The 144,179-nt window shown below is 41.8% G+C and overlaps 1 protein-coding gene across 2 annotated transcripts; it reads left to right on the top strand.

Moving 5' to 3' along the window:
• The first annotated feature begins 23,290 nt into the window (after nt 1-23,290).
• On the top strand, nt 23,291-52,446 carry MOBP (myelin associated oligodendrocyte basic protein). 2 transcript variants are annotated; one of them, XM_032648314.1, is made up of 4 exons: nt 23,291-23,349; nt 26,046-26,123; nt 42,834-43,043; nt 43,351-43,750. In XM_032648314.1, exons 3-4 carry the CDS (start codon nt 42,838-42,840, stop codon nt 43,604-43,606), a joined length of 462 nt encoding a protein of 153 aa, XP_032504205.1. In that variant the 5' UTR covers nt 23,291-23,349; nt 26,046-26,123; nt 42,834-42,837; the 3' UTR covers nt 43,607-43,750. The 2 variants fall into 2 exon arrangements, with proteins under 2 accessions (XP_032504205.1, XP_032504206.1); XM_032648315.1 differs by lacking the exons at nt 23,291-23,349; nt 26,046-26,123; nt 43,351-43,750 and adding an exon at nt 52,407-52,446 and having other exon boundaries at nt 42,838-43,043.
• Nucleotides 52,447-144,179: the final 91,733 nt, after the last annotated feature.

Here is a 144,179-nt window from a genome sequence, read left to right on the forward strand (position 1 = left end):
TTGATACAGCCACTATGGAGAACAGTATGGAGATTCCTTAAAAAACTAAAAATAGAACTACCATATGACCCACCAATCCCACTACTGGGCATATACCCTGAGAAAACCATAATTCAAAAAGAGTCATGTACCACAGTGTTCACTGCAGCTCTATTTACAATAGCCAGGACATGGAAGCAACCTAAGTGTCCATCAACAGATGAACGGATAACGAAGATATGGCACATATATACAATGGAATATCACTCAGCCATAAAAAGGAACGAAATTGAGTTATTTGTAGTGAGGTGGATGGACCTAGAGTCTATCATACAGAGTGAAGTAAGTCAGAAAGAGAAAAACAAATACCTTATGCTAATGCATATATACGGAATCTAGAAAAATGGTACTGATGAACCTAGTGGTAGGGCAGGAATAAAGATGCAGACATTGAGAACGGACTTGAGGACACAGGGTGGGAAGGGGAGGCTGGGACGTAGTTGAGCAAGTAGCACTGGCATATATACACTACCAAATGTAAAATAGCTAGCTAGTGGGAAGCAGCTGCATAGCACAGGGAGATAAGCTCGGTGTTTTGTGACCACCTAGAGGGGTGGGATAAGGAGGGTGGGAAGGAGGCTCAAGAGGGAGGGGATATGGGGATATATGTATGCATATAGCTCATTCACTTTGTTGTACAGCAGAAATTAACACAACACTGTAAAGCAATTATACTCCAATAAAGATGTATTTTAAAAAAAAGCTTCATGGCTGAGCAGAATCTTGGGAGGTGGTTTTTGGGGGACACTGAGTCTACCATCTCCCCAGATTGCTGGCATTCTGATTAAAGGCACCTTTCTTCTCTACCATTTATGAGTATGTAATTGATTTTGTAAGCGGAGAGCAGCGGGACCCGATTTATTTGGTAACAGGCTAAGTTTTCTCTTAGGAACTCACTTTTTAGAGGAGGGGGGATAGCAAAGTATGCAGTGGTGAAATGGTACACTTTATTCTCTTTAGGGCACAAATCCTGGGCTCTTTTTCTTAGAAAAGCAAGCTCAGGAGCACTGCAGCAAGGGAATTAGTGTAAAATTAATTTCCCCTTAGTTGACTTCACAATGCAAAGTCAAAGGTGAAGACCATTTTCCAAGACCTCACCTTGATTCCTCCTCCAGCTTCATTTTCAGTCTTCAGAAGTCCCTGGGCTGAGTGCATCAGCCTGAGAGAAGGCTGGCCCTGAGTCAGCCCCGGGGTGGCTTGAAGGAGAGCACTGACCCATGGAGAGGAGGAGATGGGGAAACTGGACTTCCGCAGCTCTATCCAGCACATGCTGTGTGACAACCTCTTCCAAATTCCCTAAGGTTATCTTCTTGGGTCAACGTCACGTGTTACCGAGCCCAAGTTTGTACTGCTCTTACTGACACGTTCTTGATATTGAAGCCCACCCTGTCCCCAGGAAGGGCTTTACTCAAAGCTTCATGGTGCATTTCGACAGACTTTACTTCAGCTGTAACACTGACTGGAGCAAAGGTGACCACCATGCCAGGTTTGAGAACACCAGTCTCCACTCGACCCACAGGGACAGTACAAATACCACCGATTGTGTAGACGTCCTGGAGGGGCAGACACAAAGAATACACTGGCTGGTATTTTGACAAGTCAATCTATGGGAGAAGGGATCCTCTTGCCTCAGAGGAGGCTGTTTTAGATGAGGTGTCCCAGCATCCCTTTTTAATGGGATTCATACTGGCCATGTCTTTTGGCCTTACCTGGGATGCTGTTAGCACACACTTCTGGTCTTACCTCTTTGTAGACCTCGGGGGGTCGGGGGAAAGAGCTCTGTCTCCTTTCCTGGGGTTTTCATGAGTGCCATCTGTAGGCTTCAAGCCTGTTCTGGTGGGACTCTGATGTCAAGCTGTTCTGGTAAAAAAACTTCAGGGTGCAGTCTATCAGAAAGATAATCAGCTCATTCCTCCACTGTCGATTTTACCCAAGGCTCCTGTGGGAAATTAGGTGCCTCAAGTCCAAGGGCGCCCCCGGGCCTCTTCTTTAGAGTGTTCCTCCCCACCTTATGAGAGGCTCTTGTCTTATTGTTTTTCTTATGTTTTAGCCTAGGGCAATCTGTTTTCCTTCCCCAATGGTGACTTACAGCCAAAAATTTGGCATTCCATTTTGCATCTTCTTTCTTCTGTTGTTCCCTGTTGAACACTTGGAAAGCAACATCTACCAAGAAGGGTTCATTCCAAATGCACTATCTAATCTTTGCAACTTTCTTCTGATGTTTCAGGCACTTTGCTCCCCTCCCAAAAAGGTCAAATTTACCATTCTAATATATTCAGGGGCCTCGGGATATGCATTAGTATGACATCTGTAGGCCTGATAAATCCTTTCCAAAAATTCAGAGAGGTATTCGTTTTGCTGAATCTCTTGAATTTTGTTCAAATTCTTGATTTGGTTCCCTTTTCAAAGCCCGTCCAAGATGCACTAACTTGTTAATGCTCTAATAAGGGCACCTCCCTCATTGGGGCCACAATTTGGTTCAGCTGCGGGTGCTGCCAACTGGGCTTCAGGTGTAGAGGATCCTCCCTACAAGGAGGGTTGTGATATTTCCAGTTAAAAAGTCTGAGAAACTCAGCTGGCTGGTCGTTTGCATTTAGCCCCCTATATGAGGCAATAGCAATGAAAACTGCCCTGCCCTGGGAGTGGCTCCCGGACCAAGCTGGGTGCCCTTTCGGGTCTTAGATGGTGATACCAGACCAAGTCCCCGTACTCCGGAAAATAACACAGGATTTTCTAATTGATCCTTATAAGGAGGGACAGTCCTGAGCCCCAATGTCGGGAATTGGGGCTGGATAGGAACGGAAGGTGGTAGAAGGGGTGGATATATTGGCATAGCGGCCAGAGTGGCTGGGACAGCGAGCTCACCTGGAGGAGTGAAGGTTTGAAGCAACATATCCTCACTCTCATTTCCTTCCTTTTCTTATTTTCCTTGATGTAATAGCACAAGTGCTTGCACATAAAGGATTTCATCATTCTCCCCCACTTCCTCACAAAATAGCTAGAGAGTCACTCAAAAGCCACTGTAGAACCATAAATAGCAATTGATCACCTCTAACCATTAAAAGGATGCCTTTTTGCTTTGGCGTCAACCAACCTGGTGACAAGGCAACTGAAAAGAAACTTTGTCCCTGCACTGATGTACAACAATTTAAGATAATTACTAAAATTATGACTTATATCATTTACCAGGATATACTAGCATCTTAGGAATTCCATATAATTTCTAGAATGTGTATATTAATAACATTTACCCACATGATACGATCTAAAAAGTGTTATCACCACCTATTTGACACTGCTTATCACATAATTTAATATATTAAATGCCTAATTAGTATTTCTCTCTTGAGGATGGAGAGAAAATAAATAATTTGAGGTGTTCCAGGGACCCTTTGGAAAACCTCAAAGTTAGCTAGAGGTCAAATGAACTTCATTTGGAATTTTATTTTTGGGAAGTTTGTCAAAATATAAAAAAGTTTAAACCAGTGGTAATAAAAGATCTTAATGGCAAATACAAATCACTTAAATTCACAATTACCAAAAGTGGTTCAACGATTACCAAAAGTGGTTCAACATTTTAAGAGAACTTTGTCCTCTTTGAGAACCAGATTCAGGTTCTGTACCATTTGACCTTTAACATTCATTTTCTTAATTAAATTCAATCTAATCTTAGCCAATCCTGACCATGCATAAAACCCTTTCAGTGTTCTTCCTCCGCAAACCTTCCACAATTTTCTGTATCCATACTAATCTGTCCCTCACTTTCTTTTCCATTCAGAAAGAACCAGCTTGGGCTTCCCTGGTGGCGCAGTGGTTGAGAGTCCACCTGCTGATGCAGGGGACATGGGTTCGTGCCCCGGTCTGGAAAGATCCCACATGCCGCGGAGCGGCTGGGCCCGTGAGCCATGGCCGCTGAGCCTGCGCGTCCGGAGCCTGTGCTCCGCAACGGGAGAGGCCACAACAGTGAGAGGCCGGCGTACCACAAAAAAAAAAAAAAAAAAAAGAAACAACCAGCTCGAGGACAAAACCACCTTTTTCCCTTTAACAAAATACATTTTCATTCCTCATACCTTCTTTGCTGAAAGCACACATCCTACCTCTTTGCATAGTGAAATGTTTCCCTCATCATTTTACTCTCAGTGAAAACCAAGAGGCAAGTAATTGTAAACTGTTTATCATACCAGTATCTCCTGATTGACAAACTTATGCTTTCGTCTTCCTCCCTGCCCAGCAACTAATGTTTGAATATTTTATCCTATTTGAAATGACCCAGATAGTCAATGAATTCTCTTCATTGAACTTAGTTTAAAAATTTCAAGTTGTGAAAATCTGGAGAGACTATTTTAGATAGACATTTCCAAAGCATAAGTATTCCTAGAGAGTTTACTTAAAACTCTTACCTCATTTACCTCTATTTTGTTTATTTAAAAGCTTTGTCATATTGTTATTTTTCTTGCTGACAAACTTTGTAACAGGAATAAGGTCTTATTTAACTTCTAGTAATCCTAGGCACAATAGAAGTATTATACTTAATGTTGATTACTCAAAAGACATGTCTGTATTAATCACAGCAACAAGCTTAAGCTAACTTTAATACCAGATATTAATGCAATACTGAATATTTCCTAGATCACGTGAACCCAAAAGTCTTTCTGGTCGGTCTCCTCCATATTTGAACATGAATATAAGGACTTAATTTCCTTCAAGCCAATCAAACAGAGCCCCCACCCCCACCCCAAATCAATTGTGGCAATGTTGCACATCTACAACTCACGTACAAACTCAAACACAGGGACCTCTCAGTTCCCATTCCAAAATTTCAGCCATGAATCAGGTACAACAATATAAAATCCATCAGTTACAAAAGAGGCTGGATTCAAATTGGGTTTCTGGCAGATGGGACAAATCAAGGTCACGTGTCTAGATGGCTCAACCCTTTTTACTAATATTTATGGAAAAGGCACTTCTATTTCTATTTGTAGCATTTGGTGATTTGGGGAACCAAGTGGAACCTTTCTCTTCTTCCTGGGAATGTCCCACTTTTAGCCAAGAACAGACAGGGTGTTTTGTTCCTTTCCTCCATTTGACATCAGTAAAGATTTTAAATATCAAAAAACTGATTTGGTATCAATTTTAAATACCAAAAAACTGTAAATGGAGAAACAGTACCAAGCAAAATGAAATGAAAAAACCCAAAGGACAAACAGAAAATCCTAAATGAACCCTCAGGTTTGGTCTTCGGGTTTTACATATACCAAGGACACAGGAGGCCATAAATGACGGAATTAACACAGCAAGGGTAGCAGCGCATGGTGCACAGGGTCCCACGGGAACCCTGCCTAAACCCCTTGTGGAGATCCTAACAGGTACTCTGGCCACACATGGTTACAATAAAATATCATCTTCCTTTCACCCATGGGTTCATGGCTGTAATCAGATCACTTACCCAAAATGTGCCTCACAGCACTTCAGGGATAGTTGAAACATTCCCCATTTTTTTTTTTTTTTTTTTTTTTTTTTTGCTGTACGCGGGCCTCTCACTGTTGTGGTGGCCTCTCCCGTTGCGGAGCGCAGGCTCAGTGGCCATGGCTCACGGGCCCAGCCGCTCCGCGGCACGTGGGATCTTCCCGGACCGGGGCACGAACCCATGTCCCCTGCATCGGCAGGCGGACTCTCAACCACTGCGCCACCAGGGAAGCCCCATTCCCCATTTTTAAAGACAGAAGTTCAAGACAAACAAAACACAAACGGCACACACAAATGCTAGCATACAAACAAACAAACAAACAAACCAGTTCACAAATCGGGGAAAAGTCCAACAACTCTTTCCTCTCTCCAACAGGGCACCCCAAACAAACTGACTTATTCTGGGGAAAAAGCCTCAAACAGGAAATGCAACTATCTCCAACAGGGTACCTCAAACAAGTTGGCTTATTCCGGAGAAAGAGCCCCAAACAGAAGGGAAATAAAATTCCCAGCCGTACACAGGGGAGCAACTTACCCTACTGTATGGAGCCCATCAGTTCCCAAATGTCGATTCCTTGCTCCAACTGCCAAGCGCTGGGGCAGCTGGTGCTGCTGGTGCTGCTTTGGGGAATTTTGAAGGGTAGATCCTCAGGACAAGTGGTCCCAGCAGCTGTTAGGGCCTTATCTGAATATTTCCAAACCAGGGCCGTCTAGCCACGAGTAGCAAGGCTCCTGGCTGGCTGGCTGGCCAACATTTGTTTCCAAGTCCAAGCTCCTACTGCTTGCTGCAGGACAAGCCAATAAATCGAGAGACGAGTTGCTGGGGCAAAGAATGGCGACTTTGGTAGGGAAGCCAACAGACCGAGAAGATGGTGGACTTGTGTCCCCAAAAAACATCTTGCCTGAGTTGGAACTCAGGCTTCTTTCAACTAAAAGGAGAGGGAGTCGAGTCAAATGTTTCCTGGCTCCCGTCAGCCTCCGGTGGGGATGTGTTACTTTCTTCCTCCCTGCAGTCATTCACAGGTGGGCCTGGTCAGGATGATTCCTGTGAGCTAAACAAGGGTATTTTACCTTAATGCTTGTTACCTACCTGGGAGACAGGGTTCCCAGAGATGGGCCAGAATGTTTAATTTAAGCTCATAGCCAACATCCCTTTACTGATTAACTTGTATAGAATACAGTGGTTTTTCCCTATTACACAGGGACTAGGGCAAGGAAGGACACTGCAACAACTGGATGAGGAAAGAGAACTGTTAAAATGTGTCCAGTGGGACAGAGGGACTTATTAAGTTGTAGATGCTCATCCTGCACTCCCAAAGATTCCCAGCAATTACCAGGACTCACTATTTCCAAAAGATTCTCCAGGTGATTCGGATGCAGGGGGGCCTATGTAAAAGTTTTTTGGGGAAACATTTCTTTAGAAACACTAATGGGGTTCCCTCCAGGCTTGTTGTCTAGAGTGACAGAATCAGGATAAGAGATGGGAGTGGGGGGGTGGAGAGAACAAAGGGATTTGAGTAGCATATAAGTCATCTGTTGCTATATAACAATCTATCTCAAATCAACAGCACTTATTTAGCTCAAGTCCACTGGGCGATTCTTTTCACCTGTGCTAGGCTCAGCCAAGCCGCGATGGATTTACTCACATGTCCGGGGTCAGGTGGCCAGTGGGCTGGATGATTCAAGATGGCCTCTCTCTCAGTTGGGTCTTTGGGGGTCCTGGGCCATGTCATCTAGCAGAATAGTCAGGGTTTGCGCACATGGAGGCAGATTCCAGGAGTAACAAGAGATTTTCAACTTTCCTCTTGCCTCACCTTTGATATCTTCTTGGCCAAAACAAGTCACCTGTCCAAGCCCAGCCTCAGGAGGTGAGGGTTCCCCAAGATCGTGGATATAGGAAGGTATGAGCAAACATAGGGGCCGAAGTCTACCCCATGGAGGAATGAGAAGACCCAAAAGACAACTAATTATAAAGTGAAAATAAATAGAAGGTTCCTGAGATTGAGTGGGGCAGGTGATCTCGACCCTGACTTCAGAAGGAAAGAGTACCGGCCAAGGCACCTGGAGCCCAGCTCCGCTGGAGTGAGGGTTTGGAGGAAGAGCTATGGGAGCCTAAAGTCAGGGAAGCTCCCTCTCCTAGTCCTCCACAGCCTCTAAAACTGGAGCCTGTATTCAAACAGGTCTGAACGAGCCACAGTAAGACGGGGAACTGGGTCCAGTTCAGGATCCCTCGCTGCTCCTGCGGGTGCAGGGCTGAGGCCGCTGGGGCTTCTGGGCTCTCAGCAGGTGTGGCACCGAACCTGGGAGCCAGCTGAACTCCCTGCGGGCCCGACTCTCCCAGGAACAGTCCAGGGGCCTCGGCCTCCTCCGTCCACCAGACCTGCCCCGCGCTGGAGGCCGCTGCCCGCGGCCGGCCTGGAGGATGCTCAGGAGCGCCCTGGCTCTTGCTCATCTCCTGGTCTCGGTCTTTCTGCGGCTGGCGGGCGGGTGGACTCCCTATCGGAGTTCCTCACTCGAAGTCCTGGCCTGATGGGGCGCCTACTCCTTGGCCTCCTTGGTTCCGTTTGCCTCAGCTCTCTACCCTGGACATAGGCGGGACCTCTCTCTGCAACTACCTGCGACTCCAACGGCCTCGGCCAATCCTCAACTGTCCCAGCCGATCAACAAGGGCCCCAACCAATCAACAAGGGCTGCACCAAACCACCCCCCCCACCCGCATGGCTCTAGCCAATCAACAACGGCCCCAGCCAATCAACAACAGCTCTAGCCGATCCCCAACGGTCCCAGCCAATCCACAACGGCCCCAACCAAACCCTAAGGCCTGCATCCGGCCCCCAGCGACTCTCAACGACCCTGGATTTTAACCTCCTTTTCTGGCGGGGTGGGCGCTGATGCTGGGCGGGCTCCTTAGAGGAGGCAGTGTTGAGGGGGCTGGAAGCTGACAAATGAAGACGGTCTTCAGGGTGTCGTGTCGTAAGCTAAGGATAAGGACGGCGTGATATCCTGGAGGGGTGCCTGGAGAAGGTCGTGACTTTGGAAACCTTTCTGGTCACTAGTGTGCGGCTGGACCTTAGAAGCAGAGGAGCGGGTGAAGAGAGACACGAATGGGTAGGAAAGTAGAGGCTAGATCCTGAGGCCTCCATGTCCGGAAAGAAGAGGGCTGAGAGGTGCCATCAGATGTGTGATGTAGAAGGAAGTTCTGGGAACACTGAGGGCAATGGACAAAGTTCTCGGGCAAGTATGTGACAGGAAGCTGGCCAGGAGATTGTGTGGGTGACCTAGGTAGAGGGGAGCACGACCTGGGCTAGGGATGGTCCTTACGGTGGAGAATGGCCGACTTTTTTTTTTTTTAAGCTATAAACAAGAAGTATGAATATATGTCACAGACCAATCATTCTGATAGGGGTGGGGCTGGGAGGACATCCAGCCAAGGGTGAAGATGGCTGAGTTTAGTAGCTGGCTTATCCCCTGCCCTTAACTGAGATGGGGAGGCAGGGGTAAAGGAAGTTGGGGGTATGCTGGAGAGAAAGGGGTGTGTACAGTTCAATTTGAGAGATGCTTCATTTGTAAACAGAGATACTCTGGGCTCACCCAAGATTCACAGAGAGAGGGCCAGTGTGTGGACAGGGCATCAGAAATGGGCTGGATTTATCAACATAAATGTGGAGCCACAGAACTAGATGAGATCTGAGAGAGGTGAGCTCAGAAATTGGTGGACAGCCCCATCCCAGGGCCAGGTAGAGGGAGAGAAACTTCGTCGGAGTCTGAGGAGGTCAGGGGAGAGAAAATGAAGAAAATCCTAAGTAAAGTTGTCTTAAAGGCTGATGAAAAAACCATCAAGTTTGGAACAAATATTTGGCAACACTCATGGAAACTGAAATGTGATCCCACTTTTCCGTATCTACCAGGAAGTAGGAGGCACGTAACAGCAGAGGTGGAGGGAAGGGCAGCAGTCTACTCCCACCGGCAACAGGAGTGCGTGGTGTAGACTATAAAAAGTCACCTCACTTAAAGCCTTTCCGCTAATTATCATCATGAGAAAGAAATTCTAGAAGTCCTTGATAAACTGCTTCTCTCCACTGTAGCCAACTGCTGCCATATACCCCTCCAGCTTGGCCTGGCACTGGGTACCAGCATTATTGCAGCAGCATTTATAATAGAGGAACTTGGGGGAAAACCTTCATGTCCATCCATAGGGGAAAGGCAGAATCACAGATGGTATCTACATGTGATGACACAGGACATCCAGCAGTTAAAAGGAATTCACATACCTGTACATCTGAATAGATCCTAAAAACACTGCTGAAAAAGCCAAAAGTGCACAAATATATTCATGTTGACCCCTCCTACTAAGAGGCAGTACCTCACATGTATTAAGGAATAAACATACAAATCTGAATGTGTAATGAAAGGACTGGAGATCCTCCACGTAGCAGTTACTACTGAGAAGGACTTGAGGGCTCTGGGGTTGGGAGTGGTATTAAAGAGGACTTGACCTTGGAGTTAAAAAAAAGAAAAAAGACAAATGTAAGTTACTGGTATAATTAAGTGATACAACTGAAAGTAAACAATTTTTTTCTAAGTACTTATGAAGAATAATGGCCTAAGCCTCTTACTCCACTGTTTAGAAGTTTAGATCACTGTTTGATCCTCCCTTGTGTTTTCCTTTGCCTTTATCTTGTGGATAATTGCAAATTCATACCAATCAGGTATTGTGAACAGCAAGCAGAAATGGTAAGTTCTGAAATATTTGAAAGCTGGGACTCATTGCACCAAAAAAAATCCATAACAGTATTTTTTATGCTTATTAAATGAGGGTGGATATATTTTAGATAGTCTGCTAATTTCTGGACTGTTCGATTTTGTAATTATTTTTGTTAACATAATAAAGACCTTTTGGTCTGGCATGACTAAATGCGCTAGTTAGGATTTTGCTCTGAGTTTTGCAGGCTGGAATCTGGATTGTATAATCAAAGGCAGGTTTTTCATCTGAAAGCATGTTGAAATGCTTTGGCTAATAAAGATATCCCTCAATAGGAAGGGTTGCATTTTCTTTATCCCGTAACTCAGTATTCTTTACAAGGTTCTCCAGCAAAGCAGCCCCTCCCCTTTAGCCGGGGAGGAAAAGAGGAGCTTGCACTCAAATCTAACAGGGTCTGGGAAAGTAGCCCAAATAAAGAAGAATAGTATTTCTTTAAAAGCTCTTGTTTCTTTATAAAAATAAGAAAATTTACTCCATAATACATCTGAGTAAAATTGACACTGCATGCAAATGCATCATTTTATTCCTGAGATCCCAAATACCCCTGGGGTCCTCTTATGCTCCACCGCAATAAACACAGCACGAACGTATTCTGGAAACTGTGTGTAGAATCCTAACATTGTTTGAGAATTTACAAAACATAGCTTAAACATTTAAAATCAGGGATAGGAGAAAATTTCTTTTTATGTAACTTCATCTTAAACAATACTAAATAGAGGAGAAATTCAATGTTTTTTTTCCCCCAAATTCACTGAATTTGCAGAAAAGATTAGCGGGTGAATTTGAAACAGAAGCAAAATCCTGTGACAATTTGTATTTTTGAAATAACAAACTACCAGCTGAGTTCTTTCCTACAATGCCAATTTGGATTACTGGATATCAACAATAATCACTAATGAATTATCATGTTAGCTATGGAATTACTATTAAATTGTTAGGTGTGATAATAGCATTTAAAAAGTCATAATTTTTTAGAGATACATATAGTGCAGATTTGTGGGTGAAATAATATGATGGCTGAGATTTGATTTTAAAACTTCTGATCCACCCGCAGCAAAAAAAAAAGTGTATGTGGGAGGGGAGAGGGTGAGTGAGGATTAGGTATAAATGAAACAAGAAAGGCAAATGTCGATAGTTACTGAAACTAGGTAAAAAAATACGAAAATTCCCCTCCTAATCTTGTGTACATTTAAAATTCTTCATAATAAAGACAAACTACCAAGTTATGTTGAACACTGTCATTCACTAAAATTTCCTAAGGAAAAAAATAGAATTAACCAATATCAAATATTTAAATAAAAATACTGACCATAAAATACAGCCTGCACAGTGGGCTTCCTGAAATATTCTGTTTTCAACCAAAGTATTTGTGGGATCTTGGTTTTCGGCCTTTTGGGTGTTTTTTAAAATCAACCACTGCAATTAAATAATATTCAAAATGGTAATAATTTGTGAAGAGATTAGAATCCCATGTCATAAAATGATTATGATTGCGACTTGCTGGGCTCAAATCTGTACAAAGGCTGATGGCACTTGTAATTAGAATGCAAAATCACACTTTGTATGATTAACAAAGACACTGCAGATGCAGAGAGATGCAACAAGTTCCTTATTTGCAAGCCTGGATGCCCGGCCTTTCAGTGTTCAGTTCTTCCAATCACTGGTTCCAGGAGACCAAGTCTATAGCCTCACATGTGAGGACTTAACTGCTTTACTTGTATCACTGGAATTGGATATGCACTTATTTGTAATCTCCAAATGGTCAAGCATAAAGTTATTTTCCTTTAATAATCAAAATGAACATTACATATTTACATACATATGCTATATATTTACATATATACTATACAATTTAGTATATACTGTATGTATAATCTGTTCATATTATTTTAAAAAAGAGTATTTTTTGACGCTAATAAACTAAAACTGAGTGGCTGGGTAATACTTTCGTAGGGAGATGTCCTGAGTTTCAGCAACTGTTAATGGACTTGCTAAAGCAGAAGCTGCTAATAGGAACAAGGCATCTGATTTGGCAGCAAACACTTGCCTAAATCATGCCAGACTTCAGGATGACCTGGGGCTAGGTTAGGGTTCCGGATGGGGAAATCTGACTTCCCATACAAGGTAGATACAGACCCCAAGTTCGATGACGCCCCCAATCATATGAACAAAAAAAGGGCAAGGCTCACAGGAAGACTGTCCTGTGGTCTAGCCTTAGATTGGGTCCCACCAGGAGCAGACCCAGGGACAAGGAGTCTAGTACAAGTAAGTTATTGGGGAGGTGATGGCAGGGGGCCCCCACAAGTAGGGGAGCGGGGAAGGGAGACGGAGCTGGGCACCTCACTGAGCAGGCAACTGGGGCTGCAGCCACTGGGAACTGAGAGGCAGCGCAGAAAACGAGTATCTCAGCGGAGGGGTGATGGCGCAGGGGATTAACAAGTTTCTTGGGTTTAATGATAACTGTGATTTGCTGAAACTTCAAAGACAAGTTTTCAGTGCTCCTTTCTTTGAATATTTTACTTAAGGAGTTCTAATTCATTTTGAACAAAACGCAACCAAAATTTAAAGTAATTCATTTATGAAAGTGAGTAGGGACACAGTTTGATTTATAAAGTAGTTTTTCAAAGGCTCAAACTTTCCTAAAATCTGATGATTAGCAGCAAATTTCAGATGAAAAATGAGCAAACTGAAAAGGGCAGTCATTTGATCTTCACAGAATGCTCTGTAAATGCACGTCCTGTAGCTGCACCTGTTTAACTGCCATTCTAGGATGCAGTCTTCTTAAAATACTTACTTTTGAAGTGGACACTGATGCTTTGTCAGCGGATTTCTCTCATTTTTGGGGGGTGTGGGAAGATCAACCTACAGTGGTATGTAAATTCTTATATACATTTTGTGCAAGTTACAGATTCATCACCACCTTTCTGGAGAAACTGAGATTCAATGCTTAGTTTTCTATTAAACCTTGGCTTTCATTTATTTGAGCTCTTTGTCATCAAAAACTTTACTGCAAAATGCAAAAACCATTGCCAAATAGTTAAATAGTTGCATATTTATATCATACAGAGAAATCTAAAAAGCACTGTAGCAAAAGCCATCAGACTGCTCTTTGTCACTGTGCATCTGGCTGGTACTCAAGTCTCCCGCAGAGGCAGCAGCTTGGAGTACTTCTCTCACCATCTGAGATAAGTAGGTATTGACTGTCCCCAGGTCCTCGAGTCCCAACTCACTATACTTTTAGCAAGTGTCCTGATGCTGTTCTTGAAAGGGAGGCGTTAGTTAAGCTGCTGTTTCTGGAAAGAGTAGAGAAAAGAGAGATAGTTACTGGGATCATCTTTCAGACTTAAGCACGTCTAAGCGAGAGTTCCTTTGGCTGCACGCGTATCTCACACACCAGCAGGAGAGATCATGGCAGAATCGGATGTACACGGTGGAGGCCTACCAAACTCGTCCTGGCTTATTCCAATGTAGTGATTAAAAATAATGTTTTGTTACAAAATAAAAATTTCACGCACATGATAAACCAGAAGGGACACAGGGAAAGGAGACACAAACTACTCCTGCCCAGGCCCATGGGGATGTTTGCTCACCTGTCAGGCATGTCATCCGGCTACAGCTGCTTGTGAGCCTTGGTGGAGTGAGGAAGGTGCTTTGGCTAACACCTCACCATTTCTGCCAGGCTGCAATCTAGAAAAATCCCATTCCCAAGCCAGTAATAATAAGTACTCCTTATTCCATACATTTTATCACCATCCTCCTGGCAGTGATGACTTTCTGCTCTTTCTTCCGGCTCGGCCTGGCCACATCCCGTGTATATAGCCAGGCAGATACAACCTATTATAGCCATGTTCCCAAGATAAATGATAACTGGTCCTCAAGTAAGAGGGCTTGCCAGCACCTCTTAAGACAGACATTTGATAAAAAGGACATTTGATTCTTTTCAGGGGTGAAATATTTTAGAAGAAAGAAAATGACACTGTCCCAGAGCTTTCAAAGATATCACAGGCGCATTTGGTTCGTGGACTTTGTCACACACAGTTCATCCTCTATTCAGCTGGTAATTGGAGTGACCATCCGTATCAGCTAATTGGCTTTATCCAAAGGAAAAATGAAACTTCCTGTATCTTTATGAGAAGAGGATGGGGCGCCATCTTCCTTGGTGATGATATTTCAAGAGTCAGCTCCCAGGTCCCCGAGGAAGACACTCCTGAGCTGGAAATCTGGCAAGAGGCTTAGTGAGCTTTTAAAAGGATTTATATACATTTTGAAGAGACAGAGAAAGAACGTATATTTACACATTTTCTGAAGTAAATGCTCTAAGAAGGGGTGGGGAGAGTCCTTTATTTTCAACAAGTAGAATTAAGTCTCTTTAAAAATCTGGGACTTCCCTGGCAGTCCAGTGGTTAAGACTCCACGCTTCCACGGCAGGGGGCGCCGGTTTGATCCCTGGTCGGGGAACTAAGATCTCACACGCCGCACGGAGGAAAAAAAAAAAGTCTTTTTTTTTTTTTTGCGGTACGCGGGCCTCTCGCTGTTGTGGCCTCTCCCGTTGCAGAGCACAGGCTCTGGACGCGCAGGCTCAGCGGCCATGGCTCACAGGCCCAGCCGCTCCGCGGCATGTGGGATCTTTCCGGACCAGGGCACGAACCCGTGTCCCCTGCATCGGCAGGTGGACTCTCAACCACTGCACCACCAGGGAAGCCCCTTATTTTTAATTTGTATTTATCCTTACACAAGTAATGTAGGCAGCCTCTCCTCAAGGAATGCAAGCTGGGAAAGGTAAGGGAACATCTTCTTCCCTAGAGTCTCCAAAGGAATGGAGAACTCTGGAATGCCTTCCAGAACTGTAAGATAATAGATTTGTGTTGCTTTAAACCACTAAGTTTGAGGCACTTTGTTACATTAGGATTAGGAAACTAATAAACTCCTAATCATATGATAAGAAAAAAAATACTATGTATACAGAGTAGATCACTATATTTTATCTATTTATAATCTATACTAATATATATATATAACATGCTAACATAGTATATATGAAAATCACTTCAGAAATATATTTGACATTTTTGTGATTGCTAGTGTTTTCATCATCGACTCTGTCTGCTGAAGTAGATCACAGAGTTTTAGGTGAGATATATTTAATTTAAAAATCGATGCATTAAAGTTATATAACACGAAAAAAATTTGTTTTTTTAACATCTTTATTGGAGTATAATTGCTTTACAATGTTGTGTTAGTTTCTGCTGTATAACAAAGTGATTCAGCTATATGTATACATATACCCCCATATCCCTTCCCTCTTGCGTCTCCCTCCCACCCTCCCTATCCCACCCCTCTAGGTGGACACAAAGCACGGAGCTGACCTCCCTGTGCTACGCGGCTGCTTCCCACTAGCTAGTTATTTTACATTTGGTAGTGTATATATGTCCATGCCCCTCTCTCTGTTGAAGTTTTATAACATGAATATTTATTACACATAGGAGTCAGTTCCAACCATGTTGCCTCTCTTCCATTCCCCGTGGAGACCAGCTTCTATCACCTAGAAATTGTTTAGCTGCTAGTTACAGAGGCCTCAAATAACTGTACCTTAATTAAGATGGGGACATATTTTTCACTCTTTTAAAGTGACTTCCAGAGCTAGGCAACCTGGAGATTGTTTGGAGGCTCTGTCTGGCTGCTTTCAGTGTTCTAGGATCCTCCTTTGTTGTTTTTTGGGGGTGTTTTTTTCTGTTGTTGTTTTGTTGCTGTGTTGTTGAACTGAGCGGCTTGTGGGATCTTAGTTCCCTGACTGGGGACTGAACCAGGCCCTCAGCAGTGAAAGGGCGGAGTCCTAACCACTGGACCGCCAGGGAAGTCCCCAAGGTCCTCCTCTTTGTGCTCTGCTGCCTTGGTTTTTATTCCCATGGTTGTAAGATGGCCACTGTGGCTCCATTTGAAATACCTCATGTTACAGGCAGGAGGAGGGGGAAAAGGGAAGGGGCAAGGGCGCCTGCCATCTGAGCAAGTCCCCGTAAAGAGCCCCCCGAAGCCCACCAAGGTGTCTGCTTCCACATCAGGGGACCACCACGGGTGGCAAGGCTGGGAGGTGTCGGTTCTTTTAACAGCTGAGCACATGGCTGCTCCGATATTAGAGGGGTTCTGTGACAAAGAAGGAAAGGTGAAGGAGGTCTTGGGGGGCAATTAGTGGTTTGTGGTACAGGGTTCCTTCCAGGTAGCCCAGGACATTTCAGATGCTCTGCCCTGACCTCCAGCTGTCACACCCAGGTGGGACTGATGTGTCTGGATCAAGGGTTTAGAACGATTCCTGTCTGTTCGTTTTTTGTGCTGTTCTCTGTGTTTTTCATACTGCTGCTCTAGGAGGAAACCTAGGGCTCTTCAGAGTCACTTCAGGGGTTCTACAGATAATACACATTTTTCTAGTAAAAGTAAAGACAGTGTTGTGTGGCACACCTCTCTCATTTTTATGTTTTGTATCAGAAATTCTTGAGCATCTCGGTTCAAGGAGCTTTTAGGGTTTCTGTAATTTTTTCACAGCACCCATAGGCCAAAAGAAATCCCTAACAGTTCTTTTTATGAAAGAGTTAGGCCCAAATAACTTCATAAGAATTTATGTTATAACAACTAAGGAGCAATTTGAAAAATACACATAAATTGAAAAGAACAGTAATATTTTTATTTATTTATTTTTTTTATTTTTATTTTATTCTTAGATAACCACAGTTACCTACTAACAGGCTATGTGCGGGAATCAAATTGTGACAATGCCATTCTCATTTCCTGTTCCACGTGATTGTCCTGCAGTACTTGCTTTTTATCAAGCAAATATCTAAAAACCCACCTTTATAAAGAATATGACATCATCTAAAAAAACACAGTACAGGGAATTCCCTGGCAGTCCAGTGGTTAGGACTCCGCACTTCCACTGCAGGGGTCGCAGGTTTGATCCCAGGTCGGGGAACTAAGATCCCGAAAGCCACGCAGCGTGGCCAGAAACAAAAAACGCCACAGTGTAATGTACAGTTAAAATGATGAACTCAAGATGCTGGTCCATGGGATGTCGGACAGAGGTCTGTTGAGTTTTTCTTGACATTTTAAATGTTCCATGGCACACTGTGAGCCTGCTGTGCACACCAGGGACTCCTGCAGTGTTTGAGAACCATGGGTTTTATACATAGGAGTGCTCTGTGACGTGTTACCTGGGATCCTGCAGTGGCCCATCACAGCTTGTTGTCTTGGGAGGAGCAAACCCTGAATAAAGGGCACACCACTGAGGGGTGAACAGGACGTGGCCACGAATGCACCCGTGTGCAAATAAATCTTTACTTTCCAAACAAACTTACTGTACTTTCTAATACAACTCTAAACCCGGACACTCACTCCATTTGCCCTTGTCACTGTGAAGATATGGACAGCACTGTGTGAGAGAAGAAAATGCCACCCAATGACAGGACTCAGACAAAACCAGAGGAGTTAAGTCCCCACCATTATTTTACTTGGAGTGAATGAGGCTCTTCTTTACAAACAACAGCTGCTTGTGACAAATGTTCAATATATGGGTTTGACCAAGGACAGAATTTCATTCTGCGATTTCTTTTTATGAAGTGGAGAGATGTTGCTCTTCTCTTTACTTCAAGTACTGTGTGAAATTCTCTCAGGTGCTGAATGGTATGTCAGGTTCCCAGCTCTTACCTCCCTCAAAGTTATGGTGAAATAACTACTGCACACGATCTGTGAGGAATGACTGAACGTTTTCTCCTCACATAGCACTTTAAAAGTAACTGTCCACTTAATTTTTTTTTTTCTTTTGGTGGTGCCGCGGGCTTGCAGGATCCTAGTTCCCCCACCAGGGATCGAACCCGTGCCCCATGCAGTGGAAGCCTGGAGTCCCAACCACTGGACCGCCAGGGAATTCCCAATAATGGTCCATTTAATTCCCTCTCTGGGATTCAGGGCACACTCGGCCAAATTTACCGGAAATGTAAACCCACTGGTAACTGGCCTCACCAGGCACTGAACTTTGAGAACAATTTCAATCGCTGGGGACCCTTTTAATTAAAAAGAAATCTTGCAGAAGTCTTGTCATACTCTTAGCCCTCTTTGAGAATTCTGCCCAGTGGAATTGATGAGGCAGGCACTGCTGAGAGGAGGGGGAACCTGAGAGGGAGCAGACGAGGACGGTGGGACGGAGGATTACCACAGTGAGATGGTCTTCTCCCTGGAGAGCGAGACTGGCACTGGTCCCGTCTCACCCTAGGACAGTATGCAGATCTTTCTCACACCAGCCGAGAAGCTGAACTTGACATAAAAGGAAGAGAGTCAATGGGAACTTTGGGTAAAAACTTCAATGAAGGTTATATTAAATACAGGCTGTTTTCAGTTTAGTCACATGTGTGCTGTCTACACTTTATTATGGATTTCAGATTAACAGGATCAGGAATGAGATTTTTAGTTTGTGAAGGGGCAACACATTAGAGAAGGTAGCTTCTATTGTAGAGATCTTACTGTGTGTCAGGCAGTGTGATGGGCATTATTATTACTTTTTTTTTAAACTGAGCCTGATAATGAATTCCAATCTATTAACTCAAATGGTGACAGATCACCCAGGATCTGTGCTTTTCTCAAGGCACTTTCATGATGAAGGGGAGCAGAATATAACACTCTAAAATGTGCCACTTTGGGGCTTCCCTGGTGGCGCAGTGGTTGAGAGTCCGCCTGCCGATTCGGGGGACACGGGTTCGTGCCCTGGTCCAGGAAGATCCCACATGCTGCGGAGTGGCTGGGCCCCTGAGCCATGGCCGCTGAGCCTGCACGTCTGGAGCCTGTGCTCCGCAACGGGAGAGGCCACAACAGTGAGAGGCCCACGTACCACCAAAAAAAAAAAAAAAGTGCCACTTTGGCTTGTGAGTTATTTTGATAACATAATGATAGGTGCTTGGCAGCTTGGTAAGCATAGAACTAAAACAAAGATAGTTCTCTTTTTTCAAAGATTATTTCCATTAATAATATATATTATTAATAATTAATATAATAGTTGAGTCCTTCACTTCACTCTTGTCTCTGGATAACTGACATCAGGATTTAGAATCAAAAGTTTCCGCCACTGCAACATGCTGACATCTGACAAAGACCCTCCTGGACCAACTTTAGTCAGACCAACTCTGAACCCTCTTCCCAACTACGCCTTGACCTTGGGACCTCAATGTCTGTCTTTGTATCACTTAGTTTTAACAAGAATCTTGCTAAGTCATCTTAGCAAGAATCCCCCACCCTCAATATCAGATCATTCTCAATATCTGGTCCAATTCCTCATCCCTCACCATCCACCAGATGATGTCTGGTCACTCTGGCCTGATTTCAGCAAGAATCCTATCAAGTCAGTTTAGCTAGAAATCCCCTCCTTACCACTGATATTTCCTCTTAGTAATTTTCCATCCACCAGCTCCTCCTCCTCCAATGTGCTCCTTGGCTATTAATCCCCACGTGTCCATACTGTATTTGGAATTGAGCCCAGTTTTATAGTGAGATCTCTTTTTTCCTATTATAATAGTTCCTGAATAAAATCTGTTTTTAGCACTTTAATTACTATTCAGCTTTGGTGTTCTTTAACACATCACAACAATATATTCTTATTCTGAATCCCTCCTTTTGCTAGAATCGTTGCATATTGCTACCCTGTGTCCACCCTTTCCTTTTCTAATGGTAATATTACAAGGGATAAAATCGCTGGGTTAGGTCCAGAAAGTTGAACAGCAGAAGCGTGTCTTGTATAGAGTTGAGTTTTAACACAGCAAGTTGGATAAAACCCAGTCCCTTAAGTATGGAACATAATGTACATTTACACAGGTCACCACTGGCCAGAACACAATTGTAACTGAGCCCAAGCACAGTAGAAAGAGAGAGAGAGAAAGGGAGGGAGGGAGAGGGAGGGGGAGGGCGAGGAGAGAGAGAGAGAGAGATTCGGTGGGGTTGTGGAGCTTGGGAACACACAGAGGCTTTGTCTGAATGGCTGGCAGCTCAGAGGGTGTCTATTCCTCTGATTACCATTGAAAGCTGGGGACTGTATAGCTCAGAATCTGTGAGATCCAGGTCAAAGTCTTAGAGGAGACAGATTTGCTCTCAAAGTGAGGACTGTAGGGCAAAAAATGAAGAAACGTTTTGGTTTCTCTCAGATTTGATCAATTCATTATTATTTACCTTGCAATAATTAAATGGTCTTATAGCTATTTATACAGGTCATTTTTTTTCATATTTCTACAGGAAAAATAGGATTGTTGTCATTAATCTGAACATCTCTTGGCCTTTTAAATTTTAATAAAAAACAACATTTACAACACATATTTTGGTACATAATTTTGTTAGGTAAACAACAATTGTCTGATTGTGGATATGAGTTTCTGCACATTTAACTTTCTAGGGAGAATATGGAGATGTCCTTCTCTCACCAGTGTCTTTCCTAAGGTAACGTTTTTCTGTGGATGATTCACTCACTTTGTACTAACTTTCAGCGATTCCCCCAACACGATGTTCGCCATACCCTCTAACCCCTTTTATGCTTGACTCTCTATGTGCTGATATAAACTAGTATTATGTTTCACTGCTACAGTATGGATTTATTTTTAGAGTGATGAAAGTGTTACGGAATTAGATAGTGGCGATGCCTCCATAACCCTGTGAATTTATTAAAAGTCCCTAAATTTTACACTGTAAAATTGTGAATATTATGGTATGCAAATTATATTTCAATAAAAAGCAATTACTTCTTCTTTTTTTTTTTTTTTTTTTGGTTAAAAGTGGCAGGTTAACTACACGTGCTTATTTTATCTACTTTTATCTCCCCCCAAATTACTAAAATTATAGTAGTAAGATATTTTTAAAGGTAAAGAATTAAAAACAATTTTTACTCCCACAGGGGCAGTAGAGAATTTTCAAAAAGGTTTTAACCCATCAAAGAAAAGGAGACACCAAAACATGAGTGATTATAACACAAGTTGGGGGGTAGAAATGAGTGGAGGGCAGTAAATGGCTTGGCCGACTGGAGGAAGTTCCATTTTAAGAGCTGGCAGGGGCCATGCCTGAGAAAAGCATGTCAAAAGGATGTGTCAAAAGACCAAGCGTCTACAGGCTTGGGGGACCAGGTATAGTGGAAAGCAGGATTAGGTGTCGGGAAGGTGTACATTCTGAACAAATTTCCAACTTCACTGCACAGCTTGCCCTAGTTCCTGGAAGTTTATTATGGAGAAATTTCTAGACTCAGAAACTGTGGAGAGCAGTGCGATGGGCAGGGCTTAGAAAAGGAAACATCCACATACTTACGTGGGTCCCTTGCCCACCCTGATCACAGAATATCAGTAGTAAGATATTCAAACTCCTCCACCTTCCCTACCCTGCCAGGCTGGAAAATGGATTGCTCTTTCTTGAAGAAACTGAATGACCCCAGGGGAAAATCTTCCAGCTACTTGGATTTTGAGGTCTGCCCATGTGAAGGCCAGCATGGCTGCCCATTCCACCACTCATCAACAAGCCCCGGGCTTGTACATGGAGTCATAGTCCTGTGACCATCCAGTGTTCAGGACCACCAGAGCCCATGCTCTGAACCACCTCACTCCACGTAGCCCTCAAGCACGTCCACGGCAGCACAAGCAAAGCCCTGGCTTCAAAGCCCTGGCTTCATCGTAGGAGTGAATCAGCCAGCACACATTTATAACTCGTTAACTTGCTACTCAGAGAAGGATGTTAGCATACAATGAGATTTCTACTGGCTGTTTCTAGTCTCATTGGATTGCCTTTTCAGGGTTCCCTAGGTGATTCTTTTTTGCATACAATGAGACGAGAGCCTAAAAGGAAACTTGATGGCAATGTTGGCATTTTTACCTCACCGTCAAGCAAGGCGTTCTGGGAATTCAAGAGGCAAGGCTGCTGTTGGTTGGATTAGTTTCAGAAGTGTCCTTCCATCTTTCAAATCATTAGCGTGTAGTTCTGCATATACAAAATGAAGTTTTGCAGAAGCACAGGGTTATAGGACCCATGAAATTTAAGAGTCACAGAGCTATAGGACTCAATAGTGTGATCCCCAAATTTTAGGACAATGATAAGAAAATGCAAATGTCTAAGACTGAAGCCAATATTATCATGTTAATTGAATGAGATTCATCATTTACAGAAATCATGTACCAAAAGTGGTGATTTTTAAAAAGTTTTCATATATTTGAATGCAAAGGGTAATTGTCACAGGATCTTTCAAATCCAATCTCAATTGTGACTAGACTGGGGTAGTCTTGCTATGAGGGTATGTGTATATGAGGGTAGGCGTGTGTGAATGTTAGTCTTGGGGGCATGTGTATGTAGGTGTGTTAGTGAGGGGAGTATGGATGGGTATTTAATCTGCATAGAGTATGGAAATAGAAGCCTAAAAATAAAGATCTGTCAGTGTGACTCCAACTCTGTTCATGGCTTGTGGGTTCGGCATGTGGTGTGTGGCGTGGCATATAGTATGGTGGGGTGAGATGGTTGCTGTGGTGGGGTGGTTCATTGGTGGAAGGGTGTGTGCTTTGCTGGGATGAGTTGGTGTGGACTGAGCCTTAGTGAGGAGCTTGACATGGGGTGTTAATTATGTGGGCTGTGGGAGGTGGAAGACCAGAATATGTGAGTGTGTGTGGGGATAGTGTGTAGATATGGTGTGTGTGCGCGTGTAGATATGGTGTGTGTGTGTGTGTGTGATACAGTTGTAGCTTAGCTTAGCTTTTGTTTAGATTTTCTTTTGCTCTTTGTTTTGGTCTTTGTCTTTGTCTTTGTTTGGCCTTTGTTTTGTCTTTGTTTCATTCTTTGTTTAAACTTTCTTTGGCTTTTGTTTGGTCTTTCTTTAGCCTTTTGTTTAAACCTTGTGTGGCCTTTTTGTAGTCTTTGTGCAGCTTTTGTTTTCAAGTGGATCTTGGCTGAGAACTCATCAAAAACACCTTGTGTAATGAAAACCCCGGATATATAATCTGTCCCTATATATTCTGCATGCATTGAGGTAGCCTCAACCCCCCCAGGGACCTGGTGCAGACGTGGAACCTGTTTCACACAACTGCTACTTGAAGGTAAGGTGATGCCACTGGTTTTCATCTCACTTCATGTTCTGCTTCATCTTCAGGTGGCAAGTGCACATTTTTGTATGGGCTGTTTCTTTATATCCCAGGGGAGACGAGGTAACAACAGTCAAGATTGGGAGGAGATAGAAGAATGGAGGAGATAAGCACAGAGGACACCAAGGTTATTCCACTGCGGGCAGAGGGCCTTCCTGGAAGGTTCTGGCTAGTGTTCGGGATTGTCTGAGACTCAGGAAAGTCTCCGAACCTTAATCCAAGTCCTCCTGGGTTTAAAGTCTCATGTTACTGGAGCTAGATCAATAGCATTTACTGGCTTTTTCTTCTTTTCCCCTATTTCTTCTTTTATTGCTTGTCATAATTTGAGAAAGAGTTTTTCTTCTTATGTAGGAAGAACTTCTTTCCTCATACAGCCGGGTTTATGTGTGGGGAGTACTAGTGGAACAACAAAGCCTAAATCTTGCTAGAATTTTGCTCCCTGTAGACTCGCAGCCTTCAATGGAAGGACGCTGATGCTTTGTCTTGTACAGAATTTCCTGAAAATCACAGAGTTTTTCAATGTTGTGGTTGACAGAAAAAGGAATGAAAAGATTATGTGTCAGGGGAATAAAGTAATGAACCTGGCTAGAATACCAGGAGGAAAATGGGGGAAAGTATTTTGAATGCTTTGTGAATAAAACATGAGAGAGAACAGACCGCCGTCAGATGCGCGGTTATGCCATTTTACGTTCATCTAGAAAAACAGGAGAATGCCTTGGTGGGTGGATTTAAAAATTTTTTCGGATTTACAAAAAAATTACCAACAGTACAAAAATTTCAGATGTACCCCCATCAGCCAAATGTTGACATTTTACCATATTTGCTTTATCACTCTCTCTCTGTATACACATTTATATATTTTCTTCTGAGACTTTTGAGACTATATTACAGACATGATCCAAATCAGAAAATTAACATTGAGAAAATGGTGTCGTCTAATCTACAGACATCTAGATTTCATCAATTGTCCCAGGAGTTGATCTGGGATCACCCATCACCTTTAGTTGTCACGTCTTTTTAATGTCCTTTAATCTGGAAGAGTCCTGAGACAGTCATTCTCCTTCATGATCTTGACCGTTTTGAAGAGTATAGGCCCGTTATTTTGTTAAACGCCCTCAATTTGGGCTTGGTCTGATGTCTTCTCATGATTAGGTCAGGAGTATGCAGTTTTGGGAGGAATAGGCTTGCATTTTAGATCATACATAGCCAAATTCATTCTTGAATTGTACAAGCTTAAATTGTACAAATTTGAATTGTACAAGCTTGAATTGTACAAATTTTTAATTTGAGGTCTTATTCATCTAATGGTAACTAGGATTTTAAATGAGTACCTAAAATCTTACAAGAAAATACAAAAAAATTAAAAATCCAGAGCTTTTACATGTAATTCTCAAGTATTCACCAAAAGTGTATAAGTGTTGTCTTTGAATTATAAATGGTACTTACAATGATATGTACATGAACTTGATGGCATGTAGTGAAGTATTTATCAAGATTCTTCAGATGTGTGTTGGATTCATGTCTACTGCTCTATGAGTATTCATTTCATCAGTGCGATCATTCTTTTCTAAGTAAAATCATCTGCTAAAAACAGAGTTCAATAAAGAGCCGTCCTGATTAGCAACTTTGGGTTCACTGACGTTTACCATGTTGACAGGGTATTTGGTAGAGAAAGAACTTTCATTTCGTTTGTTTGTAAGTGGGAAAACTTCTGTTTGGAGGTATCTGGCAGCTATCATTCCAGAAGTGGAGACTTTGATTTCCTAGCAGACTTCCTTTGTTTGGGGAGTATTACTAAACTGCATTCCTTAGATAAGCAAATATAAAGCATCCATTTTTTTTTTCTCAGAGAAAACTTTGCAGTCATCATAAATCTGAACGTGGGGCAACTGATTAAACTTGATATACGATCTCTGTGGTCAAGTGAATGTATTATGATTTTAACAGAACTCTTCCCTGGATGAGGTAGATAACTATTTTCTTTCCTAAACATGGAGTTAGATTAGAAGTTTGGGGTTCTGCACGTGGTGCACTTTAATGTTGGGGAACCCAGCTTTTGGGAAATGTAGCCTTACTTGTTATGATTGCTTTATCTGGGCCATCGAAGTCACTCTGGAGGTTGAGGAAGTATTTTGACTTAAAGGGTTATGTGTTCCCATGATGAACATTTTCCTATATCTTCCTATCTTGTAATTTTATTGTATGCTGAACACGGTAGATAGTAGATTGTAGAGGTTCTGGATTATGCTAAATTACTGGAGGATCACCTTGATCCTGTCCAGGCTTGGTTTTAGGCCTTGTTAGGGCAGACTTACTTCGTCTTTGCTCTGTCTCCTAGGCATATAAGACCCCTTTGTTTAAACAACACTTCCAAGATCTGAGATGTATTAAGAAAGAAGGGACAGATGGTATGAATAGTCACATAAATCTCCGTAGTGCATGAGAAACCAATATTGATATTTTCTAGAAGTTCTCAATTTGATGCCTTGTCAAAGCGGATCCTTCATTGAGTTTATAGTGCAAAAACTACATCATGATCCTTCCTAGGGCTGTGATTGTGAAGCTTGGTGATTACGACACTTGATTTAACTACAATCTCAGTAATCAAAACACTAAATTAACCAGAACGCATTCTACTGCTTCAATTTTAGGGAAAAAAGAAGCCAATGATACCAAGAAAAGCTCATAACAGAGATCTATTCACCAGATGTGTATGGATGAAAATACAGGTACAAATGAATCTCTTTTACTCTTTTGGATTGGCATCTAAATTCTGGTATAATGATTACTAGTATTCAGAATGTCAAAGTAGAATGTAGAATCAGCAAAAGACGGAACAATCAAACTTTCAATAAGAGTTACACGCTTTAAAAAACTATTCCAGGTGTCTCACAGTATTCTAGGTTTGGGGTATAGAAATATGAGAAAAACACTTCCTTGCATCAATCGGAGGGACTATGACCCAAGCCACCATTTGTCCGCCTTTGACGAACCCAGGTACCACAGTGTGTAGTCAAATGGAAAAGGAGACTTCATCCCCTGTAGCCTCAAACTCTACTCAGGAGATTCCTTCCATCTCATTATCTTAACTGAATCCAGCCAGTCTTCTGAGAACAAGGCTTCATCTGTCAGCCTCTCAAGTGAAGGCCATTTTACACTCCAAGTAGCTCCAGATCTGAGAGCGGGGCAGTGTTCTCCCCATTGCCACGTTCAGGCCACTGCTCCTTCACTCTCTAGTTATTCCTTCATAATTTGAAGCTTGTGCTCCATTCCCTGTGTCAGTCTGCATCTGACTTCCCAGTCACTCCTCTTCTTTCACTGATAACTTCATAACCAGACTCCGTACTCCCCCACTCCCTCTCCACTTCAGCTCCATCCATTGACTTAGATGACTTTAGTGTCCATGTGACTAAACTATCAATACTCCAGTGAATTATCCACTCTGTCTCATCCATCCACCGTCGTGCTGTGGAACTTAGCAATACTCGAAACTACTCAATCCCTGAATCAAACAGTGCAAACATCTAGCATCTCATTCACAACCTTCCTTTTTTCAACTTTATTTGTTAAGTGCCCCACTACGACTATTCTTTCACTAGGTGCTTCTTTTTTTTTTTTTTTAAAAAGGGGGGGACCATTCCATTAACATTTATTTATTCATTTATTTATTTTTGGCTGTGTTGGGTCTTCGTTTCTGTGCGAGGGCTTTCTCTAGTTGTGGCAAGCGGGGGCCACTCTTCATCGCGGTGCGCGGGCCTCTCACTGTCGCGGCCTCTCTTGCTGCGGAGCACAGGCTCCAGACGCGCAGAGCTCAGTATTTGTAGCTCACGGGCCCAGCTGCTCCGTGGCACGTGGGATCTTCCCAGACCAGGGCTTGAACCCGTGTCCCCTGCATTGGCAGGCAGACTCTCAACCACTGCGCCACCAGGGAAGCCCTACTAGGTGCTTCTGATTGACTTGCCCCTTCACCTCCCCATCCATTTATGAATCCATTCACCCACCCATTCAACAATTCATTCACCCATCCATTCATCAATCACTCATTTCTACCTTTTATTTTCTTCCTGTTATGAATAGATGTTAGGATTTATCACTTCAATTTTTCTCCTGCAAATTCTCTGGCAAACTCCAATCCTAGATGAACCTATATGTCTTCTCCATGTCTCCACCCAGGCTGCTAAGAACATCTGGAGAAAAACACAATGAAGCAGATTGGTACCACTGCAAATTAATGATCAGTGACCTCAACTAGGCCATCAAAAATACCCAGTAGCTTGGTCTAAAAATTTATGCAAAATCTATTTTAAGCCCATTCTATTCTTCTTAAATCTCCAATTCTCTCTCAGCTGATAACCTTGCCTCTGTTTCACTGGAAAAATGGAAGCTATTAGATGGGAACTTCATACAGCCAGTGTTTTCCCTCCTCCAACAAAAGCCAACCCTTCTACATGTGCTCCGAACTCTATCTCCTCGGGTTTCACTCAAGAACATTAATTATTTTACCTCTTTCTTATTTTATTTCAATCTCTTCCTCTCTATTAGACCCTTTTCCATCAGCATTTATGCATGCTCTCATCTGTCTCATTACAACAAAAAATAGATCAACAAATGAACAAATCACCGTTCCCCACCTCCAAAAAAAAAAAAAAACCCCTATCTTCCACCAATCTCCTCCCCTTTACTCTCAAATTTCTGGCCTGAGTTGCCTATAGTTTCTCTTTCCAATTCCTCAGCCCCTTTTCCCTCTAACTTGTTTCAACCACTCCATGGAGACAATTCTTGTTAAATTCACCAAATATTTCCATATCACTTAAGCTAATGTACTTTTTATAGTCTTCATATCACACCACCTCTCAGAATCATTCTACAACTTTGACCACTCCCTATGTTGAAATAATCCTTCCTCTGGCTTCTACGACACCACGTGCTCCAGTTTCCCTCCGTCCTCTCTGATTCTTCTCTTTTTCCTTTGCCAATCACTGTTCCTCCACCTAAACTGCAAATGTGGGAGTGCCCCAGGACATAGTCATACCCTCTTCTCATTCCACGTTCTGCCACCTGGGCAATCCCTTCCATCCCCACGGCTTCAATTGCCACCTATACTCCAACAACTTTCGAATTCTATCTCCTGCCCACACTTCTCTGAACTCTCCACTTGATGTCTCTATCTAGATGCCCCTCAAACACCTCAACTCGAGTGCATCTAAAACTGAACTCATGATTTAGCCTCTTCCTTCAAAGCTTCTCCTCCAGTGGATGCTTCCACCACCGACATAGTTGTTCAAACTGTATACCTTGGAGTCACCTTTGACGACTCTTGCTTCTTTGAGGAGGTGAATGATCTCAGTAAAATATGGTAAATACAAATTACAAAATGGAACAAAGATAAGTGGCATTTCATCAAACTGAGGAAGTCTACCGGTATCACTGCTGTTGGCTGACTCAGACGGTGGCCTTGGACATAAAATTTGGGAAAAGGTGTGGTTGACAATCAGTGCTTATTTCAGCTCATCTCTAGCCTGGTCTCTTTGTCTCCCTGAGACTGACGCCCTTGGAGAACACAAAGGCAGAACCCGAGGCAGATTAGAAGCTCTCACCATACAATAGCTGTCAGTGGAGCAATGAATCAGTCCATCGGGTAATTTAGGTTCTCTTCTTTAGCCCCCGCCCCTATGACTGTAGGCCAAATTAACATTTAGGTTTTTCTATAAGACAATGCAAATCTGGAAGATTGATTTCCTTCTCCATCATTCAGGAAGAAATTATAAGAGAAAGGATTTGTGTAACCTACATATGTGGGCATTCCAGAATCCCATCATTTTCACAGAGAAAGAGAAACATATTTTCCTTATTTCTTACGTCACAAACACTGGATTAAGAAAGACAAATAACTTAATTTTTCGCACCTTGAAAAAATAACAAAATAATAAGACGGTCTCTGTGGAGAGATCATTTTATGTTAAAACCTTAATTCTTAGAATAGCCCTGCTGGGAATCTGACAAAAGCAGCTGGAGTCCTATATGACATCCCAGGGGACAGAAGCCCCTGGGAATTTTAAAGACACTTTCAAATCAATCATGCTTAATACTCATTCATCGAGTAGAAGGAGCAGCAGAACCCTGAGGATTCAGAGAGAAATCCTTCCCTCAGAGAGTTCAAACTCAGGTCACAGACCTACAGCCAATTATAACATAGTGGGATGTGTTCACCAACAGAAGTATGTACAAATTATAGCCCAGAGGAGGGGTGGATCCTTTGACGAGGTGAGACCTTAGCTGGGTTGTTCAGAATGAATAGGAGTTTACTACACAACCATGATGGGGAAAAGGCATTCCAGGAAAAGGAAACAGTATGTTCAGGGGCATATCTTTTGATCATGGGATGATGCTTCTGTCCTAAAGCAGTTGCGGGGGGCGGGGGGAGGTGGGAGACAAAGGGGAAAGGTGGACAGGGACCAAATCATGGGGAGTCTTATGTGCCATATTATTAAAGAAGCAAGGACTTTGCTCTGTAACTGGGGAGAGTCTCCGTGGTTTTGTGTAGGGAATGGATAGATGTGGAGACAGACTCGTGTTTTTGGTTCCTTCTCCTGGACTCTCTTGTCCCCTGTCTGTAGAAAAGTATGGGATTATTCATTCACCTACAATCCTAGTGCAAGTTCTCTTGATAAGCTAAAACCATGTATTTTGAAATTTTAGGTGTAAGAAAATGATGAACATTGTGTTATTAAAATTACATTCAGAAAATTACTGTACTTCTTACATGTTTATCGAGCTCCGCTATAATAAGCAAGGTTTTCACTCCTAAAACATTTTCTAAATATATTATCTTTGTGCTAAGGATACCAACCTTGGTCACACTTGTTCCCTTCCCTACGATAGCCGGGGGTTAGGCAGAGTTTGTTCAATCAGAAAGGGCTTTTGCATGGGTCTGTGAGATAGTTATCTGTGCGCAGTGTGGTCCTTGGACCACTGTAATTTGTCTTTATCACCTGGAAACAAAGCAAAGCAATGAGGGCTTTGTTTTGTCTTGCCAAATGAGTTGCCAGCTTCAAGACAACAGTATCCTCTTATGCTATTATGTTTCCATAGCTTCAGCAGCTCCCCAAATCAGTGCTGGAGCTTGGCAAGATGACGCTCTCTGTGGAAAAGCAAAGCACTCTGATTCAAAATAAATATCTGTATGAAGCTTTCTGTTACGGGGGGAACTGGTTTCCCAACAAGAATCTACTGTGCAACATTCAATTAGTAGTAAACAATTTGGTTGCCAAGGAGACAAATGAATAAATGAGTACAAATGGATAAAGCCACCCTTAGAGACATCCTGTGGACCAATCAACACGGAAGCCATTGTCTTTTACTGTGTAAATCTACTCTCAGGGGAAAGCATTAGCCCCTGACCTGAGAGAGAATTAGCAAGGTTTAAGAAGCTATTCAAGATCTCTAAGGGAGGTGGTGAATGTGGAATGAATTTGCTCCTCAGTGATAGTGGTTTTCACAGCAGAGGATTTGGGGCTGTGCAGCCTTTGGTAGGATGTGGTAGGGCTACGTGAAAGAAGCCTGGGCCTGCAGTGGAACTTTTGAAGCCTCAGTTTTTTATTCCAGAAACAGCTCCTCAACAAGGCACCCAAGTGCATTCCTCACCTGCAGCAAGCGTGCCCTGTGGCAGCCTGGGACAGTGCCTTGAGCACTGAATGCACCAGCCCCTGTGCCCCTCCCTGCGCTCTCATTGGCTGCCTCTCCCCCTCCTTCAACAACGTTATCCCCTCACCCCCTTTTCAGGCCAGTCAGAAGGGGCGTGAATTGACATTCCCTGGCTGCTATTGTCTCTTTCCTTGAGTCCTACAGAATTAAACGTATTTGTATATGATTACTAGCTTTTAAAGATTCATCTCTTTCTATTATTTGCCCATTTAAAAATATTTGTAGCTTGTTTTTTCTTAAACATTCTGATTATTAAAACTTTATACTTTTATGTATTCATACATTTTCTTCTATACTGGCACAGGTCTTTTAACTTGTAACCACAGTGGTATCTTTTATTCTATAAAATCATAATCTTTGCTTCCCTCCTCTTCACATGTGCTGAGTTAGAAGCTGCATACTGTCAGGATTAGGAATACAGACTAGCCTACCTTGGTTGGAATCCTGGGGCTCCCGTGTTCTAGCTCTGTGTCCTTGGGTGGGTTATCTGACTTCTCTGTATCTCAGCTTACTCATTTGCAAAGCGGGGCTATTGTGAGGTCGTGAGAATTGAGTTAAACACATAAAGCCCTTGAATAGTGTTTGGCTTCCATCTCATGACATGTTTGCTATCATTTTTCTTGTTGGGGTCTTTTGTCTACTTCATTTTGTCTCCCTTTTGAGTAGTTAAACCATTTTCCATTTACAAAAAAAATGCCCCCTCTGTTATGAACCATGCTTCTATACATATGTGGGTCTGTTTCTGGGCTCTCTATTCTGTTCCATTGATTTATTGGTCTATTCTCAAGCCAATACTCTACTGTCTTAATTAGTATAGTTTATGATGAGCGTTGATACTTGGTAGGGCAAAACCCTATTCTTATTCAAAATTGTCTTGGCTCGTCTTGGTCCCTTATACTTCCATAAGAACCATGAAATCATCTTGTTAATTACATGAAAATCTGATATATTTATTGGAATTGCATTAAATTTATAGATTTATTAAGAGATAGCATACTTAGGATATTGGCTATTTCTTTTGCAGCCTTCAAAAGGATTTGCAAATTTCTTCATGAAAGTCTCGCGATTCCTTTATCAGATATACTTCTACCTGTAGGTGTCCTATGGTTTTGTAGTCAGTGTGAATGGCTTCTTTTACTTTTACATTTTCAGATTGGATCCTCTTGACCTACAGAAATGATTTTGATTTTGGCGCATTGATCTTGGGTCCAGAAATCTCACTGGACTTTCTTTAAGTTCTAACAGCTTGCGGAGTCTCACGGTTTTTTGTTTTGTTTTATTTTGTATTTTGTACCGGTTAGGATTTCGAGTGCCGTGTTGAAGAGTAGTAATGACAGCATCCTTCTTGGGGTGTCTGATTTGGATGAAAATGTTTCTAAGATTTCACCAGCAGTAAGCTGTGATTGTGGATATTTTGGTAGCTAGCTCCTTATAATGTTAAGGGCATCCCTTTCCCTTACCACTATGCTAAGGGTATTTATCAAGAATGGGAATTGAATTTTTTCCCCACAAGAATTTACACATATTAATTACTGCTTTATTTCTAGGTATCTAAAGATTTTTGTTCCTACTGTGAATAAATTTTTTTCTAGTTATTTTTTTCCATTTCTTATACTCTCTTTCTCCCTGGCTGTTCTCCTGTGTTCCTTTGGCTGTAAATCTCATCTGTATGTCAGATACACTTATATTTATTTCTCATCCTCTCTCTCTCTCGAAATCTCCTGACCCATGTGGCCAATTACCTCCTTTCACAGCTGCTTGGCGGCTTCATAAGTTTCTCAAACTGAACATGCCTCAGACTAAATATTTGACCCTTCCCTTTCCCCATCCCTAAACCTGTTCCCATCTTAGCAAAATGATTCATCATCTAGCTTAATTTCTCTTGGAGAGATCCTGTTTGTCCTTCCTTCCTGCCTACGTTCAATCTATCTTCACGTCCTGTTCATTGCTGGGCTTCCTTTCCTGCTCACTCTCTACTGTGACCTTCAGCAATTTTGAGGAGCTGAGAGGACACTTGGATCAGAATAGGAGGCTGCTGAGTAGGGGCCCTGATGACTGGTGGCTTTGGTGGGTCAAATGGTCAGCAGTAACATGTGTCATTCATGCCAAGGGGCCGGTGAGACCAGACAAGGTACCTATGGCAGAGTCCGGCAGAGAAGGACACCACAAAGACCAGCCACTCCTTCCCTCATTGCCACGAGGACTCTTGGCTTCCCCATACTCTTTTCCACCTTGAGAAGGCATAGAGGGAGGTAAGGAATAGTCCTGATAAGGAGCTGAACTTTAACTGACTACTTATTAGCCAGAGACAGTTTATGCCAGAAACAATCGAGGCAGTATGAATTCAGAGTTTCTCCTGCCCTGTCCCTTCTCCTTTCTTGTAGTATTGTATCAATTATACAATTATAGAGCAATGGAAAAGTTATGTGATTTTTTTTTTTGGTACAACTGAGCTGAATTTTAATAAATCTGAAATTTCTTGCTTTATTAACTTAAAAATTTTTTCCCAAGTATATATTAAACCACCCCTTCCTTAATCCATGTAACATATTAAGAGATCTTGGGACTGATCGCTGTCCTCCTTTGGAGTTTTGATCTCTGAAGCCAGAATATTGTTCTCACAGAGGGTTCAGGCCCTAGGTAGTCAGTTGCCTCCTGTCCTTCCCATGTTGAGTTCTCTAATCACAAGACAAGGGCAGCCTTTGCTCATGGTTCTGAGGGATCTGATTGACAAGAACTGGATAAATGTACTGTCTTCCAAATACTGACCTGCATCCACCCTTCACTTGGTAGAGCCTGTACCCATTTCCACGTCTGACTTCCCGTGACCCTATGGAGATGTAGCATGGCAACTTACAACTTGCACTGTCTTTCTGTCCAGAGGACCACCTGGGACTAAGGGCCACATGCTGCTTCTATTAAATAATTACCCCACACCCCAGCTGCCTTGTAAAGAAGATGGTAGAAAGGAAGGAAGTCTGGATGGAAGGAAGAAAATCCGTTTTATGTTCACAGTTCTCATTTCCACCTGCAGTCTCCTTGGGGAATAGTGAGAGTGTGTTTAAAGATACCTATGACATTGGTAGGTACGTAGAGATGCTAGTGCCATCTCTAGAATATGTAATTGATTTAAGCTTGCTAATTAATTTGCGTGAATTAAAAAGTTATAGTGGGCTCACAACCAATCAGAATGGCCATTATTAAGAAGTCTACAAATAATAAATGCTGGAGAGGGTGTGGAGAACATGGAACCCTCTTGCACTGCTGGTGGGAATGTAAATTGGTGCAGCCACTGTGGAAAACAGTATGGAGGGTCCTCAAAAAACTAAAAATAGAATTACCAAATGATCCAGCAATCCCACTCCTGGGCGTATACCCAGACAAAACTATACTTCAAAAAGATACATGCACCCCTATGTTCACAGCAGCACTATTTACAATAGCCGAGACATGGAAACAACCTAAATGCCCATTGACAGATGAATGGATAAAGAAGATGTGGTACATATATATAATGGAATATTACTCAGCCATAAAAAAGAATGAAATAATGCCATTTGCAGCAACATGAGTGGACCTAGAGATTATTATACTAAGTGAAGTAAGTGAGAAAGAGAAAAATACCATATGATATCACTTACAGGTGGAATCTAAAATATGACACAAATGAACTTATCTATGAAATGGAAACAGACTCACAGACATAGAGAACAGACTTGTGGTTGCCAAGGGGGCGGCGGTGGGGGAGGGAAGGATTGGAAGTTTGGGATTAGCAGATGCAAACTATGGTGTACAGGATAGATAAACAACAAGGTCCTATTGTATAGCACAGGGAACTATATTCAATATCCTGTGATAAACCATAATAGAAAAGAATATGAAAAAGAATATATACGTATAACTGAATCACTTTGCTGTACAGCAAAATTAACACTATAGTATAGTATAGTAAATATAGTATAGTAAATCAACTATACTTCAATAAAATTAATTTTTAAAAAAAGAAACAAAAAAGCGTAGTGAGTTCACAAAGCTTCTTATTTTTTCCTAAAGAGCCCAGTTTTATAACTTTCAAGATCAGTTAGAAAAGTCCCTTCCTGTGTTGCCTTTTTCATTCATCAGACTCTGTTGCCTGAGTTAGAGCAGAGGTCCCTGAGGGATGTGGGACTGCTAAAGAGCATCTGGGGACAGGCAGCGACAGGCTGAGGGCTCCTGCAGCCATTGTGAGAGGCACCCTTTGTTCATGTTCTCCTTACTCAAGCATCTATTGAACACCTGTTCTGAATTAGGCGTCAAACAAAGCTCTGAGGGCAGAACACTTAAGGGCAACCCTACAGGTTCCAGATGCTCTCCTAGAATTACATACAGCACACAAGGCCAGGGCACAAAAGAGGGAGGAGTGATCATTTTTCCTTGGGGGAAGAGAAGGCTCTGGAGAGTCTCCCCAGGAAGTGACTTGGCTTTGGGCTGAGCCCCAAGGTGTTAGAAGCATTTGCTGTGTAACTGTTGGTGGGAAGGAAGTAGACGGAAGGAGCCCTAAGGCTCAAGGTCCAAAGGCTGAAATAATCCTGCCTCTTGGGGGCCAGGAAAAGCTGGGTTGGGCTGGATGTACTCACCAGGGGAGAGACCCTCCTTGAATAAAAGCCTTATTATAGAAAAAAAGTAATCTTCCCCATGGACTTTTGCCTGCATCTCCTTGGCCAGAATGTGGTCACATAGGGAGTTGTATATATTTAACTGGGCATATCATGCTGCCAAACAAAATCAGGGTTTGTTATTGAAGGGCAGGGCAGATATTGGGTAGTCAGTAATCGTACTGGCGATTATGAGTTTTCTATTATTATTATTATCATTACTATATGATTTGGGTGAGTTTACATAACTTCTTCAGGTTTCAATTTCCTCATCTCTAACATGGGGACAGTAGGGACTACCTGGAGGCTTATATTGGGAATTAAAAATGACAGATATAAAGCATCTGGAGCATAGTAGGTGCACAATAAATAGTAAGGGGAGGTTCTTGTTCTCCGTTTGGTTCCTCTCCTCCACTTCCTTTTTCTCCTTCTTCAAATACCTGCCTCACTTTCCCCTCCTCTGTAGTTTTAGAGTATATGGAGACATCCGGAAAGCCTAGAAGAAATTATACTTTACAGTTTCAAGTTCAGTCACTTTTTTTCTCCTCATCCTGATAGACAGTTTATAATGATATTTGCTTTGCAATTAGGTAGTATAGTTTGTGAAAACATCATGTAGTGTTTATAATGATTTGTTTTTAGCCACGAAAGTAAATAATGATGTCTTTACTTCATTAAGCATTTAATTAATGCTTAAATTAAATGTCATGTGAGATACATAAAAAGTGTGTCTGAAGAAGTCAGTAGAATTAGGTCAAATGAATTTGAATGAATTCTTAGTGAAAGGAAAATGGAGTTTATGAAGCAAGTTATTTGTATTTGGTAGTGCTAGGTTCTTCACCTACTTTATTTTATTTAATACTATCAAAGTCCCTATGAGTTAAATGTTATTATTATTTTTTATTCCCCTCTGTTATGGACTGAATGCTTGTGTCTCCAAAATTCATATGTTGAAATCTAATCCCCAGTGTGATGGTAGTTGGAGGTGGGACCTTTGGGAGGTGATTAGGTTATGAGGGTGGAGACCTCATGAATGGGATTAGTGCCCTTATTACAGAGACCCCAGAGAGCTCCCTCACTCATTCCACCATCTATGAACAAGGAAGTGGGCTCTCAACAGACACAGAATCTGCCAACACCTTCATCTGGGACTCCACAGCCTCCAGACTATGAGAAATAAATTTCTGTTATTCACAAGCTGCCCAATTTATAGTATTTTTTATAGCACCCAAACTGAGGCAGACACCCTCTTTTAGGTGAGAACACTGAGTATATTAATTCAGAATTGTATTTGACTGTTTGTAGCTGAAATAATAGTGGTTTAAACAAGGTGGAAGTTTGTTTCTCCTGTAAAACGTGGTCAGTGTTCAAGGATCCAGGCCTAGAACCACTGTCATCAAGGATTCAGGCTCCTCCAACTTTCTGCTCCACCAAGTGGCTTTATCTGCAAGGTTGAGCTATGATCCAAAAATAAATCGCTAGATTGTAGTTTGTGCCCAAGAATAAACTGCTAGATTGTAGCTTGTTCACATTCTTATCTTCCGTAGATCATTCCAAATTGTTTCTGGAAATACACAGTCTTTCAAAGCACACATGGAACATTTAAAAACGTTGACTGTGAAACATGAAGCTTAACCAGTATCAGAGTCATTAATCATACAGACCACTCTCTGACCAGAATGCCTTAAAATCAGAAGTCAATGTAATAAAAATAACTTCATACACTTGGAAATTTTACAACAGATTTTTAAAAGTAATTGATGAATCGAAGAACTCATTCATATTTAAAATGAAGAGAAAATGAAAATTTTATGTTAATATTGTGGTATTCAGCTGAAGTTGTATGAAAAAGTTATAGTCATAAATGCATATGTGAGAAGAGTTTGTCTCAAGAATATGTAAAAAGCACAAGAACATAAGCCTAAAGAAAACTGAAAAGAAGAAATAATAAATGCACTCAGAAATTAATGGACTAGGGAAGAAAAGAACAGAGACAAGCAGGAAACCCAAGAGCTTGTTTTTGAAAAGAATTGTAAAGTGGATAAGTTCTGGCAAGATTAATCAAGAAAATGAGAGAAGATGCAAATATATGATATAAACCATAAAGGGGGCTGCAACTATAAATTTATCACAGATTTTAAAAGCTATAGGAAAATGCTATGAGTGACATTACGTCTACATCTATAAAACTTTATTTAAAAAATGAATGATTTTTCCAAGTATATAATTTGAAAAGTATGTAAGGTATGGTCTGACATTTTATTAACTATATATTTACATGTAAATATTCTCAAGGCAAAAAATACGTTCAAATATTTTTACGTGGTTAACTATGAGATAAGAATTTAGGAATTTTTATCATTTTCCTTCGTCCAAGTTTTAAAATTCTCAACAGTGAATAAGGTCTTAAAACCTACTAAGGACTGGTGAGGGAGGGACAGAGGAAGCACCCATGGGTCACACTCCCCTCGGGACCCTGCCTGAGTTTACATTGCAGCCCCCCACTGTGAGCCTCTGTGCTCTGGCAGGAGGTGCTGGCCACTTTACTGTCCTGATGTCTCCACACGCCATCCTCTACCATTCCTTTCTTCAGGGAGCTGTTTCCCCAACTTTCAGTCTTTTTCACCCTGGGACATGGACCCATGCACTTCTGCAGCCTTATCCCATCCTTGGACCCAACTCCAGTTCCCCAAAGTTCAGGCTGGTCCCATCGCCTGGACACCTGCTCCCTAGAGAGGAGGGCTGAGCACAGGGAACTCAGACCATGTTGAGCCTGGTCAGACGGCACCGGGTGCTGGAGTCACAGGGACCTGGGTTCAAATCCCTGTTCGCCTCTTACTGGCTTTTTGAACTTGGTCATACTCCTTACTTATCTCATCTTTAGTTTGTTGATGATAATGCCATATTAGAAAAATGAAGTAAAGTATATAAAACAACCACCATATAATAGGGCATCAGGAAATGTGAATTATTTCTTCTGCCATTAGTTATTTGCCTGTAGTTACAACTAATTTACTAGGAAGCCTGGTATGGTGGGAAAGGATGGCTCGTGTGTATGTTGCTATGGCTTAGCATGTGGACCTTAGCATTTCTAAACTGGGGCATGGTGTGGGGCAGAGTTGGAGGGGAGTATATATAACCAATTACAATGTACCCCAAACTAAATGCGGTTCTTCTGCTACCACAGGCAATAGCAGCCAGAGCCTTTCCACTGACTGTTAACATTTTACTAAAGGAAGGGGGGAAATGCTGTGTTAAAGCTGGGTGAATTTTCAGTTGGTTAATCTAGAAGAATGTCAGGGGTCCAGGGCAGAGAACTGCTTTTCCATTAGGAACACATGTGATGAGTAACAAGCGGTTAGGCTGCTCCCTGCTGGACACGGTGGGCGAAGGCGGAGAGTAAGGAGAGTTGCCAGGGAATATACTTTGAGAACTTTCCCCTGACGTGCTGGGGAAGAGATGGCTGGGAGGGGGTCTAGATAGGCATAGAGTGGGCCCAGGCATCTTGTCAGGTGGGTGGGAATTGAGAATTCAGTCAGAGCAGAAATTCAGAGTCACAGGAGACTTAAAATCTCCCTCTTACCCCATGCCGGTCATTCATAAAAATCTGGGGCAAGTGCTAGATCTTCTGCTATTTGTGATGAGTGCCTGAACAATCTGGGGAAAGATGACCCCAGAAGGCTGGAGGAATTAGGGATGTCTGAGTTGCCTGTGAAACTGAGTAACATCATCTCCATGTGCTGGGAGCCTAAAGAAATGACTCCTGCCGCTTAGTCCTGGAGTGTTTCATTTATTTCCCACGGGAGCAGAAACTTGAGCTGGACTTTGCCACATGTGCAGGGTTTGGTAGGGCTTCGGCAGATCTTTAGGGTCGTAACTGCAATGAATCAGATCCTAAAAATCAATTTTAGTTTCTCATTGGTCTAAAAATGCTTGTTTGTACAAAGCGTTTTTTTGTTTGTTTTTTTTTTTAATATATACTGCTGACCATCTCCTCCTCCTGCAAATTTGCAGATTTCTCTTCTAAGAGTCTGCTACTCCTCCCACCTCCCTGGCTGCCCCTGCTGCTCCTTCTTCCCTAGCTCTTCTTCCTGGAGCTTGAAGGTAGGCCCACTACTCCTCCTGGGAGCCTTCCCTGGCCTGGCTCCTCACTCAGCTCACACCCGGTACATCCACTCCCAAGGTTGTGCCTCTTCCATGAGGTGAAGGACCCTCGAGCCGACAGCTCTAGCTCCTGAGTTTCGGATGCCCATTTCCACATGGATGTCATGAGCGCCTTAAATTCATGATATCCCAGACCAATGAGATGATCTCCCTCCCTCTCATCTACTCAGACTCCCGATCAGCTGATGGCATGACCACACTCCCAGTCACACGGGCTAGATCCTTCGCAGTGATGGGTAGCTCCTGTGTTACCTCATCACCTGTGTCCTGGCACTGTCACCTCTCCCACATTGCCCTGAAGACCAGGTGGGCTCTCAGGTGGACTGCAATTCACCCTTCTGTATCTTTGCTTAGGAATCAACTGTTCCCAATCCTCCACAAAACCTTATCTCTGCTGTCCAAATCTCAGGGCCAGATGTTTCTACCCATGTTTTACCTGCTTCCCCAGCCCAATGTATGGCCCCGCTCTTGTGGACTCTCCGTGCCATTGTCTCAGCACATTCTCATGTTCCACAGCATCCCTTCCTTGTATTGCACTTACTAACATTTATGCAACATTCCTCCATCTACAAGATGTCAGCAGGATGTTTAGTTGATCCATCCCCTCAGTCTCCTCAGAGACTTGTACGTGTTTGGGGTCAATAGGTAGGTTTTGTGGCCATGAGTACACCATGCGCATCCTTGCCCATCTTCCCAGCTGGTGGATACTTTTCTTGAGGATGGGACTAAACATGATTCAGCTTTGCATCCACTACAGAGCCTGAGCACTGTGTCTGGCACAACCTAAACGTATCATAAATGCTGAAGTGGATGCTTGAAGGTAACCCTATTAATAATTTAGTATTTATTGTACCTTGAAGAACTCTAATATTAAAAGTTTTGGATAAAGCAGATGAGCCTATAAGAGAAACTGAGACAGAAGGGCTAGAGATGGAGGAGGGAATCTAGGAGAACATGGAGTGACAGGACAGGGAAGCATTTACATGGAGAGAGAGATCGAGCAAGAAGACGCTGGTCTGGCAGCATGGAGGTCTTTATGAGAAACACGTGTCTTTGGGAGGTAGGAACAGAAGCCAGATTGGAGTGTACTGAGGGGGAGGAGACGTAGAAATGGAGAAAGAGAGTGTTGATAACTTCTCAAGAACATTGCCTATAAAAGTGAGGAGTTATAGAGAGGAAAAGAGACATGAAAGTGAGATTCAGAGAGGATTCTCTTTCAAAATGGGATATTCAAGAGCATGATTAAGAGCTTCTGAAGTAGGGAGGACTTTCTGAACTCAAATATAAAACCCTGAGTAAGAACTAGGAAACTTAACTACATAAAAATTAATCTTTTGCACGATAAAAGCAGGTGAAACATTGGGAAACAGCATTTGCAACCTAACAGGTGTAACACATAATATGGACTCTACAGACTGAGGTGCAAAAGGTTGTATTCTCATAACTACACTCAACTTGCTCCTCAGCCCTCACTTCTATCTGTAGCAGAAGGCAACCCTATCAAAAAACAAAAAAGTTACACAACATTATAAATCAACTATACTTCAATAAAAAACAATAGAAACCAACCAACAAACAAAAAATCAAAATATCCCCTCAGAGTAACTTAGTTGTTTTTAATGTATTCATCCTTAAAACCCAGATCATCTTCTCTGTCTTCAAAGAATCCATCCCCTTTTCATGGTTTCCTTTATCTTTGCACATACTTCTGTTGGTCGATGTCACTGTGTCTTGTAATTACATACTGCACGTCTGTGTGTACAACTTGACCTTGAGTCTGCTGAGAGGAGGGACGTTCTCAGTGGCCGGTATATGCACATTACCTGTGTATATTTGTAGACTCTTGTTGGTTAATAGTCATTTAAGTACCCTGTGTGCTTCAGTGTTTTGGAGTGTTAGGTAGGACTATTTCTGCATGTGTCACGTTTCCACAAAGGATGTTGTAGTAATTAAGTTTTTACCCCCCTTTCAGAATATTTCAAGAATCAAAACTCTCTAGTCTCTCCTCTTCCTCCTCTTACTTTTTCTTTTCAACTGAGGTAAACAGTAAAATGCACAAAAATTAAGTGTAGAGCTCACTGAAGTTTTACATATGTATACACCTGTGTAGTCATCTCCCAGATCAAGATCCAGAACATTTTCCGCCCCCAGCAGGCTCCCTCCTGCCTCTTCTTGGTCAGACCCCACCTCTTCCAAATATAACTATGTTCTGATTTCTAGCACCATGTACTAGACTAGTTTTGCCTGTTTTTGAACCTCATATAAATTGAATCATATAGCGTGTATTCCTTTGTGTTCGGCTTCTTTTGTTCGACATTATGTTTGTGAGATTCAAACATGTTGACCTGTGTCTTACAGTCTGTTCTTTCTCATTCTGGTGTAGTATTTCATTGTATGAATAGAGATTATGCTTTCAATAACAAAGCTTTCTTGGTTTTTTAGAGAAACGGCCATTCCTAAATCTAGAATATTATTTTGCCATAGATGTGTTTGGCTTTGTAATATTTTTTCCTGTCCTAAGTGGGTGGCTAATAAATAAGGGAAAAAAGAGTCCATTTTCAGAAAACATGATTTAAAAATAAAAATTAACAAACTCTTCCCTTATATTGCCTAGGTACAAACTCCTAGGTGTAAGATAGGCTACAGGGATGTATTTGTACAACACGGGGAATACAGCCAATATTTTGTAATGACTGTAAATGGAATGTAACCTTTAAAAATTGTACGTAAATTTTAAAAAAAGAACAAACTCCTAATTGAGTTCATTTCCATAGAGCTGGGCAGGAGATTGACCTTCCAGATTCAGATGGAGGATAGCCCTGAATGTTAACTTGGACCATGGGAGTAGCAGGGAGTGGGTTCCTTGAGTAGAAAGCTCCCTCACATGAATGTGCTGTTTTATGTCTCCCCACCTCCCCCCGCATCACTGATTTCCAGTGAGATGAGTCAGAAAGTGGTTAAGGAGGGCCCCAGACTCTCCAAGAACCAGAAGTTCTCGGAGCACTTCAGCATACATTGCTGCCCGCCGTTCACCTTCCTCAACTCCAAACGCGAGATTGTGGACCGCAAGTATAGCATCTGTAAAAGTGGCTGCTTCTACCAGAAGAAAGAGGAGGACTGGATCTGCTGTGCCTGCCAGAAGACCAGGTGAGTGGTCTGCGCTGCCACCTGGCGCCTGGGCTGGGCGTTGGCCTCTGTCTCTCAGCTCTGAGTTCCCCCTTCCTGCTCTACTCTGCGATGCTGGGGCTGAGGCTCTGCAAACTGCGCTTCCCCCAATCCCCTGACAGTCGGCTTCCCCGTTAGGCTCAGGCATTGGAAGGTACTGGAGGGAGACTGGAAGGTGGGGCGGGGGGAGGAGCAGGGCTGCCTTCCTATTTCCAGCTCCTGTCAGCATCCCTTAAAGCAACAGAGGAGAGCCATTGCTCCAGCCTCCAGCTTCTTTTGGCCCTCTCAGAACCAGCCGCCGCGCAACGTCCCCTCAGAGGCCCAAGCGCCAGCCAGCTGCACCCCCCGCGGTGGTCAGAGCACCAGCCAAGCCACGGTCCCCTCCGAGGTCCGAACGTCAGCCACGCCCCCGCCCAGAAGTCCGACCTCCACCAGCCAAGCAGCGTTCCCCTCAGAAGTCCAAGCAGCAGCCGCGCAGCAGCCCCCAGAAAGGGCCAGGCACCAGCCGTGGGGGGTCCCCCAACAAAGCCTCTAGGTTCTGGTAACACCATCTCTTCCCTTTTGCTCCCCAGCCCTAAGGTTAGTAGCTGCTTCCTGTGTTTACTAACAATAGGTTATCTCAGTGGCCCTCCTTCAGCCTTACCAAACCTGTGTAATCAATCCCCTGCATTAAATCCCCTTGTTTGAAACACCTAGTGTGGCTTCTGTTTTCCACATAGCCACTGTTGGTACAATACTTCAGATGGCAGCACCAGTTGCTTCCTTTGTCTAGTAGGACTGGAAGTGATTAATTTATAAATTCAGAGTATGGACCACAGTAACAGATTGAATTAATGAGGTCCTCGATTCCTGTCCCTCAGAGAAAGAAAGAATGGTGGCTCTAAGGGGTATCTGTGTATGTGCAAAAGGAGAGGTTCAGCCAGTTCATCCATCCCTCCTCCCAACACACTTCATCTGATGTTAACTTAAGTGGCAAGATCATTCATTCATTCATTCAACAATCTTGATTGCATATGTATAGAGTTCCACATACTATACTGGGGGATGGGAACGTGGCCAGAACAAGCCAGGTTGTGTGTGATCCACCAGAACCAAACAAGAGAATAGTTAGTCACAGTGTAGGGTTAAACGCTCTAATACTCTCATAATCAGTATGTGCACTGGGGCTATGGGAGCCTGGAGAATGGCTCTGCCTGTCTGGGGCTTCGCAGAAGTTAGGTTAGAATAAGTAGAGGATAAAAGAGGATGATGCCTGTAGAGAGAATAAGTGAGCCAAAGAGCATATGTTCATCAGCTCCATCTTGGGAAGGTCAGCCTGTTTTTTTTTTTTTTTAATAGACTTTACTTTTCAGAGCAGTTTTAGGTTCATATCATAGTTGAGCAGAAGGTACAGAGACTTCCCTTATACTCTCTGTCCACACGCACGGCAGGCCAACTCTTTAGTCCTTTTAGTATTTGAAAATGAACCTGTTTTATAAGTTAACGATGGATATAAATTGTATTTGGGATTCTCATAAATACTCTGATGCTCAGAACCTCCATAGCACATAATAGTGTATGCATGTCTCATGATGTTTACAGATTTAGTATGTAGAAGAATCAATTGGGGGGCATGTTAAAATGCTCCCAGAGAATCTAATTCCTTGGGTCACTTGTGAGGTTCTAGGGATCTGCACTGTCAACAAGCAACCAACCCACCCCCAGTGTAGATCAGGTGAGGTTAATTTGGGAAGGAAGTAACAGACTGGTGAGTGACTGGTAAGTCACTAAAACTGTAATAGGAAGTTGTGCGTCAAGTTACCTGGTTGTTAATTTATGCCTTCCTGAGGGGCCTGAGTAATAAGGTCCTAGGACAGGTAAGCTTTGAAATATGGAAGTGGTTAGGAAATGTACAGAGCAGAGGAAATTAATTGTATATGAGGCATGACATCTATGGTGGTGGCTTCAAGCCCACAATCTCCAGTGAGCTGTGTGATGGCTGTTTGGGTGGCCGGGAGTTGAATGAACCAGGACATGGAAAGGAGATGGAAGACAATGAAAGCCAATTTCATCTGAGCCACAGATTTGTCTGGATTCAGCCTTGCTGAATTCACTTAAACTCAAGAGATATTTTAGTGTTGGTGTATTTTGAGTCCCTCAGTTAACCATCCTCGGTGGGTATCGGGGAAGACACCTCTATAGTCTGTCATTGCCTCCTCAGCTGTCGTCCCTTCCCTGGGACCAAGGGACCTGACAGGCTCCATTCATAATGTCCCACGACATCACAGATGCACCATCTGAGCCCTTCCTACGATACTCATTCTCCCTTCTCAGGTTCCCCAAGGTCCTAAGGTAATGCATTAGAGACATTGCTTCGCCATGCTGTATGCGCTATGCATACATACTCTATTGACACTAAGTGACTGTCCTAAATCAAAGGGGTGGGAGGAAGATTAATGGGAAAAAATTCATTCTCAAGCAGAGCTACTAAATTACATGTGAAGAAAGGGTCAAAAAAGTTTTCCTGAAGCAGGCTTGCTTTCTGAAATGGTGCCATTCTTGAGGTCTGACCCTTTGAGGTCAAACAATTTTGACAAAGGACTTTTGTGTCCTTAGTAATTCCCTTGGATACATCTTTTCAAAAACCAGTGAATATTTAAATCTTAGGATCCAATAGGTATGATTCCTTGCATCCTGATTGAACATGCCAGCATTCTCATATTTGATGGAAAGAAACCATGGCATCTCCCTTTTAGTTTGTTTTACTCTCAGTTCTTCAAGGTTTTAGTATTTCACAGGTCATCCCGGCCTTTAGGGTTAAGACGTGTTTCCTGAGCTGAGACTCTTCTGGCTCCTTGGTGCTCTGCTTTCAGGAGCTAAGATCTGTGGTTTTCTGAAAACTTCTGTGGCTGTGGCTTTGAGTGACTAATTTGGGGCCAGTCACACATATGTGAGCAGTACTGTGTGTGCCTTTGATGTGTTCTTTCACAGCATTGTCTTGTACAAACTGAGCCCTGCACACAAGAAGCCTGGAGGACCAATCTATTTCCACATGTATTTTCAAGCCTGGTCATCAAGACCACGTGTACAGCACTGCACCAAACTCTGGGCAATCAGGGGGGATGATGTATGCCCCTGGTCCCGCTGCTCAGATGGTATTTATGAGTGGCCCATCTCTCAGTGATGCTGCTGTTCCCTGAGTAACAACCCTGAGCTCGGGAGTTAGCCCACAGTCAGTGGTCGCACCTGTATATAGTTTTCGGTTGGTTTGCAATGACCAGGACTGCCAAAGGAAAATGCAATTATAAACATTTACATACTTGACAAGCTAGGATTTACTTCAGAAGAGCGCCGACCCATGAGCAATTACTGTGAGGGGTCCGAGAGTATGCACTAACAGACCCAGGCTCCGGGGCCAGCTGCTAAGTTTCAGCCTCTTAGATAGAGGTAGTCTGCCTGCTTTTCAGGTCGGCACACCCAAACTTATTCCAGACACTTTCTATGATGTGACTTGTCCTCCTTTTGTCTTCCTGATGCCAAGAGGTACATTCTGCATTTTCACCTTCCAGAAAACCAGAGAGAACTCTCTTTCTTTGTGCAGGATTGGGTAAACTAGCCCTTCCACTTCCCTTGATTTTTCCATCTTGGTCTTCTTTATGAGTCCTTCCTTTTCTGGCAACACTTCACCTTGGGATCCTCTAGGGTTTTATTCTGAGCCCTCTCCTTGATTTTGCCTTCTGGTTTTTTTTTTTTTTTTAATTATTTATTTTTAAAATTTTTATTAGAGTATACTTGATTTACAATGTTGCGTTTGTTTCTACTGTACAGCAAAGTGAATCAGTTATACATATACATATATCCCCTCTTTTTTAGATTCTTTTCCCATATAGGCCATTACAGAGTCTCTTATGGTTTTATGGGTTTTTTTCAGTTGTAAATATATATATACACATTTTTAATATTCTTTTCCATTATGGTTTATAACAGGATATTCAGTATAGTTCCCTGTGCTATACAGTAGGACTTGTTGTTTATCCATTCTAAATGTAATAGCTTCCATCTACCAACCCCAACTCCCAGTCCCTCCCTCTCCCTTCCCCCCTCCGCCCTGGCAACCACAAGTCTATTCTCTATGTCTATGAGTCTGTTTATGTTTTGTAGATAGGTTCGTTTGTGCCGTAGTTTAGATGCCACATTAAGTGATATCATATATTTGTATTTCTCTTTCTGACTTACTTCACTTAGTATGATACTCTCTAGTTGCATCCATGTTGCTGCAAATGGCATTATTTCATTCTATTTTTATGGCTGAGTAGTATTCCATTGTATATATGCACCACATCTTCTTTATCCATTCATCTGTCGATGGGTATTAATTTGTTTCCATGCTTTGGCTATTGTGAACAGTGCTGCTATGAACATAGGGGTGCATGTATCTTTCCGAAGTATAATTTTGTCCAGGTATATTCCCAAGGGTGGGATTGCTGGATCATATGGTAATTCTATTTTTAGTTTTCTGAGGAACCTCCATACTGTTTTCCATAGTGGCTGTACCAACTTACATTCCCACCAACAGTGTAGGAGTGTTCCCTTTTCTCCACATCCTCTCCAGCATTTGTTATTTGTAGACTTTTCTTATGGTTTTAAACGTGACCGGCACAGTGATGACTTTTAAACCTTATTCCAGCCCTGGCATTAAACTCATATATGGGCTTGATTGCCCAGCAGATCAACATGGATGTTATCAAACTCAACTCATCTCCACTTGACTTCTTTCCCATGAACACTCGCTCTTCCTCTTATCAACAACCTCAGCAAATAACACTACAGCCCCTCTAATCAGCCCTACTGGAAACCTAAGCCCCACCCTGACTTCCAACCTCTTGAGATACACACATGCCTGCCAATTCTACTTTCTAGAATTTTTTTTTTGTTTTTTTACCGTAACTTAAAGTACATTAAGAGCTGATGGGAAAGGGTGCAGAAGTGAGGGTGAGATTGGAAACAAAGGAGAGGGGATGGAGATCGTGGATAGAGTGAGAGAAGCAAGGCTCCTTCATAGTACGTGTGGAGGGACAGGCCACTGATGGGAACAGGAAAAGCCGTTTGTTTTTGCAAAATAGAGACCCATTAAATGGTCGTTAAGGGGACTTCCCTGTCAGTCCAGTGGTTAAGACTCTGTGCTTCCAATGCAGTGGGTGTGGGTTCGATCCCTGGTTGGGGAGCTAAGATCCCATATGCCTCGCAGCCAAAAAAATACATAAATAATAAAAAAATTTGAAAACATTTAAAAAAGGATGAAGGCAAGTCATACCCCGAGGATGAAAGAGCTGGAGGTCTGAGACGGCTAGGGTAGGTTTAGAACAGGCCGTGAGGCTGTGCTGAAGGCTTGCTGAGCTCTGCCTGATGGAGCTGCATATGAACCATCTGTTCTTTCAAAGTTTATTCTCCAGTGAGGGAGACAAATTGCCGTCTCTGAAATCGCCAGTGGAACCGTCCAACTCCACCTCAACCGTCTGCTTTTCTTCCAGCTCGCTTCATTAAGTGTGCCCACAGCAACTGTTCTTAAACTTCACCAGGTGCTTCTGGTACTCTGAGCCCTGGCTTTTCCTTCTCCATCCATCAGATTCCTTTTTTCTTCCCTGGTAGCTTGATTTAAAAAATGTTTCAAGTTATCATCATTTATTTATTAATTTAAATTATCTCCTTATGAATTATTCAATTTATTTAAATTAAAAAAACAAATCGAAACAGTTTACCAATTTCTCTCCCCCTGCACCCCTGCCTCTGTTCTCTGTATCTATGAGCTTGTTTTTCATTTGTTTGTTTGTTTAGATTCCAGATATAGAAGAGATCCTATGGTGTTTATCTTTCCCTGACTTATGTTACTTAGCACAATGCCCTCGAGGTCCATCCATGTTGTTGCAGATGGCAAGATTCCATTCTTTTTTATGGATGAATAATGGTTCGTTGTATGTGTGTGTGTGTGTGTGTGTGTGTGTGTGTGTGTGTATATATATATATATATATATATATATATATATATATCACAGTTTCTTTATTCACTTATCCACTGATGGACACTTGTTTCCATATCTTGGCTATTATAAATAATGCTGAAATGAACACGAGGGTGCATATATCTCTTAAAGTTAATGTTTTCATTTTCTTTGCATAAATACACAGGAGTGGAATTGCTGGACCGTATGGTAGTTCTATTTTTAATTTTTTGAGGAACCTCCATACTGTTTTTCACACTGGCTGCACCAATTTACATTCCCCTCAACAGAGCACAAGGGTTTTCTTTTCTCTACATCCTCACCAACACTTACTATTTCTTGTCTTTCTGATAATAGACATTTTAACAGGTGTGAGGTGATATCTCATGGTGGTTTTGATTTGCATTTCCCTGATGATTAGTGATGTTGAGCATCTTTTCATGTACCAGTTGACCATATGTGTCTTCTTTGGAAAAATGTCTATTCAGACTCGTTCTTTCTTCACTTTCCTCCCTCTCCAAATTAGAAACCATGGCCCAACATTTTAATCTCTCTCAAAAATACCTTACATTCCCCTACCCTTTGAATATCTATCTCATATTCTTGGGAAAACCTCCAGCCTTGTATGAAGCCAACCATCTGCCTTCACCCCATCTGTTTCCAGGCAGTTTTGAGCATTGCTGGGAAAAAACACACAGCAGGGCAGTAGTAGTTGGGTGGAAAGCAGGATTACGGTGATTATATCACCAAGCACTGTTTTCTTTTGGGAAGTCATAGTTCAGTTACCTGCATTCGGATAAAGGAGAAAGTCACAGACCATGACACAAAAAGTGTCATGTATGTTTGTGTAATACACAAGGCACATACACACGCACACACATGCATACATATTTCAGGTTTACATGCATGCAGTAGAATTCAACATTTTCAGCAAACAGTTCTATGCACACAGCCATGTAACCACCACCGCAATCAAAATATAGAATACTTTCATCAACTTCCAAATTTCCCTCATACTTCCCCTTTGAAGTCAGTCCCCAGGCTCCTGACAACCACTGATCTGTTTTCTGTCCCTAGAGTTTTGTCTTGTCTAGAATGTCACATAAATGGAATCATACAGTATGTACCCTTTTGAGTCGGGCTTCTTTCACTTAGCATAATGCATTTGAGATCGAACCATGTCGTTGTTGCATGAATCAGTAGTTCTTTCACTTTTACTGCTGAGTAGTATTCCACTGTGTGCATGAACCTATCAGAATTTTCCATTCACGAGTTGAAGGATATTTAGGTTGTTTCCAGTTTTCGGTAATTATGAATAAAGCTTCTGTAAACATTCATGTGAGTGTAAGTTTGCTTTTCTTTGAGTAAATAACTAGAACTGGTATTGCTGGGACATATGGAAGGTGTATGTTTAAATAAATATAAAACTGCTAAATTGTTTTCCAAAGTGGTTGTATCCTACTAGCAAAATGGGATGCTCTGAATTCTTGCCAGCATTTGGTACTGTCAGCTTTAAAAATTTTACCCATTCTAATATTGTGTGTTGTGGTACCTCACTGTAGTTTTAATTTTGTTTTTTTCTATTGACTAATGATGTTCTTTTAATGAGCTTATATATCATCCACTAAAGACATTTATTGGTGAAGTGTGTGCTCAACCTTTCGCCCACTTAAAAAAGTGGGTTATTTAATTATTATTGTGTTTTGAGAGGTTAAAAATATATATCTGGATATAAGTCCTTTATCAAATACATAAGTCCTTTATCAATATCAAATACATAAATCAAATACATAAATCAAATATCAAATACATAAATAAGTCCTTTATCAAATACATGTTTTACAAGTATTTTCTCCCAGTCTGTGGTTTGCTTTCTCATTTTCTTAATAGTGAAGAACCAAAGTTTTAAACTTTGGCAAAGTTCAGTTTATCAATTTTTTCTTTTATATATCATGTTTTTTGTATTGTATGTATGCTTTTTGGATTGTATGGAAGAGTTCTTTGCCTAACCCAAGATCACAAAGATTTTCTCCTGGAAATTAAAAATTTTAAGTTTCACATTTATGTTATTATCTATTTTGAGTTAATTTTTTGGTAAATGGTGTGAGATATGGATTGAGGTTCCATTTTTTTTTGCATATGGATCTCTAGTAGTTCCAGCACAACTTGTTGAAAAGATTCTCCACTGAATTACTTTTGCAATTTTGTCAAAAATCAGTTGACCATAATGTGTGAGTTTATTTCTGGACTTTCTATTCTGTTTCACTAATTTATATATCTTTTCTTTCATCAACTTGATTACTATAGCCTTACAGTAAGTGTTAAAATCAGTTTAGTGTAAATTCTCCAACACGGTTTTTTATTTTTGAAATTGTCTTTGGCTATTCTAGTTCCTCCACTTTTCCATAGAAATTTTAGTGTCAGTGATTGAATTTTGACAATATATCCTGGTGGGATTGAATGGGATTATGTCAAGTTTATAAGTCAGCATGGGGAGAACTGGACATGCTATATCTCCCCATTCATTTAGGTCCTTTTTGTTTTGCAGTTTTCAGCATACAGATCACATACATATTTTGTTTGCTTTATACTTAAGCATTTCATGCTTTTAGGTACTATTAAAAACAGTACTTTTTCAATTTCAGTTGTTCACTGCCAATATATAAAAACATATTGATCATGTACCCTGTGATCTTGCTAAACTCACTTATTCTAGCTTTTTTTGGGGTTAGACTCTGGGATTTTCTACACTGACAATCATGTTGTCTGTAAATAGAGACAGTTTTATTTTTTCATTTCTGATCTGTATGTCTAGTTTTTGTATATGGTTTAAACTGCTATTTCACTTAGAACATTTTCTTTTTAGAAAAATATTTTAACAATATTAAGTCCTCGCCAAATCGGCTTTTTGAATCATTAAAAGGAGTTAGAGCGGCTTCCCTGGTGGTCCAATGGTTAAGACTCGAGCTTCCACAGCAGGGGGCACGGACTCCATCCCTGGTCAGGGAACTAAGATCCCATATGCTGTGCGGTGCAGCCAAAATATATTAAAAAAAAAAAAAAAAAAAAAGAAAGAAAGAAAGAGAAAAAGGAAACAAAATCAATAATTACTGTACATAAAAACAGAAGATATTTTAAAGAATATCTTTCCTAGGCTCAGGCCGGAAAAAAAAAATTATCATATTATTTTGGCCAGATATTTCCAGAATTGAGAAGTTTCCAGAATTGAGATTTTAAGGCTGAGTTTAGCAGAAGAGTAATAACCGCAGAGGTAGTCTATAAATTTATAATTCTATTAACTGAGCATGGAGAAAGAGCACATCACTTAGCAACGCTGGGGATTTTTATGTTTCTCTTTGTAAACCAGATTGAAAAAGAGGACCAAGCCGACCCCTCGGAAGAAGTGATGGAGGAGTTTCAAGTGAATGGACGGCCTCAGCTCCCGGACTCACTGCTTCTCAACCCACGTGCCCTGGGACAGGTTATCTGGCTTTGAATATGATGCAGGGGCACACACCTGCTGATGCGGCCACAGCCGATGCCCATAGTCCCAATGGCGCGGGGGCCACCGGGCAGCCTGCCTGGAGGTGAGAGGGGACACGTCTGTGTGTTATACTCCAGGCGGTGGGTCCCAGCAGCAGCCCTCAGGCTCCAGAGCTCTTTTGGTCTCAGCTACAGGCCTTTCTCCCCCAGGATGTGCACAGGCCTCCAGGGTCTTTGGCTCAGGATGGCCCCAGTGCCAGCCCATGTGTTGTCTTCCAACCTCTAGTCCCCTCCATCCCGCATCCTGTTGCCTAGTCTGACTTTTAACCTTTGACCTCTTTCTTTGTAATTAATCCTCTACCTGGGTTCCTCTCTCCCCCTGTGTCCTTTGGTTTCCATTTGACCTCCTTAATCAGTCCTCTGTACTAGCTCACAGTCTGAGGCACAGCTGGCTTTGGGGAAGATCCAAGTTCTTTTGTAATAAGATATTAGGCTACCAAATGGTCCAGAGATGCAAGGAGATTCCCAGGGAGGGTACGAGCTGTCTAACTCCACATGTCAGAGGCAGTCGATGTGCTGTGTCAGGAGCTGAGAGGAAAGTCATGAGGCAGGAGCTCTCTCCCACTCCCAGGCCCCTGTCTCCAGCCTCACACAGGGATTTGTGAGTGTCTCCAACTGATCCTCACCCCGGTGAGAGCAAACCCTCTTACCAACCCATCTGGACAGTCTCAACTCCAGAACTAATTGCTTTGCAAAATGTGTAACCCTGGGTGAGTAATCTGGGCTCACGCACAATGCCCTGCCCACTTCCCCGCTCCTAAGGGCTCCTGGAGACAAGGCTGCAAAGATGGCCCCTGTGTCCCACCCTCCCCACCTCAAGACACAGGCAATGGCCCCAGAGCACTTACAGAGAACCAGAGGGCTGCTCTGAGAGTTGCTGTTTACAGGCCATAGAGCCTCAAATTCCTGAGAAGGGCTGAGGCCTGGTTCCCCTCCCCCTCCCCACTCTCCCTGGCTCAGCCCCTTTACATACTGTAGAGGAATCAGGAAAACTAGGAGAGGAACTTGGCCTTGGGGAGAGGATAACTAGGTCAAGGAAGGAGCGAGTTAGGCCAGTTAAGCCGTCCAAGACTTCCCTCCCTGCGTCTGAGGACATTCTGTGGTGGTGGGGTCTGAAGCCAATTATAATGGACCAGGGTTGACTTCTCATCTCTTCTTCTTTTTTTTTTTTTTTTTTTTTTGTTGTGGCCTCTCCCGTTGCAGAGCACAGGCTCTGGACGCGCAGGCTCAGCGGCCATGGCTCACGGGCCCAGCCGCTCCGCGGCATGTGGGATCTTCCCGGACTGGGGCACGAACCCATGTCCCCTGCATCGGCAGGTGGACTCTTAACCACTGCGCCACCAGGGAAGCCCTCATCTCTTCTTTTTGATTTGCTCCCACTATCTACAGTCCCAGGCTCTGGAAAAGGACTTTGATCTTGAGTATGGGCTCTCGATCAGGGCCACAGGAACTAAACCTCCACTCCACTCTGGTTCTACCACACCCCCTATACACACACACATGCTGGGGGTCATTGCCCCCAGGTTAGACAGAGGACCCATAGATCACCTGTGTTCCTGTGGATTGGGGTGCGTGTGTGTGTGTGTGTGTGTGTGTGTGTGTGTGTTTGGGAACTTGGCTTTGGGAGAATATCTTTGGGCTCATTTTGTCTCCCAGGCACAAATACTGGAGAGCCCCTCCAAGTCCAGGACCCTGACCACTGAAGCTGATCTGAGAAGACTGAAATCTAACACACTCCCTTCAGGGGCTGACCTTGACTTTGGGTTCCACTGTGTAGCCAGAAGTGGCCTTGTAGAAACCCCTCTTGGGCTACTTTCCCTATCCAGCTCAGAGTTGAGGGATCGGAGAGGGGTGAGGGGATCCGTCTCTCTTCAGGCTCCAGCGGGGTCCATTCCAGAAGCTCTTCCAGCTTGTTTTAAGCTGGCTGATTTGCTTATTGGCTTCTAAAGTTGGATTTGAAGGGTGGAGGAGGCGGGCAACAGACCCTCCTCTACTCCTCCAACACTTCTACTCAGGAGGCCCGTGGAAGGGAGGTGGAGCCAGGCCCCAACCCAAAAGGGTACAAAGCTCATTGTTCTTCCAGACTTGGTCCACTTCACTTGTGGCTCAGAAGCCCTCTCCTTACCCAGCAAGAGCACACACTCTTGCCTCTTTCTGGTCTCTCCTTTTGTACATGTAAACGACATGTTGTCATATCTATTCAGTGCTTGTGCCAACCTCAGGACTCCGTTCTTGCTGTTTATTCTGCCTGTGACATTCTGGCCCAAGATCTTTGTACTCGTGCCTTCAGCTCAAATATCATTTCAGAGAGGCTTCCTTTGGAACTCAGTGTGGTTTCCATAGTTACTCTCTATCCCATCACTCTAGCACCTACCAGCTTATGGAATTATCTTGTTCATATGTTTCATTGTTTATGGCTTGGGTCCCCATCTCCTCCTAATGTAAACTCCACAGTTGCCAACACCTGTTTACTGCCACATTCTAAGTTCCCAGCACTAGTCAGAACTCAATAAATGCTTGTTGACTGAATGGATGTTTGTTTGTTATTTTTTAAATAGGAATAATTTTCCAAAAGTTTAGATACTTTTGAGAAGTCAAAGGTGTCTATTGTGTTTAGCAACAAGGAATCTCGTAGGGTGAAGACTTTGAAGGGCGACCTTGTAGGGCATCCTCTCTGGGAGTCAATGGGAGGTGAGGAGAGGAATTCGTGAAGGTAGATGCAACTCCCTCAACTAAGCTCGACCATGAAGGGAGGCAGAGGATGGGGCAATAGCTGGAATGCTCCATGAACCCAGTTGGCACTTGGGCCTGTTGAATGCTACTGGGAAAGAGGCAGTGGAGTGGGTGTAAGAGGCGGAGGGGGAGATAACTGATGGAGCCAGGGACTGAGGAGGTTGGCGGGAGGGATCTGGGACACAGGTAAGGAGATCAGGCATGGAGCAGGGGTTCCTTCTCATTGGAAAAAAGGGAAGGAGGAAAGGAGAGCACAGATTCTTGTGGGTTTGCAGGAGCCTGAGGCAGTTCCTGCCTGTGGCTTTGATTTTCTTTTGAAGTGGGAGGTGAAGTGGCCTGTTCACAAATGGGAGTGGCAGTGGTGGCAGTGCGGCAGGGGTCAGAGATATGAGGACAGTGGAGAGGGTTATAAAGAAACCAATTTATCTAAGGTCTTTGAAATCTTCTTAAAAAAACCTGTCTCCAGATGAGTTTCATTAATTAATTAATTAATTTACAGCTCAAGGCAATATTGTGCCACTAAGTCATTGCCTACAACTTCACATTTAGATGTAAATCTAAGATCTAAATCTGAGACCCACATGGTCTCAGATGGAAGATGTAAGAGTTGGAGGAAAAAAAGGCAGAGTCTAATCTTCCCAAGGAATACAGAATCATGAGGAAGCTTTTTCACTGTGGGAAGCTGCAAAAATGCTGACAGATCACAGCGAGATGGGGCTGTGCTGTGAGACAGTAATTTGCTGAGCGTCCATCTGGGCTGCTGTTCGTTCTAACACCAGAGAAATGTGGAAAGTCATTCTCCCAGGAGAGCGTCTTGCCTGACTCCATAGCACATGTCTCGGCCCCGTTAATAACATCACTGACAGGTACTTACTATCTCTGCTGAAATAAAATGAAGTGTTTTTAACAGACAAAGATGATGCTGTTGACCCAACAGTAGGGTGTATATTTGCAATTTGGAGGGATCTTGCATACTCACTCTTCTTATTTGTAACACAGGTACACACTTGCAAGAATGCTGGTTAAGAATACTGATAAAAATTTCTTTCTGTTGAGTATCAACTGTTATCTATCTCATACCACATAGTGTTTTATGTTTGTAAATGGAAGAAGTTGGTTATGGCCTCCGTGGCCATTGAAACCATGACCTTGACCTTATTGCTATTGTGTTGTGACCTAGAAGTTGCTAAACTGAGCTTGGTGGAGCCCTGGGGCACTCGGAGATGCCACCTTATGAGATGAGACGGATGTGGAGCTGACAGGCTACCTGCATGTCAACTAAGGCAGCTTTCAGGGTCTGTGTTGACTTCTAATTTTATATAGATAAAGGGTCCCACTGGGGTAAAGGAGCCCAACAAAATCCACTTTCATGGCTGAGAGCAAAAATTTTGGGGTGTGTGTGCCATGTGGCTTATGGGATCTCAGTTCCCTGACGAGGGGATTGAACCTGTGCCCTGGCAGTGAAAGCGCCAAGTCCTAACCACTGGACCACCAGGGAATGCCCAAACATGGAGAGAATACTTATGTTAGTAATCTTCTAAGTGATTTCTTGAAGAGTGTATTCTTTGGCATCACACTGCAGGTTTGGGTTTAGTTGATGGGTATTTCAGTGACTACTTAGTTCCTCTTAGGCAACAGTTCACCTACCACCAAGTTGAGTGTTTTGACTTTTGATCAAGGTTTATGCAAAGTATGGATGAGCAAAAGAACATAGATTAGCAAACAGTCATGATAATTATTCCTACACTTTTCCTTTTAAGCAAATTTATGAAAAAGTGTTATATTCAGCATATATTAAAACCCATCTCTGTCACGCAAGCTACATTAACTGTATAAACTACGTTAGTACATAAAACAGGTTTGAGGAGAGTGGAGAAAGTGAGAGGCATCAGCTCAAGCGGTGGTCATACTTTATAGTAAATCAAATACCTATCAGATTTGAGTCATTTGGTTCAAAAAGATCTCTTAACAACAAAACTAAGTTCTAAGAGCGTTAACCTAATTACCAAAGTAACATTCACACTGGATTTTGAAACACCTGAACTATCCCAAGGGTCCATTCATAACCTGAGGCTGGAAGCCTGGGGGGGCAGGTAGTGATATCTGGACAAGCTCCTTTCTAGAACCCAAAGGTTGTATGTATTTTGTAGAGGGAGAAAGGTAGATAATCTCAAGTAATTAGGGTCAAGAAAGAAGGTACTTTCTTAGGGCAAGAGGATCTATGTTTCTAAAGTTTTCTTTAGCAAGGAGCTGTAAGCTCACCAGGAAGAAAGGTTGGGAACGTGTGGGTCCATGTTTGAGAAGGTGGCTGATGGCAGTGTTAGTGGTTTATGTGATTTATATTTATGACAGATATTCCTGATAAAGATAGGAAGTTAGTGGCATCAGCATTAGCTAAGCCAGCCCTCCCTGGAGAAAGTAAGAGCTCTTAGGGCCATTCTTTGTTAATGAAACCACACCAAGGCCAATATTAGAGGCAGATATTTTATCAGATCCTGAAAATAGTCCTTTGGTCCAGGTGGTGGTCCATGTACAGCCCTGTGTTGACCTCCAGGCAAGTCTGTTTGATGAATGGTGAAGTGGAGATATCTCGATTGTGTCCACCATCAAGGAAGGTTGGGTAGTCTGTCATTCAGACGGTGTGGGATTCAGTAGACATTCTGGCAGTTTTTCATCAAGTCATGTTTGCAGATCAGAGTGTAAAGTTTTCCTGACACCTCATAGGTCCCTCTACCCAGGTGGCAGCCCATTCACAACACATTCACTTGTAGGCATGCCTCTTCCATAGCAAGAAGGATGTGAAGGGCACAGTGGGGTCGAGGGCCCCAGTACTCCCAGGGAGTGTGCTCAGGGAGTCAGCCTGTCTCCCAGGACCTCTCACTGATGGGATTTACTTCGTGACCTTCCTGGATTTGGTTTATTTCTGAAATCTCTGAAGTACACCAATCTTTGGGTTTGCTATCTGCAACTTCTATCTCTGGAAGGCAGCATCTCTCTTCTCTCCAGGAAGAAATCTTGATGCATCAAAAAGAAAAAGCCTGGTGTCTTGGGCTTTTTTTCCCCACAGGGTGATCCAACAGATTTTTACATAATCTATCTTCACTATAATTTCTCTTCTGTTTCTTGAATTCTCTGTGAACATCCCCTTCTGCAGCTGACAGCTTCTGTTCTCTCTCTTCTGGCTTATAAGTTTTCTGAGTCAGACCCCTTAACAGAATCTTAGTTTTCTGCTGATGGAGATCATTAAGAATCTCTACTGCCAGCTGCAAAATTTTGCATTTATTTTCAACTAGAGCTTTGGCTGCAAGCAGTGAAAAAAAGAATCATTTTCCAACGTTTTTCTTCCAGCTGATGCCTTGCTGACACCTCATTATTCGGCTTGGAATGTAAATGGTGTCTGTTTTCTTCAACTTTTGTTAATGTGGATTTTGGTCACATTTGACTTTCCTGACTTTTCTTTCATCTTCTTACTGTGGTAATCTGCCAACCAAATCTTTACTTTTAAAATGATCCTGCTCATTTCATTCCCTATGATTTTCCTCCTCTGATGCAAAGATCATGATTAAATGGTTTTAGCTGCACAGCGGATTTATTGAGAACTTCAACTCCATTATTTTTCTAAGCCACAGCTTCTTCCCGAGACTTGAGATCTTAAATGATTCGCTCACCGATCCTAGTGGGTAGGGTTGGGAACACAGAAAAAGCTAGGGGCAGAAGGGGACCACTCTGCCCCCGTTGAACTGCTACCCTTCCTCTCCTTCTAGCTCCTGTCTTCTTTCCGTCTCTTTCCCTCACCCATCTGTTTTCTCACAGCTTAAGTTCACAGAAGATCTTGGTGTTCAGATTTCTAGCAGAGCTACTAACAATTTTATGTACTTTTATTGCTCTGGGTTTCACACCGTCTTTGCTGCCTTCTCCAGATCTTGTTCTTAGCTGCTAACTGAGATTCCACCCAAACCAGCACCACTATGATTCATGCAGGTCCCCACGGTCAGGTGACCAAGAATGACCCTGAGAGGGGTGCTGACCCACATCCAGGTGCATTCTGGCTCCAGGCCTCTCCAATCCCAATTTTCTTCGCTTCCGCAAGTGGCCTGGTACAAAGGTACCAACATGTCACGCAGATGCGTTCTCTTGAGTTAGGATGGTTGCGTCATTGCTGAATCTACCTCTGTAACTTGCTTTCACCTACAGTTTTAATTTGCTGCTACTTTCATTGACTCAAGTCTCCAAAAGTCCTCAAATACTTGAATGCAGCTTCTCACGTGATACCTTCCCTTTTCTTCTGGTGTTAGTTTCCCTTCAGTGAGCTTTTGAAGTCCTCGTAAGAGAATCTCTGGAGTCCTACTGAAGAGCTGGGAGTATTTAGCACCAAGCATGTATGTGTGTGTGTGTGTGTGTGTGTGTGTGTGTGTGTGTGTGTGTGTGTGTGAGAGAGAGAGAGAGAGAGAGAGAGAGAGAGAGAGAGAAAGAGAGAGAGAGAGAGAGAGAGAGAGAGAGAGAGAGAGAGAGAGATTCTTCCCTTTTTGTGGCTTCTTTCCTTCTGCTGCTTCATGTGCTCTGGGGGAGGTTGGCTCCCTTCCTTCCATCCTTGATTCCCTGTCACCCCTGCATGCAAAATCACATGCAGATGGGAGGTACTGAGCTCCTGGCAGGGTAAACCCAGCAGTGCTCCTTGCCCAAACAGCACGAAGGTTTGGTTGGCATGTCATTCCAATATCCTCTCTCCTTCGACTTGTGAATGGAAAAGCTTTAGTGTACATGTATCACCCAACAAAGCTTTATAAAGCTGCTTCTTAAGGCAGCTCTGTTTTCTGAACACTTCTAACCCCTACTGGGATATAACTGATTTAGAACAGGGTTACACAGTGACTTGCTCATACAGGGAATTCATTATGCCAATGAAATTGTTTAACCCAGGACATTATTTACACAGGGGGAAAAAATCAGGTGTGTTTGTGTGTGTGTGTATTTTCCCTTCCTAAATAGAGAACTCATTTTGTCTCAAAATCTAAGGCCCCATTTAAAATTTTTAGAGGACTACCTGACCTTTGCTCTCCACCCATGTGTTTTAGGAGCTCTCCTTTCACATGGGACCCTGGAGCAGGAAGCACTTTTTAATTTATATCTAAGAGATCAAAACAAAAGCGTCTGTCCTCAAGTTCATGGACAAGTCTTCTCATCACCAGTGTCACTGGCCAACAAGGTCAATATTTTCTGACTGAGTAAATAATGAAAATATACTGAAGAGAAAATTATTTAGAGATTTATTGAGTAGTATGTAAGTAAAGACTCAGAAATGAGAATTCCAACCATCAGGCAGAGGGCCCAGATGACAACTTCAGGTGCTCAAGGTCACACAGCTATTCCAGAGGATAGCTGAGCACACCTAAGAGTACGCTACCATCTCCTCCATCCATATGGGGCTGGATGCCTAGATTCACAGGGGCATTTAGTACAGCCTGGGTCGGCTAGCACTTGCTTTATTGGTTGATGGGCTCATGGGTGGGAGGGTATAGGGACGGGTCTGGGCCAAGGGCACAGATCAGGGCACCTCTCACACTCTCCACAGAAGTGGGAGTTGACTATGGCAGCTATCACTTTACCATTGTTAGGAAAGGTGGTGTGTGCAGTGATTCAGAGTGAGGGAGCTGAAACACACCTGTGGTCAAACCCCTGTCTGTTATTGGTTGTGTGAACTTGGATAAGTGACGAAAGCTCTTTAGGCTTCATTTTATAGATAAGGACAATTAAGTAGGAAGAACATGCAAGGAATGAACATAGAACTGGCATGTACAAAGTACTCACTCAGTAAAACAGGGAAACACGACACTCATTCTCATAGTCATAGTTCTCTTCACTACTTGTATTTACCTCATGTACTTATTTGTATACTTATCCCCTGTCTTTGCCCCTAGAACGCAGTCCTCATAAGGGCGAGGACCATGGTTTCATATCCCTGTGTTGTTTCTCATTCCCCTCGATTACATGATATGGACAACTGTCATTTTCTGGGATTTATGGAAAAAGCTTTGAAAGCATGGCCTTGAATCTCCTTTTGGCCCCTTTTTAAACCTTCATTTCCACTGTGCTGTTGATCTGGCAGAGTGTGGATGTGGTCTACTTTCCACTCTGCTGTGGTGAGCAGACTCTACCTAGAAATGTGCCATGTTTGCAATTCCTTTTTAAAAGATAATAATAATAGTAAGAAAAGCATCATCCTTAAAATAAGTATGTCATTGTCTTTCTTAAGATGCGCTTAGTAACAGCTTGTACACAAAAGGTCCCCTATGCTGTATGACTTCCTGTAAGACACTTCCTCCTAAAACTTTCAGGCTGCTCTCATCCTCCAGCTCATTTACTCAGGGATTACATCTGTGTCTTAGAGAAAAATGTGATTATTTTCCATACCCTGGCCCTAGTGAGGAATAAAGCATTTCATCTGAGGAGCTGCAGCTGCAGACTCTATGCCAGGGGAAGACCAAATGTGAACTCATGTTATCCACTCAGAAAAACGAAATGGGCAGAGTCCTTCCTCTGTTGCAGGGTCCTCTGCCTTCATTTGTCAGAGTATCTAGAAGTAGATAATGATATAATGTCAGGATCCCACAAGGATCCTTGCCACTATTCCAGAGAGTAACTCTCATGATCAAGGTACGCGATTTTACTTAAGCTTTCAGAAAATAATAATCTATTCAACTGAAATTCTTTGATTTTTCAAATCGTTTTTTCCTCTGCCCTGAGCAATATTTCTATGAGTATTCCTATTTAAGCTTTATCTGCAATGAGTATTTATAAAATAAGATTTCATTTGAATATGCTAACCTCTCAGTATAATATACATCTTGATTTTTAAAAAATTAATTAGCTGATTTCTAAACATACACTCAATTTCTTGATATTTCCTATCTTGCTGTCTACATTTGGCTATTTTGCAAACATATAATAGCTTCACATACGAGTGAATATAGGGGGCTTCCCTGGTGGCGCAGTGGTTGAGAGTCCGCCTGCCGATGCAGGGGACACGGGTTCGTGCCCTGGTCCGGGAGGATCCCACATGCTGCGGAGCGGCTGGGCCCCTGAGCCATGGCTGCTGAGCTTGCGCGTCCGGAGCCTGTGCTCCGCGGCAGGAGAAGCCACAACAGTGAGAGGCCCGCGCACCGCAAAAAAAAAAAAAAAAAAAAAAAGAGATTGAATATTGTCAATTAATACGTTTTCCAATTGTTGGCATTGAAAGTAGTAGGTCAAAGAAAGTTTCAGGAAAATGGGCAAAAATCCCTGGATTCTGGAAAGGGCAATTATAACAAAAACTGGGCTCAGACATGGTTTTGTTTCTCATTAGCTGTATGACTTTGGTCAAGTCATTTGACCCATGTGTTGTGATTTCTTTATTTGTGAAAGTGAAAGGATGACGCCTACCTCACCTTCCCTTTCTCACAGGGCTACTGTGCAGACCAAAGAAGATAAACTTTTTGAATCTGAAAGATTTAGCACACTTAGATGGAAATAACTTTTCAGAGAGGCTTTTGTACAGGAGGCTAGTTGACAGAGGTCAGCTTACCACTTTTTAGTCATCTAGAACTCTAGGAACCTGACTGCTGTGATGACTACTGTGATCAGATAGAGTCTAGGCAGTCTGTTTACTGATATAGAAAAAGGTCTGGAGCCAAACTGGGCTGCGAAAAGCATATGTTGGTCCCCATCTCTGGACCTAGAACCATGTATGCACTAGGGCTAAGCAAATTGAACAAAGCTCCCTGAGGTGGGGCAGGCTTTAGGAACATGAAATATTTGGTTAACCAAAGAACTCTGCCTTGCCAAGTGGTATTTACAATCCTGGGGTAGAGCCAAAAGGCTCTGGACAAAGGAAGGGAACAATCATATGACCAGAAGGCATGAGGTTCTAGGATTTTCCCAGCTTCGACACCTACCCTCAGTATGTATTTCTGAAGAAGGTGGGGGAGGTCAATTGAGGATGCACAGACAAAACCACTGGGAGAATAATATAGAGTTTTAGTTTGACAGGTTTTTTTTTTTTTCCTCCCAACAGCATTTTGAAGATATTGTCCTATTGTCTCCTGACCTCTGTAATTGCCAATGAGAAATGCGTTGTCAGTCTGCTGGTCCTTCCATTGTAAGTAAACCGTATTTTCCCTTTGGCTGATTTTGAGATTTTTCGTTTTGTCTTTGGTGTTCTGAAGTTTCACTATGACATCACTAAGTATGGATTTATTTTTATTTATTTTGCTCAGGACTCAAGTTTCTTCAACCTGAAGATATGTGTCTTTCTTCAGGGATGTGCAGAAAAAAGATATTGTTGTACAACCACCACAATGGCAAAAATTAAAAATTATCAAGTTTTGGCAAGGATGTGGGAAAAATTCTCATATGCTACTTATGAGAATTTATAAACTATTACAACATTTCTGGGCTGCAATCTCGGGGTACTAGCAAAACAAGATATATCCAAGAAATATAATCCAAGAAATATCTATCGTCTTGGAAATCAAAAAGAAGATATGAAATAATTCCTGGTTTGAAGAAAGAACAGAATTAAAAGCTATATGGAAATGGTCAACAGTATTAGCCAGACACAAACATGCTTGGGGAGGTAAGGGAGACTACTGATTAACCTGGGGTCTCTCCAAGGTTACAAGTCTTAGAAAACAAAGATACTTGTTCAGAGTCAATTTTTTATCTGGGTTGTACTGTGGTTTCTGCTCGTTTCTGACATGGCAAAAGAGGGAAGAGTTAGAATGTACCCCTCCCTCTCTCCCAACTTTCCTTTGGTAACAGGTGAGAAAGCACAGTAGAAGATAATGGAACGTAGTAGAATGTGGAGGGATGTAAAATGGACAGTATTAGGTGGAGGGAAACTCAGAGCACAGGAGAGCGAGGGCATCGGGGCTGGCATTCTGCTGGGAGCTGGGGCGGCCAAGCACAGGCAGATGCCTGAAGCACCAACCAGGCCATGGATCTGTGTCCTTGAGAGAGCACAGCCAGACCTAGCCAAGCTTAAAGGGCAAGTGAGAATCTGGGGGCAATGCCAGGGGAAGTCCTGCTCGAGGTGTGGGGCTGGGTGAGAGGGAGTGCCAGAAGTAGGGAGGAAGCGTGCTAGACTCAGATGGGCTATAGCTCAGAACGCCATACTCCCGGAAAGAGGAAGCAGGACGAGTACTGTCCCAAGGCAGCTGGAGGGACAGAGTGTCCTGGCTTCCTCACTTTGGGAGGCCACTTCTCTGTGGAAGTGGCAATAACAAGGCAGGGAATCAAACTACACAGAGCCTTCAAGTAGAAATGTTTCCTGCCTAAATTCAGGTGCTAAATGAACAACAAAAAGAGAACCTCTACCATGAACAGTTTCCAATGATTAGATACCTGAGGCCATTACATTCCTGGGAATAACACCAGGGGTGCCATGACAGACCACCTGAAAGAACAAATTAGTGGGCCAGCCCCACTCAGACCCAATGAGGAAACTTCACATTCCTTTAGCTCGTTTTAGATTTTGGTAAAGCCAGACCCCATGCTCCAAGTTTGCTGGGTTCTATCCTCCACATCATCCAGATAATACACAGTTACTACAGAATGTGACATCGAGGAGAGAGCATGGTGTGTATTAATTCATGTAAAAAATTGGATATCAGCAGAGAAATGCTAATAACTAGAAATTACTGAATTCTCTATGTTGTCTGTTGTGGAAATAAAGGCCTCTGGGGAATGGATCAAAAATATCTGGAAATTACTTGAAACTGGTGAATAACTAAATGGAATTATAACTAAAATGTACTATAACCCAATTGTACTTTTTGTCTTTCAAGGGTTGGCTCCGGGGAGCACTACGCAGTGAATATTACAAAAATTACATAAAGCTCCAAAAGCTACTCTATGTAAATTTCTTGAGTGGGAATTCTCAACCATAATGTTTGGCATATTATTCTGATAATTCTATATCAGAATATAGAATTGTATAGTATATCAATTGATTTTTTGTTCTGACATTTTGACCAGTTTTGGTAAAACTGAGGTGTGTACCCAGAGTTGTCCTGATATATGCTTAAAAACCAGCCCTCTGGGTGGAAAGTCCTGGTTGATAGTGTTTGCCTATTTCCATGGTGTAAATACTTCCATTATGGCTGATTGTAAGCTACAAACGTGATATCACTGAGTGCAGAATTGGGAAGAGATGTGCAAAGTTGACCCTTGTGAGTCGGTACAGGACACTGTATATACCTATGGGCTTGTATGAAACTACAATTTTTTACTAAAAATGTTGCCCTGTAAATACATGAAGGCACTAATGAAAGAAAAAATATAAAGAGAAAATAAATTCCAATTGGGAGCTCAAATGGAAAAAATTGACAGAGGATTTTTTAAACTTTGTATTCTACGTTTTATTATTATCTTTTATTAAGCAAACAAGCCATCTATGTGTCACCCTGAGTGTTCCAAAATCTTAGTTTCTTTGCTGTTCCCCTAGATGGAGGCTAGGGTTTCTCTCCTTTCAGATACTGGTGCTAAGACGATGCTGACCAAAGAATCGATGGGACCTGCTCACCGTGAAGCTAGTTTCAGGATGGCTGAGCTGAGGGTGGAGACAAGAAAAGATGTGGAGGCTTCTGAATTTGGGGAGGCAACACTGATATTCAGACTTCTGGTTTGGTATGATAATATATTGCTTTTAAGAAATTAATACTCATGGAAACAAGAAAAATCAGTTGTTCAAAAATTGAAAAAAAAAAAAAGAACGGATTGATAACCTCTTCTGTTAGAACAAGCCAAGAAGAACTTATTAAAATTGAGATGAATTGGAAATAGCAATGGACATGTTTTTAAAGGAGGCTTTATCTGTTCCGTCCCTACAGTGATTTATGCCGTTGGATATTTTTGCTGCCATCTGCCAAATTCCAGTTGGAATGTGGGACAAGCTTATTTGTGGAACTAGTGCTTGTGGGTTCTAAAACTATTCTCCAATGAAAGGAACAAATGCCCTTGGAGGATAGTTGACTCCATATTTCTGGGCAGGGAAGAAAAGAATCAGGATTAGTTTGTAGATTCTAGATGTTGAAAGGAAACAAGGTTGCATTAAGGTATCAGAGAGTCATAAATCCATAATGATGCAAAAGAGAAGATAAAACAGAATTGCCTGAAAAACACACTCTCTGAAATTGTTTACTGAAAAGGCTGTGTATCAATTAATAAAAATTATGTGAAGCCTACACTTAAGTTTTTCCAAGCAACCGTTTGTTTTTGTTTTTTTGTTTTTTGTTTTTTGTTTTTGCGGTACGCAGGCCTCTCACTGCTGCGCCACCAGGGAAGCCCTCTCCTGTAGTTTTTTGACACTGTCCTCCTTCTTCTTGGTTCTTGCTATCACCATCTGAACTCTGGGTGGCCTAACCCAGCTTTCCCTCCAGGTCCTGGGCAGTGGCTTCTTGATACTGAGAATCTGGACCATCTCTGCTCTGGCTTTGCTCCTCTACCTGAATTCTATTACATATGGGCTTCCATGCCGCCCTCCCAAGATACACACACAACATACTGATCATCTCTCATCATGCGCTCAGTCTCTCTCTCTGTATTCTTCTATATAACAGAGGGTGTTTTGCCCCGATGAATTCTTCACTAACATTATTTTTACACAGAATGGATCCCATAGTTTCTCATAAGAGCCGGTGACATTTTGGAGTCAGAAATATCCTCATGCACAGTTGTCATCTGAGTCTATAAGACAATGAAGGTTGTAAAACCACTCCCTTCATCCAGACCTGCAGAACAAGTACAGACATTAGACTTTATATAGTCCAACATGGCTAATTTATAGGTGAAAAACGGAGTCCCTGAGAGGGTAAATGATCTGCCCTGAGTGTCTCAGAGAAACTGTGATGAAGGCACACACCCAGACCCATTGTTCAAAACTCTTTCCATCGTGAAGAGCAATTTAGTAAGTGACATCATTCTGGAGGCTATGAGGACAGAGTTGAGCAGGGAGAGACCAGCAGGAAGAACATACAGGAGGCTGTTTAAAAGTCCAGAAAGTAGTTGAGGGAATGGACTCTAATGTCAAAAAAGCAGAATATATCTGTAAGAGTAAATCACCTCACCAGCAAATGACACAAAGACCCATCTGCCCATCCCTACGCTCCCCAGGGACCAGGCATTCCTAGCTAAGGCAATACTGTATATGGTCATGCAGAGGCAGGAAGGTGGTCTCCGAGCGATTAGCGTGGATGAGGTTTAGGAGGCATGAAGAAGCAAAGCAGGAGATAAGGCCACTTCCGTAGAATTAGGACTTCCCTGCAAAGTCTGGAAATGTTCATTGTACCTAAGAACTCAGCCCGAGGTGAAGTTCCAGAAGAGGATCCAACACATGGTGGAAACATTGAAAGCCCAGTAATAAAAGGAGTGCAAACACAATCACCCACGGCTTCTGTCTGTGAATGAGGAGCCATACATAACACACGGGGCAGAACCATGGAGAACCATGATGGAAGCCACGAGGAGGCCCTGGAGTAAGGTGTCCCCAGACCATGGGCAAACCATAGAGCAGTACTGCTAATGCAGAGGAACTCAGGGAGCAGCCCCTAGAGTGCCATGGTACGCCCACTAGACCGAGCACACACAGAGTTTTTTTTTTTTTTTTTTGCGGTACGCGGGTCTCTCACTGTTGTGGCCTCTCCTGTTGCGGAGCACAGGCTCCGGACGCGCAAGCTCAGCGGCCATGGCTCACGGGCCCAGCCGCTCCGCAGCATGTGGGATCCTCCCGGACCGGGGCACGAACCCCTATCCCCTGCATTGGCAGGCGGACTCTCAACCACTGCGCCACCAGGGAAGCCCCACACAGAGTCTTAATGATACCTTACAGCACCAGAATCAACTCACCACACGCTGGACATAATTAAATGTTTAATCACAACCAACAATGCTTCCAAGTGTGGTTTCTGGAATAAACTAAATTGTTCACATGCCCACCAGCCACTCACCCATCAGCACATACCGTATAAACACCAGTTCCCTCCTTCCACTGACATGTGTTAAAGATTTATTGAGCTATGCCCTATCAGGTATTTCATAAGATACCACATTACCTTATTTATTCATAATGTAGCAATTTAAAATAGCATTTTAGATGAGAAAAGAGTAAAGTTCAGAGACTCAACCAAAAGTCACATAGCTGATATTTAGAGGATCTGAGACTTTGACACCCATGCAAGTTCTATTCCCCATCTCTCTTCTCCTGGTCAATCTCAATGAACTGACTGGTGTCCGCCCAGGAGGCCTTAGGGGTGTCTTCCCTCAGGACAGGCGATTCCTGCTGTTGCTGCCCTCTCTTCCCCCTGTAAGGGGCCAGGAAGCTCCTACATGCTGTCTGGCCAGTGGTGGCCACTGGTGGTGAGTCATGGGGTGTTGTAGGGTAGTGGGATGACCCAGCTACTCCCCACTTCAGATCCAGGTAGGCCAAGACTAAAAGCCACAGGCCACAGCTTCAGATGGGAATATCTGTATTGAGGAGAGCCTGGTGCTCAGCCCTTTCTGGCCAGGCTCCTGGTTTGCACTGTATCCTGAGCCCCACAAGGCGTACTCCACCATCCTCTGCTTCGTAGGCATGAAAAATAGTCATCATTTCCTGAATGCTTACTATGTGCCAGGCACTGATCTAAGCCTTTTAGATATACTTAATTTTCACAATGACCCTTTGAAATACATAGCTTTATTACCCAAGTTTTGTAGAAGGAGAAATAAATCAGCCTGGAAACGTTAATAACTTGCCCAAGATTTCATAATTAGTCAGGAGTGAAGCTGGGATTTGAACCCAGCAGACTGGATTCTGGCTTTCTTGACTTGCATATTGACTTGCCATCCCCTGGGGTTCTTGATTTTGCCAACTTGACCAACTCCAGACACTGACCTCTTCTTCCTGGTTTCAACTCAATGATTCACAGACAACGTGGGCTCCTCAGTCTCCAGTTGTGATCCTGTGGTTTTTGAACTGATGATGCCCTGCAGCTGGACACTTCCTGTCCCCTAAGTTTCCTGATGCTCACTGGCAACACTGCCAAAGTGTTCTGGGCTTAACCCTTTTGAGGATTAACTAACCCCTTGTTCTAGCTGAGACCTACTCCAATGTTGAAAAGAAGGACTAACTAGTTCTAAAGCCAGGAATGTCCTGAATTGCTGTTTGCTGGATGAATGTCTGTCTAGACTATTTCCCATCTGTAAAAAGCCCTGCCAAAATCCAAATAGAAAATATGGGTTTACTGTGCTTTGTGTCGATCGCATGTATTATTTAGGCTATACTAGGCTGAAGTAACAAACACTGATTGATGGATCAAAGACAATCAAATTTCATGCCTTGGCTCAGGTGACAGTCCTGGGCAGGTGTGTGGATTGGCTAGACCCCTCTCCCCCACATAGGCATTAAAGGACCTAGGATGAGAGAGGCCCTGCCATCCTCAGAACAGGGCTTCCAAGGTCACTACTGTCCTGTTCTTCCCAGTCAAGTGGAAGGAGGAAAGAGTATGGAAGAATGCAAAGGAAGGGTTTCATGGACCATGGCCACAAATGGCACATACAACTTCTGTTCACATCCCCTTGGCTGAAAATCAAACTGCAAGGGAGGTCGGGGAGTGCAATCCAGTTGTATGCCCAAGAAGAAGGAAAACAGATTTTGGTGAACAATAAACTGTTCCTGTCACTCTGCTTCTGATAAGTAATAGTCTGCACATTCATATTTTGACTTTCTTCTTCAGTTTGCTCTTCTGCATTTTCCTGAATTCAGTTTTTATTTCTAGATTTACTTTTCTACTTTACTGTGTTTTTTTTTAAGTCTTCTATGGAAGGTGGCAGAAAAGAAATTTTTTTTTTTTTGGCGGTACATGGGCCTCTCCCGTTGCAGAGCACAGGCTCTGGACGCGCAGGCTCAGCGGCCATGGCTCACGGGCCCAGCTGCTCCACTGCATGTGGGATCTTCCCGGACCGGGGCACGAACCTGAGTCCCCTGCATCGGCAGGCAGACTCTCAACCACTGTGCCACCAGGGAAGCCCAGAAAAGAAATTTTAAAAAATGAATGTAGTAGAATGTAAATCAATGAAGTTAGAACACACGCTCTCACCATACACAAAAATAAACTCAAAATGACTTAAAGACTTAAACATAAGACACGACACCATAAAACTCCTAGAAGAGATCATAGGCAAAACATTCTCTGACATAAATCGTACCAATGTTTTCTTAGGTCAGTCTCCCAAGGCAATAGAAATAAAAACAAAAATTAACGAATGGGGCCTAATCAAACTTACAAGCTTTTGCACAGCAAAGGAGACCATAAAAAATCCAAAAAGACAACCTACAGAATGGGAGAAAAGATTTGCAAGCAATGTGACTGACAAGGGCTTAATTTCCAAAATATACAAACAGCTCATATAACCCAACAACAAAAAAACAAACAACCCAATAGAAAAATGGGCAGAAGACCTAAACAGACAGTTCACCAAAGAAGAAATACAAATGGCCAATAGGCACGTGAAAAGATGTTCAACATCGCTAATTATTAGAGAATTGCAAATCAAAGCTACAATGAGGTATCACCTCACATGGGTTAGAATGGCCATCATTAAAAACTCTACAAATAATAAATGCTGGAGAGGATGTGAAGAAAAGGGAACCCTCCTATACTGTTGGTGGAAATGTAAATTGGTGCAGCTACTATGGAGAACAGTATGTAGGTTCCTCAGAAAACTAAAAATAGAATTACCATATGATCCAGCAATCCCACTCCTGGGTACATATCCAGACAAAATTCTAATCCCAAAAGATACATGCACCCCTAGTTCACAGCAGCACTATTCACAATAGCCAAGACATGGAAACAATCTAAATGTCCACTGACAGATGAATGGATAAAGAAGATGTGGTACATATATATATAACGGAATACTACTCAGCCATAAAAAAGAATGAAACAATGCCATTTGCAGCAACATGGATGCAACTAGAGATTATCATACTAAGTGAAGTAAGTCAGACAGAGAAAGACAAACACCATATGATATCACTTACATGTGGAATCTAAAACATGACACAAATGAACCTATCTACAAAACAGAAATGGACTCACAGACATAGAGAACAGACTTGTGGTTGCCAAGGGGAAGGGGGTTGGGGTAGGGATGGAGTGAGAGATTGGGGTTACCAGGCATAAGCAATTATATATGCAATGGATAAACAACAAGGTACTACTGTATAGCACAGAGAATTCAGTATCCTATGATAAACCATAATGGAAAAGAATATAAAAAAAGAATGTGTGTGTGTGTGTGCGTGCGTGTGTGTATGCATAACTGAATCACTTTGCTGTACAGCAGAAATTAACACAACATTTTAAGTCAGCTATACTTCAATAATAATAATAATAATATATATATAAATATAAATGAATGTAGTAGAAAATGACAGAGTATAAAATGATTTCTCTTATATACATAGATGGGAAAGAAAAGGGGAAGATAGCAAGTTTTTGCTTTTGTTTTTGTTCCTGAGGAAAGGCCTACATTTGGGTAACATTTGCCAAGATTTTACAGATCTTAGGTCATACCCTGGACACAGTTCCCTTCTACACAGATATGCCCTTAATTGTAATATGGGTAACCGGATTCCCTTCTTGTGGTTATGCACATTGTAGATGTAGATGACTGAAGAATGTCAGTCCATCCATGCTTACCTGGAATTCTAGTTACGATTTTTTTCATGAAGACAGAGCAAATAAAAATCATTATATTTATAAATATTTTGTATAAAAAGAACATTAAATGTAGGGTCTTTGTGACAGCTTTAAGTATTATTCATCACTAATTAATATATTCTATTCTGCCTTCAGACTTGAATAAAGATTTCTGGACTTGAATTTCACTAATAAGATGTCAAATTAATTATTAGGAATTCACATAAGGGAATAATGTATAATACTTGGAAAATGAATGAAAGCTTTATTCATTATTATTGAATAATCTCCAAGACATATAAATGAAGAAAGCAAGGTCCAGGGAAACCGAGATGATATAGAAGCCTAGTTTAAAGAGTAAGTCCTGGTTTTTATTTGTAACATTTCCTGCTCATTTTCAGATGCAGGGGAATGGTAACATGGGTAGATGGTGGATCATTTTTACTTCCTTCCCAATGATAAAGTCAATACTTTTGTGACAGCCACATAATTGGGTTTCCACTCAGGGATTTCTGGGAGAGAAAGGATCAAAATAAAACTCTTTGAAAAAAAAAACCACCTGGAATTCCAGTATGAACCTGTCTGTGTGAGACAGTAAGTAATCTTCTTCTCTTGTGTATCATAAGAGCCTGGGATTGTTTACATTCTGCTCTAGGCTACTGAACCAAGTCAGCCAGAAAATAGCCATTGAAGAGCATGTTTTGGACTGAAAATCATCAACAGCCTCTGTGATTAGTGAAATAACTGGAGAGGCTGTCTTACTGGTTTGTGGCAGAGAATGACTCAGAGTGACATTGTGGTTATAATGGAAAAGGCACAATATTAAAAGTCAGTTCTATCTGCGGGGATCAGGGCATCAGTTCTATCTGTGTATTGAGCTCAGGATATTGGCTCTGTCTCTCAGCATGGCAGTGAGGATCCCATCAAATGAGGTAGTAAATATGATATGTAAAATGCAAGATCAATAGAGTTGATATTACTTTTATTGAATATATTTATATTTAATATTATTTTATATGATATTTTTTAAAAAATCAGTGGTCACAGATCTCAGTTTTCTTGTGTTCTTTACTGTCAGCATGACTTGACAACTAATTAGTCAAAACCACCCATGGAGGTAGGCAGACTTACGCTTCAAGGAGAACTACCCCACACTGTAACTGACTGTGTAATAGCAGTATTTTTTTCATGTTTTTTTTCAAAGTGCCTTGAAATCAATTGTGTTAGAGTTCGCCAGAGAAACAGAACCAATAGATTGTGTGTGTGTGTGTGTGTGTGTGTGTGTGTGTGCGTGTGTGTAATATATATATGGAATTGGCTTGCGTGATTATAGAAGCTGAGATCTGCAGCTGTGAGCTGAGACCCAAGATTGCTGATGGTGTATCTAGTCTGAGTCTGAAGGCCTGACAATCAAGAGAACTGATATTGTGGGTTTCAATCCCAAAGCTGCCATGTTCAAGACCCAGGAAGAGCCCATGTTTCAGTTCCACACCAAAGGCAGGAAAAACTGATGCCCCAGCTCAAGAGTCAGGCAGGAGGAGTTCCTCCTGAGAGACTGTCAGCCTTTTTATTCTCTCCAGGCCTTCAACTGATTGGATGAGGCCTACCCACCCTAGGGAGGGAAATCCACTTTACTCAGTTTACTGATTCAAATGTTAATCTCTTCTAAAACACACTCACAGACATACCCAAAATAATGTTTGACCAAATATCTGGGCATCCTGTGGCCCAGTCAAGCTGACATATAAAATTAATTATCACATCAGGTAAGTCTTGTTTTAAAATCATCTAGTTGCAAAGGTAAATAATGACTCATTAAACTATAATTTTTAAAGTCCTCAGTTCTAAAAGAACAGGGGTTATTTCATTTCCCCCAGACTTTGTTTTCCAAATAAATAGCCATTAGAGGGAGCTCTGGTTGCAGCATAGAAACAAAATTATCCTTCATGAATTGATAATGTTAACTTGAAACTGTTTCCAGGTTTTAATGGAGAGACAGAGAATATATATATATATATATATATATATATATATATATATATATATATATAAAACCCAAAACAATACTAAACTAAGAGGTATTAAGTATGCTTTAGCATCACGATTTTGTATATCTGAACTGAGTGAGACCAGACTTGCTTCATGGAGTGCAAGAGACGAAATGATACAGCGACAAAGCTGGGTGGAATGGGATAGGCTCTGAGCTTGAGTTCCAGCCATGCCACGGAAGCAGCTGAGTGCCCTTGAGTCAGTTGCTTCCCATCTCTCCTGGCCTATTTCCTCCCCTGAACAATGAATATGACAGAGATTAGTGTTTATCACACATTGGTATCTGTGGATGGGAGAATTTTAAAAAATTTTCTTTTCCCAAAAGATAACCTTGAAAATGTTATGTTCTTAAAAGCTGATGCTCTTGAAAGAATTATCTTAAGCATACTCTCAGTCATATGGATGATACACTCACAGTCAACCCAGCTGCTGCCATGCAGTCTATGAGCTATGTTGACATTATGTGGGTACCAAGTGATCCCTGTCTTGAAGTGACAGCACTGAACTTTTAATCTGTTGCTAAGCCTCTTCTGGATGACTTTAGGTTGGTGTTGTCAAAATGACAACAGTTGACTTATCACCATTGTACCGATAAAGACAGATTTTCTCTTTCGCAGAGATAATATTGAAATTGAAATATTCTATGACAATGCAATTGAAAGCACTGTCATAGAATAATATTTTAGAGTCATAAGTCATCTTGCAAACCGAAAAGGAACCCTCCTACACGTTGGTGGGAATGTAAATTGGTGCAGCTGTTACGGAGAATAGTATGGAGGTTCCTTAAAAAACTAAAACCAGAGTTACCATATGATCCTGCAATCCCACTCCTGGGCATATATCCGGAGAAAACTATAATTCGAAAAGACACATGCACCCCAACATTCACCGTGGCACTATTTCCAATAGCCAAGACATGGAAGCAACCTAGATGTCCATTGACAGATGAATGGATATAGAAGATGTGGTATATATATATATATATATATATATATATATATATAAAATGGAATATTGCTCAGCCATAAAAAAAGAATGAAAATGGAGGTATTTTAGACTGAGGAGCACATATGTATTTTTTCTTGATGGATTTTTTTTTTTTTTTTGGTACATTGAGAGGAACTCATGATTTCACATCACTACTTCTGAAGACCCTGTTGGGAATGAGAGAGGAAGCATTGGCTCTGCACAGATATGTACACATGCATGTACCCACACATACATGCAAAGGTACTAACGAGTTGTTACCCCCATCTTATCCAAACTTCCCTTTCTCACCAGTATGTACAGCCTACTGCTGTGAGGAGGTAAAAGGAAGAGAATGATGGAGAAAGAAAGAGACAGGGGAGGGAGGAAGGGAAAAGGAGCAGCAAGGCATGGACCTGGGAGCAGCGGGCACTCCGTCTGAAGTGAAGAGAAACACAGGATACTGTGGCCTCCCTTTGTCTTCACTCCACGTATTAATTAAAACTGACAGACATGGCCAAGTGCAAGTTTCTGAGCATCCGGTGCCTGTACTGAGCTTGAGGGTGTGTTTCATGTATTAAACCCACAACCACAAAGCCTTCAACTTCGAAGTTCTGCAGAGCTACACGAAACCCTCTGCTCTCCCCTATTGTTGCCCTTTGTGGATAAACAGGGGCTGAAGCACGAGTAGCCTTTGGCTTTCTTCTCGGTTGGGCGTAAGCCTGTTCAGCCACAGTTTGATGGTTATTATTAACGTATCTCATCTAATCTAAGATTCCTTCAACTGTAAGTCATACCATTATTTTATGTGCCACTAAAAAAGAGAAAAAAAAACCACTGTCAAGTACGCTAGGACACAGCCTTAACAATGTTGCCGCTCAATGCATGGATGGGGCACAAGAGCTTGCTGGTGCTTCGAAATGCCTTTCATCTGTTCTGAGGGACTTGGCAATCTCTCCTGCCTTTGGTCACACTGTGCTGGTGGGCAATAAGCCATCCTTGTGCATTTATCTCAGTAACAACATGTACCTCCATTTCTTCTACCTGAGGGTTTCTAAAGCACTTGGTTATTGCTTCGAAAGAAATATGAGATTGCAATCATTCCTTTAACAAAAATACCGGCTTCATTAATATAAAATATATACTCCACTGCTCCACTTCCATGCCTTTCTGCAAACACAATGACTTTTTTGCTTGCCAAATTACAGCAAAATCTTTCTGAAGATATTTTCAATAACAAATTCAACATTTGTAGCTCTGACAATGCATATAACTCAGTTGAAGTGACAACATCAGGAACAGCCCTGGCCAAGTTTGTTCATGATAACTACAATGATTCTAGCTGCCAGACTGTGAATTGTGAGACACATCCTGATTTCGCAAATGTTAAACTATGAAGAAAAAACCACATGTTTTAGAAGCAAAGAAATACCTTAGATCTGCTTCATTTTAACAGTTATGCTTTTCCTCCTTGAGCACTTTCTCCAGCAGCTCTGCCTTCCACCAACAGCCCTCTCACCTGCCCAGTGTGTGCCTGCACCCCTGAGACTCAGCATCGGTTCAGGGGACGGTAGGTGCTGGGGCAGCCTCCTGCCCTCGGCGGCAGCATCGCTGGTATGACCGCACATGCCGCTGTCACTGACCTTCATGGTGGGGATACAGAGCTGTCTTGTTCTGGGCACACAGAGCAGCAAGAAAAGGAATCCTCCTTGTAGAGGTTTAAGAAAAGGGGGATTATTTGTGAGGCCTTAACAGGCAACTGCACAGGCTTCCAAGGGCTGAAAATAAAGTCAGCCAGGCTCATGGGACAGAGGTCTCTAACTCTTGGCCCATAAGATTCTCCCATTTCTGCTTCTGATTCCTCCATGTAATAGACACTCAGTAAATGCTTGAAGGACTGTGGCTCACCACGGCAGCAGCATGGGCCTGACGCTCCACGACACAGGGTCTAGTCACAGCGTCTGGGTTTTGTAATTCACATTCTCAATAGAGAAACCTACGACTCAGCCCAGCCCATGGATTTGCTCTCCCCACCATCCTTCCCCACCACGGGGTCAGATGTTCATCTCTGGTCAGCTCTGGCCAACCTCAGGCTATCCCTTCAGTAGGAAATGTGGGAGGGGTCACTTCTCCCCACCACCAAATGCTGTGGGCAGAGAAGTAACAACTGGCTGACCTGGTACAGGATTTGTGCAGCTTTTAATCTTTCATCAGAACCCCTGAAAGATGCTGCATGGGCCTAGCTCAGTACTCTATTAAATCATCTCAAGGCAAAACTCAGCTTCCATAGAAGCTGACCTGTGGTGACCAGGCCACATCTGGCTGAGAAGCTATGATAAAGGAAGAGAAGAAGGGACATGGGTCTTATTCTATTACTGTTTTCAGTGATGCCACTTTTTGTTTAATGTAGACCTACATAAACCTATCAAGCATGGATGCTTTCCCTATGACCAAAAAGGTATCTAAGGTTACAGCCTACCCCACCTGCCAGAGCCTCCATATGGAATTCTGTGATCCCAGAAGTGATAAACAGTGGCAAAGTGAGGGTGGGATGGATATGGGGACTGGAGAGGTACTTCCATGGGTTTCTTCCATGGACATGGGTATGTTGGTGGGTAGGTGTACTTTACAGCGGAATATTTCTCTTTAAGGATTTATCACAGGGTTTCTTTCAATGAGCACATTTATAGGGTGAGTCCTGTCACAGGCTGATTGCAGCTTCCACCCAGCACTGGCATTGCCTGAGGGCAGATGTCCTGGTAGAGTAAATAGGACACCAGCCTCACAGCAAGAAGTCACCTCTATCATAGAACAGCGCTACGACCTTGGTTAGTGTCCTGGCTGAGGCCACACTTCCAACCCCCTCTCCATAGAATGTGGGGAGACGGTGGCTTCTTGCCCAGCTGCCAGGATCCCCGCTTACAAAGAATGCTGTGCTGGGGAAACGAAGGTCCTCACACTATTATCAGTGCTATTTAAATGTGCTTGGCCGAGAGCCTTGCCCATTATAGGATTTCTGCCTCGGTGCCCAAGGCATTCTCTGCCCAAAGATTCTGGTACTGACAGTACATTTTGTTGCTGGCAGAGGCAGAATAAACCAAGCAGGCTCTCTTTGGCCCAAAAGACCTGAGAGTCCTGGGTTTCCTGCAGATGCTCACTCTAGAGAAACACCACATTCCAAGTCAACTTCCAGATGTTCACCAGCTGGGCCAGTGTGATCAGAAATGCAGAGACAGCCAACCACAGATATGTCTCCAACAGCCCTGCCGTGAGTTTCTGGGTCCAGAGGGACACAGGGTCCCCTGCTGTGGGCAGATTCCTCCTAGCTGGGTCACTGGATACAAGTTTTCTATCAGCCAGTGGCTGAGCTCATGAAAGGAAGCAAATGACGGGATTTATCACCAGCTACTCCTTCCAGTGGTGGGGAATTCTCAGGTCAGGCCCTTTCTGACTCTATAGAATGTTTCTCTGAGGAGGTGGGGAGGCATCGCTTTAGAGGATGCTGTGAGGGGCATTAAGGGGCCCCTCACTCATCCTCACTTATTTCTCTAAACCTCATCTTGTTCAGAAGGGAGATTTGAGGGCAGTTATAGAAATATGAGCGACACAAAAGAATAAAAAGAAAAAATTGTTTAAAAGAAAGAATAAAAGTAAAAGAAAATCAGAGCGAAGGAAAATGACAGTGAGAAAAAAAGTGAAGGCTGATGGGGCAACACCAGAGCACAGTGTGTTTTCTCTGATGACTTGGTAAAAATTGCTAATCACGGGCATTTAATGCCTCACCTTTGCGGGAGGACACGGATGCTCCCTACCCCGGCCCCAGGGATGGGCAGAGTTCAGTTCTGCGTTGAGGCTGGGTTGTTCTCCCTTCCTCCTTACTTTCTGGCCTCTCTTCTCCCCCAGGGGTAAGCAGACTGCTGCTGCCACCCACCGGAAGCTGCCTCAGGTAAACTTCCAGAATAAAAGGATGAGGGTCAGGGTCAGGGGGTTAACCCCGATCTAGAAGCCCAGATCCTATTAGGGGCCCTGGTGAGGAGAGAAGTCGGGGAGGCTGGTCCCAGCTAATCTGCTCCCTGGTTTCTGCAGCAGCACATTGGGGTCCCTTCTCCGACAAGGCTGTGGCTCCTGGGGTCCCAGGGCCGGGGAGGGTGTGGAGGTGGCCCAGTAAAGGCCAACCTCTATAAAGCAATGCGACTTTCTAGCTGCGTAACACTCAGCCAGTTGGTCAGTCTTCTCAAACCTAGGATAGCGATCTTTAGAGTGAAATAAGTTAACGGGTGTTAACTCGTTTACACAGGCCTAGTGAATTAGTTGAATAAGATCCTGAACACAGAAACTCCTGGATGATTGGAAACTTAGCCTCTCGGTACTAGAAGGAGAGAGAGACAAGGGATCTGCCAGGGAAGCCATGTGACATAAGAGTTAATGGCTGGAGTGCAGGAGGCAGGGCCCTTTCACTTACTTTGGGCAAGTTTCCAAACTTCCTTTAGTCTCAGTTTCCTCCTCTGAAAAATGGGAATAATCATAATTATTTCCATTATGATTTCTGTGGGGATTCAATGGCCCGGCTTAGGAAAGGTGTTTAGAACTCCAATTGTTACAGTAAGTGCTCAAAGAACATAAACTATTACTATTACAATCACTGACATTCATAAGGGAGGAAATCATTAATTCTCCATGGTGCCGGAGGATGTTGTATACCGCCCCCCCCACACCCCCGGCAACTCCCCGCACAGAGGGAAGATACACTGTTCTCAGAAGCAGAGCGTGGAAAGCCAGGTTCACAGAACTGGCAAGACTTTTTGTTGGAAACTGATCTAATAGTACTCATAATTCACTTTCACTCATTCAGGAGACAGTTGTGGCTGAAGAAAAGAGTAATAAAGAAGAAAACATCTATCTGATGAGTTTGCCCTGTGTCTTGGCCAACTCTCTGATTATCTACTCTTTCTGCTGAGCTGCTTCATTTACTTGGTGGTGATGGGATCCTGGGAAGTTTCCACAAAGCAGCATGACAGCTCTGGAGGAAATGGAGGGAAGAATTAGGGCTGAACACCCTTTTCTGAAGATGAATGGTACGTGCAAACACAGAAGTTGAACCAGCTCTGTCTTAGAGGTTGAAGCAGAGAAAGCCTGGATTATCCTATATCTTTAAAGAAGTGGGTGGGACTGCATTAAGAAATAGATAAGGCTGATTTATAATTCACATTAATTTTTTTTCCCTAGAAGATGCTTAGTTTAAGAATGCTGAGGGGGAATTATTCTGTTGAGAAGATTAAACAGCTTTCCTATAATCTCATTTACACTATTCCAGGGCTCAGCAAACGATTTCTTCATGTAAAGGCATTTGCTGGATGCCGTGGTGAGGGGGATATAAAAAAAAAATGCCGTGGCCCTGCCCTTAAGGCAAACTTCTTCTTGGGATACTTTTAAATTATCCTTAGTAGGCTCAGAATTAGTACTACCTGCTCACTCTTCTTTGAAAGATGATGGGTAAACGAGGGCCTCTTCCTGTCGCTAGGAGTAAAACCAGGTCATTTTGAGCTGCACGAATCACCAGGAGAAGGAAAGTGAGCCGACTTCATGTGTGTGTGTGTCTGTGTGTATAGTGTGTATAGTGTGTGAGTGTGAGGTTCACTACCATGTACAGGGCCTAGCACACAGTGGGCTGGCTCTCAGTGAATGTTTGCTGAATGACTGAACACTGTGCGTGGACAGGAATTTCTGCATCCCTGGGAGCATGTATGCTTTTCCCTGGGAGGTGTGACAGGGTCTGCAAAGAACTGGGAAGATGGGACAGGATTTAGACAGCAGCCAAGGTTGTCTAGCAGTTCAGGGCCAAGGGACTCAGAAAAGATCCTGCAGTCAAGGTGAGAAGGAGGAAAAGTTCAGAGTCCAACTGCCCTGACGCGGGATTCCAGCTTTGTTACTTATGAGCCGTGCGACCTGGTCACCTGGCCTTTCTGAAAAGGAGGTTGGTGACAGGTGGACTTCCTGGAGGAGGATGGGCCCCTTTTTCCTAGGCAGGTGTCTTCAATGGGCAGCAGAGCCCAGGATTCCCTTGGCTGGAGCGGAAGAGATTCAGGGCTAGGAGTGTGCTGAGGGGGGCAGAAGCGGCCCCCGCATGCTGTGAGCTGGCCCAGCTTCCCATAAGGAAACAGGGCATGCTCCCAGACGGACAAGTATTATACAAAGGGCTCTCAGTTTCTCAGGCAGCTGGAAGCCTGGGGTTTGTGGGAGGTTTGAGTGGGGCCAGGTGGAGAAGGAGGGATGCTGGCAGGTGCTGCCTGGAAAAGTCTTAAATTCCACAAGGACAGAACTGAACATTTGTCTCCCCATCTTCCCCAGAGCCCAAGTCAGGAAAGGAGAACAATGTTATTCTGGCTCAAAATATGAAGTCATCTTACATCCCTTCCTCTCCTCATCTCCCATGTCAGACACCCAGTCACCAAGGCCCATCACCTCCACTTCCTAGAGCCTGCTAGAACTATCTACTTCTCCTCTGCTGTACCATTGCCACAGTCCACGGTCCCCACGGAATACAGTCTCCAGGCACGGGAAACGTGACTTATCTTTTTAAGAAACCTCTTCCCTACGTCGGCTGTTTCACGATCCCCGTCTTTCATAGAATTCTGACCTGCGTGAATGGGCCCTGCCTCCTGTCCGGATGCTCTACCCCACTTCACTGAGCAAAGAGTTCCAGAAACAGAGACAATATCCTCTTCTAGACGAGCTTTGTAATAAAACCAGGTGTCTCCCTTCATGTTACAAAAAAGAGCCTCTGGTGAAAGCTTACTATAGTCAAGACACTGGCACATAGTGCTCTATGCCTTATCTTATTTCATCCTCACTACAACACTGAACTTTAGGGACTTCTACCGCTCCCATTTACAGATGGAGATGCAGGCGGAAGTTACATAGTGTTACCCAGATCAGTTCACTAGTCAGTGACGGCGTCAAACCAGCCAGCCTGACTCCACAAAGGGAAATTGTGCCTTCCCTCCTGTCTTGAATTGATCACCTTCGATGGTTGGTCCATGAGCACATATTTGACTGACACATTAACCAATTTGTCTCTTGAAGCAAAGCTGGGAAGCGGGGAAGTCAGGGAATATTATCCTTATTTTTCAGAAAGGCAAAGTGAACTCAGATATAATCTCTAAATAGTAACCACGACGATGATAATAATGACGTTATGCCGAGTGGCTAACACGCACTGCAGAGCACGCTGGCCTTGCCAGGGCAACACTCCATGTGGACCATGTGTGCAATAACTAAGGTCACACGGGTACTCACCCAGGAGAGGAGCCCGGCCAGATTGCAAGGGGACTGTCCAGGGGCAGAAGACAGGGGCAGAGAAGACCCAGAGCCCACAGTTCTTACACCCAGAGGCGACCTGGGAGGACAGGAGGGAGTGAAATAACAAGGGCTGACTGGCCATACTGACGGTACAAAGTATCATGCATACAAGCCCCAGCATCTCCCAAATGGTCCTCGCTTGTCAGGTGGGAGTTCTGATGTCTGGCTTGGGTTGTTTGTCCTCTTGTTTACAGACAGTGCTGTAAGTCTGGGGAATCACCACCTGCACGTTGGGCTGTGGTGACCAACATCTTTCCTCTCCTCTGGGAAACTTCTACACTTAGTAATTCCTTTAATGTTTGGTCTCAGGACCCCTTTATACTCTTACAAGTTATTAATGACCCTAAAAAGAGATTGTTGATATGGGCTATTTCCACTGATATTTACCATATTAGAAATGAACAGCAAAAAACATAAAAAATATGTATTAATTCATTTAAAAATAATAACCTCTTACATGTTAACATAAATGCTATCTTTTTATAATAAATAACTGTATTTTCCAAAACAAAAACTACTTTACTAAGAAGATAGGCCCTTTTATATTCATGAACTACTGTTGGTGCCAGCATGCAGAGTTTGGCTTTAATAGTTTGTGATTTTGCAGGAATTCTACTGAAAGCATTTCAGACCTCCTTTTTTCTCAGCACTTAGATTATATTTAGATACATTTTAATGGATTTCTTTGGATGCTCAATGCCAGCATCTACACTTCCAATTAATTGTGTCAGCTCTGCAGTTCCTGCAGGCTAACAGTTACCTGCAAAATGTGCTTTGGCCCGTTGTAATTAATAACGTGACCTTCTGAAACGGGAACCAAAAGCTTCTGGAGCAGGAAAATTGTTCACCTGAATTCAGTGGATGGTGGCCAGAGGCAGGCCTGAGCTGCAGCGTCTGTCAGTAGTGAGGCTGAAAGTCAGAGCACCTCAGAGAGACGTGTGAGGGCAAATGCAAGAGGAGAAGGAGAAAGCAAGGAAATCCATAAATCAGGAGTGATGTTTATGTTTCAGGAAGCTCGCGAACATACCAAATGACAAAATAAATGCGGTGGTGGTCTTCGGAATATGCTCTGAGGAAGCCTCTTCTGATCATTATTGGGCTAGCCTGGAGTCCTTCCCTAAGCCGCCCAGCCTCCACGAGTCTTCCGTTGAGGCAGGTCTGTGCCACAGAGCTGTTCTCCACTGACTTCTGCCTGACTGGGGCGCCTGCGTCCTGTGCCCCCGCCACTCTTCTTCCCCCACGGAGTTCCCTGAGCATACACACTTTTCCTCACTCATCTTTTTAAAATACTATTTTATTGGGCTTCCCTGGTGGCGCAGTGGTTAAGAATCCACCTACCAGTGCAGGGGCCACGGGTTTGAGCCCTGGTCCGGGAAGATCCCACATGCCGCGGAGCAACTAGGCCCGGGCGCCACAGCTACTGAGCCTGTGCTCTAGAGCCCGCGAGCCACAACTACTGAGCCTGTGTGCCACAACTACTGAGGCCTGCGTGCCTAGAGCCCGTGCACCGCAACAAGAGAAGCCACCGCAATGAGAAGCTCGCGCACCACAACGATGAGTAGCCCCTGCTCGCTGCAGTTAGAGAAAGCCCACGTGCAGCAACAAAGACCCAATGCAGCCAAAAATAAATACATAAAATAAATAAATTTATATATAAGAAAACTATTTTATTATTTTTATTTGTAATTGTGGTAAAATACATACACATAAAATTTACCATCTTAACCATTTTTAAGTGGCATTAAGTATACAGTCACGTTGCTGTGCAACCATCACCACCAGCATCCATCTTCAGAACTCGTTCCATCTTGTAAACCTGAAACTCGGTACCCATTAGGCAATAGCTCTCTGTTTCCCCCTCCCCTCCAGCCCCTGACTACCACCACTCTACTTTCTGTCCCTATGATTCTGACTCCTCTAGGTTCCTCATATAAGTGGAATCATACAGTATTTGTCCTTTCGTGACTGGCTTATTTCACTCAGCGTAACGTCCTCAAGGTTCATCCACGTTGTAGTACGAGTCAGAATTTCCTTCCTTTTTAAGGCTGAGTATATTCCGTTGTATGGATACACCACACTTTGTTTGTCCATTTATCTGTCAGTGGATACTAGAGTTGCTTCTACCTTTTGACTATTGTGCATAATGTTGCTGTGAACATAGCTGTATAAATATCTCTTCGAGTCTCTGATTTCAATTCTTTTGGGTATATAAGCAGAAGTGGAATTGCTGGATCATATGGTAATTGTACTTTTAATTTTTTTAGGCATTGTTTTTCATAGCACTGCATATTTTACATCCCCACTAGCAGTGCACAAGGATTCCAATTTCCCCACATCCTTGCCAACACTTTTTATTTTCTGGGGCTTTTTTGATAGTAAGTAGTCATCCTAATGGATTCTCACTCATCTTTGAATCCTCCACAACGGGATATGATACAGTGCATGGCCCAAGGGATGACCACAGGGATTGGCTCTTAAATGGAATGCCCTTTTGTTTCAATAACATGTTGAACTAAGTCTCCCTCTGACCAGCCTGCTCAACTTCACCAAAGGCATCTTTGTCACTGCACAGTGGTGACCTTTATCAGTGATGAGAGACCTTTGCACCTGAAGACAGTACCTCTCAACACTTCCTGTTCATACATGGGAAGATCTGACATTGTAAAAATGTATATCTTTCCCAAAACAATCTGTAAAATCATGTTGGATCTTGATACCATAATATAAAATTCATCTAAAAAATAAGCTTATGAGAAAAGACAAAAAAATCCTGGCAAGGAAGAATGGGGGACACAGGGAGATTATATTTTGCAGTTATTTAAATACGTTAACACAATGTGTACGGGAATCAGAGGGTTGCTGCCCGCTTGATGCAGAGATTTCTGTTCAGCTCCCTTTCCTTGCCACGGCCTGAGGTTTACTATGACAATTGCACATCACAGCACTGCTATCAGCTTTGCCCTCAGGGCCACCTCGTTCCTTCAGTTTATTCACTACTTTCTGCTCCCAGCTCTGGTTCTGACTCAGAGTTTGTTACCCTTTCTTTAGGAAGGAGGGTTCCCTGGAGATTTTCCCTACTTCCTGTAAGCACAGCAATCCCAAAGGTAAATTCCCTTTAAGATCTAGGTGTTCTGGAGCAAATGGGGGGCAATCAGCAAAGTATCAATTATGTCACTGTGCTAAAAATAGATTCATTTGAGGAACTCAGATAATACTTTGAACATTATAAATATCTTGCCTTAGTGGAACCAAGGTGGACAGACACAATGGCTGGGCAGTGGCAGTGCCCTGACCAGACTTCAAACCCCTAGTGCCCAGCAAATCCCCCTTTCAGATGCTAAGATGTCACATTGCCTTTGTCCAGTGGTTTGTGACTTGACGACCAGTGTTTTGTGATCGGAGAGGCCAACTAGGTCTCTAGAAAAACACAGAATAAGGAATGACCTCATCATTAGCCCCTCTACCTTTGTATTGCTGGACCAACCAGCTCTTCTTTTTATAGATTTTTTAAAAATAAATTTATTTATTTTATTTTATTTTTGGCTGCGTTGGGTCTTCGTTGCTGCGTGTGGGCTTTCTCTAGTTGTGGCAAGTGGGGGCTACTGTTCGTTGCGGTGCGCGGGCTTCTCATTGCGGTGGCTTCTCTTGTTGCGGAGCACGGGCTCTAGGCATGTGGGCTTCATTAGTTGTGGCACACAGCCTCAGCAGTTGTGGCTCACGGGCTCTGGAGCGCAGGCTCAGTAGTTGTGGTGCATGGGCTTAGCTGCTCTGCGGCATGTGGGACCTTCCCAGACCAGGGCTCAAACCCATGTTCCCTGCATTGGCAGGCGGATTCTTAACCACTGTGCCATCAGGGAAGTCGTATAGATTTTTAACAGAGGATCCTTCTAGGCTTCTAGACAAGCCAGAATTCCTGTGTTGTGCTTATTGAAAGCTAACTTCACCCGGCTCTGGCTTTACTGAAATATAATTTACATATAACACTGTGTAAGTTTAAGGTGTACAATGTGTTGTGAAATCCAAGCTTTTTGTTGTTGTTGTTTTTTGTTTTATTTTATTTTTGGCTGCATTGGGTCTTCGTTGCTCTCCGTGGGTTTTTCTCTAGTTGTGGCGAGCAGGGGCTACTCTTCTTTGCGGTGCGCAGGCTTCTCACTGCGGTGGCTTCTCTTGTTGTGGAGCGTGGGCATGGGCTTCCGTAGTTGTGGCTGTCGGGCTCTAGAGCGCAGGCTTAGTAGTTGTGGTGCATGGGCTTGGTTGCTCCACGGCATGTGGGATCTTCCCGGACCAGGGCTTGAACCCGCGTCCCCTGCACTGGGAGGCGGACTCCTAACCACTGCACCACCGGGGAAGCCCAATCCAAGTATTTTTAATGCTGGACAATGAGGAGCGGGAACAACCAGACAGACTCCCGCTGTCACCTACACCCTCAAGTTCCTCCCTCTGTGGACAGTGGGCCACGCAGGCAAGTGGAAAATTCGAAGACCTGTTCCTCCCCCAGAGACAGGTAAGACTCAGCTGAACCTGGGCTGGGAATCAGGACACCTGGATTCTTGTCCAGCTCATCTGGCAAATACCACTTTTGAACATTTGCAGAAATCTACTGCCCTACCTGGATCTTAAAGCATCTGGATCTTAGAGTTGACTTCATCACAGTATTTAAAGAGATAGTGTGAAGATTAAATGGCTACTTCAGAAATGTTATTCAAATGGAACACAGTAGTAGCAGTGGCATCAAACTCTCACTGAACACCTAAGATACTTAGGTGTTAGCACAATGGGACAGCTGTATAATCAGCCTAGGTGGAGAGACTGGATTAATAAATAAAATCTAAATAACTGTGTGAGGAAGTACATGACAAGTGCTAAGCGCTCTCAGCTATGCTCTACCAGGTTTAATCCTCCTGCTTCCCTAGTACCAGCTTTCCACCCTGGTTCCTTGCCTCAGAGTTCATCAAGCCTTAATTGGAAATAGAAATGCAGCCTCTTGCCTGAGTCGCAGGATGACAACAAACCAAGATAAATTAGAGTGAAGCTTGCATGATCTTGAGCTTCTCCTGCTAACGAGGCAAATGCAAGCTGGAAATCTGCAGCCAATTTAAAGAGATGGTCCCTGTCACGGTCTGTAGCCACAGGGTAAGGTTGCTGGCTTTTATATTTGTGGCAGCATCAAGCTCCCAAGTGTCTATTTCAGCTTCCTCATCAACCCTTTTTAAAATCTGACTAGGAATAACAACCGTCACACCAAACATCTCCCAAGTCACATCTCGCAGAATATAAGGAAGCATTAGAGAGTGCAGCCCCACAAATTCAACCCACTTATAATGCAGGTTGCTAATAAGATATGACAGACAGATTAAATTTGTTCATAAATCCCCAGACTCATTTTAGACCATGCTTTGCCCAAACACTCACTATTCTTTTGACACATTAAGGGATATGGGGTGAGTTGAACTTCATTTTTCTTCTATGCATTGCCCCCAAATTGGCCAGAGGTGAGGGATGAGGAAGAGAAGGCAAGGACATAGATATAGAATTAACAGAATTATTAGCATTAATAAGTGAATTTTTAGAATTAGTACATGAATTTTGAAAGTCCTTGAGCTACAAGGGCAATATATAAGTACCAACTGTATTTCTTTATACAAACAACATAGAAAATAAAATTTAAATTTTATTTTACAAGTACAATTGCATAAAATGCATCAGAGATTTGGGAATAAATATAATGAAAGATGTTCAAGACCTCCACAGTGAAAACTAAAAATCAGGACAGGAGACTTTAAAGACTATCTATAAAAATAGAGGGAATATACAATGTTCATGAAATAGAGCAATCAATATTGCGAAAATATCAGTTCTCCCCAAACTGAAGTACAGATTCAATGAAACCAGAGTCAAATCTCAGAAGAATGTTTCTTGGGGGAAACTGACAGGTAGATTTTAAGGAAGTGCAAAAGGCAAGGATAGCCAAGCCAATACTGAAGAACAAAGTTGGAGGATACTGAGACTTAATTTACAATTGCATTAATTAATGCAAATTTGAGTAAATAGATCAATGGAACAGAATGGAGAGTCTGGAAAGAGATCCACACAAATGCTTCATCTGACTGTCACAAAGATAGCACTGCTGTGCAGTTGGGGGAGGAGGTTCTTTTCAATAAATGGTATAAAATTCCCTACTTCACACTATTCACAAAACCCAATTCCAGATAGATTACTGATTTAAATGTGAATATTAAGTCATTAAAGCTTCTAGGAGATAGCATAGGAGAATATCTTCATGACTTTAGGGTAGGCAAAGATTTCTTCAATGGGACACAAAAAGCATGAATACTTAAGGAAAAGGTTGATAAGTTGGAATTCATTAAAGGTAAGAACTTTTAGGGAAAAGCCCTTCTCTAATCTTCCCTCCTCCTTAAAAGAAATAAAAATTAAAAACTTTTGGTCATCAAAACCCCATTAAGGATGTGAAAAAGTACCCACAGAGCAGGAGAAAATATTTGCAATCCATATGTTAATAACATAAAGAACTTCCACAGCAATGAAAAAGGCAACTCAATAGAAAAATGGGCACTTTACATAAAAGGATATAAAATACATGAAATATGCTCAACATCAGGGAAGTGCAAATTAATCATCGGGGAAATGCAAATTAAAACCACAAGAAGAGGGCTTCCCTGGTGGCGCAGTGGTTGAGAGTCCGCCTGCCAATGCAGGGGACACGGGTTCGTGCCCCGGTCCAGGAAGATCCCACATGCAGCGGAGTGGCTGGGCCCGTAAGCCATGGCCGCTGAGCCTGTGCTCCGCAATGGGAGAGGCCACAGCAGTGAGAGGCCCGTGTACCGCAAAAAAAAAACAAAAAACAAAAAACAAAAAACACAAGAAGAATCCAAACTCTGACCCAGTAATTCCACTATTAGGTATATATATCCCACAGAAGTACCTCTTCTTCCTAGCATCTCTCCCACATTTTCCAGCTCCTAGGGCCCCCTTTTTCCAGTTCCTCTGGCCCGAGAGACAGACCTGCCTGTGACTTGGGCTGCCTTCTGAGCAAAGCAGTGAGAGAAAAGAGAGAGGAAGAAAAATAACCAGCATCCTCCCTGCTTAAGGAGATGGATGTTCTCTAGGGGCAGGGCTGGGAGAGAGAGAGAGAGAGAGAAAACAAAAACAACACAGGGCTTTCCCCCTGCAGCAGTATGGAAGCGTGGAAACTACAGAATGCATAGAAACTAGCCAGACTCATCAAGAAAAAAAGGGAGAAGACTCAAATCAATAGAATTAGAAATGAGAAAGGAGAAATAACAACTGACACTGCAGAAATAAAAAAAATCATGAGAGATTACTACAAGCAACTCTATGCCAATAAAATGGACAATCTGGAAGAAATGGACAAATTCTTAGAAATGCACAACCTGCCAAGACTGAATCAGGAAGAAATAGAAAATATGAACAGACCAATCACAAGCACTGAAATTGAAACTGTGATTAAAAATCTTCCAACAAACAAAAGCCCAGGACCAGATGGCTTCACAGGTGAATTCTATCAAACGTTTAGAGAAGAGCTAACACCTATCCTTCTCGAACTCTTCCAAAATATAGCAGAGGGAGGAACACTCCCAAATTCCTTCTACGAGGCCACCATCACCTTGATACCAAAACCAGACAAGGATGTCACAAAGAAAGAAAACTACAGGCCAATATCACTGATGAACATAGATGCAAAAATCCTCAACAAAATACTAGCAAACAGAATCCAACAGCACATTAAAAGGATCATACACCATGATCAAGTGGGGTTTATTCCAGGAATGCAAGGATTCTTCAATATACGCAAATCTATCAATGTGATAAACCATATTAACAAATTGAAGGAGAAAAACCATATGATCATCTCAATAGATGCAGAGAAAGCTTTTGACAAAATTCAACACCCATTTATGATAAAAACCCTCCAGAAAGTAGGCATAGAGGGAACTTTCCTCAACATAATAAAGGCCATATATGACAAGCCCACAGCAAACATCATCCTCAATGGTGAAAAACTGAAGGCATTTCCACTAAGATCAGGAACAAGACAAGGTTGCCCACTCTCACCACTCTTATTCAACATAGTTTTGGAAGTTTTAGCCACAGCAATCAGAGAAGAAAAGGAAATAAAAGGAATCCACATCGGAAAAGAAGAAGTAAAGCTGTCACTGTTTGCAGATGACATGATACTATACATAGAGAATCCTAAAGATGCTACCAGAAAACTACTAGAGCTAATCAATGAATTTGGTAAAGTAGCAGGATACAAAATTAATGCACAGAAATCTCTGGCATTCCTATATACTAATGATGAAAAATCTGAAAGTGAAATCAAGAAAACACTCCCATTTACCATTGCAACAAAAAGAATAAAATATCTAGGAATAAACCTACCTAAGGATACGAAAGACCTGTATGCAGAAAATTATAAGACACTGATGAAAGAAATTAAAGATGATACAAATAGATGGAGAGATATACCATGTTCTTGGATGGGAAGAATCAACATTGTGAAAATGACTCTACTACCCAAAGCAATCTACAGATTCAATGCAATCCCTATCAAACTACCACTGGCATTTTTCACAGAACTAGAACAAAAAATTTCGCAATTTGTATGGAAACACAAAAGACCCCGAATAGCCAAAGCAATCTTGAGAACGAAAAAAGGAGCTGGAGGAATAAGGCTCCCTGACTTCAGACTATATTACAAAGCAACAGTAATCAAGACAGTATGGTACTGGCACAAAAACAGAAAGACTAGATCAGTGGAACAGGATAGAAAGCCCAGAGATAAACCCACGCACATATGGACACCTTATCTTTGATAAAGGAGGCAGGAATGTACAGTGGAGAAAGGACAGCCTCTTCAATAAATGGTGCTGGGAAAACTGGACAGGTACATGTAAAAGTATGAGATTAGATCACTCCCTAACACCATACACAAAAATAAGCTCAAAATGGATTAAAGACCTAAATGTAAGGCCAGAAACTATCAAACTCTTAGAGGAAAACATAGGAAGAACACTCTATGACATAAATCACAGCAAGATCCTTTCTGACCCACCTCCTAGAGTAATGGAAATAAAAACAAAAATAAACAAATGGGACCTAATGAAACTTCAAAGCTTTTGCACAGCAAAGGAAACCATAATCAAGACCAAAAGACAACCCTCAGAATGGGAGAAAACATTTGCAAATGAAGCAACTGACAAAGGATTAATCTCCAAAATTTACAAGCAGCTCATGCAGCTCAATAACAAAAAAACAAACAACCCCATCCAAAAATGGGCAGAAGACCTAAACAGACATTTCTCCAAAGAAGATATACAGAATGCCAACAAACACATGAAAGAATGCTCAACATCATTAATCATTAGAGAAATGCAAATCAAAACTACAATGAGATATCATCTCACACCAGTCAGAATGGCCATCATCAAAAAATCTAGAAACAATAAATGCTGGAGAGGGTGTGGAGAAAAGGGGACACTCTTGCACTGCTGGTGGGAATGTGAATTGGTTCAGCCACTATGGAGAACAGTATGGAGGTTCCTTAAAAAACTACAAATAGAATTACCATATGACCCAGCAATCCCACTACTGGGCATATACCCTGAGAAAACCAAAATTCAAAAAGAGTCATGTACCAAAATGTTCATTGCAGCTCTATTTACAATAGCCCGGAGATGGAAAGAACCTAAGCGCCCATCATTGGACGAATGGATAAAGAAGATGTGGCACATATACACAATGGAATATTACTCAGCCTTAAAAAGAAATGAAATTGAGATATTTGTAATGAGATGGATAGACCTAGAGTCTGTCATACAGAGTGAAGTAAGTCAGAAAGACAAAGACAAATACCGTATGCTAACACATATATATGGAATTTAAGGGGAAAAAAATGTCATGAAGAAACTAGGGATAAGACAGGAATAGAGGCGCAGACCTACTGGAGAACGGACTTGAGGATATGGGGAGGGGGAAGGGTGAGTTTTGACAGGGCGAGAGGGAGTCATGGACATATACACACTAACAAACGTAGTAAGGTAGATAGCTAGGGGGAAGCAGCCGCAAGGCACAGGGATATAAGCTCGGGGCTTTGGGACAGCCTGGAGGGGTGGGAGGGGGAGAGTGGGAGGGAGGGAGACGCAAGAGGGAAGACACATGGGAGCACATGTATATGTATAGCTGATTCACTTTGTTATAAATCAGAAACTAACACACCATTGTAAAGCAATTATACCCCAATAAAGATTTTTAAAAAAAAAAAAAAAAAAGAAAGTGATTAGATGGTATACAGGTATAGCATAAACCAGGACAAAAATAAAATCTATAATTGAACATTAAATTTCTTTGTTGCTTCCTGACCAAAAAAAAGAAGAAAAGAAAAGGTGAGGGGTGATGACTGCATTGGATTGAATGTTTGGACTCTCTGACTATATCTAAAACTTTGGTTAAAAATTTTCCCATTTTTAAGAATTGTCTTTTTTTATCCTCCAGCAATGGTTTCTGAGCTGGCAGCCAGCTTCCCAGAGAGCCTGGGGCTGCCACAGTGTGGCCAGTGTTGCAGGGAGTAGACCATTTGGCCTCTGAAATATCTGCTTCTGGTCAGCATCAGCTCCAGGTAACACAGGGGAAGCTGAAAACAGATTCACAGGTGTCTCCAAGGGTCCAAGAATCAGAGAACAGGCCAGATATCTGTTCTTTGTTCTATTCATTCATTCAATACGTGCTTATTAGGTGACCCATGTGTGCCTGGAACTAAGCTATTGATTGAACTGCACACTTATTCAATATTCTACTTCCTTAAATTCACACACCCTTTGCTCCCAGACCTGGAATGAGTGCTGACCTTGTAGCCCTTGTCTGAGTGTCCTAAGACCATGGGGTCAAGGAATTGGCACTGGGACCCAAACACCAAACCTGACACTGCAGGCAGCAAAGGAAAAAGCCACATTTGGGACCATCTTCAGGGGGAACTAGCCACTTAGCTAAGTGACCCCAGGTAAGCACTTCACTTCCCTGAATCTCATTCTTCTTGTCTACAAAATGGTGTAAACACAGTGACTTCCTCAGAGGGTTATTGTGAGATTAAATGATATAAGTCTATAAAGTGGATACCAGACAGAGCCGAATCTTTACTCAACCAAAGTGATGCTTTCCCATTTCGTCTCTTCCTCCCCTCCCACAGTCTCTCATCTGCTTTGGCCATCTCCCTCCAGGACCTTGAGACACCTGGCTCCGGAGGACATGCCCTTCTCCCCATGGGAGCCCTCCTCTGCCTCTGAGAAACATGGGAAAAGCAGGCAGCTCATTCTCTGCACCATCAGCCCTGTCTGGTGAGGACTTCATGAATTTTAAAAATGAGGAAGAAATGTCATAAATGTGTATGTACCTCAAAAAGCTCTAAGGCAGCTCTCCTCAAACTTTAAAATTCACTCAGACTGCTTGGGAACTTGTAAAATGCAGGTGTGATTCAGTTGGTCTAGGGAGGGGCCTGGGAGTCTGCATTTTTACCAGGCAATGCTGATGCTACTGGTCATGGATTACACTCCAAACGGTTCTCTCTATGTCAAAGCACACAGACCCAAGCTTCCATGCCCAGCAGCTGCCTGTGTCCCCATGAGCCAGCCCCTTCCCACTCTGCCTTCTCCTGCTCACCCCTCCAGAAGGCAAGCTCTGAGGACGGTCCCTTCCCCTCCCAGGCCAGGCCCAACCACCCTTGGCACTGGTGACCATTGGTTCTTCCCTTCCCTGGGCTGCGGGCACCAGGGAGGGAGAGGGCCAATTATCCCAAAGAGTATCCCTACAGCAGCCTCTGCAAGACCTCTGCCCAGGAGCACCGGCAGCCGAGCCCTGAGCCCTGCCTCAGTGAGCTGTCCTTTCCCCCTCTGCCCTGGGCACAGACCAGAGGAGCTGGGCCTCCAGGGAGCAGAGCTTGCTTTCCAATTTTGGAGAGTCCCCTTAACCCCCTGATCTTTTAGCTCTTCAAGCTCTATCACTTACTGACTATGCGACTTTAGACTGTTACCTCCCTTTTCTGAACCTGAGGATCCTCATTTGTAAAATTAGGAATAAAACTACACACCTGTGTTCATAGCAATACTCTTTTACAATATCCAATAGGTCACCCAAGTGTCCATTGATGGATGAATGAATAAGCAAAATGTAATATGTGTGTGTGTGTGTGTGTGTGTGTGTGTGTATAGTTGATCCTTGCACAGGTCATGCACAGGTCCACTTACACACGGATTTTTATCAACAGTGAATAATACAGTACTACATGACCTGTGGTTGGTTGAATCCATGAATGTGGACCTGTGCAGATGGAGGAAACTTGGTTGAGGCCAACTATAAGTTACATGTGTGTTTTCTTACCCTCTCTTCACTCCTTCTGACAGCTTCATGCTCAGAACTTCTTTATAGATCCAGAAGAAAAAAATCCCCACAAAAACAGTCAGCTGGAAGGTGCTTGTATATCCTCTTTCAAATTCTGAGCTGGACATGAAATTCCCAGTGTGCACCAGCCCCAAGCTTAAATGGGAAGTGGACCACTGACCATCAGATTCAGTGCCAAAGATTTTAGGAACTTAAGTCAGTCACCAAGGACTAAATTTGTAACTACTCTGCAGCCATTTATACAGCCATTATTCTTGTCAAGATGACTAGTGAGTTGACCCATGAGTAGCTTAGGGGCTGAATAGCAGCCAAATACCCAAGTGATATACTTAGGAGAAGCTCCAAAATGACCAACCAACTCCAGCTCATGGAAGCAGGTAAACCTGCACTCGGGGTGACTTTGGCTGGAGTGACACGCTAAGACATAAAGAGCATGTGCTTTGAAATCAGGCTCACCTGGGCTTAAATTGAATTTTGTTACTCACTAGCTGTGTGAAGATGGACAAGTTACTTAACCTTGCTGAGCTGAGTTTCCTTAAATGTAAACTGGAGATAATATTGGCATCTATGTTTGTGGGTAAAGTGTGTAGCAGATCTCCCAAGACAGGGAAAATGCTGAATAAGCCTGACACCAGGTGGGTGCTCGAGATCTGGGAGCTACTGCTGACGCTGTGTAGGAAGAGTGGTAAGAAGGCTTCCAAGGAAGGTGATTCAGAAGTAGGGGAAAGATGAGTATAGATGCATCTAATCTTTTCTGGAAATTTGCTTCCTTGCACAGTCCTCCTTGATAGGCTGGGGCATGGCATCCTCCAAAGCCTTGAACGTTCTCCTTGGAATGCCCTTTCTGCACTGCTTAGTGGCCACTATTACATTTTAAACAGCCATATTGATTTTTCCTTCCCTTTACCAGCAAAATCCTCCAGGCTCTGTTGACAGACCAAAGCACATACTCTACTTCTTTCAAGCTCTCTTCAAGGGCAGGGCACTGTGTCAGCTCTTTATGCCTGGATTTGTGGAGAAAGCAGGTTGGGGGTGCTGCAAGATCTCTGCAGATCACCTGTCCATTCCTGGCCAGTGCAGGCAAATCAGAATCACGCAAGACAGGGATAGTTGGAATTGACCTGGGGAGATGTGTAGGCTCTTTTTTATATATTTTTTCATGGTAAGGCAAGGGAGTCGGATGAAATTCCAGAGCTCTGGCTCACTTGTCTTTTCCCTTCAGTCAGGCATTGTGTTTCCACACTCACTACTCTAGCTTGTGAGGGCAGGTGGCTGCTGCCAGCTCTTGCTGATACAGTGCCCAGGATGCTAGATGCCGACTCCTCGCCTTCAATGCTTGTGACTCAGCCAGAGTGCAGACATGTAGAAGGTGGCAGCAGGACCATATTGTGAGGACTGACCCTGGTGGTCTTGCCTGATGCCTCCCTCTGCATGTTTGCTAGAAACACCTGCCCACTGGATAATGTCCACTGGGAGTGATGGAGAGAAGAGCCCTCCAGTGTCCTCACAGCCAGAGTTTTCCAGAGAAACAGAACTAATATATATATGGTGACTTTGTATCTATAAAGCAATTTACTGTAAGGAATTGGCTCATGCCATTATAGCCAGTGACAAGTTCCAAGATCTACAGGGTGAGTCATCAAGTTGGAGACCCAGGACAGACAATGTAGTTCCAGTAGGAGTCTGAAGTCCTGAGAACCAGGAGGACCATCCAAGGGCTGGTAGGATCGAAGCCCAGGAAGAAGTTTCCATTTGTGTCCAAAGCCAGAAAGACTGATGTCCCAGTTCAAAAGCAGTCAGGTAGGAGGAATTCTCTCTTATTCATGAGATGGTCAGCCTTTTTGTTCCATTCAGGTTTCAGCTGATTGGATGAGGTCCACCCACATTCGGGAGGGCAATCTGCTTTTATTCAGTCTACTGGTTCAAATGTTAATCTCATCCAAACACCCTCACAGAAACACCCAGAATAATGTTTGGCCAAATATCTGGGCACCCTGCAGCCTAGTCAAGGTGACACATAAAATTAACCATCACATCAAACAATTCATGTTTGTTGTGATTATGACATTCTGAAACACTGATAATACACACCCAACCAGTCTGGCTACAAAAATATCAACTTTTATTTCCTTTCATTTCCAAGGAACTAAATACTGAAGCCAGAGGGAAGAAGCAGCTTCCACTTGAACCCTATCACATGAAATTTTAGGATTTAGCATTTCCTTGGGACAATATAGAGGATGGCATACTGAAAAGAGCTTGGATTTATGGTGACATGACATAGATCCAAATCCCAGCCCTGACACTTGCTGGCTGTATCACTTCGGGCAAATGACTTAACATCTCTGGATCTTGGTTTTCTCATCTGTAAAACAGGATGACAAAACCTCCCACCCACACTGTTCTGTAAAAAATGAGATAAGGTAAAAGAGTGTCTGAAAGATGATCAACCATGCCAACACCTTCATAACATGACATTGAAATGGAGGAAAATTCCGTTGTGAGACCAGAGCACAGAGGGTGTGTTGATTTAGTCCCAACATTACTGCTACATGGTAGACACTACAGAAATATTGAATGAATAAATGTATACATGAATTTCAGGCCCCACCAACTGTGAGCTCCTAAGAAGCAGATACCAGGGGCTTCCCTGGTGGCGCAGTGGTTGGGAGTTCGCCTGCCGATGCAGGGGACACGGGTTTGTGCCCCGGTCTGGGAGGATCCCACATGCCGCGGAGCGGCTGGGCCCGTGAGCCCATGGCCCGTGAGCCATGGCCGCTGAGCCTGCGCGTCCGGAGCCTGTGCTCCGCGGCGGGAGAGGCCGCAGCGGTGAGAGGCCCGCGTACCGCGAAAAAAAAAAAAAGCTGATACCAAATTTTGTCTTCCTACGTTTAACACAATGCTGTGTTCACATATTAAGCTCCCAAAAATGTATTAGGATAGGTTATTAAAGTTTGAAATTCAAAAAACGAAGGGTTTGTTCATAAGCAATTCAAATCTGGGAGACTGACTACTTTATAAAAATGTGAAACTATTAGATATTCATTTTTTGTGTCATTCCTCTTAGTATGTCAGAGATTAAAATCACACTTAATAGCTTTTTGTTATGTTCACACCATCCAGCCACATTTTCAGTTCAATAATCCACCCACTACTGAAGCCATTACTTCTCACTTGGGAGAAGAGAATAATTCTCTTTCACTCAAAGAGGGCACAGTGGTCTATTTTACTCCCTCCAATATCACCTATAAAATAATTTCTGATTTTCTAGTTTTCATTTTAATGTGGCCTTTTTCTGTAATGAATAAAAATGTGTTCATCAACTTATCTCAGTGAATTTTCTTTCCGAAAATGAATGTCAGGGCTCTGTGCAGAGACTTCCTTGTTATGTTAACGAAAGGAAAAAGGCTGAGTAACCAGGCTTATGATTCATTGACTTAGCAGGACAGTGAGTCAGTTGGGCCCTGACTGGAGATTGTAAGCATAACAAGGGAGCCAGGTAGATCTGGGCCCCTCGATGTGCGAATATGGAACAAGGGAGCAGGTCTACAAGGGGCAAAACATTTCAATATATATTTCTCCAAAAATTATATGTAAGTGGCCAATAAGCACATGGAAAGATGCTCACTTATTAGCTATTGGGGGAATTCAAATCAAAATCACAATGAGATACTACTTCACACTCACTAGAATGGTTAGTTATAATCAAGAAGTCAGATAAGAGCAAGTATTGACAAGGATGTGGAGAAATTGGAATGCTTATATATCACTGGGGTGAATGTAAAATGGTATAGTCATCTTGGAAATGGTCCGGCAGTTCCTCAAATGGTTAAACATAGTTAAAATAGCAATGCCATGGCTAGATATTTACCCAAGAGAATTGAAAACAGATGTCCACATTAACACTGGTACCTGAATGTTCATAGTGGCATTATTCATAATAGCCAAAAAACGGGAACAATCAAATGCCCATCAACTGATGAATGGATAAGTAAAACGTGACATCCACACGATGGTATATTATACAGCGATAAAAAGAAATGAAATACTGATACATACTACACATGGATAAATCTTGAAAACATTACAATAAGTGAAAGAAGCCAGTCACAAAGGGCTAGAGGCTATATAATCAGGTTTATATGAAATGCCCAGAATAGGCAAGTTTATAGAGATAGAAAGTAGATTAGCAATTGTCTAGGGCTGAGGGGGATGAGAGTCATGACAACTCATGTTCACACAACCTGTACATGAATGTTTATAACAGACCTTTTTCTCTTTTATTTCTTTTTGGCTGCGCTGCTGACTTGCGGGCTCCTTGTTCCCTGACCAAGGACTGAACTTAGGCCCTCAGCAGTGAAAGTGCGGAGCCCTAACCACTGGACAGCCAGGGAATTCCCTTCAGCTTTATTCTTAATTGCCCCAAACTGGAAACAACACAAATGTCCTTCAGCTGAGGAATGAATAAACAAACTATGGTACAGCCATGCACAGGAATACTATTAGGCAATAAGAAGAAGAGAATATTAATATGTGCAACAACAAGGACGAATCTGAAATTCATTAGGCTAAGCGAAAGCAGCAAGACTCAAAGGCTACATACTGTATGAATCCATTTCCATGACATTCTTGGACAGGCAAAACTATAGGGACAAAACACAGATCAGTGGTTTCCAGGAACTGGGAGTAGGGGGAAAGGTTGACTACAAAAGGGCACAAAGGAATTAAAATTTTAACTGTTCTATATGTTGATTGCAGTGACGGTCACATGCATTTGTCATGTATTTGTCAAGTATGAATTTGTCAAAAGTCACAGAATTTTATACTAAAAAGGGTGACTTTACCTGTTTGTAAATCTTTTCTCAATAAAAAAATTTTTTAAAGATAAGTATTAAAAAACTACTAAACATGCTAAAGTAATATAAGGGACCCTTATTTTTGTTTACCATTTTGTTGAAAATATTTGCCAAATATGTAAAATCATGAAAACATACTTATGATATAATAGCATATAAGGTAATCAAGTGATTATATTACATATTTATAGTATAAATACAAATCTTGTATTTAAAAATTCTCAAGTATTAGGGATGAAAAGACAGAAAAAAATTAGCCAAAATGTCAACAGTAGTCATTTATGACTGGGGTGGGGGAACCACGGATGATTTTTCTAGTTTTTAAGTTATATGTAATAAGTATGTATTGTTTTTCTGTAAAGAAAATGACAGATTACATTTATGAAAAAGGATTTGTGGGAGTCAGAATAATCCTTCCCAAATATAAATATGTGCTCAGAGTATATGTATATTGGTCTAAAAAAGATGTTTATTAAACAAGCCGCTATTCTTTGTGGCTTAAGTTTACTTTTCAGCAGAATGAGAGGAATTCGTATAAAATTTTTGCCACTGCTCCCCTTGAAGGCAAAATAAACAAACGACAGCTAATTCAGAGTGGGTGGAAAGGGGAGTTTGTAAAAACAGAAGCATTCATTTGCACATCTGATTTAATTCACATTCTCAATCAAATAGTTTCTAGTTTCATGTTTTGCTTTCCAGTAAAACAGTAAAGCTAAGCAACATGTTAATATGAGCCACACACCCACCAAATCTATAGCAATGTGCCCCATAAATGAAGACCCACCAGCCCGGTTCTGTTTCCGTAGCACTGACCAACAGTAAGCTATCTGTGACCAGACTTACAAAGCAGCCTCTTATTATCAAAGACCTCACTGATACCATCAAGTCCTGAAGGAAAATGGATCCTAACTCTCCCGTCTAACCTCACAGGGGCCCCCAGTGCTGCTGCATCACCTATGGGATTAAAGGATGGTTTGAGCTGAACAAGAAACAAGAACATCCTGAGTATTTCTGAAAGATAATTTTCTCTGAGCCAATATGTGCTTTGTGACCCAAAGAGGGAGAGACTGCAGGACTACTGTAATGTAAACAAACTGTCAGGAGGTGGCAGGGCTATGAAATCAGATAGATCTGAGGTCACTCTGGCTTCTACCTCAAATTGGTGGTAACACATAGTTTTTCAACTTCTTTGAGCCCCAATATTCTCAAGGTAGCAAGGGAGATAATAAGGCCTATATTTGAAAATTATGGGGATTAAGTGGGGGTAAATGAAAAGTGCCTGATATGTAGTAGGCACTTAATAAAACGTTATTTCTTTTCCATGGAGGTCCAGGATGTTCTGTGAAAAATCATAAGGAAGCCTAGCTAACTGTTCTAGAGAGAACAATAAGAGTGTCTGTGTGTGTGTGAAACTACATTTCCCAGACTCCCTTGCAATTAGGCATGCTCAGATGACTAGTTCTAGCCAACAGAAGATGAGAAGAAATTATGTGTGTTATGGCTGAATGCAGAAGGATCTGAGGATCTGCCTGAGGGTGGAGCTACATGATGGAAAGATCATGAATCAATATATCACTGAACTACATGAGCAAGAAGTTATCTTGTACTGTATTACACTACTAAGATTTAGAGGTTGAGCTGTTATAGCACTTAGCCTGCCCTACTTATATTTCATCAGTCCTAAAATGCATATATTTCCATGTTTTAATACTCCATCTTAGACTTGATGACATACGGTCATATGACAATGCTAAAAGAGGCTTATCAATATGCTCGCATTCACACAGCTAGTGTGAGGCTGATACTCCAAGTCTCCTCAATATTGGACCAGAAGTTACTACAGTTGACTAACTCACAGCTCATGGTCACAGTGCATGGAACCATGGAATGTTATTCTTAGCATTCTGAATACTAACTATCTGGATTCTGTGACTGAGGTAGGGATCAAAGCTTGAACATCAGCTAGATTTGGGAGTGGTGGAGGGGAGGCGAGGTAAACCTGGTAAACCACTGAGAGCCCAATTGTGTCCAGAAAAGGGGAAGGCTCTTCTTTGAAGAACTGAGCTCAATTTCAAGTCCTGTCAGAATACAGAAATGAGATGCCTCAGCCTCTAGCGCTAGCGTGTGTTCCTGTCAAACTGCCTTTGGATGTTAGATCTGCCATCTGTACCATGGTGTCTGGTTGCCAGGGTTACAATGCTCTCCTTGAACAGAAAATCAAAAGTTTCCTAAAACCCGCAGGTAAAGGTCAGAGTGGGCAGAGCATGCTTCGTTTCTTCGTATATAAACAGAAAAATATGCTGTATGGAAAGCAAGTACTTTAGATTCCTCCTTTGAGGCCAAGCTGGTAAAGATGATCTGGGTGGAAACTTCAGAGATGAGCTATATATAAAAGAGCATCTTGATAATGCAAAAGAAAATCCATAGCTGGACACTGGAAATGAATGCTGAAAAATTGAACCCAAGATCCCATGTCTTTAAGGGGTCATGGTCTCACATGAATCACCCCACATTCTCTACTCTCAGCTACCCCGTTTCCTCTCCCAACTTTTAGAGTGAATAAGTCCGTATGGCTGAGGAATAGGAAACACTACCTAAGTAGTGATGGAGCAGTGGAAGAAGTACATTTCCCAGATCCTATATGTGACTTAAATAATGGTTTGATTCTCTGCCTTTTCAGGGCTCAGACAGACTCAGGGGTAGCAGAGTGAAGGGGAGGGGGATATTCTCTGACCAGGATAATTTAGTTTTGCAGCCCATGCTTGAAGAGACAGAGCACCTCTGGCTAGAGGAGTAATAGACTTTTTAAAAGAGTCTTTAAAAAGAGAAAGGGGAAGAGAGTTACCAGCTATCCTAGGCTTGTTGCTTTTTATTTTTCTTATTGTAATTTTTACTACTGTTGATGCTTCTAATAATTTTGCTACTACTTCTGCTTCTAATACTATTAGTATTTATGACCCCTAGCTCTTCTAAAATAATTTCCAGTGAAAGTATTATAATTGTAATATATGCAAGTGTAACTGTACAGAAACATATAAAATGAAGTTCCCTTCTACATATCTTGATACCCAAGAACTATTCCTTATCAGTGATCAATCTAAAACATTTCTTGTGTTACTTCAGAAATATTCTATGTTCACATATAGACATATAAATATATTTGGACAGATGTGGAATTTAATATATACTGTTTCTCAACATATTTTTATCACTTAACACTGTGTCTTGGATATATTTCCTTGTTAGCTCCTGTAGAGCTATATATATGTGAGATACAAATTTGCAACATGGTTCAGTAGAAAGAGCATGAGCTATAATTAAGGATATTTGAAAAGATTTGGCTAAAGGATGACAATAGCTTCATTCTTTACAATAGCAGAAGTTTTGCAACAACCCAAATGTCCATTAAAAGGAAATTCACCATAGTATCATCATAGAAAAATATATAGCAAAACAGCCTTTCTGTTTGATATTAAATTTTAATTACATGACACAAAAGAGTTCTTAACCAGATTTGGGACAATTTTTCTTTCTCATGCTTGATATTTGTAATTGATTCTTTCCTATAACAGCTTGTTCAAGCTTCATGTTTCAAAAATTCTTATCACTCTGAAGATATGTATTGAACATACTTTATTTATTTATTTATTTGTGGGACGCGGGCCTCTCACTGTTGTGGCCTCTCCCGTTGCGGAGCACAGGCTCTGGACGCGCAGGCCCAGCGGCCATGGCTCACGGGCCCAGCCACTCCGCGGCACATGGGATCTTCCGGGACCGGGGCACGAACCTGTGTCCCCGGCATCGGCAGGCAGACTCTCAGCCACAGCGCCACCAGGGAAGCCCTGAGCATACTTTAAATTCTTATTCTGTATGGTCCTCTAATTTGGTCTCCTTTAGTATAGTTCATTCAGTCTGCTTTTCTGAAAGAGTACTTATATTCCTCAGATGTTGGGTTATTTTGTTTTATGAATTAACTTGGCTTGACCCAGGAAGAAAAATATAATTAGCCTAAAAACCTTAACTTGAGCAACTCTTAAACAACGTTATTAGCTGAGTTAAGAAATGGGGCGGGAACATCTCAGGATGGAGAGGGAAGGAGTAGGTGTTGCAATCTGGGTTTAACTAACCCTTGCAAGTGTCTTTCCCAAATTTCTCAGGTGACCGTTACCCTCATGGTACCTCTGTCCAGGAGCTTTCACTCTTTCTTGTAAGAGGTTCAACCACTGGATCAGGGATGAAGGAACTGTGAGTGGGGGATGCTTAGAGGCGTGCCAATCTGCTCACCAACATTAGTATCAGCTCTGCCACCCCCTAGCCAGGTGCGGCACTAGGGTGATCTTTGCGTGTGCAAATGAGATCATTAACTCCCTGACTTGAAATCCTAGTACAGCTTACCATTATACTGGACTAAAACCAGAGTCTTTCTCATGACCTGCAAGGCCCTGCATGATCTGACTCCTGCCCGTCTGCCTTACTTCCTCTTTCCAATCTCCAGGAATTCCCATCAGTCAAACCCAACTAGAAGCCAGAAGACAAGAAAATCTATTAAGGTAATCCACAGAAGTCAGCATTCTGGTGAAGAGAGGAAAATGGCAGGGGTGAAAAGTGGCTCTGAAGGGGAATGAAAGGGATCCCACATGATAATCTCCCAAAGTTAAGAGGCACAGGCCTATGGGGCTAGTGGTTACTTAAGCTGGAAATCTAGGACTTTCTTGAGGAGCCATGCCTTACCTTGCCTCAAAGGATTATAGTCATCTAGTGTGAGGAGAGAATGTATGTGGGGAGGGGTGCAGGGATGCTGACACTCCCCCCAGTAGACTCTTTTCTCTCGAAACTTCCACCCCATGGAAATCAGAAAATGCCTAAATAAAGTGAGGGGGATATTTTCATTCCCTCTAGGACAGGCATCTTGGGAAACCTTAAGAGTCAATGAGCCTGCTCCATCCAAGGTAAGCATTTTAGTCTGTAAGTGGAGCAAGCTCATAACATCACTGAAACCTTAATCAAGGTCCTCTTGATCATCAACATTCATGATTTAAAAAAATTTATTTATTAGTTGAACATTTTCCAAGCAATCCATGCAGAATTCTATTTTTTTTTTTACAAGAATAGAATGTAGTTTCTCTGCTTAAGATGTATGAGTGTGTGTGCAAGTGTGAGTCTGTGTGAGTATAAGGAGGTTAGCTGGGGTTTTGCTCGCTCTTCTCCCTTTCCTTATCTCAGCAGCACCTAGACAGCAGATTGGAAAATAGTAAGAGAATTTTGATATAGTCCAACTTCACTGCATGGACAGGAAGCCCAGTCCTAAGACTTCAGTCCAAGATCATGCAGGCACTAGAGTTTTGAATCTCCTTAACACTTGGTCTAGGGCTCTATCAGGCTCCCTATCCTGCTTCCCATATGGTCTCTGGTACACTCACAAGTACATCATTAAGCAGATCCAAAGCATCTTAGATTTGGGAAACATATCACATGGAGTGATGGGGTTAGAACAGGCAATAGAGCAGATTGGGGGAAGGAGTGTGGTGCATGTCAAAAGAAAAAAACAAAGACATGGAGCAAATATTAAACCCAAAATGTATTTTCTGTTGACTTTTTTTCTCAAAGCTGCCAAATACTTATGATTAGGGATGAGCAAGTCTTAATGCCACCATTTTATCAACTCATTAATCAAGAGGAAAGGCTTCTCATTCTCACAGATGTTAAGGATGAAATATTCTCAAAGCATGCAAGCCACAGATGACAGGTACTCCAGCAGCCTAAAGTATTTTTGGAAGCAGTGGAAGTCAGTGAAAACTGACCTGGTTACTAGAGTCAGTTGGAATGCAAAGCTATTTTGGTGGTTACCACAGGAAACAGCTGCTACTGAAGAAAGCATTGCCCTATCTGTTAAAATAATCTAATGGGGTATTGGCTGTTGGGCTTTTTTAAGTTTCCATAGAATAGAAGACTGAAGGTCTTATTAAAGCTGTTCTGAGAAAAAGGCCAACCTACCTTTGAAATTTAAAGCACAAACCAAGTAGTCCATACAATGAACTTTTGGGACATTCTCTTATTGTGTCTCCATGCTTTTGAATTTCCAAGTTTGGCCTCCACACCTACCACTTCTGATGTGTCTGCATTTTATTTTCTAGAAAACCTCTAAATATTTACTGACACTTATTATCAAAAGTAAACATTTAAAGGAAACAGTCATTGCAGGGCTGCTGCATTGGATTCTAGACACTTGACTGCTCCCAATTGTGCCTTAGTGATTGGGAGAGCTTGGGGTATTGTTATTGAAAGATGGACACTAAGTCTTGTTCCAAACTTAAACCATCTGTGTCTATCAACCAGTGCCCAATCATCTTCACCGTTTGTTGTTTCTCTTACATAAAGTTAAGTCTAAGTTCTTGAGTTTGTCATCTTCCCACTCAAAGCCTATTTATCCTCTATATTTTTAGATAAATTTAAGAAGCAACCCAACCTGATGATATACTAAATATTTCAAAATGAGAACACTCATGCTCCCTCTGAGTTTTAAGTGTTTACTGAAAATCCAACAAATCAAGCAAGTCCCTGCGACTAAACTAGACCACCTAACAGAGAGTCACAGCTTTTCCTCTGCAAATTATTTACATCAACATAAAAATCATTGGTGTGTGATCCAGACTCTCTAGCTATGATACATCAAGAATGAACTTCAGTTAACATTAAATGCCACACTACCTTTGGAAAACTAGGACATTCAATCCAGATTCTACTTAGAGTTTTAATGCAAGAAACAGAACATTTTCTTCCATCGTCAGAGTGTCTAAGAACTCTAGAAATGAGTTTTTGTTCAAAAACACTACAGTTACAAAAGGCAGAATCTGAGGGTATCTTTTCCTATGACCAGAGCATGTCAGATAAAAGAATAAGGCACCATCAACTCTAATAAGTGTTTGTAAGACAAAGATTCCACCCTAAGAATTTTCATTTCTGGTAACAGTGCTTATGTGGTTCAGACCAACCTCTCACCAAGAAAAATTAGAAAAATAGCAGAAAGTGAAGAATTGTAGCTCCAGGAACTGGGAGGAGGACAGAACACAGAGAAATGAACCCAGCATTTGGGGCCACTTTTCCGTAGGGTTAGTTCATGGGAGGAGAGCCTGTTAGTAATTTTTCAGCTGATCTGAGTGCAATGGGTTAGAGCTGCTCACCCAACGTCTTTCTCACTCAGTCTCCTTCTGATTCCTTTGGAGAGCTTCCTGTCCATTCCATGTACAACTAGTGGGGATTTTAATCATGACTTCCAGTAGGATAGGCGTATGGCCCAAACTGGGGGCAATCAAATAATATGCCACCAGGAGAACAGCATTAAGATATATAATATGGCTGAGAACTGAAATTTGAAATCCAACCCTTAGAAGTAGCTAGGAGAAGGGTAATAGGAAAGAAGTCAGTCAGCCAACGTGTGACCAATAAGCTTAAGAGTGGGTGGTGTCACGGAACCCAGGAGAAGGGAGTGTTTCATGAAAACCATGGAGGTCAACTATGCCAGATGCTACTGAGTGGTCAGGATGACAACTGAAAGGTATCCATTATATATGGCAGTGTGGAGGATGTTGGTGATTTTTGTCAGAAGAAATTTCAGGAAAGTAGTAGGGGAGAAGCCAGATTGGAGAGGGAAGGAGAGAAACCAGGTAGTGAGGAAATGGAAACACTGAGTAGACAATTATTTTGTGGTTTGGCTTTGAAGGAGGTAGAAATATGGCCACATCTGGAAGTAGATAAGGAGTCAAAGAAGTGTTTGTTTTGTTTTGCTTAAGATGAAAGACATTCAGGCATGCTTGTATGATCTCTCTGAAGTCGGCTCGATTTTTATTAAATGTGAAACCACCTTTTGTCCTACCTTTAAGTTCTTCTCTATTCTGTTCTCTATGACCAACTTCTTGGTATCAGATGTTGACAAAAAATAAGTTTATAAGTCATGCATTTGGATGTAAATATTTGGGATCTTTAGAATTGTCATGAGATGGACCCTAGGTCTTCTAATCCAATCATAATGTGCCTTGCTAAGGTCTTATACCTAGGTAATGGCAGGATCTCCTCCTTGAAGACTAGCAAAGCCAGACATAGAACTTCAACTTCACTGCTGAATCCAATGGCTTGCAGGGCTCAGGTTCACTCTCAGAGCTGTCATAATTATATAAAGAAAACAGTCTGAAATCCTCCTTTTACCAGTCTCCTGAGAGTATGACATGTGTGAGCTTGTTCTTGAGACCATGGTCATCTTTGGGATACTGATAAATTTGAGTCTCTGGACTGTAAATCTGGGGGTTGGACCTTAAAACTGGGCAATATCACTGATGTACATTATGAGCCCTTAATTCATCAGTTGGAATCCTCAGCTAGCATGCCTATTTGAGGGAGGGGAGTGCTCAACATTTAATATTCTTATTTCTTAATTAAATAATTGGTTCAATGTGGTTCTTTCAGCTCTAAGCTCTAACTCAGAATCTAGACAAAGTTGGCGGCAAAGCAGTCAGTATATGATGCTATTTAGGAGCCCTTTTAGCAGGGAAGTGCCAAGAAAGAGCAAAATGTGTGAGCAAGAAAACAAAAATAAAACCTAAGGGTAAATTAAGATGAAGTAATCGAAGCTTTTCAAAAACTTGTATTTAGAAAAGAGCAAATGGATGAATATCTCAAGCAATGTCAAATATCAGATTCTGCCTACGTGGTTGAATATATCATAAAGACCTTATATAGCAAAAGCAAAATGACAACTTTATCATCTCCTCGAACACTTACTTCCCAAGTTCCTGTCATGGTCTGAAAACTTTTCCACAGACACAAAATTACTTGAAATAGATTGGTGCCCTCATCCCAAGCAAGCCACCTGATGCAAGTATAGCTAAGACTTTACTAAAACAAGGAGTACTTTCAGCAGGATGTTAAACATCTGGCTCAAGACGTGAAAATCTGTGAAACTACTAGACTGCTATTTCTGAGAGTGCTAGGCTACTGAGTACCTTTGGCACGCAGGCCGGTGGTGGGGAGCAGGGAATAGTTCTATATTTGAGCAAGGCGTCTTTCTTGAAAAACAATATCGGCTTTTTAGGACTTCCTATTTTCTTTTGAATTATCCAGGTTATTGCGTTTTTGTCCTCAAAAATTTTCCCCTCAAAAAAAGATGCAAATAAGCTTGCATGCGCACACACACACATACGCACAGTAGATGAATTTATTTCTAGAGCGATCAACAACGCAAATTTCTGTAGTTTTCTTTTCTTAATTATACAAATCTTGATGAAAGACTGGGGAACATTCAGTTGATAAGATTGGACCACTTTCATCATGGGAATGGCAGTGACTTGTCCTCACTGGAATAACTTCTGTTTAGAGAATGGACTTGCCTTCTCTGCTGGCACCAGCACCACCATCCATGGACTCACTGAGTACCTTAGAACCCATCAGATATCCCTCACAACACAGCTTCTGTCTGAGCAACCTGTTTCACAGCATAAAAGTTATGACACTTTGCTCTCACCTTTGGAGTTCTCTGGACTCACCGTCTACTTCATCACCAAGAAGGAGCTGTCCACTTACAGTGGTTGTGTTGCTAACTGGGAAACCTGCATGGTTGGGCTGCTGTCTTCCAGAATGTGGTATATCTTCTCAACCTGCAACTGACACACAGAGTTTGAGAACAAAGTAACACAGTAGTAGTGATCCCTCTCATCATTACACTTAATAACCCACTGGCAGAGTCTTTGCTTCCCGTTCCAGAACTTTGGGTTCTGTTGATCTGAAGGTCTTCATTCCCAAGGGAGGGATGCTTTCACCAGGGGACACAGGATGGCCCCATTAAATCTGAAACACAGGCTATCCCCTGATCAGGTTGGGTTCCTCATGCCATTGAAACAACAGGCAAAACAGTCATTGAAACAGGGCTGATAACGGTCTGGGGTGATTGGTTCTGATGAGCTAGAGGAAACTGGATGAGGCTTCCTGATGAGGTTACTTTATGGATTGCCTTACCATCTCAGTTTAGCTTCTCAGCTTTTCTATCACCCGTGTAAAACTTCCTGCATTAGGGATTTCCCTGGTGGTGCAGTGGTTAAGAATCCACCTGCCAATGCAGGGACACAGGTTCAATCCCTGGCCTGGGAAGATCCCACATGCTGTGAAGCAACTAAGACCGTGTGCCACAACTACTAGCCTGCCCTCTAGAGCCCGTGTGCCACAACTACTGAGCCCTCGTGCCACAACTACTGAAGCCCGCGCACCTAGAGCCCTTGCTCCACAACAAGAGAAGCCATTGCAATGAGAAGCCCACGCACCACAACAAAGAGTAGCCCCTGATCATCACAACTAGAGAAAGCCCACGCGCAGCAACGAAGACCCAATGCAGCCAAAAATAATAATAATAAAAATAAAATTAAAAAAACTTCCTGCATTAAATTTCCTGTTTCAAATATTTAGAGTGCTTCCTTAGGACCTTGATTGGTATAGTTTTGGATAGCAGGAGTGGTCCCAGGAAAACTCCCTCAAGAAGGGATTCTAGGGATTGAGTTCTTATCAGTTTGAGCACAGTTTCAGGGTTGTCCTACTTTACAGATGGAAAACGAGTTACTGGTACCCTTGGTATCTCGCCTTCTTCTTCCGAGTAGAACCTCTATATATTATCTGGGCTCATGGCCACCCAGAATAACCATTAGCCCTGACCAGCCTGACTTGCACCAGGTTTAGCCAGGTGACAAAGTTCTGGCCAATAGAATATAAATGGAAGTAGTATGTGAAACTTCCTGGAGCCATCTTTAAATGGAGCAGCTTGCACTTCCCTTCCCCCTTGCTCCTTTCTGCTGACTGGAATGCAGACATAAAGATATCTTGGATTATCCCTTAGGACAGCAGAAGTGAAAACTTGAAGGAGCCTTGGTCTCTGATGAATTTGAAGAACTTTCTTATCAGCCCAAAAGTTGGATAGAACCAGTGACATCGTCAGTGGCCCCAGGGAGACCAGAGGCTCTTGCCCAGAGATAAGCAAGGTCCAATATCTGAACTGGAGTGTATACGGACCCAGAATATAGGGTGTAAAAAGGTATCTCCTCTCCCATAGAAGGTAGATTCCTAAGTTTCCCCATGCACCCATTTGCCAAGTTGAGAAAAAGGAGATAGAAGGGAAGAACTTCTGTGATAAGGAGAGGATCTTCAAATTCCTTGAATATCTACCCTCCAAAGATTCAGGGATCCAAAGGAAATGGTTTAAACCAGAAGAGACTGAGAAACCATCCACTGGAAGATTTAAGGTTTGTTTATTTGTTTGTTTGGTTTTCATTGCAACCCAGTGGGTGGGGACTTAAGGATGATATTAGATCAGTCATGGGAAATAAAGAATCAACATCATCTTTGAATATGTGGAATATAGTGGGTATGAACATTTGATCAAACTGAGTTTCATATGGCTAGACTGGCAGAATGCTGGAGTCATCGTTAGGGAAGAATTATGCATGTTAAAGACAGCAAGTCCACAGATCATAGTATGGTTAAAGCCATCAAGCAGATCATGGATGTCATTTCTTTTTTCAGGAAATCCTATGTGGTAAGAAAAAGCCCACCGTGATGAAACAACAGAGAATCTGATGAGCTTTACACATACAAGAATAATTCAGAGGCTTCCCTGGTGGCGCAGTGGTTGAGAGTCCACCTGCCAATGCAGGGGACACAGGCTCGTGCCCTGGTCCAGGAAGATCCCACATGCCGCGGAGTGGCTAGGCCCGTGAGCCATGGCCACTGAGCCTGTGCGTCCAGAGCCTGTGCTCTGCAATGGGAGAGGCCACAACAGTGAGAGGCCCACGTACCGCAAAAAAAAAAAAAAAAAAAAAATTCAGATACTCTGTAGGGAACTCTGCCAATACCAGGGCAAGAAGACATCTGTAAGCAAGTTGTAGAAACTTCAGAAAATGCAGCCCAGTCCCCAATAAAACTAAGACCTTAAACCTTGGTGACAAATGTCAGTCTTCCCACACTGGAGCCCACGTTCCATGAAGGCAGTGACAGTGCCTGCTATTGTGTGCCCAGTGCTCAGAACAGGGCCTGGTACCTAGTAGCTGTTCAATAAATATTTGATAAAAAATGGGTACATAACTTTTTCCTTATTTTCAAAACTTTCTACCATAAGGAGATGGTGCATTTCTATTCAGAAGGAAAAGAGTATTAAAAACTTCAGAAATATGAAGTATAGTACTTTAAAATATTCCCTACTGATACCTCGTAAAGAAAATACTAGAGGACAGTGGAATAAAAGCTACATACGTTGGAGGAAGAAAGTTGTGACTTAAGCAGGGGAAGCAGTGGGGGGCTCAAGGGCTTCTCAGGTTGGAATCAAAAGCCAGGGGCCCATGACTGCAACAGAGGTGAGGTGGGGGAACCAGAGGCAAGGACGGGCACTGTAGTCTCGTACTGGCTTATATTTTCTCCCAAATATTTGGTGTGGTCACTAGCGGCAAAACACTGTTCTGGGCATTTCAGCTCTGCATCTCCTTTAATCCGCATAGCAATTCTTCTGGTAGAAAGAGTCCCATTTAGCAGGATCAGAGAGATTAAACAATTTTCCCAAAGCCACACAGCTGGAGGTACACAGAGTGAGATCTGGACCAAGACTGTTTCACCTGCAAGCTTGGGTTTACATCTCCAGCCTCACCTGGAACACATTCTCAAGGAAGCACTCACTGGCGATCTCTGCTCCTCACTTATCCCTGGATCCCTCTTCTCAGGGTCAGCTCAGTGCAGCGAGAGGCTCTCAGGCTTCCCTTTCGTTAACACCAGCCCTATCTTCAGAAAAAGCCTGGATGTCACTGCCTCCAAGTAGTTCTCCTTGATCACCCCTAACCGTGCTCTGGCACAGCCCTGTCACAATTGCGATGCTACATTCCATTGTGTGGTTATTTGATTAACCTGTCTTCCCCACTACGTGGAGACGATATTTGTTTTCACTCTCCATTGTCATCCTAGTGTCTAGAACAGTGTCTGGCACATAGCAAATATTGATAGATACTTGTTGAATGAATAAAGTAATGTTTTGAGTGTGAGAATCTGCTGCGGGGGTCGTTTCTACAGTCCCTTTGTTGATTGATTTCCTAGGACAGGGCACTAGGACACCCCTGTGTGACTTTTGATATGGGCCTCTGTTGAACGGAGGCCTGGGCTAGACAAAAGGGAATCAGGGCATAATGTTGATCAAATTCTTTTTAAAAATGTAGTATGCAGTTAATTTTTCTTCCAAGGTTCTGACACAGTTACTCTGCTCTGAGGATGATGCATTATTAACAAAAATTCTTAAGACACAGAGAAAAATGAAATTATTCCTTATTAAAATTAAATTACTGAAGTGAAATATGGAAAGTTTCATTATCAAACATAGATCTTTGGAGATCAGTTTATACTTTATAATCTAGTAAAATAGTTTACAAACTTTATACATTCCTTGTCTATCAATAACTCAATCTTGGGAAAACAAGATATTTGTGCTCTAAAAGACTCACACTCCTATAAATGGAATCAACTATAAACATCTTAAACTTTTAATGTTCAAAAGAAATATACTGCAAACCATATGTCTGATAAGGAACTTGTATCCAGAACATATAAAGAACTCTTGCAACTCAATAGTAAGAAAAGACAATGAACCCACTTCAAAAATGGGCAAAGTAACTGTTTACAATAGCCAAGACATGGAAACAGCCTAAATGTCCATTGACAGATAAATGGATTAAAGATGTGATATATATATATATATATATATATATATATATATATATATATATAAAATGGAATATTACTCAGCCATAAAAAGAATGAAATAATGCCATTTGCAGCAACATCGATGGACCTAGAGACTGTCATACTAAGCGAAATAAGTCAGAAAGAGAAAGACAAATACCATATGATATCACTTATATGTAGAATCTAAAATATAACACAAATGAACTTATCTATGAAACAGAAACAGACTCACAGACACAGAGAACAGACTTGGTTGCCAAGGGGGAAAGGGGGTTGGGGGAGGGATGGATTGGGAGTTTGGGATTAGCAGATGCAAGCTAGTATATACAGGATGGATAAACAACAAGGTCCTACTGTATAGCACAGGGAACTAAATTCAATATCCTGTGATAAACCATAATGGAAAAGAATATGAAAAAGAATATGTATATACATAACTGAATATATACATATATGCATAACAGAAGAAATTAACATGACATTGTAAATCAACTATACTTCAATAAAATTAAAAAAATGGGCAAAGCATTTGAATAGATATTTCTCCAAAAAAGCTATAAGTATAGCCAATAAGTACATGGAAAGATGTTCAACACTATTAACCATCAGGAAAATGAAATCAAAACCACAGTGAGATGCCACTTCACACACACTTGGATGGCTATAATCAAAAAGACAGATAGGGCTTCCCTGGTGGCGCAGTGATTGAGAGTCCACCTGCCAATGCAGGGGACACGGGTTTGTGCCCTGGTCTGGGAGGATCCCACGTGCTGCAGAGTGGCTGGGCCCATGAGCCATGGCCACTGAACCTGTGTGTCCGGAGCCTGTGCTCCGCAATGGGAGAGGCCACAACAGTGAGAGGCCTGCGTACCGCAAAAAAAAAAAAAAAAAAAAAGACAGATAATAACAAGTGTTGGTGACAATGTGAAGAAATTGAAGTCTTCAACTGTTGGTGGGAACGTAAAATGGTGCAGAACAACTTCAGAAAACAGTTTGGCGGTTCCTCACATAGTTAAACAGAGTTATCATATTACCTAGCAATTCCACTCCTAGATTTATACCCAAGAGAAATGAAAACAATGTGTCCACACAAAGACTCATCCAGGATGTTCATAGCGGTATTATTCACAATAGTAACAAAGTGGGAACAATCCGATGTCCATCAACTGAGGAATGAATACATGAAATGTGGTATGTCCATGTAATGGAATACTATTCAGCAAAAAATAGGAATGAAGGGCTGACACATGCTACAACGTGAATGAACCGTGAAAACATGATGCTCAGTGAAGAAGCCAGGCACAGCAGGCCAAATATTGTAGGATTCCATTTATATGATACGTCCAGAATAGACAAATCTATGGTGACAGAAAGTAGATTAGTGGTTGTTAGGGACTAGGGTTTGGGAGAATTAGGAGTGACTGCCAGAGGGTGCAGCACAATGAAAACCAGGGCAGTTCCCAGAAATCCATATGGATGACAGGTGGGCAGGGGTCCCAGACAAGAGAGTTTCTGTCACACGGTCACATATCAATTTCTTCCAGATTTTCAACTTTATTTCTATGTTTATTACTATGTTTAGTCACTAACAAAGTCTATTTCTATTTTTTTAAAAATATTTCTTTATTTATTTGGCTGTGTCGGGTCTTTGTTGCCGTGCACAGGCTCTTCACTGCAGCACACGGGCTTCTCTCTAGTTCTGGCATGCAGGTTTTCTCTTCTCTAGTTGTGGCACACGGGCTCCAGAGTGTGTGGGCTCTGTAGTTTGCAACAAGTGGGCTCTCTATCTGAGGCGTGAAAGCTCAATAGTTGTGGCACGCGGGGTTAGTTGCCCCACGGCATGTAGGATCTTAGTTCCCTGACCAGGGATAGAACCTGCGCTCCTTGCATTAGAAGGCGGATTCTTTACCACTGGACCACCAGGGAAGTCCCAACAAAGTCTACTTCTTATACGACTGTTAAGAAATGCTGTATATTTAGGTGGGCTTTCTCTGAAATCATAGGTTCTGGCAGTACTGACTACTGACTATGTTCTGGCAGTACTTCTTTGTAGCTAAGAGGACAGACTCTGGAGAAACATGAACTGGGTTAACACCCAGTCCCATCACTTGCTATGTGACCCTTGGGCAAGTTGTGTGAGCTGGGATGAGTTATGCAAACCTGCCTTGGCTGTTTCTTCAGCTGCAAAATGGGAATAGTAATATGCACTGATGTCTTAGGGCTGTTGTGTAGTGCTTCGAGCAGTCTTGGTGTATGATGAGTGTTAACTATTTTTCTTTCCTTGTTAATTATAACAGAATTTAGTCCTGTTTATTATTGTTTTCCCCGCCCCCAGGGAAACCTAATTTATCAGTTCTATTTTATTATGTTCACTTCAAAAAAATTAATAGACTTTACTTTTTATAGCATTTTAGGCTTACAGAAAAATTTAACATTAAGTACAGAGTTTCCATATCTGCTGCCCCCTCCCAACACAAACGTAGTTTTGCTTTTAAATATTAACATCTTGCATTAGTATGGTGCATTTGATATAACTGATGAGCCAATACTGATAGATTATTAAATAAAGTCCATAGTTTATATCAGAGCTCATTTTTAATACTGTATAATCTCTGGGTTTTGACAAATGTATACTGTCACATATCCATGATTACAATATCATATAGAATAGTTTCACTGCCCTACAAATCTCCCGTGCTTCACCTATTCATCCCTCCCTCTCCTGATCCACTAGCAACCACTGATCTTTTTACTGCCTCCAGAGTTTTGCTTTTTCCAGAATGTCATAGAGCTGGAATCATTCAGTACTTAGTGTTTTCAGATTGTCTTCTTTCAGTTTCACTTAGTAATATCTATTTAACTTTTCTCCATGTCTTTTTGTACTTTGATAGTTCATTTCCTTTTATCACTGAATATTACTCGATTTTTTTTGGATGTACCAGTTTGTCCATTCACCTAAAAAAAGTATATCTTTGTTGCTTCCAAGTTTTGGCAATTATGAATAAATCTGCTGTAAACATTCATGTGCAAGTGATTATGTGGACATATATTTTTAGCTTATTTAGGTAAATGCCAAGGAACATGATTGCTGGATAGTATGGTAAGAGTATGTTTAGTTTTCTAAGAAACTACCAATCTGTCTTCCAAAGTGGCCATTATGAATTCCCACTAACAATGAATGAGAGTTCCTGTTGCTCCACATCCTCACCAGCATTTGGTATTGTCAGTGTTTTGAATTTTGGCCATTTTAATAGGTGTGTAGTGGTATCTAACTGTAGTCTTAATTTGTAATTCCCTAATGACATACGATATTGAACATCTTTTCATGTGCTTATTTGCCATCTGTATATCTTCTCTGGTGAGGTGTCTGTTCAGACCCCTTGCCCAGTTTTAAATTGGGTTGTTCATTTTTTTTATTGTTGAGTTTCAAGTATTCTTTGTATATTTGGATATCAGTCCCTTATTAGACATGTGTTTTGCAAAGATTTTTCTTCCCCTCTCTGGCTTGTATTTTCTTTTCTTTTTTCTTTTTAACATCTTTATTGGAGTATAATTGCTTTACAATGGTGTGTTAGTTTCTGCTTTATAACAAAGTGAATCAGCTATATATATACATATATCCCCATATCTCCTCCTCTTGCGTCTCCCTCCCACCCTCCCTATCTCATCCCTCTAGGTGGTCACAAAGCACTGAGCTGATCTTCCTGTGCTATGCGGCTGCTTCCCACTAGCTATCTATTTTACATTTGGTAGTGTATATATGTCCATGTCACTCTCTCACTTCGTCCCAGCTGACACTTCCCCCTCCCCGTGTCCTCAAGTCCATTCTCTACATCTGCGTCTTTATTCCTGCCCTGCCCCTAGGTTCTTCATAACCATTTTTTTGCGGGGGGGGGGGGATTCCATATATATGTGTTTCTGGCTTGTATTTTCATTTTCCTAGTGTATTTGTTTTTTAAAATTCCTTAATAACTTCTTTAACCTTGATGGAATCCTCCTGCTCTTTTTTTTTTTTTTAATAAATTAATTAATTTATTTATTTATTTTTGGCTGTGTTGGGTCTTCGTTTCTGTGCGAGGGCTTTCTCTAGTTGCGCCAAGTGGGGGCCACTCTTCATCGCGGTGAGCAGGCCTCTCACTGTCGCAGCCTCTCCCGTTGCGGAGCACAGGCTCCAGACGCACAGGCTCAGTAGTTGTGGCTCACGGGCCCAGCCGCTCCGCGGCATGCGGGATCCTCCCAGACCAGGGCTCGAACCCGTGTCCCCCGCATTGGCAGGCAGATTCCCAACCACTGCGCCACCAGGGAAGCCCCCTCCTGCTCTTTTTCAGATTTGTTTTGTTTATTCTAACTTCATGAGTCAAATGTTTATTAACTTAATTTTTATTTGCTTTTGTTTGAACATGAAAATACACATTTTCTGTAGTTTCTTCTTGGTGCACTGTTGGCTGAATCCTATATACTTTTTTTTAATAACTAGGGTTTTTTTTGGTTTTGGTTTTTTTAAATTATAGCACATTGGTTGACTGCTTTCTGAAAATTGTGCATGTTTCCACAATCATTTTAATTTTTTAATTATTTTTAAAATTTTATTTATTTATTTATTTATTTTTGGCTGCGTTGGGTCTTCATTGCTGTGTGCAGGCTTTCTCTAGTTGTGGCAAGCGGGGGCTACTCTTCGTTGTGGTATGCAGGCTTCTCATTGTGGTGGCTTCTCTTGTTGAGGAGCACGGGCTCTAGGTGCACAGGTTTCAGTAGTTGTGGCACACAGTCTCAGTAGCTGTGGCTCGTGGGCTCTAGAGCGCAGGCTTCAGTAGTTGTGGTGCACGGACTTAATTGCTCCGCGGCATGTGGGATATTCCCGGCAGGGCTCGAACCCGTGTCTCCTGCATGGGCAGGCAGATTCTTAACCACTGCACCACCAGGGAAGCCCAATAACTAGGGTTTTTAAAATAAGGATGAAAAGTGATAGATACACAGGCATTTAAAAAATAGTGAAGTAAGATTAAAAATGAAGACGTGCTACATGATGAACAGTTACTGAAATTAAATGATAGGGGATTTCCAGTTCCAGATATGATGCAGCGACTTGCAACAGACTGATGCTCTCCTAAGATTGACCAGTGTAGCTGGATAAAATACAAAATTTCATCTGTTTGGAGACCACAGAGAACTGCTGAGCAAACAGGACTCGGGGTCAGGATTCTGGAGGAACGGAATTGCAGATTGGTGAGCAAACATTCTAGAACTACTCTGCCTTCAGGGAATTTGCCAGTTCTTGGCACTGATTGAGGTAGAAGGCAAAGAAAGATAGAGAGCCACTGTTTACAGGCAGAGAACCAAGTAGAAATTCTAGCAATCTCAGAGACCTGGGGACAAAAAGTGGAGTTTGGGACTGCCCAAATAGCCACAAGACCCCAGAAAGAGAAGCCGGGACTTCGAAGTGAGTCTGATGCTGTCAGTTTTCCTGGAGGCATTTGTCAATTTTTAAACTGCAGGGAAGAAATATAAGACGCTGGGAAGAAAGACAAAGGGCAAAGCAGAATTTTCTCCCCTTTCATAGTACTGAGAAAATTAAAAATTGAGGTTAGAACTGGCCATGAGAGAGAGGACCAACTAACCATCCAGGAGCTCAATTAGAAACCCCAAAGGACCACACGGCAGAAGCAGAGGGAACCAGAGGTAGACTAACTTGTGCCCAAAGTGCAACCCAACCTTGAATTAGCTCAGTCCCTGACTGGATTAAGGTAATTCATCACCTCATGACTTTCTGAAATGTGCATCCAATCATTTACCTCACCTGCTCACGACCACCCAGTGAAGCCCATTTCACAGAGAATCGCATCCTGACTTACAAGGCTCCACATCATCTCTCTTTTTCCCTTACCAGAGGAGTGGTTGAGCATTTTTAGGGAAAGAAAACACCATTCAGAGTTTCTACAGTTTGACACACAATATACAGCACTCAATAAGAAATTAAAAAGTCTTCCTAAGAAACTGGACCAAGAGAAAAACAAAAATTAGAAGCAGATACCCAGAAGAGACAACATTGGAGCTATCAGAGAGGAACATTAAAATTTGTATGAATAATATGTTCAAGAAAAGAGAATTTCACAAGAGAAATGGAATATATAAACAAGAATCAAATAGAAATGCCAGAATTAAAAATTATTGAAATTGTCCTATGACCCAAGAATTCTACTCCTAAATATACACTGAGGAGAAATTTGTCCACGTATTCACCAAAGATATGTATAAGAATATTTTTAGAAGCTTCAGTTCATAATATTCCCAAACTGGAAAGTACCAAAGTGTCCATCAATCAGTGAATGAATAGACAAGCTGTACAACGGAACACTACTCAGCTATATAAAGGGAAGAACTATTGATACACCCAAAACTAAACCTTTCTTTCCATATTCCCTCTTTTCCTCTGTCAAGCCTGCCCCTCCCACTTTTTTGCTCAGAGTAAAATTCATATAGTCAACCCTGACTACTCTGCCTCTTGCACATACAGCAAATAAAGTTGGCTCTGCTTTCAAAATGTGCTTCTTTCAAAATACCAGCTCCTTTCATGACTACCAGCCCTACCACACCTACATAAACCATGAGCATTTCTCTCTTAGAGCCTTGAGGTGGGCTGCAGGCATCTGTACTTTCTTATCTACCACCCCCAGATGTGGGCCTTCTGAAATGCACATCCAATCGTTTACCTCACCTGCTCACGACCACCCAGTGATGCCCACCTCACAGAGAATTGCATCCTGACTTACAAGGCTCCACATCGTCTCTCTTTTTTCCTTGCCAAGCTTCAGATCCACAGGCTTCCTTAACCCCAGACTCCCTCTCAGGAATTTTCCTTGTTCTCTGTGACCTTCTCCTCAGAATTGCCATTGACTGAGAACCTCCTCACCTGTAAATGCCCCGGATGTTGATTCCCCACCCTGTGGGGGACGGGGGGGCAAAGATTGACAGGAGGCTACAAAACACTGCTTGCCTTGAGGTGGGGGCAATGCTGGGGGGAAATACACGCTCCAGAGCTGGCAATTAGGCCGTGGCTGGACTTTACCTGGAGCCACGTCCCTGCTCAGCCACTTTCCCTGCCTCTTCTTGCTTCCCCCTTCTTCTTCTCCTAAGAACACTCCCCCATCTATATGGGAAAACTATCTTAAAAAAAAAAGAGTGGATATGTATATGTATAACTGATTCACTTTGCTGTGTACCTGAAACTAACACAACATTGTAAATCAACTATACTCCAATTAAAAAAAAAAAAGGACACTCTCACAAGAAACCATGTACATCAAATTCTTATCTCAGACTCTGCTTCTAGTTAGCCTAACCTAAGACACACAGCTACTGCAGAAGAAACTGCAGTGATTTGGCTAGAGAAATAGGCTTCAGTAGCCAATTTCCTGTACTATTTGTGTGGACATTGCCCATTCCATACAAAATGTCCAATTGGGGTTCACAGGTTTTGGAATCCCAAAACCCCAAATCTGCAATAAACCTACTAGTTAGTTAACAACATTTAAACAGAAATCGACGTATCATAGGTAAGGGATAAACTCTCAGAAGTCACTGCAACCAGGACAAAAGCCTTGGCATACTGTCATCTTGGAAAGTTAAAAATTCTGGAAATTAAGTCAAAAGAGAGAATACCTAGATAAAAGGTCCATAAATCTTAGGGTAGAAGTTCTCCCTTTACCCAAAGAGTAAGGAGTAGTTTTTTAAAGCACTTCCTTTGAGTAAGTTTACACTGAAAGAAGCTTAATGGAAAAATTCTAGGGACATTCACAGAAAGATAGACAAGATGAAAAGGCAGAGGGCTATGTACCAGATGAAAGAACAAGATAAAACCCCAGAAAAACAACTAAATGAAATGGAGATAGGCAATCTTCCAGAAAAAGAATTCAGAATAATGATAGTGAAGATGATCCAGGACCTCGGAAAACAAATGGAGGCAAAGATCGAGAAGATGCAAGAAATGTTTAACAAAGACTTAGAAGAATTAAAGAACAAACAAACAGAGATGAACAATACAATAAATGAAATGAAAACTACACTAGAAGGGATCAATAGCAGAATAACTGAGGCAGAAGAACAGATAAGTGACCTGGAAGACAGAATAGTGGAATTCACTGCTGCAGAACAGAATAAAGAAAAAAGAATGAAAAGAAATGAAGACAGCCTAAGAGACATCTGGGACAACATTAAACGCAACAACATTCACATTATAGGGGTCCCAGAAGGAGAAGAGACAGAGAAAGGACCCAAGAAAATATCTGAAGAGATTATAGTTGAAAACTTCCCTAACATGGGAAAGGAAATAGCCACCCAAGTCCACGAAGCGCAGAGAGTCCCATACAGGATAAACCAAAGGAGAAACACACCAAGACACATAGTAATCAAATTGGCAAAAATTAAAGACAAAGAAAAATTATTGAAAACAGCAAGGGAAAAATGACAAATAACATACAAGGGAACTCCCATAAAGTTAACATCTGATTTCTCAGAAGAAATTCTACAAGCCAGAAGGGAATGGCATGATATATTTAAAGTGATGAAAGGGAAGAACTGACAACCAAGATTACTCTTCCCAGCAAGGATCTCATTCAGATTCGATGGAGAAATCAAAAGCTTTACCAACAAGAAAAAGCTAAGAGAATTCAGCACCACCAAACCAGCTCTACAACAAATGCGAAAGGAACTTCTCTAAGTGGGAAACACAAGAGAAGAAAAGGACCTACAAAAAGAACTCCAAAACAATTGAGAAAATGGCAATAGGAACATACATATCGATATTTACCTTAAACGTGAATGTATGAAATGCTCCAAGCAAAAGACACAGGCTTGCTGAATGGATACAAAAAAAAGACCCATATATATGCTGTCTACAAGAGACCCACTTCAGACCTAGGGACACATACAGACTGAAAGTGAAGAGATGGAAAAAGATATTCCATGCAAATGGAAATCAAAAGAAAGCTGGAGTAGCAACACTCATATCAGATAAAAGAGACTTTAAAATAAACAATGTTACAAGAGACAAGGAAGGACATTACGAAATGATCAATCCAAGAAGAAGATATAAGAATTATAAATATATATGCACCCAACATAGGAGCACCTCAATACATAAGGCAACTGCTAACAGCTATAAAAGAGGAAATCTAGAGTAACACAAGAATAGTGGAGGACTTTAACACCTCACTTACACCAACGGACAGATCATCGAAACAGAAAATTAATAAGGAAACACAAGCTTTAAATGACACAATAGACCAGATAGATTTAATTGATATTTATTGGACATTCCATCCAAAAACAGCAGATTACACTTTCTTCTCAAGTGCACATGGAACATTCTCCAGGATAGATCACATCCTGGGTCACAAATCAAGCCTCAGTAAATTTAAGAAAATTGAAATCATATCAAGCAACTTTTCTGAACACAACGCTATGAGATTAGAAATCAATTACAGGGAAAAAAAAAGTAAAAAACACAAACACATGGAGGCTAAATATTACATTACTAAATAACCAAGAGATCACTGAAGAAATCAAAGAGGAAATCAAAAAATACCTAGAGACAAATGACAATGAAAACACGACAATCAAAACCTATGGGATGGGCTTCCCTGGTGGCACGGTGGTTGAGAGACCGCCTGCCAATGCAGGGGACAGGGCTTCGTGCCCCGGTCTGGGAGGATCCCGCATGCCATGGAGCGGCTGGGCCCATGAGCCGTGGCCGCTGGGCCTGTGCGTCCGGAGCTTGTGCTCCATGACGGGAGAGGCCACAGCAGTGAGAGGCCCACGTATCACAAAAAACAAAACAAAACAAAAAAAACCTATGGGATGCAGCAAAACCAGTTCTAAGAGGGAAATTCAGAGCAATACAAGCCTACCCCAAGAAACAAGAAAAATCTCAAATAAACAATCTAACCTTACACCTAAAGGAACTAGAGAAAGAAGAACAAGCAAACCCCAAAGTTAGCAGAAGGAAAGAAATCATAAAAATCAGAGCAGAAATAAATGAAATAGAAACAAAGAAAACAATAGCAAAGATCAATAAAACTAAAAGCTGGTTCTTGGAGAAGATAAACAAAACTGATAAATCATTAGCCAGACTCATCAAGAAAAAGAGGGAGAGGACTCAAATCAATAAAATTAGAAATGAAAAAGGAGAAGTTACAACAGACACCGCAGAAATACAAAGAATCCTAAGAGACTACTACAAGCAACTCTATGCCAATAAAATAACAACCGGGAAGAAATGGACAAATTCTTAGAAAGGTTTAACCTCCCAAGACTGAACCAGGAAGAAACAGAAAATATGAACAGACCAATCCCAAGTAATGAAATTGAAACTGTGATTAAAAATCTTCCAACAAACAAAAGTCCAGGACCAGATGGCTTCACAGGTGAATTCTATCAAACATTTAAAGAAGAGCTAACACCCATCCTTCTCAGACTCTTCCAAGAAATTGCAGAGGAAGGAACACTCCCAAACTCATTCTATGAGGCCACCATCACCCTGATACCAAAACCAGACAAAGATAGTACAAAAAAGAAAATTACAGACCAATATCACTGATGAATATAGATGCAAAAATCCTCAACAAAATACTAGCAAACAGAATCCAGCAACACATTAAAAGGATCATACACCATGATCAAGTGGGATTTATCTCAGAGATGCAAGGGTTCTTCAATATACGCAAATCAAACAATGTGATACACCATATTAACAAATTGAAGAATAAAAACCATATGATCCTCTCAATAGATGCAGAAAAAGCTTTTGACAAAATTCAACACCTATTTATGAGAAAAACTCTCCAGAATGTTGGCATAGAGGGAACCTACTTCAACATAATAAAGGCCATATACAATAAACCCACAGCAAACATCATTCTCAATGGTGAAAAACTGAAAGCATTTCCTCTAAGATCAGGAACAAGACAAGGATGTCCACTCTCACCCCTCTTATTCAACATAGTTTTGAAAGTCCTAGCCACAGCAATCAGAGAAGAAAAAGAAATAAAAGGAATACAAATTGGAAAAGAAGTAAAACTGTCACTGTTTGCAGATGACATGATACTATACATAGAGAATCCTAAAGATGCTACCAGAAAACTACTAGAGCTAATCAATGAATTTGGTAAAGTTGCAGAGTACAAAATTAATGCATGGAAATCTCTTGCATTCCTATACACTAATGATGAACAACCTGAAAGAGAAATTAAGGAAATACTTCCATTTACCACTGCAACAAAAAGAATAAAATACCTAGGATTAAACCTACCTAGGGAAACAAAAGACCTGTATGCAGAAAACTGTAAGACACTGATGAAAGAATTAAAGGTGATATAAACAAATGGAGAGATATACCACGTTCTTGGATTGGAAGAATCAATATTGTGAAAATGACTATACTACCCAAAGCAATCTACAGATTCAGTGCAATCCCTATCAAATTACCAATGGCATTTTTTACAGAACAAGAACAAAAAATCTTAAAATTTGTATGGAGACACAGAAGACACCGAATAGCCAAAGCAGTCTTGAGGGAAAAAAATGTAGCTGGAGGAATCAGACTCCCTGACTTCAGACTATACTACAAAGCTACAGTAATCAAGACAATATGGTACTGGCACAGAAACAGAAATATAGATCAAGGGAACAGGATAGAAAGCCCAGAGATAAACCCACGCACCTATGGTCAACTAATCTATGACAAAGGAAGCGAGGATATACAATGGAGAAAGGCCAGTCTCTTCAATAAGTGGTGCTGGGAAAACTGGACAGCTACATGTAAAAGAATGAAATTAGAACACTCCCTAACACCATACACAAAAAGAAACTCAAAATGGATTAGAGACCTAGATGTAAGAGAAGGCACTATAAAACTCTTAGAGGAAAGCATAGGAAGGACACTCTTTGACATAAATCATAGCAAGATCTTTTTTGATACACCTCCTAGAATAATGGAAATAAAAACAAAAATAAACAAATGGGACCTAATGAAACTTAAAAGCTTTTGCACAGCAAAGGAAACCATACACAAGACGATAAGACAACTGTCAGAATGGGAGAAAATATTTGCAAATGAATCAACGGACAAAGGATTAATCTCCAAATTGAGCTCATGCAGCTCAATATTAAAAAAACAAACAACCCAATCCAAAAATGGGAAGAAGACCTAAACAGACATTTCTCCAAAGAAGATATACAGATGGCCAAGAAGCACATGAAAAGCTGCTCAACATTGCTAATTATTAGAGAAATGCAAATCAAAACTACAATGAGTTATCACCTCACACTAGTTAGAATGGGCATCATCAGAAAATCTACAAACAACAAACGCTGGAGTGGGTGTGGAGAAAAAAGAACCCTCTTGCACTGCTGGTGGGAATGTAAATTGATACAGCCACTATGGAGAACAGTATGGAGGTTCCTTAAAGAACTTAAAATAGAATTACCATATGACCCAGCAATCCCACTACTGGTCATATACCCAGAGAAATCCATAATTCAGAAAGACACATGCACCCCAATGTTCATTGCAGCACTATTTACAATAGCCAGGTCATGAAAGCAACCTAAATGCCCATCGACAGACGAATGGATAAAGAAGATGTGGTACATATATACAATGGAATATTACTCAGCCATAAAAAGGAACAAAACTGGGTCATTTGTAGAGACATGGATGGATCTAGAGGCTGTCATACAGAGTGAAGTAAGTCAGAAAGAGAAAAACAAATATTGTATATTAATGCACATATATGGAATGTAGAAAATGGTACAGATGAACCGGCTCGCAGAACAGAAATTGAGACACAGAAGTAGAGAAAAAACGTATGGACACCAAGCGGGGAAAGCGGTGGGGGGGTGAGGGTGGTGGTGTGATGAAATGGGAGATTGGGATTGACATGTATACACTGATGTGTATAAAATGGATGACTAATAAGAAAATAAATAAATAGTAAAAAAAAAAAAAAAGAACTAAAAAAAGGAAAAGTTCTAGGGAAAAGGCCAAATGTTCCCAGAGGAAAGGCACACGGCCTGTCTAGATCCCATCCCTGCGAAGTGGGGGTTTAATCTCTCAGCCCACTGTCTGGTGAGGAAGTGTCCACTAGCCAAGGGCAATGTGGGGAGCTCATCCATGTAAGCCATTGGCTGCAGCACCTCCATTCATTGGGGATGGGTGTGCCAGGTGGTAAAGGGAATTAAGGGGGTCAGCAACAGAGCCCACCATACCTGCCTCCATTAAAAGCTGTTCAGACTGTGGGACATGAATCTCTGAAAGAATCATTGGAAACCAATTTCTTACATGTCAGTAAAAAGTAAATCAAGCATTCAGGACCCCTGCCCTTGACCTCTCTGGGGTGGATATGTGTTTGGAGACTTTTCCTTGCAAATATCCAATTCTTTCTTCTTGGGTTTCCCATGACCAGAGTTGTTCCCCATCACCCCCAAACTGGGCCTATCATAAACTCCTTACTCTTATCACCAAAAGTATTACTTCTCACACAAGCATATTCAGAGGACTCTCCTCATGGAGGGCCTCTGGAGCCCCCAGGCTAAGCTGACTGTCCTCCCATGCTTATCTCATAACCTTCTCAGTCATGGTGATATACACTATCCCAGAGGTTTGCTATAAATCATAACTTGAGCTGAACTTCTTGATGAGTCATATATCAGTTCCTCCACTCTCTTTTAGTTTAATTTTATTTGACTCCAAGTAATACACTTACACAGATTTAAAGGTCAGTGTCCTCAGAGAAGAGTCTTCCAGTCTCCTTCCTGAGATGCACATGTTTGACACCAGAGTTCCTGTATCAGACAGGGAACAAGGTCTATGAAGCGTCACCACCCAGAATGCAAGCTTGACTCCTTTGTACAACATCTCTCCCCATCCTCAGCTGTGCAGATCTCCAGAAGGCTAATTAATCTCCCTTCTCCTGCCAGCATGTCCCTGGGCTGCCTGGGGTAGGGAGACTGATCTGAGAGTGGGTTCTATCAGCTCCACATTTGAACGATCAGCAAATCCTTTTCAGCTTTACCCTACAGACCCTCTCCTCCCCCATTAGAGGTAACTGGTGTCTCTAATTCCTGCATCTTCCTTGGGTTCTGTGCTGGCAGTTCATCACTTATTTCTTGTTACCTTCACCACCTGCAGCCCCAGGTTTAAGATTTACCTGGTTGGCTAAGCCAGTTAACAGGTAACCATTTCACTTTCAGCCTTTCAAAATTCATAGAAATTTGTGTAATCTCTGGTTTTATTTGGCTGAACTCCTGTTCTCTTTGTTCTTCTGAATTGATGGCCTTTTTATTCTTTAACTCTCACTTTAATGGGGTTTATAAAGGAATAGATATACACGCTTGGGTGCAGCCTGCTGTATTTTTGGTGCAGACTTTGCAGAATTTTGCCTATTAGTTGCCCTTCCTCTGTCGGATTCTTGCTCAAATCGATAATAAATATTCAGAGGGTCTGAGGTGTATTACAGAAAAGGTACGATTTTATTTTTTTACTTTCAAACAAAAACCCAGGAAGAAAGAAGGGGCAAAGTCTGGAGTGGGGAGAGGCCAACTAATTTCTACCACATTTCCAAGTCAGCATCTTTTTCTGGTGTTCTAGAAACATTGTTGGGGCTGACAGCGCCCCACCTCCTTGTCCCAGGAACTGAACTTTAAATAGGCTCTTTCAAAGCCATTAGAGTGGGGTTTTCGGCCATCCTAGACCTTCCTATGTTCAAAGCTGAGCTGTTAAAGATTGCTTCTGTTAATTTGTGTTGTGAACACTGTCCTTGCTCTTTAAACTTACAGAGAGGTTATTCAGAAATAGAGATAATCTGTCACTTCTTTGTGGTCATCAAAAAACACACAAGTCCTGCCAGAGAGCACCCTTTGACTGAACTTGCCTAAGTCCAGCATCTAGACTACAATTTTTCTTGAAAATACGGTCCTATTTCCAACTTGGTTGCTTTCTAATTATGAAGTGTAAGCCCATGGATAACCATTAGGGGGTGCAAGAATTTTAATGTAAGGTCCTCCTAAAGGCCGCTAATCAGACCTTTTTCATTTAATGGGCAAAGTGGACTTTTTCTTACGATTTTTAGAAAAACTTTTCAAACCACCATACATGTAAATATTTTTTGTCAGATTACCAAATTCCAAGAGAGTAAGAAAGGAAAACTAATAAATAGACTACCAGTCCATGTTTTAATATGAAACCTATTTACTCATTCATTCAACAAATATTTATTAAGCACCTACTACACACCAGGCACTGCACCAGACGTTGGGGATTCAGCAATGAACATGCATTCATGCATGCCTCATGAGTATTCAACTTGCTTTCTCTCTTTCATATTGCTTATCTGTAGGAATTGTTAATTCATTCACAGACTTTTTGCAGATGACATCAGAATATTTTAGGAGAAATTTTGGCTAAAGATCAGAAGAGAATCATTTTGCTTAGCTAGGTGTAAAGTGAACTAACAGGTACCTTTAAGGTCATGAGGAGAAGATTTAGAACTTTAAAGACATCAATCAGAAGATGTTTTAGACAAAATTCAATACTTTCCCTATTCGAGATACAATGGGTAGAAATCTGATGATGCCTTCCATTTTTTCTCCATTCTCCGCTGGTGACACATCCATCCTTTAATTGTTTCAAGGGGCAATTGCATCTAGGGATCACCCTACCCCCCGTCTTAGGAGGAGACAAAAAGTACATCTACCATGAAGCACCGCGGACACAAATTAGTCAGTGCTTCTCCCCCAAGATAACCTGCATCCCTCTTTTATGTCCAGGATGACTGATGGTGATAACATCTTTTCCAGGTTCTCCTTTTACATTTGACGCTTTGTCTGCTCTCTAAAGGGGTATTTCAAAGTAGCAAGTGAGCAAAAATTTTATGTGGTGGTGCAAGAACTTTGCATTCATTCTTTCATTCTCTGCCTTTGTCCTAATGTAAAATTAATCTCAAGGAAATGGAGCGACCTAGGCATTGCTGTATGCTGCTCTCCTGTTGACAATTTACCATCTCATAGGTTCACAGATCAGGACAGTCTCAGCCTATGGCAAATGGTCCAGAAGCCCTCTGGGCCTGACCAGGAAGGGCTGTGCTGGGATCCCAGACATATGCTCATTTTTGTATGTGCTTTGGTGGGAAATAGGGCAATGTCTCTTATTAATTCTACCACTGGAAAGAAACTTATTAACTTTCTCAGTTCCGGTGCAAACATAACTATAAATAAATAAATAATCAGATGCTAATCCTAGAATCAGCAAATGTGACCAGGGGAGTGGACACATGGACAGATCTTGGATGGGAACTGCATGGCAGTGGTGGAGGAGCAGTTCCCAGAAACAGGGACATGTTCTCAGAAGAAGGGGCAGGCTCTGAAGACAAGGCAATAAATAGCCATTGTGGCAAAGTTCACTGTCCCTTTTTACTGTGAAATTAATTCTGGCTTTTGGATACAGAGCTATTTTAGGCATGACTGATATGGAAAAAACTTTGACCTTTTTTCTGATTCAACAGCAACAGGCAAAAAATTTCAAGAATGGGTACTATTTAAATTATACTGTGAAATCATTGGAATCATCTCATATAGTACACTATAACAAGGTAAAATGTCATCAAATATCACTGATTCCAGCAAACCTCAAAAATTAGTCTTTCATCTAGCAAAGACGAAACTTTGCACAATTCCTGGTAAAAGACACACTTTTATCTAAATATCTAAATATCTTGTTTCCAAACCCCCTACATTCTCAGCTTTGATATCTGAGGATGAGTGGCAGCAGAATTGAAGCTTATTTTTAATTGCCCCATCTATAGAAAGAAGGGTGATTTCTGGAGAAACACAGTTTGAATGTATCTGAATTTAGCACCTTTAAATTATCAGTGGCAAACAGGCAGATCCTGCATCTGGCAGGGGAAAGATTTTCAAGTATGAAATTGAATTGGTTCTTGCAGTCTGCAAGAGCCCTAAACATAAAACTTTGGGAGAGGCATAAAAGTATTTGTGGCTGCTTTGTTTGAAGGAATTGGTTTTTGCTTTGTTTTTATGAAAAGATTCATCCTTTAATTAACAAATGTGAAAAGGAATTTTTAAAAAATTTAATTTCACATTCAAAGTTAAATTAAAATGGTTTAATTCATATATCCAAAGATTAGAGCTAGACTTTATTCTCAAAGATTGTTGCATAATACCTACTTAGAAAATTTTTTTTATTGAGGCTGAACATACATCTCAAGCATGCAGTTGGGTGAATTTTTGTATTGTTATGTCTATATCTGTGTGGCACTATCCAGATCAAGATATAGAACATCTCAAACATCACAGAAGACCTCTTCATGCTCCTATATGGTCCCACCCCTACCCATGATCCCTGAGGTAACTATTATTCCAATCTTTATGACCATTTGAATTTCATTAAAATGTAAAAATTCAGTACATACTCTTTTATGTCTGGATTCTTTCACTCAGTATTATTCCTCTGAGATTCACCCATGTTGTTTCATGTAGCAATGATTCATTTGTTCTCATACTCAATATTATTTCTTTGTATGAATAGACCACAACTTCATTACCCATCTATCATCTTTTGGTAGATGTATGCCCTCCTTTTTCTCACATATACCCTAGCGGTGGACTTGTTGAGTCACTGGGAAGGCAGCTGGTTAGCTTGACTAGATAATGCCAGTTAGTTAGTTACCCAACATGATTGCACCAATCACACTGCAGCAAGAAAGGAGAGTTCCAGTTGTTGCACATTCATAATACCTCTTGGTTATAATCAGCCTCTTTAATTTTAGCCATTCTGGTGAGCACAGAGTGCCTGCTCACTCTGGACATTTGGAAACAACTCAAATGTCCTTAAATGGGCAAACAGTTAAACAAATCATGGTAGTGCCCTACAATGGAATGCTACTCAGTAGTCAAAGGGAACAGAGTGGTATATTACTGTGGTTTTACTTTGCATTTTCCTCATTCCTACCAAAGTTATTCTTCTTTTCCTATGCTCCCATAGTTATACTAAAGTCTTAGATGGAGGGCTAAAAAGTCAACAAAATGCAAAATCTCAACAACATAATAGCCACAATATCCAGCACACAATAGAAATTTTTGAGACACACAAAGAGGCAGGAAAATGTAAGCAATGATCAGGAGGGGAAAAAGTCAATAGAAACACACACATAGAAAATATATATTCTGGAATTAGCTGACAAGGACTTTAAAAGTTTATGTAAATAAATTCAGGGATATAAAGAAAAAGACACACAACATTGTGAATCAACTATACTTCAATTAAAAAAAAGAAAAAGACAGACTGAATGAGTGAACAGATGGGTAATCTCAGTGAAGAGATGGAAACTATTTTTAAAAAGAAGTAAATAGACATTCTAGAACTGAAAAATACAATATCTGAAATTAAAAATTCACTAGATGAGCTTAACATAGAGTGGACGCTGGAAGAGAATCAGTGAACTTGAAAAAAGATCAATAGACACTATGCAAATTGAACAGAAAGAAAAAATATTTTAAAAAGAAATAATCTTCAGCAACTTGAGGGACAACATCTAATGGTCTGATATATAACTAATTAGAATCCTAGAAGGATAGGAAGGAGATTGGGCAGAAAAAAAAATGTTTGAAAAATTTCTAGTTTTGATTAAAAAAAATCATTTCAGAGATTCAAGAAGCTCAACAAACCCAAGCAGGTTACACACAAAGAAAATCACACCCAGACACATCATGCTCAAACTGATGAAAACCAAGAAAAAGAGTAAGTCTTGAAAGAAGCAGAGGCAAAATACACATTATATATATGGAATAATGATAAGAATCTCTACTTATTTCTTATCAAACACAACGCTACCAGAAGCCAATGTAACAGCATCTTTAACTTGCTGAAAGAATAAAACGGTCAACTTAAAACTATATATCTAGCATAAGGATCTTTTAAAAATAAAGTAGACTTTACAGATCAACAAAAGCTGAGGGAATTTATTGCCAGCAGATCTGCACTAAAGGAAGTCCTTCAGCCAGAAGGGAAAAAATTAAATAACACCAGAGATAAACCTGGATTTACACAAAGGAACAAAGATTACTAGAAATGGTAAATATGTGGGTAAATAGAATTTTTTTTCTCATTCATAACACTAAAAGGCAAATAATAATAATAATAATGTATTGCAGGGTATACAACTTATGTAGAAATAAAATGGGTGACTAGAAGGGGGTGGTCAATGAAAAATGAAAAAAAAAAAAATTTATTAAAATAAAAAATAATTATTAAAGAATTAAAAAGTAATAAACTAGGGGGCTAGTGCGCCACAGCTAGCCGGGAGGGAGTCCGGGAAAAAGTCTGGAACTGCTTAAGAGGCAAGAGACTTTTTCTTGCCTCTTTGATTCCTGGTGTGCGAGGAGAGGGGATTAAGAGCACGGCCTAAACGAGCTCCAGGGACGGGCGCGAGCCGCAGCTATCAGCGCGGAGCCCAGAGATGCTAAGGCTGCTACTGCAGCCACCAAGAAGCCTGTGTGCAAGCACAGGTCACTATCCACACCGCCCCTCCCGGGAGCCTGTATAGCCCACCACTGCCAGGGTCCTGTGATCCAGGGATAACTTCCCCGGGAGAACGCATGGCGCCTCAGGCTGGTGCAACGTCACGCTGGCCCCTGCCAATGCAGGCTCGCCCAGCATCCATACCCCTCCCTCCCTCAGGCCTGAGTGAGTCAGAGCCCCCGAATCAGCGGCTCTTTTAAGCCCGTCCTGTCTGAGCGAAGAACAGACACCCTTTGGTGACCTACATGCAGAGGCGGGGCCAAATCCAAAGCTGAACCCCAGGAGCTGTGCGAACAAAGAAGAGAAAGGGAAATCTCTCCCAGCAGCCTCAGGAGCAGCGGATTGAATCTCCACAATCAACTTGATGTACCCTGCATCTGTGGAATACATGAATAGACAACGAATCATCCCAAATTGAGGCAGTTGACTTTGGGAGCAACGATATATATATATATTTTTCCTTTTTCTCCTTTTCTGAGTGTGTATGTGTATGGTTCTCTGTGATTTTGTCTGTATAGCTTTGCTTTTACCATTTGTCCCAGGGTTCCATCTGTCTGGATTTTTTTGGGTTTGTTTTGTTTTTTCAGTACAGTTTTTAGTGTTTGTTATCATTGGTGGACTTGTTTTTTGGTTTGGTTGCTCTCTTCTTTCTTTCTTTTTTTATTACTTTTTAATTTTTTAATAATTATTTTTTATTTTAATAACTTAATTTTATTTATTTATTTTTTCTTTCTTTCTTTCTTTCTTTTTTTCTCCCTTTTATTCTGAGCTGTGTGGATGACAGGGTCTTGGTGCTCCGGCTGGGTGTCCGGCCTGTGCTTCTGAGGTGGAAGACTCAAGTTCAGGACATTGGAACACCAGAGACCTCCCAGCTCCATGTAATATCAAACGGTGAAAATCTCCCAGAGATCTCCATCTCAATGCCAAGACCCAGCTCCACTCAACGACCAGCAAGCTACAGTGCTGATCACCCTATGCCAAACAACTAGCAAGACAGAAACACAACCCCACCCATTAGCAGAGAGGCTGCCTAAAATCATAATAAGGTCACAGACACCCCAAAACACACGACCAGACACGGACCTGCCCACCAGAAAGACAAGACCCAGCCTCATCCACCAGAATACAGGACTAGTCCCCTCCACCAGGAAGCCTACACAACCCACTGAACCAAGCTTAGCCACTGGAGGCAGACACCAAAAACAAGGGGAACTACGAACCTGCAGCCTGTGAAAAGGAGACCCCAAACACACTAAGTTAAGCAAAATGAGAAGACAGAGAAACACACAGCAGATGAAGGAGCAAGGTAAAAACCCACCAGACCTAACAAATGAAGAGGAAATAGGCAGTCTACCTGAAAAAGAATTGAGAATAATGATAGTAAACATGATCCAAAATCTTGGAAATAGAATGGAAAAAATGCAAGAAACATTTAACAAGGACCTAGAAGAACTAAAGATGAAACAAGCAACGATGAAAAACATGATAAATGCAATTAAAAATACTCTAGATGGGATCAATAGCAGAATAACTGAGGCAGAAGAAAGGATAAGTGACCTGGAAGATAAAATAGTGGAAATAACTACTGCAGAGCAGAATAAAGAAAAAAGAATGAAAAGAACTGAGGACAGTCTCAGAAACTTCTGGGACAACATTAAACGCACCAACATTCGAATTAAAGTGGTCCCAGAAGAAGAAGAGAAAAAGAAAGGGACTGAGAAAATATTTGAAGAGATTATAGTTGAAAACTTCCCTAATGTGGGAAAGGAAATAGTTAATCAAGTCCAGGAAGCACAAAGAGTCCCATACAGGATAAATCCAAGGAGAAACACGCCAAGACACATATTAATCAAACTATCAAAAATTAAATACAAAGAAAACATATTAAAAGCAGCAAGGGAAAAACAACAAATAACCCACAAGGGAATCCCCATAAGGTTAACAGCTGATCTTTCAGCAGAAACTCTGCAAGCCAGAAGGGAGTGGCAGGACATATTTAAAGTGATGAAAGGGAAAATACTATAACCAAGATTACTCTACCCAGCAAGGATCTCATTCAGATTCAATGGAGAAATTAAAACCTTTACAGACAAGCAAAATTTAAGAGAATTCAGCTCCACCAAACGAGCTTTACGACAAATGCTAAAGGAACTTCTCTAGGCAGGAAACACAAGAGAAGGAAAAGGCCTATAATAACAAACCCAAAACAATTAATAAAATGGTAATAGGAACATACATATCAATAATTACCTTAAATGTAAATGGATTAAATGCTCCAACCAAAAGACACAGACTGGCTGAATGGATACAAAAACAAGACCCATATATATGCTGTCTACAAGAGACCCACTTCAGACCTAGGGACATATACAGACTGAAAGTGAGGGGATGGAAAAAGATATTCCATGCAAATGGATATCAAAAGAAAGCTGGAGTAGCAATTCTCATATCAGACAACATAGACTTTAAAACAAAGACTATTACAAGGGACAAACAAGGACACTGCATAATAATCGATCCAAGAAGATATAACAACTGAAAATATTTATGCACCCAACAGAGGAGCACCTCAATACATATGGCAAATGCTAACAGCCATAAAAGAGGAAATCGAAAGTAACACAATCATAGTTGAGGACTTTAACACCCAACTTTCACCAATCGACAGATAATTTTTTAATGTGGAAATGAATATTGTATAAATAGCAAAAGGCTTACAACCTAAGCATTTTTAGCTTTGTTGGTCAGTTAAACTTCAGAGATATTTTGTTGCCTAGCATTTAAGTTTCAGAGGAGAAATAAGAATCACCTACATTCAAAATAGCTCAACAACTTTCCGAAAACTCCTGAAAAAGACAGGCAATGGGTGTGAACAGGACAGGTAATATAGGTAATAGGTTGAAACACCTGTATCTAGAAAAGGTGATGAAATGTTATTGTTTTTTATTCTTCATGTAAGTTACAGGTAGTGACAGTTTTGAGAGACTATCCTGTTTTTGAATGTACTTAAGTCTGTTATTATTATAACAAATAATAATGAAAATAAATAAGGAAACACAAGCTTTAAATGATACATTAAACAAGGTGGACTTAATTGATATTTATAGGACATTCCATCCAAAAACAACAGAATACATTTTCTTCTCAAGTGTTCATGGAACGTTTTCCAGGATAGATCACATCTGGGGTCACAAATCAAGCCTTGGTAAATTTTAAAAAATTGAAATCATATCAAGTAACTTTCCTGACCACAACGCTATGAGATTAGATATCAATTACAGGAAAAAATCTGTAAAAAATACAAACATATGGAGGCTAAAGAATACATTATTTAAAAATTGAGAGATCACTGAGGAAAACAAAGAGGAAATCAAAAAATACCTAGAAACAAATGATAATGAAAACACGATGACCCAAACCTATGGGATGCAGCAAAAGCAGCTCTAAAAGGGAAGTTTATAGCAATACAATCCTACCTTAAGAAACAAGAAATATCTCAAATAAAGAACCTAACCTTACACCTAAAGCAATTAGAGAAAGAAGAACGAAAAAACCCCAAAGTTAGCAATAGGAAAGAAATCATAAAGATCAGATCAGAAACAAATGAAAAAGAAATGAAGGAAACAATAGAAAAGATCAATAAAACTAAAAGCTGGTTCTTTGAGAAGATAAACAAAATTGATAAACCATTAGCCAGACTCATCAAGAAAAAAAGGGAGAAGACTCAAATCAACAGAATTAGAAATGAAAAAGGAGAAGTAACAACTGACACTGCAGAAATACAAAGGATCATAAGAGATTACTACAAGCAACTATATGCCAATAAAATGGACAACTTGGAAGAAATGGACAAATTCTTAGAAAAGCACAACCTTCCAAGACTGAACCTGGAAGAAATAGAAAATATAAGCAGACCAATCTCAAGCACTGAAATTGAAACCATGATAAAAAATCTTCCAATAAAAAAAAGCCCAGAACCAGATGGCTTCACAGGCAAATTCTATCAAACACTTAAAGAAGAGCTAACACTGATCCTTCTCAAACTCTTCCAAAATATAGCAGAGGGAACACTCCCAAACTCATTCTACGAGGCCACCATTACCCTAATACCAAAACCAGGCAAAGATGTCACAAAGAAAGAAAACTACAGGCCAGTATCACTGATGAACACAGATGTAAAAATCCTCAACAAAATACAAGCAAACAGAATCCAACAGCACATTAAAAGGATCATACCCCACGATCAAGTGGGGTTTATCCCAGGAATGCAAGGTTTCTTCAATATATGCAAATCAATCAATGTGATAAACTACATTCACAAATTGAAGAATAAAAATCATATGATCATCTCAATAGATGCAGAAAAAGCTTCTGACAAAATTCAGCACCCATTTATGAGAAAAACCCTCCAGAAAGTAAGCATAGAGGGAACTTACCTCAATATAATAAAGGCCATATATAACAAACTCACAGCCAACATCGTCCTCAATGGTGAAAAACTGAAACCATTTGCCCTAAGATCAGGAACAAGACAAGGTTGCCCACTCTCACCACTATTAGTCAACATTGTTTTGGAAGTTTTAGCCAGAGCAATCAGAGAGGAAAAGGAAATAAAACGAATCCAAATAGGAAAAGAAGAAGTAAAGCTGTCACTGTTTGCAGATGACATGATACTATATATACAGTATCCTAAAGATGCTACCAGAAAGCTACTAGAGCTAATCAATGAATTTGCTAAAGTAGCATGATACCAAATTAATGCACAGAAACCTCTTGCATTCCTATACACTAATGATGAAAAATCTGAAAGTGAAATTAAGAAAACACTCCCATTTACCATTGCAACAAAAAGAATAAAATACCTAGGAATAAACCTACTTAAGGAGACAAAAGACCTGTATGCAGAAGACTATAAGACACTGATGAAAGACATTAAAGACGATACAGACAGATGGAGAGATATACTATGTTCTTGGATTGGAAGAATCAACATTGTGAAAATGACTCTACTACGCAAAGCAATCTACAGATTCAACGCAATCCCTATCAAACTACCAATGGCATTTTTCACAGAACTAAAACAAAAAATTTCACAATTTGTATGAAAACACAAAAGACCCTGAATAGCCAAAGCAATCTTGAGAAAAAATAAAATGGAATTGGAGGAATCTGGCTCACTGACTTCAGACTATACTACAAAGCTACAGTAATCAAGACAGTATGCTACTGGCATGAAAACAGAAATATAGATCAATGGAACAGGATAGAAAGCCCAGAGATAAACCCATGCACATATGGTCACCTTATTTTTTTAATTTATTTTTTTTTGCAGTACGCGGGCCTCTCACTGCCTTGGCCTCTCCCATTGCGGAGCACAGGCTCTGGACGCGCAGGCTCAGTGACCATGGCTCACGGGCCCATCTGCTCTGTGGCATGTGGGATCTTCCTGGACCGGGGCACGAACCCGTGTCCCCTGCATCAGCAGGCAGACTCTCAACCACTGCGGCACCAGGGAAGGCCTGGTCACCTTATTTTTGATAAAGGAGGCAACAATATACAATGGAGAAAAGACAGCCTCTTCAACAAGTGGTGCTGGGAAAACTGGACAGCTACATGTAAAAGAATGAAATTAGACCACTCCCTAACACCGTACACAAAAATAAACTCAAAATGGATTAAAGACCTAAATGTAAGGTTAGATACTATAAAACTCTTAGAGGAAAACACAGGCAGAACACTCTATGACATAAATCACAGCAAGATCCTATTTGACCCACCTCCTAGGGAAATGGAAGTAAAAACAAAAATAAACAAATGGGACCTAATGAAACTCGAAAGCTTTTGCACAGCAAAGGAAACCATAAACAAGACCAAAAGACAACCCTCAGAATGGGAGAAAATACTTGCAAATGCAGCCACTGACAAAGGATTAATCTCCAAAATTTACAAGCAGCTCGTGCAGCTCAGTATCGAAAAAACAAACAACCCAATCCAAAAATGGGCAGAAGACATAAACAGACATTTTTCCAAAGAAGATATACAGATTGTTATCAAACACATGAAAGAATGCTCAACATCATTAATCATTAGAGAAATGCAAATCAAAACTACAATGAGGTATCACCACACACCGGTAAGAATGGCCATCATCAAAAAACTTACAAACAATAAATGCTGGAGAGGGTGTGGAGAAAAGGGAGCCCTCTTTCACTGTTGGTGGGAATGTAAATTGATATAGCCACTATGGAGAACAGTATGGAGGTTCCTTAAAAAACTAAAAATAAAACTACCATATGACCCAGCAATCCCACTACTGGGCATATACCCTGAGAAAACCATAATTCAAAAAGAGTCATGTACCACAATGTTCATTGCAACATTATTTACAATTGCCAGGACATGGAGGTAACCTAAGTGTCCACTGACAGATGAATGGATAAAGAAGATGTGACACATATACACAATGGAATATTAATCAGCTATAAAAAGAAACGAAATTAGGTTATTTGTGGTGAGGTGGATGGACCTAGAGTCTGTCATACAGAATGAAATAAGTCAGAAAGAGAAAAAGAAATACCGCATGCTAACACATATATATGGAATCTAAAAAAAAAAGGTCATGAAGAACCTAGGGGCAGGATGGGAATAAAGACACAGACCTACTAGAGAATGAACTTGAGGACATGGCAGGGGGAAGGGTAAGCTGGGACAAAGTGAGAGAGTGGCATGGACATATATACACTACAAATGTAAAATCGATAGCAAGTGGGAAGCAGCCACATAGCATAGGGAGATCAGCTTGGTGCTTTGTGACTACCTAGAGGTGTGGGATAGGGAGGGTGTGAGGGAGGGAGATGCAAGAGGGAAGAGATATGGAGAAATATGTATATGTATAGCTGATTCACTTTGTTATAAAGCAGAAACTAACACACCATTGTAAAGCAATTATACTCCAACAAAGATGCTAAAAAAAAAAGAGAAGCCACCAAAATGAGAAGCCCACGCACCCCAACGAACAGAAGCCCCCACTTGCTGTAACTACAGAAAGCCCATGCACAGCAACAAAAACCCAACGCAGCCAAAAATAAAATAAATAAAAAATAAATAGGGCTTCCCTGGTGGCGCAGTGGTTGAGAGTCCGCCTGCCGATGCAGGGGACACAGGTTCGTGTCCCGGTCTGGGAAGATCCCACATGCTGCGGAGCGGCTAGGCCCGTGAGTCATGGACGCTGAGCCTGTGCGTCCGGAGCCTGTTGCTCCGCAATGGGAGAGGCCACCACAGTGAGAGGCCCGCGTACCGTGCAAAAATAAATAAATAAATAAATTTTTTTAAAAAAGTAAATTGCAAAAGAGTTGAAGATTAAAATCCAATATATCAGCTAAACAACAAAGATTTACTATATAGCGTGGGAAACTATAGTCAATATCTTGTAATAAACTATAATGGAAAAGAATAGAAAAAATATATAAATATATACATATATATATATATACATATATGTGTGTGTATAATTGAATCACTTTGCTGTACATCTGAAACTGACACAATATTGTAAATCAACTATATTTCAAAAAAAAAGTCAGCTGAAGAAGTCCTCACATGGGAATTTATAGCTCAAAATGCTTATATTAGAGAAGAATGTTATAAAATCTAAGATATTGAGTTTCATCTTTTCTAAAGAAAGGTAGAAAATAAGAGCAATTAGATTTTTAAAACAGCAAAAGAAAATGAATAATAAAGAGCAGAAACCATTGAAATAGAAGACAGCCAAACAATAGAGGAGATCAGAGAAACCAAAAGTGGAAAGATCCATAAAATTGATAAAGCGTAATCTAAATGGACCTCTAGCTGAGAGGAAGAGCAAGAATGAGGAATGGAGGGAGGGGGAGAGAGAGAGAGAGAGCACACAAATTACCAGTATCAGAAATAAAAGAGGAGATATTGCTATAGAACTTACAGATAATAAAGCATTAATAAGGAAACTATGAATTTCTTTATGCCAATAAATTACTTAGATGAAAAGGATAATTCTTTGAAAGACAGAATTACCAATAATGATACCAAAAGAAATTAAAAGTCTGAATAGCCCTGTGTCTATATTAAAGATATCGAAATCAAAATTAAAAAGGAATTTCTCAGAAAGAAAACTCCAGACCAAGATGGCTTTCCTAGTGACTCCTAGCAAACATTTGAGGAAGAAATAATACCAATATTGAACAGCTCTTTAAGAAAATAGAATAGAAGAGGACACTTCCCAATTCATGCTTGAGGCCAGCATCGCCCTTAGAACCACACCAGATAAAGATGTTTTTAAGAAAAGAAAAAAAAATTAAGAGGCTGGAGGTACTGGGCTAAGGTAGTGTGATGGCTTTTTGACGTGTCAACTTTTTGAGGCTCTAGTCCCCAGTTGTTCAAACAAACAGTAATCTAGGTTTGGGATCTTGAAGATGCAGTTAAAGTCCCTAATCAGTTGTCTTTAAGTAAGGAGGATTATCTGGATAGTCTGGTTCAGCCTGACTCAATCAGTTGGAAGTCCTTAAAAGCAGGACTGAGGTTTCTGAGAGAGAGCTAGAGAGGAAAAAAATTCTGCCCGTGGGCAGTAGCTTCAGCCCACGCCAGTGGAGTTCCAGCCTCCTCCTGCTCAACCTCCCCTGGTTGAGTCCTACTGCTACAGGAAGGGCAGTATTACACGTTAGAAAAATTCACAGAGCCAATTATGCTAGGCCTTACAGGCCATGTTAACAAGAAGGGATTTTGTGAGTTAATTGGATATGAGTAGTTGTATAATCTAAGAGTTTTCTCAAAAGTTTGCTTAATTAATACCAACTTCTGCCCATTGAACTAGAGAAACAGATATCACAACGTTGGTGGGTTTAATAAAGAGAAACCATAATCACTTTATCTGTGGAATTATATCCCAGGGAAGTAATTAAAATTAAAAATATTTTCTACTGCTGCATAATAAGTTATCACAAACTTAGCAGCTTCAAAAATGTCACCCGGTCTTCCCTGGTGGCGCAGTGGTTGAGAGTCCTCCTGCCGATGCAGAGGACACGGGTTCATGCCCTGGTCTGGGAAGATCCCACATGCCGCGGAGCGGCTCGGTCCGTGAGCCATGGCCGCTGAGCCTGCACATCCAGAGCCTGTGCTCCGCAAGGGGAGAGGCCACAGCAGTGAGAGGCCCGCGTACCGCAAAAAAAAAAAAAAAAAAAAAAAAAAGTATTTGCTAGATAAATATTAAAAAACAACAACAATAAATGGGCTTCTACTGTCTTTACCTTTTTGGGGTTTCTGTCCATGCGAGGCAAAATTTTCAAAATAATTGAGTGGAAGTGGATTGAACTTAGCAAACACATGCCATCAGTTGAAGTCAGACTCCCCGATCATTTCAAGGCTGTGTGAAGCTGCCTTACAGAGGCACGGCTGGTGGGGAGCCGCGTTCCACAAGGAGGGCGGAGGGGTGGAGGGCCTAACCTCCCCAGGGCTCCCTCTGCTGTGGCTCTGCCTCCCCCTGACTGTTCTCTTCACTTCTGAGTCACTGATTGTGAGTGACAGCTGGAGTAAATACAAAGTCCTTCCCTTCTCTCTTGGGTCTGCCATCCAAACTCCCTTCCCCTCTGGCTTCCAGGTGCGGGTCCTAGTTGCTGACTGATCCTTCCAGGCTTTGGACAACCTTCCTTCACACTTCAGACATCAGACTTCATTTCACCTGCTTTCCCCAGTAGACCTCCCCCATTGGAGGGGGAGCGGTGGAGCAGGGCCCGAAGCTTGCCTTCACGCTTCAGAGAGTTTGGTAAGTGAGTTTTTCTTCCCAACAGTAAAAGCACTGGGACAAAGGGACCGTGTTTGTTTGAAGCTTGTAATTCAGACATCCATCTTCTTGTTGAATCTGTGTTTTAAATTTTCTCAGAAACCACAGAATAAGCTAAACTTCTTAGGAAGTCCCCAGACTGCTTTCAAACAGTACAAGCTGGGAAACCAAGGTTCCATGATGTTTGCTCCCTGTAGCAACCTGCCAGCTTCTGCTCCTCATGGTTCCCCAATTCATCCTTTAACGCTCTTTCCTCCATTTCATAAGAATATTTTTAAGCTTAAAAAAAACCTCTCTCCCTTCTGTTCCTGCATGTCAGAGAGAGCTCTGAGGAGCAAAGTAAATTTTCCTGCTTCTGATATCTACAGTAATTGGAACAAATGTGGGTGGGCTGAGAAGGAGATCTTGATGAAACAGAAAGGTATAGGGTTTTTTGTTTTCTTTTCTTTTTTTCCAACTCCAGGGTCCCGTCGCTGACTTTCAATCAACACTGTTCTGCACCTGTTCACAAATGTAGGCCAGGCATTTAGGTCCACCACAATTGAGGTATTTTGTTTGAAAACTTCCTGAAATCTCCGTTAATCTTCACAGCGAGTCTCTGAGGTAAATGTAACATCTCTGAACCTAAGATTCTCCAGGCTGGTGACTTACCCCATTTTTCAAATAAGAAGCAGGCCAGTAGAAGGGCCACAACATAATTACTGAAAAAAAAAAATCCATGAAATGAGAAGACCTATGACAAATGAAGACAGACATTTCCTAGAGAATATAAGAGAAAAAATGCAAAGAAGGTTCAATTGTTAAATGTCAGATTGCAAAGCTTTCTTTCCATTTGTCCAAAACAAAAGGAAGAAAGAGAATATGTCTTTACTGCAACCAATTTGAAAAACAGTTTGACAGTTTCAAGTGTTAAACATATGTTTACCATGCAACCCAGCCAATCCTGGATATTTACCCCAAATTAACAAAAGCATATGTCCACAAAGGGACTTGAAGATGAATGTTCACAGCGGCTTTATTTGTCAGAGCCACAAACTGGAAACAGTCCAAATGTCCAGCAGCAGGTGAATGAAAAGCAAACTGTGGTTCATAATACAATGGAAAGCTACTCAACAATAAAAAAGATGAACAACTGATACACACAATGACATGGAGTAAAAAAATCCTTATGGTAAATGAAAGAAGTCAGAAAAAAAGAGAATACAGGGACTTCCCTGGTGGTCCAGTGGTTAAGGATCAGCCTTCCAATGCAGGGGATGCAGGTTCAATCCCTGGTCAGGGAGCTAAGAGCCTACATGCTGTGGGGCAACTAAGCCTGTGGGCCACAACTAGA

This window comes from Phocoena sinus, chromosome 11, assembly GCF_008692025.1.
Source record: "Phocoena sinus isolate mPhoSin1 chromosome 11, mPhoSin1.pri, whole genome shotgun sequence".
Lineage (NCBI taxonomy): Eukaryota > Metazoa > Chordata > Mammalia > Artiodactyla > Phocoenidae > Phocoena > Phocoena sinus.

What these genes read in the sequence shown, in the direction of transcription:
- MOBP (XM_032648314.1), top strand. Translation starts at nt 42,838, where the DNA reads ATGAGTCAGAAAGTGGTTAAGGAGGGCCCCAGACTCTCCAAGAACCAG. An exon ending in TGTGCCTGCCAGAAGACCAG is followed by an intron (nt 43,044 to 43,350) that starts GTGAGTGGTCTG and finishes TGGCCCTCTCAG; the next exon opens with AACCAGCCGCCGCGCAACGT.